The sequence below is a fragment of the Ovis canadensis genome, chromosome 25, assembly GCF_042477335.2.
Source record: "Ovis canadensis isolate MfBH-ARS-UI-01 breed Bighorn chromosome 25, ARS-UI_OviCan_v2, whole genome shotgun sequence".
In the NCBI taxonomy this organism is placed as follows: Eukaryota; Metazoa; Chordata; class Mammalia; order Artiodactyla; family Bovidae; genus Ovis; species Ovis canadensis.
Window position 1 is genome coordinate 42,994,312 of NC_091269.1, and position 144,179 is coordinate 43,138,490.

The 144,179-nt window shown below is 40.3% G+C and overlaps 3 protein-coding genes and 2 non-coding genes across 57 annotated transcripts; all 5 read left to right on the plus strand.

Annotated features, from left to right (window-relative positions):
• Nucleotides 1-1,403: 1,403 nt before the first annotated feature.
• On the plus strand, nt 1,404-63,749 carry SRGN (serglycin). 50 transcript variants are annotated; one of them, XM_069571905.1, is made up of 11 exons: nt 1,404-1,759; nt 2,383-2,993; nt 3,100-4,237; nt 5,264-5,433; nt 13,244-13,379; nt 44,534-44,665; nt 45,367-45,585; nt 47,869-48,513; nt 48,606-48,811; nt 58,147-58,294; nt 62,857-63,749. In XM_069571905.1, exons 9-11 carry the CDS (start codon nt 48,739-48,741, stop codon nt 63,086-63,088), a joined length of 453 nt encoding a protein of 150 aa, XP_069428006.1. In that variant the 5' UTR covers nt 1,404-1,759; nt 2,383-2,993; nt 3,100-4,237; nt 5,264-5,433; nt 13,244-13,379; nt 44,534-44,665; nt 45,367-45,585; nt 47,869-48,513; nt 48,606-48,738; the 3' UTR covers nt 63,089-63,749. The 50 variants fall into 50 exon arrangements, 42 of the variants coding, with proteins under 42 accessions (XP_069428006.1, XP_069428026.1, XP_069428033.1 ...); XM_069571925.1 differs by having other exon boundaries at nt 48,292-48,513; XM_069571912.1 differs by having other exon boundaries at nt 1,420-1,759; nt 2,383-2,557; nt 4,110-4,237.
• LOC138430652 (small nucleolar RNA U2-19) lies at nt 59,419-59,498 on the plus strand. The gene has a single exon (XR_011253333.1). It is a non-coding gene; the product is annotated as a small nucleolar RNA U2-19 (small nucleolar RNA).
• LOC138430651 (small nucleolar RNA U2-30) lies at nt 59,623-59,692 on the plus strand. The gene has a single exon (XR_011253332.1). It is a non-coding gene; the product is annotated as a small nucleolar RNA U2-30 (small nucleolar RNA).
• Nucleotides 63,750-82,693: 18,944 nt separating the features above from the next.
• VPS26A (VPS26 retromer complex component A) lies at nt 82,694-110,471 on the plus strand. 2 transcript variants are annotated; one of them, XM_069571952.1, is made up of 9 exons: nt 82,694-82,947; nt 88,582-88,731; nt 97,367-97,442; nt 98,546-98,702; nt 99,549-99,713; nt 101,421-101,527; nt 103,825-103,893; nt 106,232-106,374; nt 108,759-110,471. In XM_069571952.1, the coding sequence occupies exons 1-9, from the start codon at nt 82,945-82,947 to the stop codon at nt 108,870-108,872; spliced, it is 984 nt and encodes a 327-aa protein (XP_069428053.1). In that variant the 5' UTR covers nt 82,694-82,944; the 3' UTR covers nt 108,873-110,471. The 2 variants fall into 2 exon arrangements, with proteins under 2 accessions (XP_069428053.1, XP_069428054.1); XM_069571953.1 differs by having other exon boundaries at nt 82,878-83,062.
• Nucleotides 110,472-114,063: 3,592 nt separating this feature from the next.
• On the plus strand, nt 114,064-139,262 carry SUPV3L1 (Suv3 like RNA helicase). 3 transcript variants are annotated; one of them, XM_069571949.1, is made up of 15 exons: nt 114,064-114,655; nt 117,212-117,289; nt 117,664-117,771; nt 118,848-118,962; nt 120,102-120,270; nt 122,506-122,617; nt 124,895-124,972; nt 126,234-126,325; nt 127,325-127,505; nt 128,070-128,163; nt 131,197-131,416; nt 134,557-134,637; nt 135,082-135,258; nt 137,989-138,137; nt 138,788-139,262. In XM_069571949.1, the coding sequence occupies exons 1-15, from the start codon at nt 114,382-114,384 to the stop codon at nt 139,221-139,223; spliced, it is 2,364 nt and encodes a 787-aa protein (XP_069428050.1). In that variant the 5' UTR covers nt 114,064-114,381; the 3' UTR covers nt 139,224-139,262. The 3 variants fall into 3 exon arrangements, with proteins under 3 accessions (XP_069428050.1, XP_069428051.1, XP_069428052.1); XM_069571950.1 differs by lacking the exon at nt 137,989-138,137 and having other exon boundaries at nt 114,266-114,655; XM_069571951.1 differs by lacking the exon at nt 122,506-122,617 and having other exon boundaries at nt 114,298-114,655.
• Nucleotides 139,263-144,179: the final 4,917 nt, after the last annotated feature.

Here is a 144,179-nt window from a genome sequence, read left to right on the forward strand (position 1 = left end):
ACTGTAGCATGGATGGACCTGGAGATGACCATACTAAGTAAAGTTATGTCAGAAAGAGAAAGACAAATACCATATGAGAGTACTTATATGTGGAATCTGAAATACAGCACAAATGAACCTGTCTATGAAGCACAATCCCAGAGAACAGACTTGTGGTTGCCAAGGAGGGAGGTGATTGGGGGAGGGGTGGAGAGGGGGGTGGGCTTAGCAGGTGTAAGTCTTTGTATATAGAATGGACAAACAACAAGGGCCAACTATACAGCACAGAGAATCATGTTCAGTATCCTATGAAAAACCGTAACGGAAAAGAATGCTAAAAAAAAATGTGCATATATGTGTAACTGAATCAATTAGCTGTAAAGCAGAAGTTAATACAATGCTGTAAATAAACTATACTTAAAAAAAAAAAAAAGCACACGGTCTCAAAGGAAAAAAATCTAACAAACCTTATCTCCAAGGCAGTGTGCCTCTGTTGATGGAAATTGCAGGACCCTAGCCTCTGGACATGTGGGAAATCTGCAGGGTCACTCGGGACCATGTTAAGACTCTGAAATTGGTTGCAAGAATGTTCTTTCCACTGGGAGCAGGGGATGGAAATAACTGTATGATTGTTTTGGCATTCTGGGAGGAGATCAAGGAAGTGTCTTGACCCCAATGTGCTGGTGTCTGAAACATTCAAGTCACTAGAACACATTTTTGAAAGAAAGTTCCCATTTAGATGGGGTTGGGGGGGAAGTGCAATGGCACCCCACTCCACTGCTCTTGCCTGAAAAGTCCCATGGATGGAGGAGCCTGGTGGGCTGCAGTCCATGGGGGTCGCTAAGAGTCGGACACAACTGAGCGACTTCACTTTCACTTTTCACTTTCATGCATTGGAGAAGGAGATGGCGACCCACTCCAGTGTTCTTGCCCGGAGAATCCCAGGGATGGCAGGGCCTGGTGGGCTGCCGTCTATGGGGTCACACATAGTCGGACACGACTGAAGTGACTTAGCAGCAGCAGGGGGGGACGTGCTGGGCTCAGAAGGTTATATCTGCAGTGCTGTTATACCGTCTAATGATTTAATCTCATATTATCTCTATCCTGCATGTAAGGAATTGGAGACTCAGAGAAGTAAAAATAAAAATTTGCTCACAGAGCTAGAAAGTGGTAGGAGTTCAACTACAAAATTCAGACCACTGCAAAGTCCAGCTCTTGCTCTGCCACTTTCCTTAGGAAAAGGCAATCCAAAGGCAACTACAAGTGGAATCACTAGGAGACTCTATCACTAGAGGATTCCTGGGCCCTTTTCCCAGAGCTTTGGGTGGAATGAGTCTGGGGCCCAAGCACCTACATTTTCAACACTGCCTCCAAGTGTTTCTGATGACCAGCCAGATTTGGGGACCCTTACTGTAAAAGTCTTCACTGTAGGTCTGCCCTGGGTTAGGCTGTGAATGGTTTCTACTGGGAGCCTCCCTTCAGGCGGCAGGGTGGAGACTCACAAATGATGGCTTTTGATGAGGAAGATGGGGCAAGAGCAAAAAAAAGAGGAAGCTGTTCTTTCCGTGGAAACTTGCGTGAGAACTGAGATGAGTACAGAAGAACGTGTCACACTTGTCGCGCAAGAAGCTGTGGAAACTACTGCTCACTGACTTCAGCTTCCACCGCCACCCCCTCCCACTGCTGGTGTCATGCCAAGAATCTGAACTGCCCTCTGGGCAGAGGCGAGGGGGAATGAACAGACCCGGGCGTGGCTTCTAGACCGTGCTGTGTTCGCTGAGTAAGGACCCCCTGCCTCTCTGTTCACAGACTTCCTGTGCTGCAAAATGAAGGTGCTGGACTGGGTCCTTAGCCTATAAAACTGGACCTACTGTGGGAGTTCTTAACCTTTGGCCCAGACTTCTTTGAAAATCTATAAAACTATCTCCTTAGGAAAAACCTCATGCACTCAAATTTTGGCTAGCAATTTCAGGGAAATTCATGGACTTCCCAAAGCTCATTTGTGAAGCCCTAGGGGTCCATGGCCCCCTTGTTAAACTCTGCCAGTCTGTCTGGAAGCCTCTATGACTGAATTGTCTGGTGTGGCAACCTCTAGCCACACGTGGCCACTGAGTGCTTGAAATGTGGCTGGTCTGAATTGAGGAATGCTGAGTATAAAATACATACTGGATTTTGAAGACTTTGTATGAAAAAAGAGTGACTGTGTCTCAATAATTTTTATATGGATGATATGTTAAAAGAGAGGGGCTTCCAAGGTAGCAAAGTGGTAAAGAATCCACTTGCCAATGCAGGACACCTGGGTTTGATCCTGGATCGGGAAGATCCCCTGGAAAAGCTGAATATTTGGGGTTTAAAATATTTTATTAACACTAATTTCACCTATTTCTTTTTACCTTTTTAAAGTGTGGCTAGAACATATGAAATGACCCCTGGGATTGGCATGTGTCTATTGGGAAGCGCTGCCCTGTGATGCGATCCTGTCAGCAGAGGCTCCTCACCCTTTTCACTCAATCAGTGCATGCCCTTCACAATGTATGCTTCACTGCACCCCATCACTTCCTCTTTCTGGAAGAAGCAGGTACGAGAATTGGCAGAGAAATCTTGGCAAGCACTAGCTGTAAGTCATGTCTAGATAGAAAGCTCCTTAAGGGCAGGGGCATGCCCCAAACTCTCCTTTCTCGGTCAAACTTTTCGGTCTCTTTGACCATTTCATAACTCCTTGGGAATTAGAAGTACTAACCTAATCTGTCGGATCTTAGGCTTTCAAGAGACTTGTGATCTATACTGTTACGGTGTACTGTGGCTTAGGTCCCAAACTTGGATTGCTAGTCAAGAAGCGTTCCAGGGAGGGGAACCCAGCAAATGGAGTGATTTATCTTTGGCCGCTTAAGACACCAGACTCTCAGGTAACAATGATGTATTGTTCTAGGGGTGCCCTAATAAAGTGCGGCAAACTGATTAAGACAGCACTTTATTCTTTCTTACTTCTGGAGAGCAGAAGTCAGAAGTTAGGTGTGGGCAGGATCACGTTCCCTTTGAAGGCTCTAGGGGAGGATTCTTCTTCCCTTTCCCTAGCTTCTGGTAGTGGCCAGCATCTGGAGAGCAGAAGTCAGAAGTTAGGTGCTAGCAGGATCACATTCCCTTTGAAGGCTCTAGGGGAGGATTCTTCTTCCCTTTCCCTAGCTTCTGGTAGTGGCCAGCATCTGGAGAGCAGAAGTCAGAAGTTAGGTGTGGGCAGGATCACGTTCCCTTTGAAGGCTCTAGGGGAGGATTCTTCTTCCCTTTCCCTAGCTTCTGGTAGTGGCCAGCGACCCTTGGCTAGTAGACGCGTCCCTCCAATCTCTGCCACCACAGTCCTGGGCCCTTCTCCCTCTGTCCAGCATCTTCTTCTTCCTTCTGTGTCCAAACTGTCCTCTTCTCATAAGGACAATTGGATTCTCCAGTATGACCTCATTTTAACTAAATTACATCTGCAAAGACTCTATTTTCAAGCAAAGTAACATTCTGAGGTTCTGATAGACATGAATTTTGGGGAGACACTATTCAACCCAAAACAATTGGTGAGCATTTGTGGTAAAGACATTTCCAAAGAATCCGGTTAGTGATCAGGTATATTTCCCCCAGCATCTTCTAATCTCAAGAAAGGACAGAACACAGACAAAACTCTGCCTTAAAAAGATACATCATACACCATTGTGTTCATAGCAGCACAGTTCACAATAGCCGAGACATGGAACCAACCTCAGCGTGAGAGAGTCATTTCCTAGGCAGGTTGATAAGAAGTCTAGGGGTCCCCAAGGAGAGAGGGGTCTGGAATTCTCAAGGAGGAAGAAAGGACAAACTTTTTTTCCTTCTCTGCATTCCTTAGGATATATAACAACCATGTATTCTGCCTGAGGACAGTCTCTGGATTAAACTTTCTGGCTAATTCTGTTACCTTAAAATGTAAATTATGGGAGTAGGTCTGGTGAGGTCTTTACAACCTCCAGACATTCTTTGGATTCACTGGAGAGTATATAACTTCATTGCTAATACTAAAAAGCGGGTACCCTTTCTGCCCCCTTCTGATGCCTATTTCAGAAGCTTTCTCTATCTCCTTTATACTTTAATAAAATTTTATTACACAAAAGCTCTGAGCGATCAAGCCTTGTCTCTGGCCCCGGATTTAATTCTCTCCTCTGGGGGCCAAGAATCCTGGCGTCGTGATTCAACAACAACCTTTCATCTTGGGGGCTCGTCCGGGATCCTTCAGGACAAGGTAAGGATGCTTGGAGCTCTAGTTCTTTGTTCTCTTAGCGAACACGTTTTCTGCTGTGCTTTACTAACTCTATGGTGTGCTCGTGTGAATGAATGACATGCCCTATGTGAAGCAAGTAAGGAGCCCTGCTTTGCAGTTCCACGGTGATCTCATACGGCTTTTGGCAGAAACCTGTCAGGGGTTTATACCAACCTGCCAATGCCAAGAGGCACCCAATGACTCCTTCGGGAACCGACCAGAAATGGGCAAAGCGTGTGGACCGAACTCTCCTTTCTCGGTCAAACTTTTCAGTCTCTTTGACCATTTCATAACTCCTTGGGAATTAGAAGTACTAACCTAATCTATCAGATCTTAGACTTTCAAGAGACTTGTGATCTATACTGTTACAGTGTACTGTGGCTTAGGTCCCAAACTTGGATTGCTAGTCAAGAAAGCGTCTAGCCTCGCTAGGAATCGGAAGTTCGGAAACTAGATGGAGCTCTAGCTCCAAGAACATCTCTGAGGTTAAATGTTACTCAGATTGGGCCTGCAATGGGTTTTTTCCTTTGGTAACGCTGGCTCTTAGTGGACCAGAGGAGGCTCTCATACTGGTGTGGTGATGCTTGAAAAGAACATCCCAGCTTTATGTTCATATTGGTCTTATTGTGGTCAGGAATATACTCAGGGTCGTGCATAGGCACTCAGGTGACGAATGTTTCCCCCAGCGGTCTTAGCTTGGGAGGCATTCCGGAAGGTTACTCTGATTGCACCCCGGTTACTCTGATTGCATCAGAGGCAAGCAAGGTTAAAGGTGAAGAACTAGACATCAGGTAGAGATGCTATCAGGTCTACCCCTGGTACATCCCCACCCCATCTCGGTGGTAGAACCAGGAGGGTTGAGACGGCGCCTGCGTCGGTAAGGGAAAAACCAAGTCTGACCAGGAAGGAAAACCTTTTGGTGTAAAGTCTGTCTACACCCCCATCTAGAGCAGGGAGGGATGCCTCCGGTAGAAAAATGGCGCTGGTCGCTTTTTTTCTCTCTTACAGATGGGAGCTAACAATTCCAGCCTTACTCCTTTGAACTATATCCTGAAAAACTGGGATAGATTTGATCCCCAGGGCTTAAAGAAGACACACCTGGTCTTCCTATGCCATACTGCATGGCCACGGTATCCATTGGAGGACGGCGAATGGTGGCCGGTTGGAGGGTCTCTTAAGTATAATACTGTTTTACCATTAGACCGGTTCTGTAAGGAACAAGGGAAGTGGGTAGAAGTAGCATATGTGTTGCCCTTTTTCTCTCTGCGAAATATGCCAAACTTATGTCCTAAGGGTATAGATTTGGGCGTGAAACCTTCAGCTCCCTCCTGTCCTCCTACTTTGCCCCCGTACCCAGGGCTAAGAGATGAGATGGAAGACAGGAGACAAAGAGAAAAAGAAAAACATGTTTCTCCAGTCTATCCCTGGGATCATATGTGCAGAGCAGCCAGAGAGACTGAGGAACAGCCACACACTGTTGCCTCTTCATGAAACACCCACCGGGAGAAATAATCAGTCTACGGGAGTTAATAAGCCCTTTTCTTATCAAGAAATACAAAGAATCAAGGAGGATCTGGGAGACTATTTAGAGGACCCAGAAAAATATATTAGAGTGTTTAAAGGTGTTACTCTGCTTTATGACCTTACTTGGAAAGATGTGATGTATATCTTGGGACAAACGCTGACTCCCAACTCAGAGACTTGAGTTTTGGGAAAAGCAGTTGCTTATGGAGATGAATGGCTTGGTAATGAATCAGTAGGGAAGAGGGAGGACGAGATAGCGGCCCTCCCCACTGGGAATCAGGCAGTCTCAACTATAGAATCAGACTGGGACTACAACTCAGCTAAAGGAAGATGGGATCAGAGTCATTTTGTCAGATGTATTCTTGAAGGACTCAGGCAGGCGCATTCTAAGCCTTTAAACTATAGCAAATTGGCAGACATAGAACAGGAGGAGAAGGAAGCTCCTGGTAAATTCCTAGATAGACTAAGAGAAGCCCTTCACATATTCACTGAGATTGATCCCGAAAGTGAAGAAGGAAAAGTGATCTTAAAAGATCGATTTCTCACTCAGTCGGCTCCAGATATCCTCTGTAAGCTACAAAAATGGGCGTATGGACCAAATCAGTCTTTAGATTCTCTGTTACAACTGGCTCAGACAGTCTATCACCTTAGGGAATATGAGGAAAAGAAAGAAAGGCAAAAAAAGACAAAGGAAAAGGTGGAAGCCTTCGCAATGGCTTTGAAAAAACGTTCTTAAACAGCTGGAGAAAAATGCCCAGAGGGACCCAGGTGAAAAGGTCTGAGCTTGCTATTACTGTGTAAATGAGGGGCATCTCAAGTGAGATTGCCCTCAGGCATCTAAGCTGCTCCCCCCCCCCCTACCCCCTCCCCGGCTCCATGTCCGGTCTGCAAAGGACCACACTGGAAGAGAGACTGCCCTCAGAGGGGTAGGTCTCTGGGGTCAGACTCTCAAGACAGTCAGGACTGAAGGTGCCCGGGGGTCCCCACACAAGCTCCCGTCCTAATTACACCTGAGGAACCCCGGGTATTAATAATTGTGGGGGGCCAATCCGTTGATTTCCTTTTAGATACTGGGGCAACTTACTCTGTGCTTACCAAAGCCCCTGGCCCACTTTCTTCCCCATCCACTTCTGTAATGGGACTGTCTGGACTAGCCAAAAGGTATTATTTCAGTTATTCTTTATCTTGCAACTGGGATTCTGTGCTGTTTTCACACGAGTTTCTGATCGTGCCAGAACCTCCCTCACCCCTTTTGGGGAGGGATATACTGACCAAGGTCCATGCCTCTGTTTTCATGAATATGGAGCTCTCGCTTTCTCTCCCTCTAGTTGAACAAAATGTAAATCCTAGAGTATGGGCTGATGGAAAATCTGTGGGTCGAGCACAAAATGCTATTTCTGTAGTTGTCAAGCTCAAAGACCCACACTTATTTCCACATAAGAAGCAGCATCCACTGAAACCTGAGGTTAAGAAAGGGTTAAAACCCCTCATCGAAAATTTAAAGGAACAGAGACTATTAATTCCCTGTAACAGTCCTTGCAACACTCCTATTTTGGATATAAAGAAATCAAATGGTAAATGGAGACTAGTTCAAGATTTACGGATAATAAATGAGGCTGTAGTCCTTTACACCCCGTGGTGCCTAATCCTTATACTCTATTGTCTGAAATTCCTGAATGAGCCAAATATTTCTCAGTAATTGATTTAAAAGATGCTTTCTATTCAGTGCCTTTGGTGGAAGAAAGTCAATTTCTATTTGCCTTTGAAGACCCTACGCAGCCAGCTTCTCAGTTAACCTGGACAGTTTTGCCCCAGGGATTTCGTGACAGTCCTCACTTATTTGGACAAAGTTTGTTACGGGATCTACAAAACTTTAATAGCTCTGAAGGGGTGCTGTTAGAATATGTAGATGATATTTTGCTCTGTGCTGAGACAGAGGAAGCTTGTTTGTGAGCCTCAGATTTCTTAAACTTTCTGGCAGGCTGTGGTTACAAGGCATCAAGAGAAAAGGCTCAGCTTTGTCAACAACTAATTATCAACAGTTAGATATCTGGGCCTAATCATATCAGAAGGGACTAGGGCCATAGGCCCTGAGAGAATTAAACCTATACTAAATCATCCCCTACCTATGACTTGAAACAATTGAGAGGATTTTGGGGAATCAAAAATTTGGATTCCGGGTTATGGGGAACTTGCCCAGCCTTTATATAAACTTATAGCTGAAACTCAACAGGCCCAAACTGACAAACTGATTTGGTCTCCAGAAACTCAAAAGGTTTTAAGGTTCTTCACACTGCTCTCCTGCAAGCTCCAGCTCTGAGCCCTGGATTGAATTCTTCTCCTCCGGGGGCCAAGAATCCTGGCGTCGTGATTCGACAACAACCTTTCAAGTGTGCATCCACAGAGGAATGGATAAGGAAGTTGTGTACATGTGTTGTGTGGTGATTAGTTGCTCAGTCGCGTCCAACTCTTTGCAACCCCACGGACTGTAGCCTGCCAGGCTCCTCTGTCCATGGGGATTCTCCAGGCAAGAATATTGGAGTGGGTTGCCATTCCCTTCTCCAGGGGATCTTCCCAACCCAGGGATTGAACCCAAGTCTCCCATATTGTAGGCAGATTCTTTACCATCTGAGCCACCAGGGAAGCCCAAGAATACTAAAGTAGGTAGCCTATCCCTTCTACAGGGGATCTTCGTATTTCTCCTGGCAATCTTGATTCCAGCTGGTGGTTCATCCAGCCCAGCATTTCACATGGTGTACTCTGCATAAAAGTTAAATAAACAGGGTGACAATATACAGCCTTGATGTACTCCTTTCCCGATTTGGAATCAGTCTGTGTTCCATGTCCAGTTCTGTTACTTCTTGACCTGATACACATTTCTCAGGAGGTAGGTCAGGTGGTCTGGTATTCCCATCTCTTTCAGAATTTTCCACAGTTTGTTGTGATCCACACAAAGGCTTTGGTATAGTCAATAAGGCAGAAGTAGATGTTTTCTGAAACTCTTTTGCTTTTCTGATGATCCAGCGGATGTCGGCAATTTGATCTCTGGTTCTTCTGCTTTTTCTAAATCTAGCTTGAGCATCTGGAAGTTCACGCTTCACGTACTGTTGAAGCCTGGCTTGGAGAATTTTGAGCATTACTTTGCTAGCATGTGAGATGAGTGCAACTGTGCAGTAGTTTGAACATTTTTTGGCATTGCCTTTCTCTGGAATAGGAATGAAAACTGACCTTTTTCAGTCCTGTGGCCACTGCTGAGTTCTCCAAATTTGCTGGCATGTTGAGTGCAATACTTTCACAGCATCATCTTTTAGGATTTGAATTAGCTTAACTGGAATTTCATCACCTCCACTAGCTTTGTTCGTAGTGACTCTTCCTAAGGCCCACTTGACTTCACATTCCAGGATGTCTGGCTCTAGGTGAGTGATCACACCATCGTGATTATCTGGGTCATGAAGATATTTTCTGTATAGTTCTTCTGTGTATTCTTGCCACCTCTTCTTAATATCTTTTGCTTCTGTTAGTTCCATACCATTTCTGCCCTTCATTGTGCTCATCTTTGTATAAAAAGTTCCCTTGGTATCTCTAATCTTCTTGAAGAGATCTCTAGTCTTTCCCATTCTATTATTTTCCTCTCTTTCTTTGCATTGATCACTGAAGAAGGCTTTCTTATCTCTCCTTGCTATTCTTTGGAACTCTGCATTCAAATGGGTATATCTTTTCCTTTCTCTTTTGCCTTTAGCTTCTCTTCTTTTCTCAGCTATTTGTAAGGCCTCCTCAGACAACCATTTTTCCTTTTTGCATTTATTTTCTTGGGGACATTCTTGATCACTGCCTCATGTTCAATGTCATGAACCTCTGTCCATAGTTCTTTAGGACCTCTGTCTATCAGATCTAATTCCTTGAATCTATTTGTCATTTCCACTGTATAATCATAAGGGATTTGACTTAGGTTATACCTGAATGGTCTAGTGGCTTTCCTTACTTTCTTCAGTTTAAGTCTGAATTTGTAATAAGGAGTTCATGATCTGAGCCACAGTCAGCTCCCAGTCTTGTTTTTGCTGACTGTGTAGAGCTTCTCCATCTTTGGGTACAAAGAATATAATCAATCTAATTTCAGTATTGACCATCTTGTGATGTCCATGTGTAGAGTCTTCTCTTGTGTTTTTGGAAGAGGGTGTTTGCTATGACCAGTGTGTTCTATTGTCAAAACTTTGTTAGCCTTTGACCTACCTCATTTTGTACACCAAGGCCAAATTTGCCTGTTACTCCAGGTGTTTCTTGACTTCCTACTTTTGCATTCCAGTCCCTTATAATGAAGAGGACATCTTTTTTGGGTGTTAGTTCTAGGAGGTCTTGTAGATCTTCATAGAACCATTCTCTTCAGTTTCTTCAGCATTACTGGTTGGGGCATAGACTTGGATGACTGTGATATTGAATGGTTTGCTTTGGAATTCAACAGAGATCATTCTGTCATTTTTGAGGTTGCATCCAAGTACTGCATTTTAGACTCTTTTGTTAACTATGATGGCTACTCCATTTCTTCTAAGGGATTCCTGCCCACAGTAGTAAATATAATGGTCATTTGAGTTAAATTCACCCATTCCAGTCCACTTTAGTTCACTGATTCCTAAAATGTCGATGTTCACTCTTGCCATCTCCTGTTTGACCACTTCCAATTTGCCTTGATTCATGGACCTAACATTCCAGGTTCCTACACAATATTGCTCTTTATAGCATCAGACTTTACTTCCATCACCAGTCACATCCACAGCTGGGTATTGTTTTTCCCTTGGCTCCATCTCTTCATTCTTTCTGAAGTTATTTCTCCACTCTTCTCCACGCTTGCTCTTGGAAGAAAAGCTATGACCAACCTAGACAGCATATTAAAAAGCAGAAATATTACTTTACCAACAAAAGTTTGTCTAGTCAAAGCTATGATTTTTCCAGTAGTCATGTATGGATGTGAGAGTTGGACTATAAAGAAAGCTGAGCACGGAAGAATTGATGCTATTGAACTTTGGTGTTGGAGAAGACTCTTAAGGGTCCTTTGGATTGCAAGGAGATCCAACCAGACCATCCTAAAGGAAATCAGTCCTGAATATTCATTGGAACGACTGATGGTGAAGCTGAAACTTCCAATACTTTGGCCATCTGATGCGAAGAACTGACCCATGGAAAAGACCCTGATGCTAGAAAGGTTGAAGGCAGGAGGAGAAGGGGATGACAGAGGATGAGATGGTTGGATGGCAACACCAACTTAATGGACACAAATTTGAGTAGGCTCCAGGAGTTGGTGATGAACAGGGAAGCCTGGCATGCTGTAGCCATGGGGTCTCAAAGAGTTGGAAATGACTGAGCAACTGAACTGGACTGTTTATATATATATATATATATATATATATATATATATATATATATATATATGACTATTACTCAGTCATCAAAATTAATTGAAATAATGCCATCTGCAGCAACGTGGTTGAACCTAGAGGTTATTATACTAAGTGAAGTAAGTCAGAAAGAGGAAGACAAATACCATATGATATCATTTACATGTGGAACCTAAAATACTATACAAATCAACATATCTACAAAACAAAAAGAGACTCACAGATATAGAGAACAAACTTATGGTTGCCAAGGGATGGGGGGGGTGGAGGGCAGGGGGGAGGGATGGGTTGGGAGTTTGGGATTAGCAGAGGCAAACTATTATATATAGGATGGATAAAGAACAAGGTCCTATTGAGTAGAACAGGGATCTAGATTCAATATCCTGTGACAAACCATAAAGGAAAGTATATATATTCTTTTTCATATCCCTTTATATATATCACTGAGTCACTTAGTTGTGTAGAAGAAATCAACACAACATTGTAAATCAACTATATTTAAATAAAATCTTAAGAAATTTAAAATAGGGCAGAACAGAGTACTTAGCGTGTGGTAGGCGCTGGTCTAGACTCTAGGGACACAGTGATGAATACACACAGTCTTTGTCCGTGGAACCCACTTTTTAGCGATGGAGACAGACAGTCGATGCATCAGTACATAATATGGTGTCAGGTTGTGGTAAACAGGGCGGGAGGATAGAGAAAAACAGAGTGGTAGATATGCTGGGATATTCTTATAGGATGGGATGAGCAGGGGAGACCACTCTAAGGTGATATATGAGAGTAGACCAGAGGTGACAATGAGTCACAGAAGTACCTAGAGGCAGAGATTCAGGGCAGAGACAAAAGCAAGCACTGCTGCTGCTGCTGCTAAGTCGCTTCAGTCATGTCCGACTCAGTGCGACCCCATAGACAGTAGCCCACCAGGCTCCCCCATCCCTGGGATTCTCCAGGCAAGAACACTGGAGTGGGTTGCCATTTCCTTCTCCAATGCATGAAAGTGAGAAGCAAAAGTGAAGTCGCTCAGTTGTGTCCGACTCTTAGCGACCCCATGGACTGCAGCCCACCAGGCTCCTCCACCCATGAGATTTTCCAGGCAAGAGTACTGGAGTGGGGTGCCATTGCCTTCTCCGAAAGCAAGTACGAAGTCCCTCAAACAGGACAGTGCTTGATGAGTTCAAGGAACACATGGAGAGCACAGGTGATGTGGACTGCCCATCAAAGGTGCCAGGACCAACATGGAGCAGTGAGAAGGCCTGGGCTGGAAACTGGGCATCTGGACCCTCTGTCCAGAGTTGCTGGACTTGCATGGGGCTGGCAGTGGGGAGGGGCCTTCCCTGGCATCTGGCTCGAGGGGTTCACTTCCTCTAGCCCCTTTTCCTCTGTTGTTTGGCTGGGGTGGAGGCTGGTTTTCTGCGGCTCTCACTGAATCAGGGCAATACTCATTGTCACATTGTCTCATTCCAGACAATGAGAACCCAGTTGGGTCTTTTCTTTGCTACTTACTCTGGAAGATCAAGGTCCTTCCTCCATTTCTTCCTTGCTTCCCCCAGGGGTTACCCTGAGACTTTTGCCTCTGTGTCTCCAAGATGGTTTGAGGCTGACTTCTGCTCTTCTCTGGAAGGAGGCAAGTAGGCCCCGGGCTCCTGCACAGGTGGGTGCTCCACCTGCCTTACTCCTCCACCTTCAAATCTCCACTCAGATGCTATCTTCTCAGGAGAGCTGCTTGAATTATTTAAGAAGGTGCATCCCACCACAAACTGCCTGTCCTCTCTGATTCCTTCATCTCCCCCTGCAGCACACTGTGCAACTTCCCAGGGCATGATGTGTAACTTTGTTCCTGCTCCATGCCCCACCCTGATCCTGTGAAATCGTAAGCTCCAAGAGGGCAAGGATTTGTACCTTGTTTTCTCTGATGGAGCCCAAGCCTCTAGTCTAGTGCCTGGCACATGGTAGGTATTCAAGTGTTTGTGGATTGAAATGAATAGACAAGTGAATATGTTTTGGGAAAGAATCTTAAGTGACTGAATTACAAGAGCCCAGAGTAATTACTCCTTTGTGCCTTTCTCTACAGGGGAAATGAGATGCAGAAAACAGGAATTCTTTAGGATACTGCTGGAGAATGCCAGGCTTGGTGCCAGAAGCAGAGAGGCAGCAGGGAGAAAAGCCAGACACAGAACCTGCCCTCAGGAGTTCACATTCTAATTGGGGTGAGTAGATCCCCTCCTTGCACAACACCAGGGGGCATCATTTTCACAGAACATGATACAAGTGGTATCTATAGTTCTTTCAAGATAGTTGCCTGTGGGTGAGGTAAGTGGGGAGAGGATGGGGGTGGGTCATGTTATAGAGCTCGCAAGAAAGAGGGGGCACAAATGTGCAGGAAATGACAGCACAGAGGAAGGGCCCAGCCCAAGAGTATTACCAGTCTAAGGCCAGGAGGAGCAAAGGTCAAAGATGGCCTCCATGGTGTTCCCTGCGCCCAGTACAAGGCCGAGCCAGGGCCAGTGCCCAGTAGCTGAAGGCTTGATGAGTGGCGAGTGAGGCTCACTCTGGGCTCCAGTCTTAGGAAAAGAGACAGGCTTGCTCTTACACCCGGCCCCCTGACCCAGTAGGGCTTGACTCCCCTTGACTCTATTCCTCTAGCTGGTGACTCTTCATTCTGCCTGCATGGAGAAGCTTAAACTCAAAAATGAGAAGTTTAAAAAACCCCACCAGATGCTGGAATCCTCTCCTCAGGGATTCTAATTCAGGTGGTCAGGAGTGGGGCCAGGCAGTACCTTACTAGATGCTGCTAATGTGTAGCAAGTTTGAGAAGCACTGCCTTAGAAGTCTTGCTGCTGTCCCAGGACTGTGGGAGGATCCAGGTTAAAGGTTCTTAACCCTGTAGCTTCACAGACAGAATTAGAAGGAGTCTGTGAACTTGAAATAAATCATACCTTAACATTCACCAACCTCTAACTGGAATTGAGCATTTTCTCTCAGTATGGACGTGGATGTCAAGCAATAGTGTCAACTATGCCTATGACTTTGTCACCCATAAAAGTCATAGATATTGTCATATCAATTTATGGTTGTTGAGGGTATCTCAACATATAAGTTCATCCCTACAAAATTAAGGTGAGTACTAGACTTGCCTTAGACTGGGTTATTTAATGTATTCATATCGATGCACATGCAACACTACATCACAGTGTTAAAAGTATTTTGATTCCTGGTATTCCGTATGATCATTTCCATTGAAACTCTATGTAAATTATACGCATTTTTAACAGTATTCTGAGAGGGGGCCCATAGGGTCTGTCAGATGGCCAAAGGGGTCCTTGATCAAGGCACACCTTCAGAGGAAGTTCCCTGCTTACCCCAGAGGAGAATCAAGTGGCATGTATTAGAAACAGTAACTTGATCTCTTGTTCTATGTGGCCCTCCAGCAAAAGTCACACCATTCGTGGTCAGGGCTGTCTGACTGCCCTTGGGCTGGGCACCCTAGCTCATTCACCCCATTTCCCCTCTCTAGGCAAAAGTGCCCCTTTGCCCCACCTTGGCAGCCCTGAAGGAGGCCTGTCTGTTGGTGCTGGTCTGAGGCTATTCTTTCCGTCACATTGGCCTACTGCGGAGGGGGCAACCCAGACATCTAGGCAACAAGAAGAGCTTGGACTGGAGGAGAGCAATTGTTCCCTGAGCCTTGGCTAGTGTGTGTTGACCGCTGGCTCCCAGCTGCCTTCTCACCACTTCTTGCCCCTGTTATTAGTATAGTAATCAGCCAGATGGAGGAAAGGGGAGACGCACTGATGTAGAGCCCTTCTTCACTTCAGCAGACAGAGGGCATCCAAGCCTGAGCCAGAGTTCCTACCCCTCAGGAGCTCGCAGTCTGGCAAGGGAATCAGAGCAAAGAACTCAGAGTAGGAAGAGATTAAAACCTTATAGCCAACATGGACCTACTGTATAGCACAGCGAACTCTACTCAATATTCTGTGATAACCTATATGGGAAAACAATCTGAAAAAGAGTGAATAAACGTATATGTATAACTGAATCACTATGCTGTATACCTGAAACTAATATAACTTTGTAAATCAACTATGCTACAATAAAAAATTTTTTGTAATTAAAAAAAAACTTTGAAAGGTTTGGAGGTGAAGTCTGATCTAAGTGAGTGGAACAAATTGGAAACAATGAAGTTAATTTTAAATGGTGCTTCCTGGGCTGTTGGTGGGTTGCTCAGAGGGGCTGAGGTGGTTTAGAGGAAATGAAAAGTGGAGGCATAGGCAAGAGCTGGAAAGAGGAGTCTGGGCCCACTTCCTGGGCTGCTCAACTCTTGCTGAGAAGACACCATTTCCAGGCAGCCTGGATGCAAAAGCCTTTGGCCTACTTTTCATTTAGATTTCAGCAAAGACAAACACTCTGGTTCACCGTGGTTTGGTTCTTGTTAAGACCCTGATTATTTTCTCTGCTTGAGGAGGAAGGTGTGGATGAGAATAGGCTAAAGGGTTAGCTGCTCAGATCATGGCGGTGTCCCTGGGGCGCATGCCCCACCCTGAAGACATGTACACTGAGAAGAGCAGTGACCAGTCAGTGGGAGATGGCAGCTTCACCGTGGGGGAGCTTGACTTCTTGGCTCTGCAGTCAAAAGCAAGGCTTTGTTGAACAAAAAGAATAGTAAGTGTGGGTGGCAGGCATCGGGACGGGGGAGGAGATCATTGAGACAAGAGCCTGCATGAAACCCTGTCCAATGGCAAGGCTAGGAAATGGCACCCAGGGCTCCCAAAGTCAGAGAACAGGGCCCTCAGACACAACTTCATTCACATGGGGTCAGGGAATTGCTTTAGTCCCTGGAGAAAATTACAGATGTTTCTTCCTAGGAGAATGCACATGTACCATATAAATCTGCACAGCATTCAGAGGTTCTCAACCAAAAGGTGGAAACCCCCTGTTTTCAGGAGAAAGACATAAACCCAGAGGAGTGGAGTGACTGCCCCACAACCCACTGCACAGCTGGTGGCAGAGCCAGAAGCCCAGGTCTGATGCCCTTTCCCTTGCCTACGTTGTTTCCTTTGGAGGGTAACTGGGATGGAGGGCAGGCCACATGTCTGGTTCCACACTACATCCAGGATGCTACTTGGTAAGAATACACACAAGATACTACGGGCCCCAAAGGTGGCAGAGGCTTCTAGTTCCCCCCAGTTCTCATCCTCTCTCTGAATTCTTGTTTCTATTGCAAAGGACCAATAAGTTTTCTCCCTGAGGCATAATCTGGGGATATTATAAAGAGCCTTCTAGCTTCCTCTGTATTCAATACCTTCCTCCTCAAGCAGAGAAAGTTTTCAGAATTTTCACAAGAAGCAAACCATGCTGACCCTACAGTGTTCTCCCTGCTGAAAACTGGAAGGAAAGTGGGCCAAAGCTTTTATACCTAGGGTGCCTGGAAGTAGTGTTTTCTCAGAATGAGCTGAGCAGCAGAGGGCAGACTCCTTTCCCCCACACCCCCAGCAAGACACAGGGGCTGCTGGTGATAAGAGGAGTCTGCTGCAAATAAATAGAGGATCACCTGCAATCTCAACTGCCTCTACCTACAAACAAGGAGGAAAGGGTAGGTCATGTGCTTCTAGTGAGCTAACCCCTCCCAGGGCTGGGGTTCAAGAGTGATGCAGGCTGCAGGTATCTTGAGACTTGCATGCAAGAATGCTGTGCCCAGAGGCCCTGGATTTTCTGAATCAATGTTCATTTCAGATTTGCTATTTCCCTTCAGTTGTATGTCCTGGTTATTGATTCAGAAAACATGTCATTACAAAGGCTGGGGCAAAACCTTGTGGTGTCTACTGTGGGCAGGGCTCAGCAGTCTACATAGAGTCTGGATTTGAGAGTTCTGTCCCCAGCATTCACTCTCCAGGTTTTATTGGTTTCTGTTTAATTTCAGTTCATTGTGGACCAATTCTTGCCTCTTCTCTCTTTCTCTCTTTTCTTCTCTTTTGCCTAATTTTAGCCACTACCAAAGAGAAGTCAACTCTCTCTTCCTGTCACCAACCAATCAATTTTTTGTTTCATGGACAAATTGACCAACTTGGGGCAAAATACAGGCTGATTCATGAAGAGTCTATCTTAGAGAATGTTTAAGAAGAGGGCTCTAGATGAGACTGGTTTATAATTGGCATGTCTCTTAACTAATCTGGAGTCTTAGAAGAGTTTATTCTCTTTAAGTTTTCTTAAGTCATTAGGAATGCCACTCCAACCACTCCCAACCCTGGATCTACATTTGCACAATTTATTTGCTCTATCTCAGGAGTTTACTAAGTAAAGGGGAATTTCAGGTCCACCCCTGCCAAAATGAGTAAGATTTCTCTGAGTTCAGAATTCTGTTGGGGGCTCCTTCTGTGCAAAATTCTCCCGGCTGTAAGAGCCTCTGAATTCAAAACAGAGATGAAGCAGAAGTTGCCATAGCCTCTTTTCAACCTCCCAGCTACTGTGGTGAGACTCTCAGGAATGATAATCCTCACGCAGCTGCCGCCTCTCAAAATTGCCACAGGAAAAAAAAAAAAGGAAAGCCACTTAAAAAAAGAAAAAAAGTGTGTGTGTGTGTATAACTTTTACTTTTGAATTCTTGTTCACTGCAATAGAAAAATTCTGTGACCACTTTTGACACAAATATGCAGCTCATCCTTAATGAAGCCCACCTGAAGAAAAGACACTTTTCAATGGCAAACACGGTATTGTTCCTCGCACGCTTCTGAAGATTAACTATGGGACATGCACTGCTGACCTGTGGTCTCCTTGGCAGGGCACTGTTGAGTTGGAGGAATTTTTAACTTAATTACACTAATTTAACTAAATTTACTTAATTTACAACTCTGTTGTAACTCTTAAGTAATGTGATAAAGCCAATCCAGGAAATTTCCCAGGAACAGAGCATGATTTAGGAGTTACAGTATTTCTCGGACTTATAGGCTAATGGTGCTGGCAGTTTGAGAATTACACAATCTCTGCTCACATGCATTTCTTAAGTCACTGGATGTAGTTAAATGAATACTTCTTGTTCTTGTTGGCACTTCATAAAAATAGCAAAAGGAGCATCTATGAGATTGGGAAAGGAAAACAGCCCAAATAGCAAATTCTGTTCCACTCAACCCCATGTACATGATAGTGATCAGAGGACATCTCTGATGGCTCATTTTCCTCCTGACATTTTTGTACTTCCTGTACTCAGCTGCCTCTGCTGGGCGTGCCGCCCCTGCAGGGCTCCAGCTCCTCTGGCAGCACTGCCATGATGAGACTGCTGGCAAGCATGGGCTGCTGGAGTCTTTCTGGCACAAACAAGGAACTGCTGCTGCTCACTATAGATCCGCCACAGCTCTGAGAGGCCGCTCCCCAACCATACACATACACTTCATAGATGAGACAAGGAGGCTCAACAACCCACCCAGGGCAGGCCACTCTAGGTGGAGGAGCAGAGCTCAGGACCAGGTCTGTCTGGATCCAGAGCCTGCACTCCTGTAGCCCTACCACCCACTCTATGACTTGGCCTCCATTTGTTTTCCTCACCAAAATGTTTTTGAGCAGTGCAGAAGCGACTTAGCAGCAGCAGCAGCAGAAGTGAGAAAGCCTGGCTTCAAGAAGCCCACAGTCTGGTTAAGGAGAAAAGATGAATAGACGACAAAGCATTTCCTTCTCTGTACTATGAGGAACCTGGTATCCAGGGATTCTAATTGGGGCACCAAACCAGACGAACTCACCTGCAGAACCCTGGAACACAGCACTGTGGGAATTCTGCTTAGTTCTTGGCCAGAGCTGTGTGTATGGGCAGTAGGGAAATGGAGTGGGTAACAGAGCAGGGTGGAGGGACCAGAGTTTGTACTCCAGAATGAAGGGTAAAGTGTAGACAGTATAATAGCTACTTCAACAGCTAGTATTTCTTTGGGATTTACCAAGGCCAGGTTTTAAGTGCTTTACAGATTTTGATGTACTGAATCTACCTTATACCCTCAGAGTATGCACTATTACCCTGTCCATTTTCCACATAAGAAAAGGAGGCATGGGGGTAGGGAACTTGCCCAAGTCCCTCGACTAGTATGTGGAGAGTAAGGATTTGAAACTGGGATGGCTGGCTCCAACCCAAGCTCTTCCTCACTACACAAAGAACAGGATAAGTTAAGCCATACCCTCCCATAGACTTCACCGTGGTGCTTGCCAAAGCTGTAATTATTTTCCATTTTCTCTACTGGACTATGTCTCTGAGAAGGTGGGGGGTTCTATCTTGCTTTTGGAGGCAATGTCAGTGCCTAGACTAGTGATTGGCACATAGAAGGAACTCGAAAGTTTTGAAGAATGGATGAAATGCATTGGAAAGAGGATTCCTTTTCATGGGCACCCCCATCCGTCCCCTGGGTCTGCCACTCAGTAGCTGGGGAATATGAGCAAATCACCTCACTTCCTCCCCACCTCAGTTTCCTCATCAACAAAATGAGGATGATGACAAAGGTGAAACTTTAGGAAACAGTCTGGCAGTTCCTCACAAAGTTCAACATAGAGTTACTGTATGACACAGCAAGTCTACTCCTGTGTTTATGCCCAAGAGAACTGTAAATACAGTTCATGTCTACACAACAATTTGTACATGAATACTCATAGCAGCATTACCATATTAGTGTCAAAATGTGGAAACTCAGATGTCCAACATTTGGATAAAGTGTGAACAGCATTTGACTGAGAAAAGGAAAGAAGTGCTGATATATGCTACAACACAGGGAAACTTCAAAATATGATTCTAAGAAGCCAGTCAAAGGTCACATATTATATGGTTCCAATTATATGAAAATGTCCAGAATAGACAAATCCATAGAGGCAGAAAGTGATGGGCAGGGACTAGGTGGAAGGAGGAGTGGAAAGTGACTGCTAATGAATACAGGGTTTCTTTTTGGACTGATGCAAATGTTCTGGATTTAGTGGTGAGGATACTAACAAACTACTGAATTTTAAAGGGTGAATATTATGGTCTCTGACTTGCATCTCAAAAAAATAATGGAAGTGAAAACAGTATACTATGTTCTGCATAGATTCAGGTGGGCTACTTATTTATATTTTGTAGGAATGTGGTTTCTGTTAGGTCCATACCATTTCTGTCCTTTACCGAGCCCATTTTTGCATGGAAAGTTCCCTTGGTGTCTCTAATTTTCTTGACGAGATCTCTAGTCTTTCCCATTGTTGTTTTCCTCTATTTCTTTGCATTGATCACTGAGGAAGGCTTTCTTATCTCTTCTTGCTATTCTTTGGAACTCTGCATTCAGATGCTTGTATCTTTCCTTTTCTCCTTTGCTTTTCACTTCTCTTCTTTTACAGCTATTTGTAAGGCCTCCTCAGACAGCTATTTTGCTTTTTTGCATTTCTTTTTCATGGGGATGGTCTTGATCCCTGTCTCCTGTACAATGTCACAAACCTTACTCCATCATCAGGCACTCTATCTATCAGATCTAGTCCCTTAAATCTATTTCTCATTTCCACTGTATAATCATAAAGGGTTTGATTTAGGTCATACCTGAATGGTCTAGTGGTTTTCCCTACTTTCTTGAGTTTAAGTCTGAATTTGGTAATAAGGAGCTCAAGATCTGAGCCACAGTCAGCTCTCAGTCTTGTTTTCGCTGACTGTATAGAGCTTCTCCATCTTTGGCTGCAAAGAATATAGTCAATCTGATTTCGGTGTTGACCGTCTGGTGATGTCCATGTGTAGAGTCTTCTCTTGGGTTGTTGGAAGAGGGTGTTTGCTATGACCAGTGCATTTTCTTGGCAAAACTCTATTAGTCTTTGCCCTGCTTCATTCCTTATTCCAAGGCCAAATTTGCCTGTTGAAAATGCTGCAATCAATATGCCAGCAAATTTGGAAAACTCAGCAGTGGCCACAGGACTGGAAAAGGTCAGTTTTCATTCCAATCCCAAAGAAAGGCAATGCCAAAGAATGCTCAAACTACTGCACAATTGGACTCATCTCACACACTAGTAAAGTAATGCTCAAAATTCTCCAAGCCAGGCTTCAACAATATGTGAACCGTGAACTCCCTGATGTTCAAGCTGGTTTTAGAAAAGGCAGAGGAATCAGAGATCAAATTGCCAACATCCGCTGGATCACCAAAAAAGCAAGAGAGTTCTAGAAAAACATCTATTTCTGCTTTATTGACTATGCCAAAGCCTTTGACTGTGTGGATCACAATCAACTGTGGAAAATTCTGAAAGAGATGGGAATACCAGAGCACCTGACCTGCCTCTTGAGAAACCTATATGCAGGTCAGGAAGAAACAGTTAGAACTGGATGTGGAACAACAGACTGGTTCCAAATAGGCAAAGGAGTACTTCAAGGCTGTATATTGTCACCCTGCTTATTTAACTTCTATGCAGAGTACATCATGAGAAACACTGGGCTGGAAGAAGCACAAGCTGGAATCAAGATTGCCGGGAGAAATATCAATCACCTCAGATATGCAGATGACACCACCCTTATGGCAGAAAGTGAAGAGGAACTAAAAAGCCTCTTGATGAAAGTGAAAGAGGAGAGTGAAATAGTTGGCTTAAAACTCAACATTCAGAAAACGAAGATCATGGCATCTGGTCCCATCACTTCATGGGAAATAGATGGGGAAACAGTGGAAACAGTGTCAGACTTTATTTTTTTGGGCTCCAAAATCACTGCAGATGGTGACTGCAGCCATGAAATTAAAAGACGCTTACTCCTTGGAAGAAAAGTTATGACCAACCTAGATAGTATATTCAAAAGCAGAGACATTACTTTGCCAACAAAGGTCCGTCTAGTCAAGCCTATGGTTTTCCCAGTGGTCATGTATGGATGTGAGAGTTGGACTGTGAGGAATGCTGAGTGCCGAAGAATTGATGCTTTTGAACTGTGGTGTTGGAGAAGACTCTTGAGAGTCCCTTGGACTGCAAGGAGATCCAACCAGTCCATTCTGAAGGAGATCAACCCTGGGATTTCTTTGGAAGGAATGATGCTAAAGCTGAAGCTCCAGTACTTTGGCCACCTTATGTGAAGAGTTGACTCATTGGAAAAGACTGTGATGCTGGGAGGGACTGGGGGCAGGAGAAGAAGGGGACAACAGAGGATGAGAAGGCTGGATGTCATCACTGACTCGATGGACATGAGTCTGAGTGAATTCTGGGCGTTGGTGATGGATAGGGAGGCCTGGCGTGCTGCAGTTCATGGGGTTGCAAAGAGTTGGACATGACTGAGCGACTGAACTGAAATGAACTGAGGAATGTGGCCGTCTGAGCACAAGTCTCAAAAAATTAAGATTTTTTTTTTTTGGTCTTTGATCTAGTTCAGGTATTGATATTAAACAGGAAGGCAAGAGAGAGATTTTACACTGGGTTCCCCAGAACTAATACGTAGGGGATGGTAAAAGAGCACTTGGGCTGGGGACCAGCCAACTCTAGAATTGCTCAGCCTAACATTTCAGAATTCTTTCTGCCACTCAGTAGCTGGGGAATATGAGCAAATCACCTCACTTCCTCCCCACCTCAGTTTCCTCATCAACAAAATGAGGATGATGACAAAGGTAAAACTTTAGGAAACAGTCTGGCAGTTCCTCACAAAGTTCAACATAGAGTTAGTGTATGACATAGCAAGTCTACTTCTGTGTTTATGCCCAAGAGAACTGTAAATACAGTTCATGTCTACACAACAATTTGTACATGAATACTCATAGCAGCATTACCATATTGGTGTCAAAATGTGGAAACTCAGATGTCCAACATTTGGATAAAGTATGGCCTCTGTTTCTTCTGCTTCCATTCTTTTACAAGACACTGTCATCTCGTGTCTGAACTACTGCAGTTCCCTCTTAATTGTTTCAATCATTCCAGAAATATTTACTGAACACCTACTAGGTTGGTTTTTCCTTCTTTCTTTCTTTTGACCACACTGAGCAGCTTGTGGTATCATGAGATCTTAAGATCCTAAGATCCCACCAGGGACTGAACCCAGGACTTTGGCAGTGAAAGCTCAGAGTCCTAACCACTGGCCCACATGGAATTCTGCTGAATACCTACTTGTGTTGCAGTGTTCAGGTACTGGGGATCAGCAGTGAATAAAACATACAAAAATCCCTCCCCTAAAGCAGCTGACATTTCAGCAGAGACAGACAATAAACAAGTGAATATACAAATCATTTGACTGATAGAAAGTGGTAAGTACTCTGGAGATAAATAAAACGGATGGATATGGGGAGTAGTGGGTTGAAGAGTTAGAGTTTTAAATTTGGAGGTGGGCAAGGCCGAAATCAAGAGGATATCATCTGAGCAAAGACTGACAAAGAGAGAGTGAGCCATGCAGCTATCTGGGGGAAAGTGTCTAGGCAGGGGGAACAGCCAGTGTGAAGGACTCACTAATAGTAGCCTGCAGCGGATGGAAGGCAGAGGCCAGCAGTGCAGATGGAAGGCAGAGGCCAGCAGTGAGGATGGAAGGCAGAGGCCAGCAGTGCGGCTGGGGGAAGGAAAGGAAGCAATGAGTTCAAAGAGGTAAATGGGGGAGGGGGGACACCATGGTCTGAAAGGCGTCCATCCTTTCCTCTCCGTAAAACCTTCCAGTGGATTCTAGCTCCTCGGCTCTAAGACTTTCAGACCCCAGTACCCCCTCACTGCTTTGCCAAGTTCTTTCCCATCTCAGGATCTTTTCCCTTGCTGTTCCCTCTGCCTTGAAAGCCCTTCCCCCCATCTTCTCCTGGCTGGTTTGTTCTTACCATTCAGGTCTAAGCTCAAACATCACTTTTTCTGTGGACCCCATGTAAAGTACTCCTCCCCACACAAACACATCCTTTATCCATTCTTGGTTTTATTCTCTTCTTGCTTCCTGATAACCTAAAATGATCTTGTTTTACATGTGAGTTGTCTGTTTTTTGCTCCAGAAAGGACACTCATGAGGTCAGGGTCTTCCTCAGAAGACCCTTGGTATCCCTACGGCCTTCCTCAATAGTTATTTACTGAATGGATGGGACATTTGATGACATCCTCCTGGAAATTCCTCTGATTAAAGGGGTGGCCTCAGAGTGTCACCATAGGCCTGACGCTTTCCTGAGGGGTTTATTACTGTCCTATCCAGACAGTCTTTGTCCTTGGGAAAGACTGATTGTTCCTCAGGTGGGGCCAGCATTCTTTCCCTCCTATCTCTCTTAAGAACTGTGTTCTGGGGCTTCCCTGGTGGCTCAGAGGTTAAAGTGTCTGCCTGCAATGCAGGAGACCTGGGTTCCATCCCTGGGCCAGGAAGATCCCCTGGAGAAGGAAATGGCAACCCACTCCAGTATTCTTGCCTGGAGAATCCCATGGACAGAGGAGCCTGGTGGGCTACAGTCCATGGGGTCGAAAAAAAAAAAAAAAAGAACTGTGTTTTGTATCTTCCACATTCTGTGCTGTGCTTAGTTGCTCTGTTGTGTCTGACTCGTTGCTACCCCATAGACGGTCCCAACCCAGGGACCGAACACAGGTCTCCCGCATTGCAGGTGGATTCTTTACCAGCTGAGCTACCAGGGAAGCAGGAAGCTTCCACCTTCTATTCATCTTCAAACACTTCCAAAGTCATGCATGCTTTCCTCTTTCCAATCTCATTTTAGGTGGCTTGCTCTCTAAGAACTAGGGGACTTCTGAAATCGCTGATGTGTGAGATTTGAGACTGTATGGCCAAGAGAGTCTAGAGAATTCATATTACAGACGGGGAAACTGAGGTCTACAGTAGGGAAAGAATATGTCTAAGAGAAGTGATGGAAGAGTTCAGGTAGAAAACATCAGAATAGAAGGTTTAACTCTAAAATCCCTAAAATCATGTGAATAGTTTTATGGTTACAGTTGTTTTTCCAGAAAAGAGTGTTCATCAGTTGTCTTAAGGGGTTCCTGTAGTGGCCTTAGGAGTTTACATCAAGAGCATGGACTCCTTCAAGAAAATTCTAACTGGACCCCTTGCGCTGTCATGACACCATCCTACTAAGTACAGAGCAGGGCCAGCTCACAGTCCATGACCCAAAACCATCTATTGAATGCTTGAATGGATAAGGAGTAAAATAGATTAATGGAGTGATAAGTGAAACTACCCTCTCCATTTAATCCCAGTGCTCTTTTTACCAAGTCACAAATGTAAGAATTCAATCTGAGTCCAAAAAGGTCTGAGGTCCTTGGATCCCTGCCCCTCCAGGATGGTCTCTGGGATGGCTGCAGGTGTGTGCTTTCAGAGGTGGGCAGACCTTGAGAAGCAATCTCTGACCCTCCCTTGGGGCAGGCTGTCAGGTGACCTGAAGGTGCTCCTATTGTATGCAAAAGACTTAAACTCTCCCTGTCTGACTTTGCCTGCAACTAGAAACACAACCTCAGGCTCAGCTCTGGCCCTTGGCAGTGCAGCTCTGGCAGGGACAAAGACAGGGACTGGAGCCAGAGGAGGTGAATGTCTTAGAGCTCAAACTCTCCTGCCTTTCCTGGGCACTAATTAGTGATTCTTCTAGGGGTGGTTGGGTTGGGACACAATAAGTCTTGTTAAAAGAAAATCACCAGCCAGGTTCTTGTGTTTTAGAACTCAGTCATGTTGGCTTAGAAATACTCGGACCAAGAGTTTGGGATCAGCTGAGAAGGTGGGTAATGCTGGGGGCTGCTCACTTGGAGACGATTGTCGCTGCCCTGAATCTAAGGACAGGTTGACTCATGGTCTCTAAGACCTTCCTGCAGCTGCTGTTCTGAGACAAACAGCAGCTATTGGGAAAGAGCAAAAGCCCTGGAGTCTGGAGACTTTGATCTGAGCTTGACTACTTAGACGCTGAATAAGTCCAGTCTTTGGAGACACATATGGGTTTAGACTCTGGCTCTCTCTTTGCCAGCATATGATGGGCAAGTTGCTTCTTTTCTGAATCTCAGTATCCTCATCTACAAGAGGAGAACCCTGGTAAAATTTGAACCCCACCATCCTGTAAGCTTCTTTCTTGGTATTTGAGGACACACTCAGGAAGAGGAAACATCTCCTGGTCCGTTGGATTGCCCTGGGGCCGAGAGTGCTCTCAACTGCTCTTAGATCAGGCAGGACTCTTTCCCTGTTTAATGTCGAGTCTCCCACCTTGCTTGGGGCCTGGGAAAGTGACAAGCTTACTTTGAGGAACATCCCCTCCTCCTTCTGTCTCATTTTCTTCCCTTTCCCATTGTTCCCCACAGCATTATTATTATTATTATTATTATTTTGGCTACACTGCACAGGTTATGGGATTGTAGTTCCCCCACCAGAGATCAAACCCTTGACCCCTGCAGTGGAAGAGCAGTGTCCTAACCACTGGATCACCAGTGAAGTCCCTTCCCAGCATTTTTTGAGGACGTTATTTACCAAATCTTTTTAGACAAGAAGGTGAAAAGGAGTTCTGTGTCACTCCTTTTAATGGCTTCTCCAACCTCCTTGGTAACCCCAGGGAACAAAGGTAACAATTCCAGAGTAATGGGCAAGCTTGTGGCAGAGCAGGAAGTAGCTCTACATCTCATGCTTGGATTCCAGAAATATGGCTTGAGATTGATGATTGAGCAAATTAGCAATCACGGAAGCCACAGAACTCCCTTCTCACCTACCCTCTTGAAGTTGGGTGCAGGCCTGGAGTGAGGGGAATTGCAGGAGAGATACAATGATACCAGAGTACGTTTCTAATACTCTACTTATTTCAGAGAAAGTTTTCTGGTATTTTAAATCTCCCAGGTGATCGAAATATACAGCAACGTTTGAGAACTAGAAGTAAGGGAGCTAACAAAACCACCTGATTGACATAAACAATGGGTAATATATGGAGGTGGACAGTGGGGTCAACAGTGGATCAAGGAGCCAAGGAACCTGGCCCTAATCTCCCCAGCTGGCTCAGTTCCTGACTGGCATGAGGAGGGGCCTGGGCGCAAACTTTGGTTAACATCAGAATCACTGGGGAGCTTATGAAAAAGAGTATAGTCTCCTAAGGCCTAATTCAGAAGGTCTGAGCCTGGTTCTGAAATCGTGTTGATTACCCCTGCCAAATTCCTTAGATGATTCCAATGTGCAGCCAAGTTTGGAAACAACTAGCTTTAGCTAGCGTGCACCACAAACAATAACACCACAATAAATAACAATTGTTGGGCCCACCACCTGAGTTTCTGATTCTGTAGATTTGGAATGAAAGTGTCAGTTGCTCAGTCATGTTTGACTCTTTGCAACCCCATGGACTGTAGCCTGCCAGGCTCCTCTGTCCATGGGATTCTCCAAGCAAGAACACTGGAGTGGGTAGTCATTCCCTTCTCCAAGCTATCTTTCCAATCCAGGCATTGAGCCTGGGTCTCCTGCACTGCAGACAGGTTCTTTAGCATCTAAGCCACCAGGGAGATTTGGAAGAGGGCCCCAGAATTCACATTTCTAACAGGTTCCCAGTTGATGCTGATTTTGCTGGTCTGAACCACACTTACCACACACCAGACAAGGAGAGTCAACCTTGGTGGAGTTCTTACAACTCTTGATGCAGAGGCTGTACCAATTAAATGCATCTATAGGTTTAGACCAGGCATCAGGATTTTCCTTCCAACAATGCACTATGGAAATTTTCAAACAGATAGTAAAATTGAAAGAACTTTGCAGTGAACAGCCATATACTCACCGCCTAGACTCCACCATGGCCATCTGACTCTGCTTCCTTAATCACACATCTTTCCATCTACCCCACGCCCTTAACACAAGGGTTTCTTAATGCTCGCTACTCGATTTCAGCTGAGTTTGAGGATCAGGTGCTAGTTATTTCTGGGTTTTTTCTCTTTCTGGCTATGGTCTGCAGAATCTCTGCCAAGAAAATAGACATGCATTTATTTAGCACCTACTGAATATCATTGGAGATACGTTTCCCTTGGGCTGAGTCTGGTGGGAGAATTCATTTTCTGAAATCTTTCAAAGCCAGAGAGAGATCCAGACCGAAAAAGCTAGTGAACTTAGTATGTGGCCCTCTACTGGTGAGGAAGGTCCCACTGTTGTCCCATCACCAGGACCTGACTGGATCTGGATGTGACTTGCCTTGGGTCTCCTCTAGTGAAGACTGGGATGGGATGAAGCTTCCAGAGAGGGCTCGTTAGTCACTGATTACAGAGTACTGACCAAGCTGTCATTGTGAGATCTATGCCTACCCCCAAGCTCAAGGCTTTGTAGGGGCAAGTAAACTCCCTTCCTGGAGAAGGAAATGGCAATCCACTCCAGTATTCTTGCCTTGAAAATTTCATGGACAGAGGAGCCTGGTGGGTTACAGTCCACGGGGTCACAAAGGGTCAGCCAGGACTGAGCAACTGAGCACCAACTCCCTTCACAATGAGTGATAAGTGCTCTGCCAAATCCCCCGAGGTTTATCAAATACTGGAGATAGACTTTGGGGCCAGCCTTGGAGGGGAAAATGATAAAGAGTTTCTGCTGTTCAGTAATTCCTAGAAGGGCAGTATCTGACCAGTAACCATTCTTCCTCCCACATCACTGGCCACACAGCTGATCCTGTGGGGCCTTGGAGTCTAAGGAAGAGGGCAAAACCATAGCCCCCAGGTTGTCTGAGGCCTAGAATTTCCAGCTGGGCTGTGTACCTTTAGTGTTTCTTCTACATCAGTCTCTGGTAGTTGGGTTAGGATGGGGGCTGGAGAAGAGGGTTTCACATGAGAGACAATCCTGGTGGGGTAGAATAAGTGAATGTGAGTTCTTTTATTTCTAAAGAAAGAGTAGAGGGACTTCTCTGGTGGTCCAGTGGCTAAGTCTATTCTCCCAGTGCAGGGGGCCTGGGTTCAATCCCTGGTCAGGGAATTAGATTCTACATGCTGCAACTAATTAATTGAAGCACAGCCTGATTGATAATTAATTTAAAGAAGAAAGAGTGAAGGGATTCTCTGGTGGTCAACCCAGTGGTTAGGACTCAGCACTTCCACTGCAGGGGACCCTGGTTTGATTTCTGGTCAGGGAACTAAGATCCTACAAACTGCACAGCGAGGCCCAAAACACCCCACCAACACCCCCGCCCCCAAACAGTGGAAAAGTCAAATAACAAGAAAATCCAAGCCATGCGGCTCCTTTCTCACCCTCTGTTTAGAGTGAGAAGTGGAGAGAAGACAGGAAGGTCCAGAGAGAGGCCAGCCCATGCAGTAGCTCCACCATGCCAGAAATGGGCCTAAATTCTTTCTCCTGTGTGTGGGCAAGGTGTCTGGGATTTCCTGGCTGGCAACAGGGTTAGGGAATTCATTCTGAATTAAAGGTGGGTTTTCCCTCAGTTGCCAATGAAATCAGAAGACTTGCCATTTAGAAATACAACCTCGTGTGGAGGTAGTTTCAAGTCTGCTGGTAACTGAAATTTGGGAGCTGGGACTTCCTCAAACACTTTACTTCAGTCATTCTGAAAATGTAGAATTCTTTTGGGCCCCTTAGACTTCAGTCCCTTTTGCTGGGGCTTTTAGCATGATTCACTTGGTATGTCTTCCAAGGTTTCTTTGCATTTTGCTAAAATGGTTTGCTGGTGTGCTTTGGGACTTTATGTGTCAATGGAACCTTGGGCTCTTAGAGGACGGTGGCTGGTGACTCCTGGGCCCTGAAGCTCTCAGCACAGGACCTGGGTGGAAGAGATGCTCCACAGGCAGTGCTGAGTCCATGAACACTGCACTGTTATCCACAATCCAAGAAAAAAAGTAGAAGTCCAACAACAGGGGAATAGTTTGTAATTATGGCACAGGAACCAGAATAGAGCAGCGTATAGCTTTTGAAAGTGTGAATTATGAAAACTAAGCAGGAATATATAAAAATATAAATGGTGGAAAAGTATTCTCTGGTAAGTAGGTTGTGATTGCTTCTGCTATAGAACATGATGTGTATGCCATAGTTAGGAAATGAAAGGAAGGACAAATGGAAATAGTTGTGCTAAGACAGTTAGATTATGTGCAGTGACTAGTCAAAGTTTTTCTTAAATTTTAATGTTTGCATCATCATTATAATATAAAACCCAGACCTCTGTGGGTGTATTCCTTGGTAGGCATGACCAGGACTCAGGGGGCCAAAGTCCTTTACTTGTCTTGTCCTGGTTAGATGGAACTCCTCCAGGCAGGGTCTGTGTTTTTCATACCTCACCCTCATGGCCCTGTATCTTGCACATAGTAGGTGCTTGATAAACACTTGCTGAACTAGTGGATCAGTGGGCAGCTTATTCCAAAGGTTTGGGTCTGTTTTGAAGGTACCTAGAGGTATTCAGAAAACGAAGATCATGGCATCTGGTCCCATCACTTCATGGGAAATAGATGGGGAAACAGTGTCAGACTTTATTTTCTTTGGCTCCAAAATCACTGCAGATGGTGACTGCAGCCAAGAAATTAGAAGACGCTTACTCCTTGGAAGAAAAGTTATGACCAATCTAGATAGCATATTCAAAAGCAGAGACATTACTTTGCCAACAAAGGTCCATCTAGTCAAGGCTATGGTTTTCCCAGTGGTCATGTATGGATGTGAGAGTTGGACTGTGAAGAAGGCTGAGCACCAGAGAATTGATGCTTTGAACTGTGGTATTGGAGAAGACTTTTGAAAGTCCCTTGGACTGCAAGGAGATCCAACCAGTCCATTCTGAAGGAGATCAGCCCTGAGTGTTCTTTGGAAGGAATGATGCTAAAGCTGAAACTCCAGTACTTTGGCCACCTCATGTGAAGAGTTGACTCATTGGAAAAGACTGTGATCTTGGGAGGGATTGGGGGCAGGGGGAAAAGGGGACGACAGAGGATGAGATGGCTGGATGGCATCACTGACTCGATGGACGTGAGTCTGAGTGAACTCCAGGAGTTGGTGAGGGACAGGGAGGCCTGGCGTGCTGCGATTCATGGGGTCGCAAAGAGTTGGACACGACTGAGCGACTGAACTGAACTGAGAGGTATTTAGATTGGAGGAGGAAAAGACCTGGGAAAAGAATCACTTCTCAGCCACATATCACCCATCAAAGGAAAAGTTTAAGCACTGTCACCTCTTATCTAGGTTGCATGTAAGTTAGTTCTTTAAAGTGGTTTAGTAAAAGCGTAATCAAATGATTTAATTTTTTTAACCTCTAAGGTTATTTTGTGTATGAATAAGATCACAAAAAGGAGGGAAAAACCCCTGTCCACTTGGGACCCATTCCGAGTTCAGAGAACAGTGAGGTAAAAAAGGCTGGCCTTCACGGAGGAGGCACTTCCTAACATCCCCTTTTGGCCCAGGACTCAGAGCTGAGAACTGCAGGTAGACCTTCCTCATGTTCCAGAGGTTGGCCTCTGTGAACCTGGGAGGCAGGCATTCACTGCCATCTTTCCCTTCCTGAGGTCCTGGTGTGTATAGGACCCCCACTCTGCCAGTCTTGTGGGGACCTTTGAGTCAGCACATGGTGGAGGACTTGGTTTGGGGACAAGGAACAAGTAGGGTATTTTTGGTTTGGTTTGACATTTGCTGACTAGTAAAGGTCCTGCCCTGAATAATCCCTCACTAACCACCCTTTGGTTGAAATACCACCATTAATCCATCCTTGAGGGTAGGGTTTTGAGGCTCCTGCTCAGGCACAGATCTGGAAATGGAACCTCTCTGAGACATTTCTCCAATGGAAAGACGACCACTAGGTGACTCAACACTGGAGGAAATTAACCAGTGAATCAAGTTGATGGATGTTGTATCTGGAAGCTATTCTTGATGTGCCCCCAACAAGGGAGGTCCAGAGTATGTTTATCTTTTCCAGAGTCCACCTGGACTACTAATATATCCAGCCAGTTGTTCACTCAACGAAGAAGACCCTGAAAGACGAATCAATCCAGTTCAGTCACTCAGTTGTGTCGAACTCTTTGTGACCCCGTGAACTGCAGCATGCCAGGATTCCCTGTATATCACCAACTTCCAGAGCTTGTTCAAACTCACCATCGAGTTAGTGATGCCATCCAACCATCTCCTCCTGTATAGCCCCCTTCTCCTCCTGCCTTCCATCTTTCCTAGCATCAGGGTCTTTGCCAATGAGTCTGTTCTTTGCATCAATGGCCAAAGTATTGGAGCTTCAGCTTCAGCATCAGTCTTTCCAGTGATTATTCAGGACTGATTTCCTTTAGGATTGACTGGTTTGATCTCCTTCCTGTACAAGGGACTCTCAAGAGTCTTCTCCAACACCACAGTTCAGAGGCATCAACTCTTTGGTTCTCAGCTTTCTTTATGATCCAGCTCTCACATTCATACATGACTACGGGAAAAACCATAGCTTTGACTAGATGGAACTTTGTCAGTAATGTCTCTGCTTTTTAATATGCTGTCTAGGTTGGTTATAGCTTTTCTTCCAAGGAGCAAGCATCTTTTAATTTCATGGCTGCAGCCACCATGTACAGTGATTTTGGAGCACAGGAAAATCAAGTCTGCCCAACACAGTAAATGGCTGACTTCTTACCCATTGTTTTCCAAGCAGTATACTAAGTCCCCTGTACATGATATTCTCAATCTTCCCAACAGCCCTGTGAGGTGGATAATATCACTACTTTACATGAAAAAACCAAGGCTCAGAGATGTGGTTTGTCCAGTATTATGCAGCCAAATATTGTAGTGCTAATTGACAGTTAACAACCATTGAGCACTTACTACTAGAGGGCTTCCTGCTTCAACTCACTTAATTCTCATAACGTCCTTGTGAAGGAAGTAGTATTGTCTCATTTTCAACAAGTGCGGAAACTGGAGTACATGCAAGTTAAAGGCTCGCCAAGGCATTCAGCTAGCAGATGTCAGAGCAGGGAAGTGAACATAGGCAGCTTGGTTCAACCATGCTCTGAACCCTCATGCTGTATACAGTATGCACTGGATCCAGCTGTGTCTGGTCTACAAAAATATCCTGAGAACCTCGTCTCTGCTGGCTACCCATATAGAACCAGTCCCTGCCCTTACCAGCTTCCATGCTGGTGTCATGACAGGCCAGGGTCGGGAAAGGGTTGGAATAGCCAGGAAAATGGCATCCAGGGGACACTGGACCTAAGCAGAAGCAGGACCCTGCCTCCCATCTCCTTTTGCCTGCAGAAGTCATAAAGGGGTGACACTAACCTCATCCCCTGTGGCTACTCTGAGATAGTAACTATCCTCTTTAGGAGATTGAAACAAGGTTGGAGGTCTCTAGGGCCTGCTTATCTCCAGGGCTTGGACCTCTGTGGGGTCTTGTCTCACACGCCCATTGTTAGGTTTTCCCTATCTCTGCTTCACATACACACAGCAGAAGAGGAGATGCTGTAGATGGATCCTATCAGAGAAGCTCCTTCTAAGGAAACTTTGAGGCCAGGATTAAGAGGCCTTAAATAGAAATTTCTGCTAGGGAGAAATTGTGCTTGACTGGGTGGCTCTGCCTTTGGAAGGTCTGGTGGGGTGTGACTTGATCTGATTTGTGTTATAACAAGCTGGCTCTGGCCACTGGGTGGTAGTAAGATTAGTGGGGCCTGTTTCTGGGCTCTCCTCTAGGGTCAGCCCTTTGGGAGCCCACCTCAGCCTCGACTCTGGAGGCCTGCCCTGTGTTGGGGAGGTCCCCTCTGCTCTATACTTTTGGACCTCGGCCTCAGCTGATCAAATTCTACCCTCAGCTTCCTCACTAGTGCCATCCTCAGTGGACTGTGACAGGATTAAACTGTCATATCAACTGTCACAGTTGATATGTGAAAAGTGTTTAGAACAAAGCCTGCTCATCTTTTACAAGGGTGATGATTATTGTAATTATATGTGGCCACATAAACAGAGATGGACAGATGCCTCAGTCCATCCTGGCTCTTTCCCTTTACCAGCCAGCTTGAGCTGGTCAGGTCAACCTGGCAGAGTTGTGTGGAGATCAGATTTCACACCCACACCCTACCTGGCACCTAGTAGTCTCCTTCTCACCCAAGATTTTAGAAAACAAGTTAACAATTTCTCAGGAAGCTTTTTCAAAAAAATTTTTTTAATAATTTATTTATTATAATTGGAGGCTAATTACCTTGCAACATTGTGGTGGTTTTTGCCACACATTGATATGAATCAGCCATGGGTATACATGTGTCCCCCTGTCCCCAACCCCTCCCCCACCTCCCTCTCCATTCCATCCCTCTGGATTGTCCCAGTGCACCGGCTTTGAGTGCCCTGTTTCATGCATTGAACTTGGACTGTTCATCTATTTCACATATGGTAATATTCATGTTTCAGTGCTATTCACTCAAATCATCCCACCTTTGCCTTCTCCCACAGAGTCCAAAAGTCTTCTTTATATCTCTGTCTCTTTTGCTGTCTCACATATAGGGTTGTCGTTACCATCTTTCTAAATTACATATATATACATTAATATACTGTATTGGTGCTTTTCTTTCTGACTTACTTCACTCTGTGTAATAGGCTCCAGTTTCATCCACCTCATTAGAACTGACACAAATGTGTTCCTTGTAATAGCTGAGTAATATTCCATTGGGTATATATACCACAACTTTCCTATCCATTTGTCTGCCGATGGACATCTAGGTTGCTTCCATGTCCTAGCTATTGTAAACAGTGCTATGATGAACATTGGGGTACCTGTGTCTCTTTCAATTCTGGTTTCCTCGGTGTGTATGCCCAGAAGTGGGACTGCTGGGTTGTATGGCAGTTCTATTTCCAGTTTTTTAAGGAATCTCCACACTGTTCTCCATGGTGGCCGTACTAGTTTGCATTCCCACCAACAGTGTAAGAGGATTCCCTTTTCTCTACACCCTCTCCAGCATTTATTGCTTGTAAACTTTTTGATAGCAGCTATTCTGACTGGCATGAGATGGTACCTCATTGTGGTTTTGATTTGCATTTCTCTGATAATGAGGGATGTTGAGCATCTTTTCATGTGTTTGTTAGCCATCTGTATGTCTTCTTTGGAGAAATGTCGGTTTAGTTCTTTGGCTCATTTTTTGATTGGGTCATTTATTTTTCTGGTATTGAGCTGCATTACCTGCTTATATATTTTTGAGATCAATTATTTGTCAGTTGCTTCATTTGCTATTATTTTCTCCCATTCTGAAGGCTGTATTTTCACCTTGCTTATAGTTTCCTTCATTGCCAAAAGCTTTTAAGTTTAATTAGGTCCCATTTGTTTCAGTTCAGTTCAGTTCAGTTGCTCAGTCGTGTCCGACTCTTTGCCACCCCGTGAACCATAGCACACCAGGCCTCCCTGTCCATCACCAACTCCTGGACTTCACTCAGACTCAGAGAGTGTTCTGCCTATGTTTTCCTCTAGGAGTTTTATAGTTTCTGGTCTTAAATTTAGATCTTTAATCCATTTTGAGTTTATTTTTGTGTATGGTGTTAGAAAGTGTTCTAGTTTCATTCTTTTGTAGGTGATTGACCAGTTTTCCCAGAACCACTTGTTAAAGAGGTTGTCTTTTCTCCATTGTACATTTTTTGTCTCCTTTGTCAAAGATAAGGTGTCCATAGGTACATGCATTTATCTCTGGGCTTTCTGTTTTTTTCCATTGATCTATATTTCTTTCTTTGTGCCAGTAGCATACTGTCTTGATGACCATAGCTTTGTAGTATAGTCTGAAGTCAGGCAGGTTGATTCCTCCAGTTCCATTCTTCTTTCTCAAGATTTTATTATGTTTCCATACAAATTGTGAAATTATTTGTTCTAGTTCTGTGAAAAATACCATTGTAGCTTGATAGGGTTGAATCTAGAGATAGTATACTTTTGGTAGTATACTCATTTTCACTATATTGATTCTTCTGATCCATGAACATGTATATTTCTCCATCTATTTGTGTCATCTATGATTTCTTTCATCAGTGTTTTATAGTTTTCTGTATATAAGTCTTTTGTTTCTTTAGGTAAATTTATTCCTAAGTATTTTACTCTTTTCATTGCAATGGTGAATGAGATTGTCAGGAAGCCTTTGTTCCTGCTTTTTTACCTTCTAGAATTCCCAATTGTCCACCCTCTCATGGCCTCCAACCCCCAAGTTTACCACCCTCCAGTTCCCAGATGTAGTGTGTCTCCCTGCAGCTTCTGTCTCCATTAAGATTGCCCTGTGGCCCCTATTCCAGTTTTCCACCTCTACCTTTAAGGACTACTAACTTCACCATGCCCATATGGTAAGAGAGCCTGTTTACTGGGCACTTGTTTACTGGGCACTGACTGAGGGCCTGCCTGATTTTGTTCCTTATTGCAAGGTGCCAGATCTTCACAGGAAGGTGAATGCACTTGTCTGATACTTGGAGGTTGATGCAATTATCACCCCATTTAAAAGGTAGAAAAACTGAGGCATAACTTGTTAAACAACTTGCCCAACATCATAGCTAGGATGTGTCAGGTTTAAACCCAAGCAGTCTCAGTCTAAGCCTCAGCTCCCAACCACACCATTTTCTTGCCACAATATGACCCTAATGTTTAGAATCCAGAATTGGGGAAAGGAACATCAACTTTGTCCTATGAATGTAAGAATTTTACTTGTTTGCCTTTTTAAAAATGTTCTCTCTTTCTTTCTGGCTGCCTTGCACAGCATGTGGGATCTTAGTTCCCCAGCCAGAGATTGAACCTGTGCCCTCTGCAGTGGAAGGGCACAGTCTTAACTGCTGGCCTGCCAGGAAGGTCCTTACTTTTTTTTAAATCAGAAGTGTTTTACTCCAGAATTAGGCATCTCAAATTTCCCCTGATTCTATTCTGCTGATATTTCATTTCCTTCTAAGGCAAGTATTCTCTAAATCTCATTTGAATGCTCTTATAGTCAGAAATGGGCATTTTTCTCTTGCTCTGTCACCTGTAGGAATGGAAAATTGCCCATCAGCATGTTCTTTATCATGCTTGAAAATAGTCTTATGATGTCTCAAAATCTCTCTGAGGAAGAAGGGCTTGGCTTCTTTCCACTGGCCCAGTTTCCTGTCCCCTGCCCTGAGAACAGTGTTTGGAGTTTACAGGCTCTCTCCTTCCACTGGTTACGTGCTAGACAATGAGGGTCCCACCCAGAGAGCACATGAGGTCTTCAGAGTTTTGTTTTAGCTTGATTTGTTATTTTCATATTCCAGACAGAAAATAAAAGTGAAAAAAAAAAAAGTTATCCATAAGACCTTCTCTCCTGACATTTTTAGGCAGATTAGAATGTACACTGATCACAAGGGCTTGCCTATGCGCCGGGCACTGCACTTTTGGGCCTGTGGCAGGGACACAGACCTTGCCTTGAAGTTCTTACTGGCTGAACTGGTGAGCATCAAGAACAGCTTTGAACAATTTCCATTTCACCCAGTGTTCACTGAGCACCTACTGTGACCACGGGTTCTTCTGCACCCTTGGGGAACATCAATGAACAAAAACCTCTGTTCTCATGGAGCTTATATTTTAGAGGAGAAGGAAGACAATTAGTTGATAAATGCTATAGAAAACAAGAAAAGGAAGGGGGCTGGGAGGCTGCAGTATTGGATAGGAAGTACAAGAGCATCATCTATCTCTTTGTGACCCCATGGACTGTAGTCCATCAGGTTCCTCTATCGAGGGATTTTCCAGCAAGAATACTGGGGTGGATTGCCATTTCCTACTCCAGGGGATCTTCCTGACCCACGGATCAAGCCCTCATCTCCTGCATTGCAGAAAGATTCTTTATCGCTGATCCACCAAGGATTCCCGGCTTCCCCGCTGGCTCAGAGTGAAGAATCTTCCTGTAATGCAGGAGATGAGGGTTCATCCATGGGTCGGGAAGATCCCCTGGAGTAGGAAATTGCAACCCACTCCAGTATTCTTGGGTGTAAAATCCCATGGCCAGAAGAGCCTGGGAACCCCAGTCCATGGGGTCTCAAAGAGTCAGACAAGACTTAGCAACTAAACCACCACCATCATTGGGGAAGCCATTAGATGGGAAACAGGACCCTCTAAAGAAGGTCAGATTTGAGTGAAGACTTGAAAAGCGATTTAGCCTGAGGGTGTCTGGGAATCCAGCATTTCAGGCAGTGGAAATAGCTAAAGTCTCAAAGAAAAAAATCCAACACAAACATCAGGAAGTGGCTACTCAAAAGATAAAGAATCTGAGAAGAGGCCAGGGGAAGGAAGCAGGAGGCTACACATGCCTTTGCTAATTGCTCTGTGGCTGCCCTGCTAGGGGGGATGACTTATCTGACCCAGGGAACCAGGCTCTGCCCGAACCTCTGGCCAAGTGAAATTAGCCTCTATCCAGGCTCTTACACAATAGGCCATGGCTTTGACTGCATCATATGCTCCCTGGGCCTCGGAAACCAGGTCTGTCAAAGAAGATAGGGAACATCTGGCCACTCCCCCCTACCCACCAATCCCCTGAGTGCACTTTTTAATAGTAATAGTAATTACAATAATAGTTACAATAATAATAACAAAGTTACAAATAAGATGGCAATTGCGGCATCTTTCCAGCAAGAGTAAGAAAATTATTCTTATTTTTGAGCCTTTTTAAAAGCAAAACTATCTAACTTCAGTGGTTTCTGAGGAAACCAAAGGCAAGAATATGGTTTTTGGTCAGGAGAGAAAAAAAAAATGAGGTGAAAGAGGCAAAAGGCTTCCTCTCACCAGCATTTAACTGTCATCCCTTTGTGGGAACTGGGCTCTGAGGCCCTCTGGGCTGCTCCCTGAGAATATTTCCTTAGCTGAGCTTCAGAACATTTGCAAGCAGCCAACTGTCAGTTTGGGAAAGTTTGGAAAGTATTATGTAAGGTGAAAAAAACGGTTTCTGACAAATTAAAAACCTGGCAAAACTTCCTAGCCTTCAGGCTGCTGGGTCCAAAAATGCAAAACTGTGTTCTCACAACCTACTAAGTTGCTAAGAGGAGTTTGAGAGCACCATATTTTCAGGTACTTGGTTTTGCCCAACCTCCATGATTCAGAGTCCTGAATCATGGAGCTTTTCCTATCCATGACAGACTGGAGTGTTTGATTTTGTAGTGCCAGGACATAGTTGAGGTGGGCCTGCTGGGGAAAAAAGACTAACAAAGAAAAGTCCCCTCAGAACCTACACCCAGGAAGGAGAGCTTATGTGAAGGGTTGCAGAACAGGTACAAGTCAGCATCTGAAGTCTGACTGCCAAAAGTCAAATCCCATGTGCATTTATACCTCTCTGTGCCTCAGTTTCCTCATCTGTATAATAGGTGTAAAAACGATGCTACTGCACAGTAGTTATGATCATCGAGTGAATTAAACAATGAAATCTAATTGTACATATGTCCTAATGAAAAAGTCACCAGTGGGTGTTTTTTCTTTGGGTTATGTGGATTCCTCCTAATCAATAAGTGTTTTTCATTGAGAAGTACCTATTTAGGGTCATTTTCAGTACAAGCACACTTGCAGGTCATGCATCTCTCTCTGTCTTTTTTTTTTTTTTAATTTTTTCTTATAGAAATACTTACTTTTAATTGAAGTATACTTGATTTATAGTTGTGTTAACTACTGCTGTACAGCAAAATAATTCAGCTAGATATATACATATTGTTTTTTAAAATATTATTTTTCATTGTGGTTTACCACATGATATTGAATATAGTTCTCTGTGCCTCTCTTCTTTCTAGCGAATATGTTTTTAAATCTTTTTGTTTGTTTGTTTTGTTTGTTGTTGTTTTTTGTTTGTTTGTTTGTTTGTTTGTTTTTTAATCTTAAAAGAGCCTCCTTTTCTAAGCCAAAACTGTCTAATAGAAACACAATGCACTCCACAAATGCAGGCCACCATATTTGATTTCAACTTTTCTGGTAGTCACGTTTAAAAAAGTAAAATGAAACAGGTGAAATTAATTTTAATAATACATTTTAACCTAATATATCTAAAATAGCATTTCAACATATAATACAAATACATAGAGAAATTATTAATGAGATTTTATATTCATTTTTTCTTACTATATCTTTGAAATTCAATGTATGCTTTGCAAATACAGAACATCTCAATTGAGACTAGTCACATTTCAAGTACTTAATAGCCACATGTGGCTACCCTGATGGACACTACAGTTCTAAATGACAAGAGGATGGTTCTGGGCAGGGAGCTTGGGTGGGTTAATCATGCTGTGTCCTGACTTTATCCCAATCATTACTATGATAACCATTATGGCCTCTGGGAAGAGGGGGTTTCCTGGTCATATGGAACAAGGAGGTTCCTGATGCAAGCCCTACAAGTCCAACAGTGTGGTTTTGAACAGAGATAGATTGAGCAAGCTCTTGCTTGCCCCTAACGGTCTATCCCTTCCCACTAACCCCATCCTCTGCCTCTGCTTGTCTTGAGGATTAAAATCTAAAATAAGTTTATTAATGGTTATCATCCTCTATTAAAATGCAAATGTTGGGGTAATACCTTCATTGAGTATCACCTAAGACTAAGGCAGTTGAGATAGAGATAAAGATGGGAAGTAGAATGTCTTTTTGGGTTCTGTTTGGAAGCTCTGGGAAGTAGCATGGTAGGAAAGTGAGCAGTGATAGGAAAGCCTTGCAGAGCTAATTCTGCTCTTTAATGAGCCCTTCTAGCACAAGTCACTTAGCTCTAGTGGGAACCTCATTAACCAAAAGGCAGCAGCTATGAGAATGAGAGCAGACACTAACATTCTGAGTACCTTGGGTTTATTTTTTTTTCAGGTGCATAAATCTGAAATTTTAAACTATATCTCTTAAAACAGGAATTTTGCAGACTTGACCTACTCATCCATTCCTAGCAGCCCAGAAGAAGGAGAGACCACCCCTTTGCCCCTGGGGAAATGCTCTTTGATTCCATTCAAGGAGATTTCAGTTTGGTTTTTAGAGTAAGATGTGCTTTGGCAAAGGCTAATGTGATTTTTGTCTTTATCTGTCCCTTTCTTCATTCTGTTGTTTTAGGGTGAATTTGTACATCTTTCCTCCAATTCATTATTTGAAGAAGGTCTCATTTTCCTATTTCCAAGTTCTTGGAAAGAGTGAAAGAGACCTCATTTCCACCCCCATCTTGTTGCTGTTTAGTAGCTAAGTCATGTCCGACTCTTTTGAGACCCCATGGACTGTAACCCTCCAGGTTTCTCTGTCCATGGGATTTCCCAGGCAGGAATACTGGAGTGGGTTGCCATTCCCTTCTCCAGGGGATCTTCCTGACCCAGGGATCTAACCCTGTGTCTCCTGCATTGCAGGCAGATTCTTTACTGCTGAGCCACCAGGGAACCCCCCACTCCCATGAGCTGATAGTATTATTATCTCTGTGGATATTCTAAAATCCAAAAAGAAAATCTTCTTGTTTCGTCTGTGATGATATTGGACTATTTAGCTAACTCACAAATGTTCTTTCCCCTCAGCCTCCCTGACTGCTACTCTCCCTCAGTCTGTGGTATTCTTGGGGCTTCCCAGGTGGCACTAGTGGTATAGAACCTACCTGCCAATGCAGGAGACATAAGAGATCAACATCACCTTGAGGAAAATTACTTTTATCAGGCAATTCCTGAGTGCTAATCTCTGACTCAACATCTTTAGTCTCACTGTGTCTCAAGGGAGGTTATCCAAAGAACGCTTGCCACTAAAAGTGTTGGTTTTTTTTAAGTTAACTTTTGTCAACAACCAAAATATTTTTATTGTGTTTTCCTTGATTACTAAGATGATCCATAATTTTATTCTACAAAATTTGGCATAGTCTATAAAGGATAAAGAAGAAACATTTGTCATCCTACTGTCTAGAAAACACCACTGTTAACTTTTTGGTAAGCAATAGTTATTTGAGCCCATTAGATTCTATACTAGTCAAAACTATATCCCTGGAATAATCAAGGTGTGAAAACAAGACTAGCGCATACAACAAAATAGAAATATCCAATACAGATTTCATTCATTTATCCAGTCATTCATTGTCTTATGGGAAAATATAGAAACATGGTAACCTCTTCTAGAAATTCAGTCTACTTGGGCATGTATGTCATCAAATAAAGGTCATTAAATGCAGAGCATAGTGTTGAGGCCAGAAAAGCAACTATTCCAGCAGTAGATTCTGTCTCTTGGGATGGAGGGCAAGCAGTTTCTTTTCATTCTTTAGTGGGGATTAAAAGTTAAGGTTTCCCATGAGAAAAACCTTTACTATCTCAATGTAGTAACTGTGACCAAATGGTGAAGCTTCTAAAAAGCATTTAACTAAGAGATTTTGTTCATTCTCATGTTTGTAACAAAAACAACCTCCCCACCCCAACTCCTGCAAAAAAGAAAAAAATGAGCCTAGAGTCTAGGAAAAAAATAAGAACCAACTAAAGTGTAGTAACTTTATCGGCAAATGTGGTCAGCCTCGAGAGGATTGAAATCAACAGGCCGTTGAAGATCTGGTTTATGTCCTGTGGTTACAAATTAAGGGGCAAGAATTTCTCTCTTCCATAGTGACCAATAACCTTAAATAAAATTGCAGGTGAGTGAGTGGAACGTCAGTATCTGTGTATTTTGGGAAGTAGGAGTGAGGTTGAGTTGTGAAGCCTAGAAAATATTATCACTCAGTTTGGGAACTTGGATAGTTTGTTAGCTCAGAGCATTCAGGTGGTGAATTGATGGATTGGTGCTAGAACTGACTGGAATCAAGTTAGTTCTGGAGACATGTTAGGTCTGGAGACACTTGTGAGGCCAGGTAATGCCACAGGTTAAGGTGCAAAATAAAAGCCATAAGAGGAAATAAGCAGGACCCCAGTGAGCAAGAAAGTGGTGTATGCGACTTTCAATTACCAAAGGCAGGACATAGCAGAGGTAATCTGGACGGAAGGTGATAAGGGATTTGTACTTTCCTGTAAGTCCCCTTTGACCATCCCTCAGCTGCCCACTTTTCCATAGTAAGCATTTATTAATTTCTAACAAGGAAATATAATTTAATAAGGATATAAAAATAATTTAGAGTAGTATTGATAGACAGTATGTCTTGGGAAAACATAAGACTTAAGTCAAATAAAGACCTCCTTTCTTGATTCATTTTTAAAGGGTCTTATTCCCCCTAGTCTTGTGTCCATTCCCATTCCCTCACATCTGAAATATTTCCTAAAAGATTTGTTTCCTGTATTTTTGATCCCTGTGAAAATATTCCCAAGAAAAGTAACACATCCCCCTGTTCCTGGTTATTTATATCAGTAATATTCAACAAGTTCCACTGCAACTTTCAGTTCTTCAAAGCCCTGTAATTTTGGAATTGGAACATCATATTCTACTAGACTCTAGTTAGTATTTGAGAAGTTCTTTTATGCCTCTTTTTAAAAATAGAATTTAAAATAGAATTTATTTTTTAGAGCTGTTTTAGATTCATAGCAAAGTTGAGCAGAAGTTATGGAGATTTCCTACATACCCCCTGCCCCTTTGTTTTTCTTCTTCTTTTTTAATTGGAGGACAATTGCTTTACAATGTTGTGCTAGTTTCTGCTGTACAACAACATAAATAAGTATACATATATCTGCTTCCTCTTCAGCCTCCCTCCCACTCCACCCCCCATCCCACTCCTCTAGGTCATCACAGAGCATCAAGCTGAGCTCCCTGTGTTGTACAGTAACTTCCCACTAGCTAGCTATTTTACACATGGTAAAGCCTCTTGATGAAAGTGAAAGAGGAGAGTGAAACAGTTGGCGTAAAGTTCAGCATTCAGAAAACTAAGATCATGGCATCTGCTCCCATCACTTCATGGCAAATAGATGGGGAAACATTGGAAACAGTGTCAGACTTTATTTTGGGGGGCTCCAAAATCACTGCAGATGGTGATTGCAGCCATGAAATTAAAAGATGCTTACTCCTTGGAAGGAAAGTTATAACCAACCTAGATAGCATATTGAAAAGCAGAGACATTACTTTGTCAACAAAGGTCCATCTAGTCAAGGCTATGGTTTTTTCAGTAGTCATGTATGGATGTGAGAGTTGGACTGTGAAGAAAGCTGAGCACCGAAGAATTGATGCTTTTGAACTGTGGTGTTGGAGAAGACTCTTGAGAGTCCCTTGGACTGCAAGGAGATCCAACCAGTCCATTCTGAAGGAGATCAACCCTGGGTGTTCTATGGAAGGAGTGATGCTAAAGCTGAAACTCCAGTACTTTGGCCACCTCATGTGAAGAGTTGACTCATTGGAAAAGACCCTGATGCTGGGAGGGATTGGGGGCAGGAGGAGAAGGGGACGATAGAGGATGAGATGGCTGGATGGCATCACCGGCTTGACGGACGTGAGTTTGAGTGAACTCTGGGAGTTGGTGTTGGACAGGGAGGCCTGGTGTGCTGTGATTCATGAGATCGCAAAGAGTCGGACACGACTGAGCGACTGAACTGAACTGAACTGAACTGAATGTATGTATATCAATGCTACTCTCTCAGTCAACTCATCCCACCCTCTCCCACCCCTGCTGTGTCCACAAGTCCATTCTCTACATCTGCATCTCTATTCCTACCCTGCAAATAGCTCCATCAGTACCATTTGTTTTTCTTCTTGTCAAATTATAGACCAAACTAAATGGCAACCCACTCCAGTATTCTTGCCTGGAAAATCCCATGGATGGAGGAGCCTGGTGTGCTACAGTTCATGGGGTCACAAAGAGTCAGACACGACTGAGCGACTTCACTCACAGGGGGCAGGTGAGCCTTTCCCTCCCCTATTCCCAGTTCAAGATTATAACACTCAAGTTCCCAAGCTTTTATATACTTGGCAACACGTACAGCAACTTCTGGAGTAGCATTGTGGAAACCTTCAACTCCTGGGAAGCTGGATATGTGGCGTCAGTGATAAGGAGGAAGGATCAAAGAAAAGAGCTGCTGGAGATGCCTGTGCCCTCTCCTAGGGCACTCATCCTGTGGGTGCCCATCCATAGGTACTTGGTGAGAGGTCTTAGGACACAGTGGTAGCTGCTCCTGTTGTACCAGAAGCACCCAGATACTTTTCTGTCTTAGCTACAGTCTCCCCATGCACTGAAGGGAGGGGAGGGGAGAATGAGAGTAGAACTGAAAGAATGGGAAATTCAAAGGATGACGGAGATCTAAGAATAAAAATATGCTTTTTAAAGAAAAGATTTTCTTTTTCCTGCAAAGCCCTATTTTTACTCAGGAGATGTTTTCTGATTTATGTGGATTCCAAAAAGATAAAGAAAACCTTTTTAAAAGGTGTTTTATTATGGAAACTCTAAAAACATTTTACGGTAGGGAGACTAGTGTAACGAGCCCCCACTTTTCCTATTGCTCATCTTCAGCAATCATCAGTCCACTGATATACCTTTCTTATCCCCTCTCCTCAAACTGGATTATTTAGAAACAAATCCCAGTCATTTTATCATTCTAAACAGGAATATTTTAGTACATACCTCTAAAAACCAAAAGGACTAAAAGGAAGACTTCTGATGATTACGAATCTTCATCTTGTTGCTTCCTCGTTCATCCTCTGTCACTGGACTATGAAGTAGGAACTCTGAGTTCTGACCTGGTATTGACACTTGCCAGCTGTGCGACCAGCTTCAGTCACATAACCTTTCTGGACTTGTGCTTTTCCCACTTGAGTGGGTGAGGTAGGTGATTTCCAAGGTCTCTTCCAGTTCTAGAAATCAAAAGTTCATGGAAAAATCACTCTTTTATCCTCCAGAAACATAATGCAGATTTGGTACAGTATCTATTTCCTGTTTTCTTGGGTGGCAGGAGTGCCCAGTTCAGAGTCAAGACCTTCTCAGTGAAGAGCCAAGAAAGTCCCAGAGGCTGCTAAGTAGCAGAATCTTTAACTTGGAGTTTTTTAAAAGAACTGAGTGCTGGAGCTGTCCCTTGGGACAGATTGTGCTGCCTTCAGTATCTCCTCTGACAACCTCAATTTGTCTTAAAACAGCATCACTTTGTCGTAACAAGTGTTCTGCTGAGTTGTGATGCTGGGAAAGTTCAAGTGCTCCAGAATCCCCTTTTCCAAAGACCACCCAGATACCAATAGCTAGTGAAAGATAGTATTTATATTGCTCTGGAATGGGGTGGGGGGTATTTACACTTTAAGACAACAAGGAACTGTTCCAGGATGACTCTTAAGGCATAAAGATATTCATTTTAGAGGTAAATCAAGTAAAGTAGGTGCATTTAAGGTTGCCTGGTGAGGGGCTCCTCCAGTGGCTCAGTGGTAAAGAATCTGCCTGCTAATGCAAGAGACAACAGGTTCGGGTTCGAGGTTTATCGGGGAAGATGCCACATGCCGCAGGGCAGCCTGTGTGCTGCAACTACTGAAGCCCGCAATCCGAGAGCCTGTGCTCTGCAAGAGAAGCCACTGCAATGAGAAGCTTGTGTGCTGCAACAAAGAGTAGCCCCCGCTCGCTGCAATGAGAGAAGAGCCCTCACAGCAATAAGACCCAGCACAGACAAACATAAATAAATAAATAAACATTAAAAAGAAAGACTCTATTAAAAAAAAAACAAAGGTTGCCTGGTGAATGAAGGATTAAATCTGGAGTGGAATTCGTCTTTTGTAGAGGTTGAGGTTTAGGGCAAGATAGGGGTCCTTTTTCACTAATGGAGGACGCTTGGGCAAGAAAACCATACCCAACCCAGAGGACCACTGCCAGCACGACTCTCACAGTCATGAGCTCTCATGGGTGCCCCCTCACTGGTGTCCCACACCATCCTTAGAACTAGAATGATGGGCACGCAAGGAGCACGTGGCCCAGCATCTCTCCTCTGGTCAGTGAGCTCAGACCCAGGACTTGTGGCTTCTGCAGCCATGTGTCCTGCTCTGCACAGCTTGAACAGGACTAGGGAAATGAAGCCGGAGGAAGACTATTTGGAAAAAGAAACTTGGTTGTCAGTGTCGCAGAAACAGAGCAAATGCTAATGAATATTGTGAATACTTAAAAAAAAATCACTAAAACCTGCTGCTGCTGCTAAGTCGCTTCAGTGGTGTCCGACTCTGTGCGACCCCACAGACGGCAGCCCACCAGGCTCCCTGGGATTCTCCAGGCAAGAACACTGGAGTGGGTTACATTTCCTTCTCCAGTGCACGAAAGTGAAAAGTGAAAGTGAAGTCGTTCAGTCGTGTCCAACTCTTAAGAGACCCCATGGACCGCAGCCTACCAGGCTCCTCCGTCCATGGGATTTTCCAGGCAAGAGTACTGGAGTGGGTTGCCATTGCCTTCTCTGCACTAAAACCTAGAGAATAAAAAAAAATACTCAAGTGGAAAAAGGCTCCAAAATTACCATTTTAAAGCACAAGCTCTAATCAGATCTGAGAACTTACTGAAAGCGGACTTATTTAAGCTATTGACAGGGATTATTGTTTTGATGCCAGGGTTTTAAATTGGGGGATAAAATTAAAAGGGGCCAAAGATGAGGGTTATTATTTCAATCTGAAACTAGTATTCCATGGTGGGGAACCGCCTGGATTTGAGCGTCTGGGGGTTGATTACTGCACTTGGAGTCGTCCCTGGACACATTTCCAGATAGTTCTGAGGAGGGTCAAAATGTGCATGCTTTGCAGCATTTGTGGACTTGCACCACAGCTGCTCAGCGATTAGTCTGAGGCCCGTCCTTGGCAGGAAATGGTAAAGGAATCAGCAGGAAGCCAAGAACAAGGGAAGGGAAACTCCTCCCTCCTGTCAAAGGACAGGCCAGAGGGAGGATGAAAATGGAAAGTGGGCATTGCAGGGTTAGACATGCTGGGATGGACAGTGTGTGTTTCAAGGGCAAGAGTGTGTGATGAACTGTTGTGTTTATTATGTGACTTTATTATGGAGCCTGTACTTCATGTTCCTCAGGCTTCAGTCAGCATATGATCCCCAGGATACGGGGGAGATGCTATTCTTTTACTTTGTTTTGTGTTTTCTGAGGTCCAGCAGCCCACTGACAGGACAACCTCCCCTTGTTTCTGATTTCTGGCTTATTCAAAGCCAGAGCACCTGAAAGTCAAGTTGAAAAATTTTACCAGGAGGAAAAAAAAACCACACCAGACTATAAATGGAATCAAATCATAGGAAATGCTCGGTGTGAAAGAGGAGAGGACTGCAAGATCATTTTCGTGTTTTACCCAGTTCTTCATAACCAAAAATCCTCACTAGATTCTTGAGGCAGAGCGAGAGGCTGGTGGTCCAGTGAGAGAAACTGAATCTGATAAGAAGAAACCAGTTATCTGAAATCCAACAACTCTTTCTTGTGGATTAGAACTCAGCTTTGAAGTTTCACTTGTTATGCTTGGCTCTGTGAGTTATGCTACTCCTGATGAAAAATAAAATCAAGAATATTTTACATTGAAGGGCCTCAGTGATGAAAAGGCAGCATCCAACTCCCTTATCTCATCAGCTGTGCGGTTGGCTAGCAAACTTGTGTTTAGATTGTTACCTGAAGAAAGAAAAAACAAAGTGTCCTGAATGCTGATTCTACTGTGTCAGTGGGAAACAATTTCTAACAGGCAAGTGGCAAACAACAAAACTTTTGAGAAAGCAGACCTGGGGAGAGTTCACTGCAGTTTCATAATGGTATGAATAGTTCTTTTGCTGCCTTTTTTCTTTTCTTTTTTTTTTTTCGAAATCTTTCTGGGGTTGATGTGGATCTCTTTCTATTTGTTCAGGAAACTGTGACGTGTGTTCTGGGCAGGGTTTGAGGTTTTGGAACCTTTTCTAAAAGGGACAGAGAGCACCCGGCTACACTTCCCTGTTGTGAGGTTGGTGCACGGCTGGTGGAGCTGAAGCAAACTGGTCACCATGCAGGTGCTCCTCCAGTGCACTAGGCTTGCTCTGGCTCTTGCCTTCATCCTGATTTCATCTTCAGTTCAAGGTAAGACCCACTAATCTTGTCACCTTATAATCTTCTTGTATGCCCCAGGGTCCGCACAAATGATTATATTCACTCTAAGGTATAGAATATAGTATATTATGGGAAAGTAGGCCAAGAAAAAAAAAAAAGAAAGAATTTGGGTAGCTGAACTCTTTAGAGTGAAATTGGTTAAGTTTGGTACAAAAAAAAAAAAAAAGTTAAACTCTGAGGCAGCTATGGCCTTGTAAGTTCTTAAAATGATTGAAATGTATTATTTTATTGTCAGGTGAAAATGGCTTCCAAATTTCTAAAGCCTCAAGAAAGGAATAGAGAAAATGGTTTACCTCTAAGTGCCCACATCTATCCCAAGTTTTAATAATTAGTGATGTTATAATTATTTTGACACTGGGAAATGCTATTTTTAAAATCAGAGTAAATTTGCTTGTATTTTCTCTCCTTTTAAAAACCTGCTTCTTAGTGAAAATTCAATTATGTTTAGACACAGCTAATGAATACCCACTCAGATTTTAAAGAAAGGCCAAAGAATTTTAGTAATTGTGTCATTGCTCAGAGAAACAGCATATTTGGAAAATTCTTGTTAGGTCTATCATTTAGGATTGTTTTAGTCAGAATGAAACAACTTAAAACCTTTAATGACTAAGAAAATGAAAATGATCAGTTTGTAAGAAAAACACAGTTTCTTCTCTTTTGGTAAATAAGGGATTATAGTCATGGCCTGATAAGTAGAAGGGAGAATTTATAGTAGAAAAACACTAAGTTCCTCCAAATCGTAAAGGAAATATTGAGTCATAGCGATGCACACATCTAGATACGTTTCTTCGAAGTGACTTCTAGTTGTCTTGTTTTTACTTCTGGTGGAAATGAAATTGTATACATAACCTGAGATACATTCATTATATATTGGAAATTTATAAAAATCACTTTCTTCTTGTTATTAAAGAAAAACCAGCAAATGATGGTGATGAAACCTTTCCATTAATCTATTTATTTTTTTAAAGGATAAAACATTGTTGATTGTAAGGAACAGGCTTTACTACAATCTTTCAGGGAAAACCTTCAGCCAGTGAAATAATTCCCTGTGTTCTGACAAGATCCAGGCAGTCAAGTCCATGTTTGTAGAACAGACCTGAGGGACCTGTTGGTGTTGGGTCTACTCTGACCAGAGCTCGATGAATCTTTACATCTTCAAAATCTCCCAGAAATGTCACATTTCCCACTAAGATTCAATAGGCAAAACTAAAATTAAAACAAAAGTGTTCTTTATATAATAGGTATTTTCCAGAAAGTAGTGAAGAAACCGTTATAAAATTGTATAAAGCACTAGTATTTATGTCATCACTGGGTACATTTTGCTCCGTGTTGGGAAGGGAACCAAAAATAAGAGAATGAATAGACTGAAACACTAGGGAGTTTCCAAAGGAGAAGTGCAGTTGGTATTGGAATTAAGGGTTTGTGCCCACATTTGAATAAGAAGGGAAATAGACGCCCACCCACTGGCTCTGTGTGTGTGTGTGCACGCGCGTGTGTGACATCAACTCAAGGCTGCAAAGAGGTCTCTATTTCATAATATTCTATGTGATGCCAGATATGATTCTGTAGCACTCTTTCCCCACTTAAAAATAATTTTTTTCCTTAATCCATTGATTTAACTGAATGATCAATTCCACTAGGCTTTTGGCTTGCTTTTACTGAAACGAAGCATCTCAGGTTACTGTATAAATTTGCTAGGGCTGCCATAACAAAGTACCACAGGCTGGGTGGCTTAAACAACAGGAATTTATTTCCTTTCAGTTCTGGAGACTAGAAGTCCAAGATCAAGGTGTTGGCTGGGTTAGTTTCATCCTGCAGCTTTTCTCCTCAGCTTGTAGATAGCCATCTTATCTCTGTCTCCACATGGTCCTTTGTGTGTTCCTGGTTTCCTCTTCTTATAAGGACAACAGCCATACTGGATTAGGGTTCATCCATGTAAACTCATTATATCTCAACTATCTCTTTTAAGTCCCTATCTCCAAATACAGTCCTATTCTGAGGTACTAGGGGTCAGCACTTCAATACATTGAGTTAGAGTGACACAATTCAGCCCACATCAGTGACTATAAGTGAAGCTGAAATAAAAACATGCTATAAAAGCCTATCTACCAGTTGCAAAAGAGACGGAAGTTTGGCAAGATGTGGGAGACCCTGGAGAGGACAGATAGCTAATCAGTTTAATGTAGAGCTTCAGGAGATTACCGATGAGGGCTGTGAATCTCAGATTCTTTTATTAACTCTCTTTTTCAAAGATGCCCATAAAGAAGGAAAATGGAAAATCCATGAGCAGGTGTAGCCGGGGGGTCATTGCCAGACCCTATGTCCACTCTACACTGCCTCTGAGATCACAATAATAATATTGATTCCACCAGTGTTCACTGCTGTTCAATTGTAAAGTGATTTAGCATCCACTCTCAGGTAAATAAATGGTCATCACATTCCCTGTGAGGAGGAATTAATACCAATTTATAGAGAAGAAAACTGGATCTTACATTCATTATCTCATTTCCTCTTTACATCAACCTCTTTCAGAAAATGCATGAGACTTACCCTAGGCCCATTACAACTAATTAATGGCAGAGCTGGTCACCTGATTTCAAGTTCAAATTAACTTTCTACTGTAATTTAGCTGTTTTCTAGGTGGAGTAGAGATTGTCTTTATTTAAAACAAACTTGCTTTGTCTACAGCTCTTATTACTAAAGCCTCTGAGTTGAGGGACACAGAGGGAGAAATTGAAAGTAAACTTGGAACTTTTTATAGCTTGTCAAACCACACAAGGGTGAGGAATCTTGTGCAATTGATTGGCCAGTAGGAAGCAGCTCCAACTTAGATAGTGATGTCTATTTGGATGCCACTAAACAATGAATGAAAATGGTCTTTTTTCTCCCCTAACATGGCAATTTTAAAGTTTTTCTAACAAACCCACAGCAAATCTCCATTAAGAATAGGAAATTAGTAAACTGTGATGACGTTGGGGAAATATTGATACTACAATATAAAAAGATACAGAGAGATTACTGGGGTAAGTTATTTGCCCAGTGTCAGAGGTTTATTTTTATAAATGGTAATATTTATTCATAGAAAGGGTTTTGCTGAAGTAGAACTAGTAAACTGTGTATGTATGAAAGAGAGACAAAGACAGAGACACAGAGAGAAAGGACAGGAAGTGATTCTAAATAAAAAACATTCTTCTTCCTTGAATCCACTACAGAATTAACCAGGAGACCTGTAAGTGGGATCTCTTAACAAGATCATTTTTCTGTCCATGAGCATGTTTCCTCTTATTTTTTTAATTATGGTAATCACAAGACACTTCTCTCAAGCAAAAGAGAATCAAGATACTCCCACACATTGCAGGGCTGGAACTGTTGAATTTTCACATCCTGCCAACACTCTTGAATAAGTATATCAGGAACGTTGTATCTGTAACCACATTCTTTATTTTAAAGCAGATTTAAGATCCCCAGTCTATGTTAATCATTTTGTAATGTATAATAATGGAAGATCACTATGTTATGCATCTGAAACAAATATAGTGTTATAGGTCAGTTATACTTAAGAAAGAAACCCACCTCATATTATTTTATTTATATAAAATGTCCAATTTGGTAAAAAAAACAGAGACATAAAGTAGATTGATTACTGGTTACTTCGGGATAAGACACATAAGATACAGGAGTTGGATAGCTAAAGGACAGAGGATTTCTCTGTGATGATAAAATTGTTTTAAATTTGTGCACATACCTATAAACATGCTAAAAAAACAAAAACCACTGAAATTTACACATTAGAAGAGTGAATTGTGTGCCGGGTTAAATATGTTGAATACCAATAAAACTTTTTTAAATTAAAATAAATGAAGTAAAATCATCAGTCTCAAGTTGTTGTTGTTTAGTCGCTAAGCTGTGTCTGATCCTTTGCGACCCCATGGACTGTAGTCTGCCAGGCTCCTCTGTCCATAGGATTTCCCAGGCAAGAATACTGGAGTGGGTAGTCATTTCCTTCTCCAGAGGATCTTTCTGACCCAGGGATCAAACCCATGTCTCCTGCATTGTAGAATTCTTACTGCTGAACCACCAGGGAAGCCCCAATCTCAAATTAGATAAACATTTCTTTGGGGAAGATGGACTTCTACTTTTGATTTCTCATAAATTTTGGAACATCTTTATTGAGATAGAGTTCATATACCATACAATTCACCCATTTAAAGTGTACATCAATGGTTTTTTAGTGTATTCACAGATATGTGCAACCATCACCATAGTCAATTTTAGAACATTTTCATTACCCAAAAAAGGAAATCCCTCTTGGGGACTTCCCTGGCAGTCCAGTGGTTAAGACTCCACACTTCCAGCGCAGGGGGCATGGGTTTGATCAAGGAACTAAGATCCCATGTGCTGACATTGGAAAGAAATGTCTTGCCTTAAAGAGAATTTTCACATGCTCTCTCTCTCTCAAAAAGAGAAACTCGTTATAAATTTTGAAAGCTGAGATGCCAAACTCTAGAAAGAATTTGTATTTTAGTTTTCTAATTTATGAAAGTTGTGTTTTTTTATGCTAGTGAAAAGATACAATCTTTCACTTGGATTCTTCTTCATAAACTATTAGTTTTACTTTTCTGTTTAACTTCCTGTCTATGTAAGCACTTTCTCGGTTTGATACTCAGTCATCAATGGCAGTAGAGGAGAATGTCTAGACCTGCTCCATCCAAAACGGTGGCCAGCAGCCTCTTGTGGCTACTAAGCACTTGAAATGTGTGAAATGTGGCAAGTCCAAACAGATCTGGTGTAAGTGCGAAACGCACACCAGATTTAAAATCCTAGTATGAAAAAAAGTGTAAAATATCCATTAATAACTTACATTGTTTATTGGATATATTGGTTTAAGTAAAATGTTTTAAAATTAAGGTCACATTTCTTTTTTTACTTTTTAAAATATGACTGTCCTAATATTGAAAACTTCATACATGTCCGGAAGGTTCCTCTTGTTTCTATTGGACTGCACTGGTCAAGATGGCATAGGGTGTGAAGACATTGCCCTCTGCTGGAGGACGTGTTGAATTTTCACCCAATTTCACATGATGAAGCTTCTAAGCAGCAATTCATTAGATGGCAAAGTTCTTCAAGAAAGAATCAGAGAGGGAGAAAGAGCTAAACTGTATTCAATACCTACTGCACACAAAGGCTTGTGATAGACGTGTCACATACTTCTATCTTGTTTAAACTGGAACTCTTTGAAAGTGAAAGCTGCTCATTCCTGTCCAACTCTTTGCGACCCCATAAACTATAGTCAGTCCATGGAATTCTCCAGGCCAGAATACTGGAGTGGGTAGCCTTTCCCTTCTCCAGGGGATCTTCCCAACCCAGGAATCAAACTTGAGTCTCCTGCACTGCAGGTGGATTATTTACCAGCTGAGCTACCAGGGACTCTTTGGGAGACTATTATTCCTATTTTAAAGATGAGAAATTGAGAATCAGAAAGGTGCTCAGTGGCGGGACAGGAATTTAAATTTGGTTTATCTCTATCAGAGATAGCTCAATAGGTCATTGTCATCCTCTTCATCACAGAAACTAGCATTTAAAGAGCTCTGACAATGGTGCTAGGTACTATTCTAAGAACCTAATATTTGTATCTTATTATGAGATCTATTACTGTCCCCATTTTATGGATGAGGAAACTGAGGTCCAGAGAGGTTATAGTTATATAGCTAGTAAGGGTCAGCCATTGTGATGTCATCTGGCAACCTTACCTTCAGCCTCTAAGTGATGACAAAGCTAACCCATTCTGGATGAGTAGTGTCCCAGACCAGAAATTTGTAAGCTATATTCAGGAACTATGGGGAAGAGTATGACAGAGTAGTAGTTCTAAAAAAAAAGAAAAAAATGAAAGCAAGACAGAAAGAAAGAAGAAAAACAATGGAGAACATTTACTTTCTACATTAGAGTTTTTGCTTTATTTATATTTTATTTTATTTTTTTTTTGCTTTATTTATATTTTAAAAGAATATTGTTTATTACAGTAATTTAGAAAACAAAGTGAGAAAAAAAAAATCACCAGAGCCTACCACTATAGCTATTTCTGTGTATTTCCTCCCATCCCCCATATCTATATATGTAGTTACATTAATAACTATTATGCATAGAATGGCATTCTGCTATTTTTAACTCATTTTTTAATATAAATTTTCCTATGATGCTATGTAGTCTTTTCCATAGCTACTACTTTTTTCCATTTGGTTAATATTCTCTCATAATAATGCCTCAGAATTAATCTGTGTTTTCTCTTGTTTTGATTATTTACTGTTTTCCTATTCTAAATAATACTAGGGTGAACAGCATCATGAATTATTTATATATTCCCCTTCATATATATCTTAATGAAACCTAACAAAGCTGTATTTATGAAATTAATCAGAAATATTAACTAGGACAAAGTTGAGTATAAATAGACATAATAGAGGTTCATAAGGAAAGAGAACATTTTGCAAAATTCTGTGGGTCTGCAGTCTTTTAGAAACAAAGTCCTTGGCCATCCCATTGAGATATAAAGTGAATTTGACCTTGGTAGAGGCTCCACTTTTCAACCTCTGATAGCTGAGAAGGGAAACAACTTGTGCATATTCTCTGAGAAATAGTGATACCCAGAAGGAAAGAAAACTCTAAAATTTATAGTCTCTAGGGGTTTGGGTAATGAGATTAGGAATAATTTTTTTCTTTGTTTGCTACATTTTTCAGTTTTAAGGAGTACCTAACTAATCTCTCCACTATTAGGAGAGAGTACTATAAAAGGTAGAGAGCCCTCTAGACCCAGACTTAAAGTCAGGAAACTTTTGACAAGTAGCTGTATGAGTCTATTTACATAAAATCTAGAAAATGCAAACTAATTTAAAATCACAGAAAGCAGACTGATGATTGAAGGGGGCTTGAGGGAGTCAGGAGAAGGGAGGGAGAAGGGCAGGGTCACAGAGGGGCACAAGGAAACTCTGGGGATGTTGGATATGTTGATACCCTTGATTGTGGTGATGGTTCCATGCTGTATCCACTTGTTGAAACATTAAATCGTACACTTTAAATATGCACAGCTTATTGAATGTCAAATCCACCTTAATAAAGCTATTAAAAATAAAAATAATTAATTTTGAAAGATAATACATAGTATAACTCAAGAATCTAAAAGTTCAAAAGGATATGCAGTGAAAAGTCAGTGTTCTTTCTTCCGCTCTCTTCTAGCCACCAATTCTCTCCACTAAGATGATCAGTTTGTTGTCTATCTTTTAAGAGGTGTTCTGTGCATGTAAGCTTGTATGTAAATAAATTCCAAAAAACCACAACACACACAAATGGTAACACACAATGCATAGTGTTCTTTACTTTTTTTAACCTTGGAGGGAATGCCCTCGAAGTCCAGTATTTAAGACTCCATGCTTTAATTACTGAGGACATGTTCAAATCTCTGTTCGGGGAACTAAATTCTTGCAAGACACATAGCATGACCAAAATATATATATATATGTATACACACACACATACACATACATATACATATATGTACTATGTATACACACACACTTGGAGATTATTATATATCAGTACCCAGAGAATTGCCACATTATTTTAATAGCTGCATAGTATTGTACGCTGCATCTTAATTCATTAACATCTGATTTTATAGTCTTTGGTACTGCAAAAAATTATTGCAGTGATTATCCACAACACTGTTCTTCATTTTATTTTGTTTTCTTAAATATGTGTTATCAGTTGCATCTCAATCTGTACAGAACTATAATGTACTGGGCTTTAAAACTCTTGCAGGAAGGGGGACCCCTTCCATGGCCTGAGAGTGGATTCTTGTCTAACACTCAGAAATAAATTGTCCAAGAAGACACATGTACTGAGAAAGCAAGAGACTTTATTGGGATGGGACCCCCGGGCAGAGAGCAGCAGGGTAGGGCACCCAGGAGAACTGCTCTTCCATGTAATTTGCAGTCTCAGGTTTTTTGGTAATGGGGTTAGTTTTCAGGTTCTCTCTGGCTAGTTATTCTGACTCAGGGTCCTTCCTGGTAGCATGCACATCACTCAGCTAAGATGGATTCTAGTGAGGAGGATTCTGGGAGGTTTGTAGGACATATGGACTCTCATCTCCTCTTTCCTTTTGACCTTTCCTAAATGCTTCCAGGTGGTAGCTTGTTAGTCTGCATTCTTTACCAGGACCTCCTACTGTATGATAGATGACTCGAGCAAGTGGTTATGATTGTGTTTGGCCAGGACAAGGGAGCTTTAGTCTGTGGTGCCCCTAACAAAATCTCCTTTTCTGCTTTTCAGGAGTTTTAGATGTGCTCCTTCATGTTAGGTGACGATTAGCTGTACTTGCGTGAATCAAATGTACTTGAGGTGGGGAGGAGATGATCCTTTGGCAGGGTAGTGAAATATTTCTCACCACCAGGGCTCCATCCTTGCTAAACTGAGGAATGAAATTTATTTTGTAAATTAATAAGCAATCTCCTATATAACCTCCTAGCACAGGATATGGAGCCTTTTATGTAGAAATTAAAAGAGGCTGTGAAAGCCCATCTTTGGTGAACAGAAGAGCCTTGACTTTTGAAATCTCTGACTAGATGTGAGGCCAAAGAAAGAGGTTAAGTTTTTAATCTGCTTTTCATTCTCAAGAATACCACATGGCCCCAAAGAACTAGGATTCTGTAATATCTCAGGACTATTTGGTACATTTCTTAACCTTTCTGAACATAATTTGACTCATCTCTATCAGAAGAGGCAGACTTCGGGGTCAGATAGAAGGTTGGATTCTGGGTGCTTAGTACCTGTGCAGCCTCAGTTTTCCTTTGTATAAAATGGAAATAATAGTACAGAGACAATAATAGTTAATATTATTAGGTGTTTATTTACTGTGTGCCTGGCACTATGTTAAGATCTTTACATGCATTTTCTCATTTAATTTTTGTGACCAGCTTATGAAAAAGAGACACTCTTAGTTCCTTGAGTTTTCTGTTGGGTACTTGGGGAAGTGAAGGTTTCACAAGTCACCAGTAACAGAGGCAGCTAACTGCCAAAGCCTATTCTAATGTTAAACTCTAGGCTACTTTGCACAGGTGTAGTGTGAGAAGGATAAACTATGTATAAAGGGCTGGGAAACAGTGGGTGCTCCTGTTATATTAATGGTCATAAAACCTGTCCACACCTTACCTACCAAATTTAAAATCTATTTAATTAAAAATTTCTTAGGGGAAGAGTGATTAGAAGCTGTGTAAGAGATACTTATTGATCATGAGGTTTCCTTGTTTGGGCAGGTTCTCCTGTGCAGAGAGCCAGATACCAGTGGGTACGCTGCAATCCTGACAGTAATTCTGCAAACTGCGTTCAAGAAAAGGGAAGAGTGTTTGATATACTTCCAGATGAATCCAGCAGAATCCCACCTCTAAGGTCTGACATTTTCTTGTAAGTGGACTTTCTTGATTTTACTTTTGTCAGCCTCTGTTGAGATCTTGGCATGGAGGCAGAAGGGTTACCCAGAGTGTTTTCTTTAGGCTCTTGCTTCCACAGTTCAGTTTTCACTGCATAGTGCAGGGTAAAACTGTAGTGTATTTACTGGTATATGAGATGCACAAGAATACATGACTCACACTTTCACAAGGTCTTTTTCTGGTGGCAGAAACAAAAATTGAATACTTTTCACCAATAGGTATTGAAAATAATTGAACATTATTTTATTAATGTAAATAGAGCACATTATATATTAAAATCCAGTAGGAGTCTATCACCTGAATGCATAAACAAAACGTGACATGTACATAAAGTGTAATATTATTTGACCATAAGAAAGAAGTGCTGAGAAATGCTGCAACATGGCTGAATCTGGAAAGCATTATGCAAAGTAAAGGAAACCAGACATAAAAAGCCACATATTATATGATTCCATCTATATGAAGTGTACAAAAATAGGCAAAACCCACAGAAAATAATTTTTGAGGGGTAATAAAAATGTTCTGTTTAGACAGTAGTGATTAAAAAAAAAAGAAATTAGGGGAAGGAACAATAAGTGGCTGTGACTCATAAAAAAGAAAGCCATACCTCTTCTTGATCAAATAAAACCTGCCTTATACTTGCCAAAAGGATCCGATAGGAATTCATAAGTTACAAAAAATTGAATTGTATTAGAGCCCATTATCAGTTACATGTGGCAAAGATATATTATGAAAAGAATTATCATAAAAGTTTTAATATTCAGGCTTAAATAGAAAATCACTCTCCTGGGACTTCCCTGGTGGCCCAGTAAAAATCCTCCTGCCAATGCAGGGGACATGGGTTCAATCCCTAGTCCAGGAACTGAGATCCCACATGCTGCAGAGCAACTAAGCCCGTCAGCCACAACTACTGAGCCCGTGTGCTCTAGAGCCTGTGCTTTGCAATAAGAGAAGCCACTGAAGTGAGAAGCCTGCACACTGCAACTAGAGAATAGCCTGAGAGAGTAGTTTTCTGCTCACTGCCACTAGAGAAAGCCCACTCACAGCAACAAAGACCCAGCACGGCCAATAAAGAAATCTTTTTTAAAAAATGAAGTGGATCAACTACGAAAATAGCCAAATCTGAGCATCTGAAGATCTCCTAGTCTACCTGATGTATGATCTCTGTAGTTCTGAGAAGCAAAGAATAATTTAAAATAAGGCGTGCATGTGTGTAAAAGTAACAATGGATAACTGAGGACTTACAGGTGAGTGAGTGAGAACTGGCTGCAGGTGTGTGTGTATAAAAGGCTGATCAGTTCTGAGCAATGATGAAAAGGTTTTACTACAGACCTTTTTAACTATAAAGATTTCTACACTTGATCTGAGCTCTAAATTAAAGAAAAAAATAATAAAAGAAAATCACCCTTCTGAAAGCCACATAAGTCATTGTGCCCAAACCAGGTAAGCCTGTTATCACTTTGGGGATACTGGCAACCCCCTTCGTCACTGAAATTATATCATCACCATCCTCAAAATACAACTCTGCAACGCTGTGCTTCTGTTTTAATTCTCCGGCACAGAGGTTGAACCTGATGTTACAACTTCCTCCATTATTTTAAGTCATGGATTTCAATACTAATTCATTTAATCTAAAATGTTAGAGGAATAACCTAAATCCTCCAAAACAGCTATTTTATACTATTTCTTCCCTCCTCAAATCTCCATAATCTTCCATACTCTTTGACATAAATTGTAGCAATATTTTTTTGGATCTGTGTCTTATGGCAAAGGAAACAAAAGCAAAAGTAAGCAAATGGGACCTAACTAAACATAAAAGGTTTTGCACAGCAAAGGAAACCATTGACAAAACAAAAAGATGACCTACTGAAATGGAAGAAAATATTTACAAGTGAAACGACTGATAAGGGGTTAATATCTAAAATATATAAACAGCTCACATGACTCAACATCATAAAGCAAACGACCTGAAAAATGGGCAGAAGATCTGAATAGACATTTCCCCAAAGAAGAATGGGCAACATGAACATGAAAAGATGCTCAACATCACTAATCACCAGAGAAAAGCAACTAAAACCCACGAAAAAATCACCTCACACCTGTCAGAATGGCTGTCATCGGAAAGACCACAATTAACAAATGTTGGTGAGGATGTAGGAAAAAAGAACTCCTGTACATTGTTAGTGGGAATGTAAATTGGTGTAATCACTGTAGAAAACTCAGAAAACTAGAAATGGAGTCACCATATACTCCTGCAATTGCATTCTTAGATATTTATCCAAAGGAAATGAAAACACTAATTTGAAAAGATATATGTACCCCAATGTTCACAGCAGCATTATTTATGATAGCCAAGATGCGGAAGCAACCTAAGTGCCCATCAACAAGATGAATGGATGAAGAAGATGTGATACACACACACACACACACACACACACACACGGACATACACATTGGAATACTACTCAGCCATAAAAATCCAAGAGATTTTTCCCATTTGTAACAACATGCATGGACTTGGAGGGTATTATGCTTAGTGAAATAAGCCAGAGAAAGACAAATACTGTATATTACTTATATGTGGAATCTAAAAAAATAAAACAAATTCATGAATATAACAAAAAAGAGATACACAGATATAGAGCACAAACCAGTGGTTACCAATGGGGAGAGGAAAGTGGGGAGGGGCAAGATAGGGGCAAGGGATTAAGAGGTACAAAATACTATGAATAAAACAATCTACAAAGATGTATTATATACAACAGGGAATATGGCCAATGTTTTATAATAGCTATAAATAGAACATAACCTTTAAATAGTTTTTTAAAACATCTGTATAATCTTCCCTTTTCTCAGCCAGTAACTTTCCTTCCTGGTCTGAAACTCCTGTCACTATGGATGCACAGCCTCTCCTTCTGTGTCAGTGTTGGACTCTTTTGCTCTCAGATGCATTTCTTCTCCTTCCCCATCCCTGCTCTGTATTGGGTGGAGGGATGAGGGCTGATCCCTGTGATCTGCATTTCTCACACTCCCGGATCTGTGGCTGAGTTTGGCCATTGGGATGCCTGGAAGGGAGACTGCTCAGCATGGGTGGCAGGGAGAGAGAAGTATGTTTCTTCTCATTCCTGCCTTGGTGGCACCTCTGGCAAGGCTAATATCTCATACATGACTTCAGCTTCCACCAGTGCTCTTGGTCCCTGGGCTTAGGTAGTACCACTTCCTCTACTGTCCTTCTAGCCCAGGAAGAGAAGTGTTTTCTTGCTGTTGCTCATCTCTGGAGTTCTTCACTGTTCCCTATTTGGCCTTCCTTCTTTTCCATCTCATGTGTAAGCAATTCCCTGTCTTAAATATTTAGATTAAGTTTCGGGATTGGACTCTGTGGCAGCTTCCAAGGCCACCTTCCTTGTGCTGGGTATCTTATCTCATGCACCTTCCCCAGGACTTTAATTCTGCAGTCCACCCTCTGAAGCCAGCATTAGTCTGCAGACATTCTCTAGTATCACCTACTTTTAGGTAAAATCTTCGATTCTGCTTCCTCTCCAGCTGTTGTCCTTTTCTCTGCTTACTGTCACCCCTCTCCTCTCCTCAACCCCCTCTGGTTCTACCTTCTACCCAGAGTGCTTGGTGGAAGCAGTTACTTTTTTTCTTTTTCTTTTTCTTTTATTTTTTGGCTGCTTGGCATGTGGGATCCAAGTTACCCGACCAGATATCAAACCTGAGGTCTCAGCAGTGAAACCACTGGACCACCAGGGAATTCCCAATTTAAGTTCTTTTTCATTTTCCTTCACACTGGCAAAAATTCTGAGGGAATTTAAAGCTTTGTAAACATTTAAACTGGGATTCCCTGGTGGCTCAGTCTGTAGAGAATCCACCTGTAATGCAGGAGACCTGGGTTTGATCCCTGGGTTGGGAAGATCCCCTGAGGGAGGGCATGGCAACCCACTCCAGTATTCTTGCCTGGAGAATCCCCATGAACAGAGGAGCCTGGCAGACTACAGCCCACAGAGTCACAAGGAGTTGGACATGACTAAGCGACTGAGCACATACAAACTGAAATGTTAACATGTTGGTATATATAATTCTTGACTTGTTACAAAGAATTACCTAAGAGTGAGCTTTGTTGAAGTACTGTGACATTATTAGAAGTTTTGTAGAAGTTTTAAATTAGGAAAAATATCATCTATCTATTGAGTGGGAGAAAGTGTAGAAATGGGAACTTTTCTGTTTAAAAAAAAAAAAAAGAAATTCCAAATATAGGATTGCCATGTTAGTGATAGCATTTTGTATCCATCTGCAATGAGCAGATGTGGAACTGAAAAAGGCAATGAGTTAGTTACACTAAGTATATGCAAACATGTGGAAAGGCTGACTAATTTTTTTGTTTCAAAGCACTAAATAACTAGAAACTTTTAACTTCTAATTTCAGCAACTGAGTCACTACATTTACTTTCTTACCTTAAAAAATGTTTCATGATTATCTTTTTATGTCTCAAACTTTAATGGTTTTTTTTCCCCCTTTTTTCTGTCTTACTTCAGACTGGAGAATTCCAGGAATTTGAATGAAGTCTTCCCTCTTTCTGAGGACATCTCAGGATCAGGTTCTGGAGCAGGATCTGAAAATGGCTTCCTAAATGAAATAGAACAGGAATACCAACCAGTAGAAGAAAATGATGCTTTTTATTACAACTTTAGATCTAAGGAGGGAAATGCGCCCTCATACAACCAGGACTTAGGGCAGGATGGACCAGAAGAAGATTTTACTATATAAAAGAGAGGGTTTCCCATCTTCACACCAGGCAATGTATTTAATTTGTAATTAAATACAATGTAATTAATTTGAGGACAAAAAGCTTTTTAGAAAATTTAAAACATCTGAAAAGGAAGTTTAAGTTTTATCATCTTTTTTTCTCATGGATTCTTAAAGCCTCCTTTATCTATCCTGCTGTCCTGGAAAATACCTGCATTTCTTATGTATCATATTCAACTATATCACTATGAAATTAGGTAGACTCTCCATATCTATAAAATTGCTTCAAAGAATAAATTATACTGTTTTTAAAAAATTTAGTTTGAGAAACAAATTGAGAGGCACTATTTCATATATAAGTCTTCATGAAGCTGACTCTGATTATGAAATCTAGACATGCCTCTTTTTTGTGACAAAACACAGACGCAACATACCATGAATGTATAGAGGAGGTATGTAACATATTTTACAGTATGAAGTTAACTGTTCTAATATCAGCATCAAATGTGTTTGCGAGCTAGTGGACATTGTTTGCTTAGAAGTGTGATTGCTGCCACATTTAGAAACTTAGTGCCTAAATTAAAGCACAGTTGTGCTCTCTGTACTTCATGCTGTGTTACCTTTCCTCCTGGATATCTATGTATTTGCAAACAGTCTATTAAAGCAGAAGTATTATCAAAGAGTTACGCTGTCTGGGCTCTCTTTTGTTCATGAAAGGATTATTTTTGTTTAAATGTTTCTAGATTCTCATCAAGTGTAAAGTTACTTTACAGTGAGACCAAATTTTATAGCTATAATCAAATCCTATTAACTAGCAGATGAAGAAAACAATCATTATACAGAAAGAGGGTTATTCTTGTCCAAACACTTCCTCTTCTTGAAGGCTATACTGTACCCATCTCTGTTCCCCCTAGTTTTGAAAAGTCTCTCATGGATCCTGCATTATCTAGATCCCCTCTTCAGAACTGATACCTTATTGAAATTAACCTCTGTGGAAGAGATGCACCTTGTCTAAGGCCACACTGCTTCTCACAGCAGCCTTCACCCAATGCCTGGTCCAGATGGGCATATGGATATCATATTCCTCCCCTGAACTTGAAACAACTTGGCAGGGAAATCACAGATTCAGAATTCCCTGAGGATTTGGCTGAGGCTTTGTTGGGACTGCTTTGTAGCTCAGTTTCTTCTTTTACTTAGTCTTGCTTCCTTGTATCCCCCCTGAGAGAGCTCCCTTAGAAACTTTGTGCACACTAGTTTTCATATCAATGTTTCTTCCATGGAGATTCCAACCTGCAAAAGTTGGTGCTAGGACGGGGAGAAAGCAGTTGCTAAAATGAGATTTTGGAGCTGGATCACCTACTGTCTTGGCTGGTAATGAGGACACTATCCCTGGCTGTAAATGCAGAAAACACACAAGACAGCATTGCAATTATTCAAACTTGCACTGATGATGAACTGGGATGGTGTACCAGTGGAAGGAAGCGCACCAGGGTGCAGTATATGAAACATCTGAGAATATGGAGAAGCAGTAATTATAAAGACGATGGCATTAGATAGCTCTTGCTGGAGGTAACTAATGAAAGATCAAGCATGATTAATTAAAGACTAACTGTGAAAACCAATGGGTCTCCTCAGCAGCATATTAAGAAACTCTCTTCTGCAGTGGGAGGGCTGAAAAAGTTGAGGCCCAGGCCCAGGATATAATCAGAAGAATAGCAGAGTTCAAGAATGTTAAGGTGCCAATCTAACCAAGTCTGTTATACAACGTCAGGACCCTGATTTGGAAAGTACTGGACCTCAGAAATGAGGACATCTGGGTATAAATGTATCTGGGTCGATACATTCAGAATTTGAACCCCTAAGCTTCTTCAAACCCTTTGGTTTTATAGAATAGGCTCACTCCTTAAAAATTAATGCTTTCCTCTGGCTTGAAGATGGTTAAGAGGCCTCTGCCCTTTAAGATCATACGCACTCTCCCTCAAGGTCTGCCCCGCCCCCCTGCCTAGCCAACAGATCCATAACTAAAGTTACAATATAAACCAACAGGAGAGTGTTGGGCCTGGTAAGGAGGAAAGGTGAAGGTTTGGCAGAACTTAGTTGTTATGCACCTCAGAAGCCAAGAGAGAGTCTATGAGACTCAACTCTATTGTTGTTTGGTCGCTAAGTCATGTCCAACTATTTTGTGATCCCATAGACTATAGCCCATCAGGCTTCTCTGTCCATGGGATTTCCCAGGCAAGAATACTGGAGTGGGTTGCCATTTCCTTCTCAAGGGATCTTCCCAGCCCAAGGATTGAACTGCATTGGCAGGAGAATTTTTTACCTCTGAGCAACTAGGGAAGCCCAACTTAACTCCAAGAGTGCTAGATCAAGGGATGGAGACAAATCATAAAGTTGGATAAGGAAATGTTCACCAATACAGAAGCGTTAGTGGAATCACTGACCAAAACCGCCCTACCCTGTTCAACCAACTCAGTAACCACTCGTATGAGTTATAGGTGGTTAACAACAGTTAACTTGTATGAGTTACAGGTGGTTAACAACAGAAGGTCCAAGCAAGGAACGTGGAACTGACAAGCTACCACCAACTGAAAGGATTTGGGAAAGGTCAAAAGGGAGAGGAGACACAAGTCAATATGTCTTACCAACCTCCCAGGATCTTTCTCACTAGAATCCATCTTGGCTGAGTAATGTGTGCCGCACCAGAAAGGACCCTGAGTCAGAATGATTGGCCAGAGACAACTCAGAAACTTACTCCATTACCATGAAACCTGAGAATATGAGCCACATGGCAGAACAGTTCTAGGTTCCCTTATCCTGCTGTTCTCTGCCCAGGTGTCCCTTGCCAATAAAGTCTCTCACTTTGTCAGTATGTGTTCTCCTCAGACAATTCATTTCTGAGTGTTAGACAAGAGCCTACTCTCAAGCCCTGAAAGGGTCCCCATTCTTGCAACAGGAGTACTCATCCAGGAAACAGGTGTTGTTATCATGGTAAGAACCCTGGGAGAAAGTGTTGACATACTCTAGAATGGCCCTTAGAAGCCTGGAGAGAGTAAAAGCTTCCCTTAAGTAGAAATGCTAGAACTACTATGGCAGACAGTGGAAAAGGGGTCAAAAAGTTTAAGGAAGCGAGCATGCTAGAATGGGCAGATTGTGTAAGCTCTAAAAACCTACCAAATGGCTTGGTTCTGCAGGAAAGTCAAAGCAAAGAAGAATATGCTGGCAAGAGAGATAGCATCTCTGAACTATCAGTGGTAGCTCTCCCCTTACAGGGCAGGGTTGATGGTAGAATGTTGTTACAGAACTGGGCTCACTAATAGCAGTGGGAATGACGGGCATCCCAAAATAATATAGGCCAGCTGAAGCCGTTCAGCCATCGGAAGCCAGATGGTATAATCACCATGTGAGCAAGGTCAGACTGGAAAGCAGGGAAGCCGGATGGGCAAAGTGGAGTGGCATCCACTCCACAAGATCCACCCACAAGATGGAGTGGCATCTTCAGAGGTAAGATAGTTGGTAACGGTCTGCACCCAATTCCATTGCAGTAGGGGTAGACTAGTGGGGTAGTAGGGAGGAATTTCCCCACACCAACAAGCAAATTTCTGACATCATCTAGGTTTCTTATAATTCAACTCAATTCTGACACTGTCTACCTGGAATCAGCATCAGATTCCACAGGGTAAAGGCTCAGTCCCGTAAGACTTCTCTTCACCTCAGATACCTAGGTTGTTTCCTATGCCTCTGATTGGGTATGAATTGGAGCTTCCAATGGTCCCCTCCTCAGGTTCAGCTAATTTGCTAAAGCAACTTACAAAACTTGGAGAAACATTTTACTTACTCGATCACCAGTTTATTATAAAAGCATATACCTCAAGCTAGATGAAGAGATATCCAAGATGAGTTCCCAAATAAAGGAGCTTCTGTCCTTGTGGAGTTTAGGGCCTTGTGTTTTGCTGAAAGTTTTAACTTTCAGGTTTGAAGGATTCATTAACAAAAGAAATCACTCATTTTACAGAAATAAACAATTTTAATATTTAAAAAAAATTAACATCTTTTTAAATTTTTTAATTAATTTCTTTTAATTGGAGGATAATTACAACATTGTGGTTATTGCCATACATTGATATGAATCAGACACAGGTGCATAATTTCAATATTTAATAGTGAATTATCTAACTTATTTTCAACATATGATCATGAAAAGCAAAGATAAATAGAAACAGCAGAGGAGAGTAACAGTACATATATCACCAAATTGGGCCGACTAACATCCAGGTTGAAATAGCACTGGGAAGTCCTAAGTAACAACAATCTGGAGTCCCAGTTGGGAAAAGGTCCTGGGCAGTGTGTCCCTGCCATGGGCAAGACTACAAATTGAGTTTGGGGGCTCCTGTTTATAATCCAGGGCCACAAACTGATATCATCATCAGTTTGAGAGCAAAAATGCAGCTCTGGTTTCACATTAATCTTTTACAATGCTGTTTATCTGGTGAGTAATGAGACCCTGGGAGATGGGCCAGATCTTCAGGGGCTTCCCTATCTTATCTATAGTGCCGCTTGGCTTACTGGTAACAACTGGTGCGCTCACAAGCAAGCACATAGTCAGGCAGTGTCTAGGCAGGCCAGAAGCAAGATGAGAGGCTTGCTCTGCTTTCTTGTCTCTGAAGTCTGAACAAGACTTCCTCTATTTTAATTTCCCTAACACCTGGCACAGTGGCAAGCAGAAGGTTCTGGTTCCCCAATCTGAAGTTCTTTGAATCCTGTCCTTTAGGTTTTTTTGAAGCCTTCATTATAGAGGTATGATTAATTAAATAAATCATGTTGTTGTTCGATTGCTAAGTCATATCCAACTCTTTGTGACCCCGTGAACTGCAGCACACCAGGCTGCTCTGTCCTTCATAGACTCCCGGAGTTTGCTCAAACTCATGTCCATTGAGTCAGTGATGCCTTTCAGCTGTCTCAGCCTCTGCCAACCCTCTCTCCTTCTGCCCTCAAACTTTCCCAGCATCAGGGTCTTTTCCAATGAGTTGGCTCTGCGCATCAAGTGGCCAAGGTATTGAACTTCAGCATCGGCACCAGTCCTTCCAATGAATAATCAAGGTTGATTTCCTCTGGGATTGACTGGTTTGATTTTCATGCAGTCCAAAGGACTCACAAGAGCCTTTGCCAGCACCACAATTCAAAAGCATCAGTTCTTCAGTACTCAGCCTTCTTTGTGGTCCAGCTCTCACATCCATACATGGAAAAACCAAAGCTCTGACTTTACCAACTTTTGTTGGCAAAGTGACGTCTCTGCTTTTTAATATGCTGTCTAGGTTTGTCATAGATTTTCTTCCAAGAAGCAAGCATCTTTTAATTTAATGGCAATAGTCACCATCTGCAGTGATTTCAGAGCCCAAGAAAATAAATCGGTTACTGTTTCCACTTTTCCCTCATCTATTTGCCATGAAGTGATGGGAATGGATGCCATGATCTTAGTTTTTTGAATGTTGAATTTTAAGCCAGATCTTTCACTCTCCTCTTTCACCTTCATCAAGAGGCTCTTTAGTTCCTCTTTGCTTTCTGCCATTAGAGTGGTATCATGTGCATATCTGAGGTTGTTGATATTTCTCCCAGCAATCTTGATTCCAGCTTGTGATTCATCCAGCCCAGCATGTCACATGATGTACTCTGCATATAAGTTAATAAGCAGGGTGACAATATATAGCCTTGATGTACTCCTTTCCCAGTTTTGAACCAATCTGTTGTTCCCTGTCTGGTTCTAACTGTTGCTTCCTGACCTGCATACAGGCTTCTCAGGAGGCAGGTAAGGTGGCCTGGTAGTCCCATCTCTTTAAGAATTTTCTAGTTTGCTGTGATACACACAGTCAAAGGCTTTAGCACAGTAAAAGCAGCAGATGTTTTTCTGGAATTCTCTTGCTTTTTCTGTGATCTAACGGATGTTGGCAGTTTGATTTCTGGTTCCTCTGCCTTTTCTAAATCCATCTTGTATATCTGGAAGTTCTCAGTTCACATACCGTTGAAGCCTAACTTGAAGGATTTTGAGATTACCTTGCTAGCATGTGAAATGAGTTCAATTGTGCAGTAGTTTGAACATTCTTGGCATTGCCTTTCTTTGAGACTGGAATGAAAACTGACCTTTTCCAGTCCTGTGGCCACTGCTGAGTTTTCCAAATTTGCTGACATATTGAGTGTAGCACTTTAATAGGATCATCTTTTAGGATTTTAAATAGCTCAGCTGGAATTCCATCACCTCCACTACCTTTGTTCATGGTAATGCTTCCTAAGGTCCACTTGACTTCACACTCCAGAATGTCTGGCTCTAGGTGACTGACCACACCATCATAGTTATCTGGGTCATTAAGACCTTTGTTGTATCTGTGTATTTCTGCCACCTCTTCTTAATCTCTTCTGCTACTGTTAGGTCTTTGCCATTTCTGTCCTTTATTGCGCCCATCTTTGTATGAAATGCTCCCTTGGTATCTCCAATTTTCTTGCAAAAAATTGTATTTCCCTTCATATTGCTTTCCTCTACTTCTTTGCATTGTTCAATTAAGAATGCCTTCTTATCTCTACTTGCTATTCTCTGGAATTCTGCATTCAGTTGGTTATATCTCTCTCTTTCTCCTTTGCCTTTAGCTTCTCTTCTTTTCTCAGTTACTTATAAGGCCTCCTCAGACAGTCACTTTGTCTTCTTGCATTTCTTTTTTGGGGGATGATTTTGGTCACTGCCTCCTGTACAATATTATGAACCTCCATCCATAGTTCTTAAGGCACTTTCTCTACCAGATCTAATCTTTCAAATCTATTGGTTACCTCCACTGTATAATCATAAAGGATTTGATTTAGGTCATACCTGAATGGTCTAGTGGTTTCCCCTACTTTATTCAATTTAAGCCTGAATTTTACAATAAAATGGCTCATGATCTGAGCCACAGTCAACTCCAGGTCTTGTTTTTGCTGACTATATAGAGCTTCTCCATCTTCGGCCACAAAGAATGTAACAATCTGAATTCAGCATTGACCATCTGGTGATGTCCATGTGTAGAATAATCTCTTGTGTTGTTGAAAGAAGGTGTTTGCTATGACCAGTGTGTTCTCTTGGCAAAACTCTCTTTGCCTTTGCCCTACTTCATTTTGTACCTCAAGGCCAAACTTGCCTGTTCCTCCAGGTATCTCTTGACTTCCTACTTTTGCATTCCAATCCCCTGTGATGAAAAGGAAATCTTTATTCTTTGATGTTAGTTCTAGAAGGTCTTGTTGGTCTTCATGGAATCATTCAACTTTAGTTTCTTCAGCATTAGTGGTTGGGGCACAAACTTGGATTACTGTGATGTTGAATGGTCTGTCTTGGAAATGAACTGAGATTATTCTTGGTTTTGAAATTGCACCCAAGTACTGCATTTCCAACTCTTTTGTTGACTATGAGGGTCACTCTATTTCTTCTAAGGGATTTTTTCCCATAGTAGTAGATACAGTGGTCATCTTAATTAAATTCACCCATTCTTGTCCACTTTATTTCACTGATTCCTAAAACATTGGTGTTCATTCTTGCCATCTCCTGCTTGATGACTGGTAATTGAACTTAATCTCCAGCCCCTCTCCCATCTCCCTTTCCTGGAGGTCAGGAGGTAGAACACACAGAAGTCACTTGCATTTCTATATACTAACAATGAAAAATCAGAAAGAGAAATTAAGGAATCAATCCCATTCACCATTGCAACAAAAAGAATTCAATATCTAGGAATAAACTTACCTAAGGAGACAAAAGAACTGTACACAGAAAATTTTAACACACTAATGAAAGAAATCAAAGATGACATAAACAGATGGAGAGATATTCCATGTTCTTGGGTAGGAAGAATCCATACTGTGAAAATGACTATACTACCATATGCAATCTACAGATTCAATGTGATCCCTATCAAATTACCAATGGCATTTTACACAAAATTAGAACACAGTTCATATGGAAACACAAAAGACCCCAAATAGCCAAAGCAGTCTTGAGAAAGAAGAATGGAACTGGAGGAATCAACCTTCCTGATTTCAGATTATACTACAAAGCTACAGTCATCAAGACAGTATGGTACTGGCACAAAAACAGAAATAGAGACCAATGGAACAATACAGAAAGCCAAGAAATAAACCCATGCACCTATGAGTACCTTCTTTTTCACAAAGGAGGCAAGAACATACAATGGAGCAAAGACAGCCTCTTCAATAAATGGTGCTGGGAAAACTGGACAGCTACATGTAAAAGAATGAAATTAGAATACTTCCTAACACCACACACAAAGATAAACTCAAAATGGATTAAAGACGTAAATGTAAGACCAGAAACTATAAAACTCTTAGAGGAAAACATAGGCAGAACACTCGATGACATAAATCAAAGCAAGATCCTCTACCATCCACCTCTTAGGAAACAAAAGAAAAGTAAACAAGTGGGACCTGATTAAACTTAAAAGCTTTTGCACAGCAAAGGGAATTATAAGCATGGTGAAAAGATAACCCTCAGAATGGAAGAAAACAATAGCAAATGAAACAACTGACAAAGGATTAATTTCCAAAATATACAAGCAGCTCATACAACTCAATGCCAGAAAAACAATCCAATCAAAAAGTGGGGAAAGACCTAAACAGACATTTCTCCAAAGAAGACATACAGATGGCTAACATGTGAAAAGATGCTCAACATTATTCATTATTAGAGAAATGCAAATCAAAACTACAATGAGATATCACCTCACGGCAGTCAGAATGACCATCATCAAAAAGTCTACAAATAATAAATGCTGGAGAGGGTGTGGAGAAAAGGAAACATTCTTGCATTGTTGGTGAGAATGTAAATTGATACAGCCACTATGGAAGACAGTATGGAGATTCCTTTAAAAACTAGGAATAAAATCAGCATATGACCCATTAATCCCACTCCTAGGCATATACCCTGAGCAAACCAAAAATGAAAAAGACACATGTATCCCATTGTTCATTGCAGCACTATTTACAATAGCTGGAACATGGAAGCAACCTAGATGTCCACTGACAGATGAATGGATAAAGAAGTTGTGGTACATACACACAATGGAATATTACTCAGCCATAAAAAGGAAGGCATTTGAGGCAGTTCTGATGAGGTGGATGAACCTAGAACCTATTATGCAGACTGAAGTGAGTCAGGAAGAGAAAGATAAATATTGTATTCTAACACATATATACAGAATCTAGAAAAATGGTAGTGAAGAATTTATTTACAGGGCAGCAGTGGAGAAACAGACATAAAGAATAGACTTATGGACATGGGGAGAGGGGAGGAGAGGGTGAGATGCATGGAAAGAGTAACATGGAAACTTAATTACCATATGTAAAATAGATGGCCAACAGGAATTTGCTATGTGGCTCAGGAAACTCAAACAGGGGCTCTGTATCAATCTAGAGGGGTGGGATGGGGCAGGAGGTGTGAGGGAGGTTCAAAAGGGTGGGGATATATGTATACCTATGGCTGATTCATGTTGAGGTTTGACAGAAAACAACAAAATTCTGTAAAGCAATTATCCTTCAATTAAAAAATAAATTAATAATAATTTTAAAAAAGGATGGCAGCTGCCCTGCAGTGTCCATCAGGAGTAGTGCTGAAAACAGCTGTGAGGGGAAGCCCTCCCAATGAATAGAGCTTCAAGTGGTATACCTGGTTATTTACCCTGTATAGAAAGAGAAGTAGTCCAAGGTTACAATACATACAGTTTCACAAGTAGTGGTAAATGTTTTGGTAAGTTTGTAAGGGGACTAGCGACTTAGCAACTGAACAACGACAACAACAAGGGGCCTAAAATAGAAAAGATTGGACGATTGAGGACTAAGAATTCTGCAACAGCACATGAATGGGTCAGTGAGAGAAGATGCAAAGTGTGAAAATCTTTGTGTCAAATGTCAATCAGAAAATATCCAGTACAGAAGAGGCACTAAACAATCAGGTAAATAAAATGACTTGGGTGGGTATCAGTCTCTGTAATGGGCTACCGTAATGATAGCACAGTGAACTGATGGAGAAGTAGCCATAATGGCAGAGAGGCAGGCTATGCATAGGTTCCCACTGACCAGGGCAAATTTAGCTACTGATGTTGCCAAATGTCCCATATGCTAGCAACAGAGATCACTGCTGTGTTGCTGATATGGAGCTATTCTTCAAGGAGACTCTGGTGGCAGGTTGACTCCTTAGACCCCTTCCATTCCGGATATGCCAAAGATTTGTTTTAATAGGAGTAGATATGTATTCTAGGTATGTATTTGTTTTTGCTACTCTTGGGGCCTTCAGAGCATCAGTATCTAAGGGCTTACAGAATGTTTGATCCACTAACAGATTTCATGTATAACATTGTATCAGACCAAAGGACCTATTCTACAGCAAAGAGATTTACCAGTGGCACATGAAAATAGGATCCACTGGTTCTAGATGCCACCAACATGGTAGAATGATGGAAGGACCTACTGAAGGCACAGCTGAGGTACCACCTTGGATATCACATACTGAGTTTTGCACACCAACTGCCAGATGCAATATACATGCTAAATCAATAACATTTATGTTATCCTTAATATGCAGAGAATATATGGCTCTAGGAACCAAGGAGTGGAAGTAACTTAACATCAAGCCTACTTGGGAATCTGTGCTTCCGATTCTTGCAACTGTGTTTTGCAGATTTATATGTTATAATATATTTGGGGAAAAGTTTCTACCAGTTGACAGGCATAGTAAGAATCCTATTGAACTTTAAGCTGTGACTGTCATCACTCAGGCACTTTAAGGTCTTTTTGCCAAGGGTTCAACAGTTAATATGAAGCAATCATCTAGGTGGGGGCAATGGACCTGATCATCAAGAGGAGAGAGGGCTGCTGCTACACAACAGGGACATGGAGGACTATCTTTGAAAGCCACTGAAATCTACTCAGGCTTCTCTTAGTACTTCCTTATCCAGTTTTGATGGTAAATGGACAAATTTAGCAGTCAGGCCTGAGAAATGTATGGTAACCAGCAGCTCATATCCTCATGGTTAAAGGTATCCGTTAATCCTCCAACTAAGCCATCTAGACCACTAGTGATGTAAATAGCTAAGGATAAGAAAAACCTACACTGATAACAAAGGAGGAATTTGATGAGTATCAATTATATCTTACTACCAGCTGCAGCAGAAGGAGCTGCAGTTCATTCCATCGAACCTCCCCTCATAAGTTTTCCCCAAGAAAAGAACTCTCCAGAGTCCTTAAGAAGCTGCTTCCAGAATTGATATGAAGCAAGCAGATCTGAGAGGCACAAGGGTGGACTGTGCTGTGCCGTGTTGCCGATTCCCCCTTGAGAATCAGAGGACTTATTCCTCCAGCTACAGAGAAGGCTGGCTGATAGTCATACTCTCTTCCTAGGACAAAGACTCCTGTATGTGGCAGTATAAAGTTTCAGACTTCATGCTCCCCTTGGGGCAACTCTGAAGGGACAGCTACTTTTTATGGTGTCATACAAAGCTTTGTTGTGATTCCATTGCAGCTTAGTTTATGCCTGTCTAAACTTGCTTCCTTTCAATCATCCACAGGCATTGATCCTAAGGACAATCCCTGATAAACTTCTTCTGTGGGTTTGCTTTCCATAGGATCCAACTCATAGGAATTATCTTTATAGCGTTTTACTTCTGATGACAGTTGTTAAGTTATACCTTGAATTTTCCATGAATAAATCTGTGATTTATTTAACAGGAATTTAGAGAGTTTTATGCCCAATAGGATGTTACTGTCATGAGATCTATTTTTGGGCTCCCTCAAAACACAGCAGGAAAAATAAGGCATGTTTTAAAAAATACACATACTATTTTTGCATTTTCTAGTTAAGTACAAGGTTTTACACATTTGGAAAGGATAATCTAGGCTGATTTTTATTAAAAAGTGACCTTTTTTTTTGGAGAAAGATCTTAAACTTGCCACAAAGAAAATGTAGAATATGTCTATATTTAGGCAAGTAATTAGATTAATAAAAGAAGTATAAACTTTAGAATTTCAAAGTCCTGGCTTAAGTACCAATTTTACCCTTTACTTCACTCTTTTAAGGCAAGTTAGTTAATTTTGCTAGTCTGTCTAGGGAGGGCAATTGTGTGGCCTCTGAAATCAGATCACCTGGGCTCAAAGCTGTCACTAAGCTACAACAGATGAGTTAACTCAACCTCTGTGTACCTCAGTTTTCTTCTCTTTAAAATGAAGATGATGATAGTGACTACGTTATAGGTTTGTTGAAATTAAATAATGTATGTAAAATGCTTAGAACAATGTCATTGAGTGATCAATAAATGTACAAGCTGTTATTATGATCTGTACTACAGGTTAACAACATTTGCCCATAGGCTTGTGGTGAAGATTAAATGAGGCAATGTATGAGATGTGATTAGCTCAAAGCCCCTAAAAATTATAATCATGAATATGTGTTACAGCTACTTCCTAAGATTATTTTAAAGATTCCTGGCATAGCCAGGCATTGTACTAGGCACTGAAGATACAAAGGGAAACAAAGACACACCAGACAGCTTTTGTCCTTTTTTTGTGCCTGTACCTTCAAGGCTTGTGGGATTTTAGTTCTCCTGAACCCCAGCCCTCAGGGATGAGAGCTCACAGTCCTAACCAGTGGACTACCAGGGAATTTCCAAGACAGACTTTGACCTTGAGCCTAGAGTCTTAACAGGGATCAAGTGAGACTGAATAGATGTTAGTCTTGCCTGGCACAAAAGAAGGTAGATAGATAAAAGTAACTATTCTCAGGCACATAGGGGAAATAGTATATAACCCATGTTCTTTCTCATTCTTACTCTTTTACCTTTTTTTTAAAATCAGTCATTTGCCATAATTATAGAGTATGAGGGAAGGGAAAGGGTTGGGCTTTTTCCAGTTTGAACTTTCTGTACCCCTCTAATTCACAGTCACTTTTTCTCATATTATGCAATCAACAAAAATGTACTAAGGACCAAGATACTAGGAATAAACAGTTAAGGTTACTCACAATGTAGTGGGGGAAACAAATAACTGTAATACATTACATTATGCTTTTTTCCCCCAATTTTTAACATTTATAAACAAAATGCTAAGGTAGCAAAGAGAAGGGAATGATTGATTTTGCTAAGCTTTGTGTCTCTATTCCCTCAACATGTAGTCTGTTTTACCACTCAAGTCATTGCTTAAAATATTATATAATTGATCTTTCATAATTCTGTTTTCTTCTTAGGTTTATACTAACCCAGGGTTTCTCAGCCTTGGCATTATTGACATTTTGGACACAATATTTCTTTGTTGTAGGGGCTTGTCCTGAGCATTGTTAAGATGTTTAGCAGCATTTCTGATCTTAGTAGCACTCTCCCAGACTTGACAATTAAAAATGTCTCCAAACATTGCCAAATATCCATTGAGGAGAATTATCCTCTCCTCTTGAGACTCCCCTGGTGGCTCAGATGGTAAAGCGTCTGCCTACAATGCGGGAGATGTGGGTTCAACCCCTGGGTTGGAAAGATCTCCTGGAGAAGGAAATAGCAACCCAGTTCAGTACTCTTGCCTGGAAAATCCCATGGACAGAGGATCCTGGCAGGCTATAGTCCATGGGGTTGCAGAGTCGGACACGACTGAGTGACTTCACTTTCTTTCTTTCTTTCTTTCTTGAGAATCACAGCACTAAATCAATGATTATTTGTGGACTAAAGTCTTATTAGTTATCTTCTCACCTTATAATGAAATAGTATGATTTATCATTGGTCCATAGGAATCAGAAACTTTACTATCATGATCATTCAGCTACTTGATATATCATCTGATACAACAGAAATTACATCAGTGATTTATGAAAAAATCTGCAATTTTAGATGTTTATATGTTGATTACTGGATGTTTTGTTTCTTTATCTCCACAAGGACAACAAGCTATTAAAATGGGACTATCAGAGACTAAAAAGAGTTCTTGGAAATAAAAAATATAACATCTATTAGTTATCTATTGCTGTGTGATAAATTGCCTCACAACTCAGTGGCTTAAAACAACAATAAACATGTATTATTTCAAACAGAGTTGCCATTGTTGTTGTTCGGGCACTAAATCACGTCTGACTCTTTGCAACCCAATGGACTGTGACACATCAGACTCTTCTGTCCTCCACTACCTCCTAGTTTGCTCAAATTCATTTTCATTGAGTCCGTGATGCTATCTAACCATCTTGGTGAGATTGTCTTTCTGGCTTTGGAAAATAGGAAAGAAAAAGTAAGAAAATGACAAAATCAATTAGGAAGCCCAATATGATGAATACAAGATTCAGGAAAAGAGGAGAGAAAAGAGAAGGGAGGAAACTAACAAAGAATTTAACAAGATTGCAAGTTGTAAAGTCAACATGGAATATCTTTCTGTCTCTTATACACACACACACACACACACACACACACACACACAAGCATGGAAAAACTGGAAAATAAAAATTTTAAATTCAATTTATAATATTATAAAAATATTAATGCCTAGGGATAAATTTAACAAAACATGTACAAGATCTCTACACTGAAAATTACAAAGCTCTGCTAAGTAAAAGTAAAGACCTTCCTAAATAGAGAAATATACCATGTTCATGGATTGCAAAGCTCAATATTGTTAAGAAGTCAATTTCCCTCAAATAAAGCTAAGTGTGAAAGTTGCTCAGTAGTGTCCAACTCTTTGCCACCCCATGGACTGTACCTGCTAGGGTCCTCTGTCCAAGGAATTCTTCAGGCCATAATACTGGACTGGGTAGCCATTCCCTTCTCTAGGGGATCTTCCCAACCCAGGGATCGAATCCAGGTCTCCCACATTGCAGGTGGATTCTTTACCATCTGAGCCACCAGGGAAGCTCAAATAGAGCTAAAGGTTTAGTCAATCCCAACAAAAATCACAGCAGCCTTAAGAAAAATAAAAGTGAATTAACAATTCAAAAAGTTACATAGATGGGATTCCCTAGTGGTTCAGACAGCAAAGAATCTGCCTACAATGCAGGAGACCCAGGTTTAATCCTTGGGTCAGCGAGATCCCCTGGAGAAGGGAATGGCTAACCACTTCAGCATTCTTGCCTGGAGAATTCCATGGATAGAGGAGCCTTGGTGGGCTACAGTCCATAGGATCACAAAAAGTCAGACTCAACTGAGCAACTAACACACACACAAAGAACTTAGGACAACCAAAACGTTCTTGAAAAAGAACTAATTTGGAGTAACTACCCTTCCTTACCTTTCCAGGCTTACTATAAATCTATAGTAATCATGGCAATGTGGTACTGCAGAAAGACAAATAGATCAATAAAACAGAAATAAAATCCAGAAATAAATCCATAATCATATACTCAAAAATTTGGTGGGGGGGGCGGGATGCTGGAGGCATATGGTGAGATCTTAGTTCCCTGACTAGGGATTGAACCCGTGCCCCTTGCATTGGAAGCACCAAGTCTTAACCAACGGATTGCCAAGGAAGACCCTGTAGTCAACAGATTTTTAACAAAGGCACCAAAGCAGTTTATGGGGAAAGGAAATTATTTTCAACAGGTGGTGCTGGAACCATGCAGACAAAAATAAGCTCTAAAATCTTACCTCGCATTATCTGCAGAGTTTAATTAAAAATGGATCACATAGCTAAATGTAAAAGCCAAAATTCTCATGTCATCCAAAGACATTATTAGGAAAATAAATAGTAAAGCTATAGATTGGGAGAAAATATTTGCAATTGATATATCTAATACAGGACTTGTATCCAAAATATTTAATAACCTATAACTTGATGTCTTTTTAAGCCAATGCCAAAGAATGTTCACATTACCAGACAATTGCACTCATTTCACATGCTAGGAAGGTAATGCTCAAAATCCTTTAAGTTAGGCTTCAACAGTATGTTAAGCAAGAATTTCTAGAAAAGGCAGAAGAACCAGAGAACAAATTGCAAACATTCTCTGGATCATAGAAAAAGCAACAGAATTGCAGAAAAACATCTACTTCTGCTTCATTGGCTACATGAAAGTCTTTGACTGTGTGGATCACAACAAACTGGACAATCTTCAAGAGATGGGAATACCAGACCTGTCTCCTGAGAAACCTGTATGCAGGTCAAGAAGCAACAGCTAGAACTGGACATGAACAATGGACAGGTTCCAAATCAGGAAAGGAGTATGTCAAGGCTGTATATTGTCACCCTGCTTATTTAACTTATATGCAGAGTACATCATACAAAATGCCAGGCTGGATGAAGCACAAGCTGGAATCAAGATTGCTGGGAGAAATATCAACAATCTCAGATATGCAGATGATACTGTTCTAACGGCAGAAAATGAGGAGGAACTGAGAGCCTCTTGATGAAAGTGAAAGAGGAGAGTGAAAGAGCTGGCTTAAAACTTCAACATTCAAAAAACTAAGATCATGGCATCTGGTCCCATCACTTCATGGCAAATAGAAGGGGAAAAAAATGGAAATAGTGACAGACTTTATTTTCTTGAGTTCCCAAATCATTGAAAGTGGTGACTAAAGCCATGAAATTAAAAGATGCTTGCTCCCTGCAAGAAAAGCTATGATAAAACTAGACAGCATATTAAAAAGCAGAGACAGATGGAGGTTCATATAGTCAAAGCTATGGTTTTTCCAGTAGTCATGTATGGATGTGAGAGCTGGACCATAAAGAAGGCTGAGCACTAAAGAATTGATTCTTTCTAACTGTGGCACTAGAGAGGACTCCTGAGAGTCCTTTGGACAGCAAGGAGATCAAACCAGTCAATTCTAAAGGAAATCAATCCTGAATATTCATTGGAAGGACTGATGCTGAAGCTGAAGCTCCAATACTTTGGCCACTGGAGGCCCAGAACTGACTCACTGGAAAAGATCCTGATGCTGGGAAAAATTGAGGGCAGGAGGAGAAGGGGTTGACAGAGGATGAGATGGTTGGATGGCATCACTGACTCAACGGGCATGACTTTGAGCAAATTCCAGGAGATAGTGAATGACAGGGAAGCCTACAGTCCATAGGGTCACAAAGATTCAGACATTACTGAGCAACTGAACAACAACAACAAAGCCTATTTAATGGCAATTTCCCTTTCTCCTCCCTTCAGTCTCTGGTAACTGCTATCCTACTTTCTATTTCTACAAATTTCACTACTTTAGGTATCTCATTAACGTATCTCATAAAGAATTATACAGTATTTGTCTTCTTGTGACTGACTTATTTCACTTAGCATAATGACTTCATCTATGTTGTAGCATATGACAGAATTTTCTTCCTTTTAAAGACTGATTAACATTAATCTGACCATGAACCTTTGGGTTGCTTCTATCTCTTGGCTATTATGAATGAACAGGAATGTTAATATATGCTGTGCACTTGTATGCAAATACCCTACTCTCAATTCTTTTGGATATACATCCAGAACTGGTATTGCTAAATCATATGGTAGTTCCATTCGCACTTTTTCGAAGAACCACCTACTGTTTTCCATAAGGGCTGAACCATTTTGCAATCTCACCAATAGTGCACAAGGATTCTCATTTCTTTACATCCCCATCTATATTTGTTCTTTTCTCTTTTTAATAGTAGCCATCCTAACGGCTGTGAGGCAGTATTTTGTGGTTCTGATGTGCATTTCTTTGATGATTAGTGATGTTGAGTATCTTTTTATATGCCTGTTGAACATTAGTGTATCATCTTTGGGAAATGTTTTGTCAAGTCCTTTGCCCATTGTTAAATCAGTTTATTTGATTTTTTGGCTACTGAGTTGTAGGAGTTCTTCATATACTCTGGATGTCTTATCACACATATGATTGGCAAAAATTTTTTCCATCCATAGGCTGCTTTTTCACTCTGCCATGTCATTTGATACACAAAAGTTTTTTGTTTTTTTTTTTTTTGACCATGCTGTATGGCATGCAGGGTCTTCGTTCCCCTACCAGGGATCAAACCCATGCCCCGTGCAGTGAAAGGGCAGTATCCTAACCACTGGACCACCAAGGATGTCCCACATAAAAGTTATTAAGATGATGTAGCTCCATTTGTCTGTATTTGCTTTTGTTGCCCAAGCTTTTTGTGTCATAAACAAGAAATCATTCATTGCCAAGTCCAAGGTCCCAAAGATTTCCCCCTATGTTTTCTCCTAAAAGTTTTACAGTTTTAGGTCTTAGGTTTAGGTCCGTAATCCATTTTGAATTAATTTTTATATATGATATAATGGTTCAAGTTCATTCTTTTGAATGTGGATACCCAATTTTCCTGACATCACTTGTTGAACAGACTGTCCTTTTTCCACTGAGTCATCATTGCACCTTTGTCAAAGATCATTTGACTAGATACCTGAGGACTTAAAAAATATATAGTTTTCAGAGCAGGTTTAGATTCACAGCAAGTACAGAATTCTCCCACATGCTAAATACGCTTTTAGCTTCCTGATGTAAACTTAGATTTTGAAACTTTCTTTTCAAATATATGCATGTAAAGGTACAGATCTTCCTCTGAACACTACTCTCACTGCATCCCATAAATTCTCTTAGGTCGTATTTTCATTATCTTCCAGTTCAAACCATTAAAAAATTCCCATTGTTCTTTGACTTAGAGGTTTAGAATTACATTGCTTACCTTCCAAATATTTGTGGATTTTCTGGCTTTTTGTTATTTCTAGTTTAATTCTGTTGTGGTTAGAGACCATATTCTAATTTCTAGCCTCTTAAATATGAGACTTGTTTAATGACCCTGCGTCACAAACTTGATGGGGTTTTGTTATGATGGGAAAACCGGTGGGTTTAGACTCTTTTTTTTTTTTCCCCTCCTGCTTTGGTTTTGTATAGATAGAGTGCGCTGTGGTAACGCAACACTACGTTCTGATATCTTAAAACAGTATTCCACTCAGGGGTATGTCCTCAAAATTTACACTACAAGGATTAGGACGCGGTTCAAGAAAGGAGTACCTTAAGGCTGCATATTGTCACCCTATTGCAGTCCATGGGGTCGCAGAGTCGGACACGACTAAGCGACTTAACTGAAAGACCATACTTTCGAGCAGCAGCATCGGACTGTTTAGGAACGCTTTCTACGCTTCACGGAATGGCAGGGCGGTACAACTCTTCTGAGTCTGCTACAGCTCGAGACTGATACTTCACCAGCCATCTGTGTCTCTCTCGAAGCAACGGATGTAGTACTCTCTTTTTCGGGGGTGGGGATTGTCAGAGGTGACAAAGCTAGTAAGTTCCCAAAACTCAGAAGCTCTCTGAGGGAGAGGATATAAGTTAGGCAAAGCTCGAGAATGGTGGCAGGATGCCTCTTCCAGGAATTGAGGGAGCAAGTCTCTTGAGAGGTCTAACGAAACAGGGCCTTGGGTAACAGCTACCCTTCAACTCCGCGGCCCCATAAACCATCCGCAGGGATAGCCTCCCACAAGAACCTTTTCTTTCTACCTTCTTTCCCAGCAGCTCAAATTTCCACCAAGAAGAGGAACTGGGTGTGGCAAAAGTCAGTCAGTCAGGGAACCGCCTGTCACATGACAGGAGGGCGCGGAGGACCTGGGGAGCCTCGGTCCGCCCTGGCCCCGCCCCCTTGACGCCGTAGCAGTGACCCCGCCCCTCCGCCGTGGGGTGGAGCACGAGGCCCCTCCTCCAAACGGCCTTCCCTCGGAGGGCCAGTCTGGCCAGTAGGGCGGGGCGGGAGGCTCAGAGGGGCCCTGCTCTAGGGGAGGGCAGGAAAGGAGAGGACGGGTCACGTGCGGCCGGCGGCCTGAGGTCACGTGACGGGCGCCTGGGAGGAGGGAACTGGGGCTAGGAGTTCTCCTGAGGGAAGAGGCGTGAAGTGGGGGGGACGCGGCGGCGGCAGCGCTGACAATGGTGAGTGCACGGCGGCCCGCGCGCTCGCCCGCAGCCTTTGTCCCGGAGCGCGCGGCCGGACGGCCAACTGCGGGCCCGATGTCGCGGGGACGGCTCTTGGGAGCGGCAGGAGAGGGTAGGCGGGCAGGGCGGGGAGCCGGGTTAGGCCTGTCTGGCCGCCGCGGGGCTAGGGAAGAGCGGGCTGCGCCGCTTCTTCCCAGTCTCGGCAAGGCCCGAGTACCTGCGGGTGACGAGGCGTTCTCCTGGCTGTGTCGGAGTCTCTGCCAGCGTTCTTCGATCGGCTATGGGGGGCCGTGGCTGGTTACTCGGATCCCGCCTCTGCGGACCCGCCACCGCCTCCCCTTCCAAGGTAGCCAGACCTGCTCCTGAGCAGCCTCGCTTCCTTTCAGATGGGGTGACCCAAGAGTCCCCCAGTTCCGGACTCGGTGGACTTGGTCACTCTCTTCTAGTGTTGATCAGGAGCTTGGTAAACTCCTTGAGTTTTTTTTTTTCTTTTTAAACTAGCATATGGTGATAACCTGCGATTTCCTGGCCCCAGGTTAGCCTTAACGTTGACACTTGTAGAATGAGCGAGAAAAAGAAAAGGACGTTGGAGGGGAGGACGTTTTTAAGTCAAAGGCAGTAGTTTCGTGCCCACTGGTTTAAACGTTGGCTCTCATTTCCTTCACCAAGCCATTTTGGAAACTTATCTCTTTGGGATGTTGAAATGGCCTAGGGAGCAGAGGAGGGAGGGAAGTCAGTACTTGCACCACGATTAGTGGGAAGCACAAGCGTGAGCACGATGGCGTTCAGCTTTGTGTGTGTTAGCGATTTCCTCTCAATTGGATCTCATTTGACTCATTTTATGGTAGTATTCATTTACTTGGTTCACTTAGCATGCATATGTTGAGCGCCTACTGTGTATTTTCCTTTAATAGTACCTGGTTTCCCAGAGCTCACCCGGTTCCGTAATCTGCTTGAGACTTGGCTTCAAGACTAAGCTAGGTTTATTTTTTGAAAAAGTTACATTTGATGAATACATATTAAAGTCAGGAGTCGAGTTGTTTTGACTTTTAAAAAAGAAAAGGAGCACAGAAATGTTCATTCTTAAACTTCGAGCCCTTTTCTCTTTTTTTCATCAGCTATACTTAGGCGCTCCCAGGGGCTCTGAGCAAGACTGAATCAGCCCTTGCTCTCTTGTAGCTTGTAGGCAAGAAGGAGATAAACATTTGTGTGATGACTTGTTTAACGTGGAAACAAGTAAAACAGCTGTGATAAGGAAGCATTGGGGGGTGACCTTACTAGTCAGGGGGTTAGAGATGGCTTCTTTAATTGAATATAATTTGCAAAGAAAACGTAAAAGGCCTTCCTATTTTTTGCTTACATTTAAAATTACTACTTTTAATGCATTATTTTCAAGAACAGTTTTTATTTTCAAGTTACTCGTGAAACAAATACAATTGTAAAGCTTGGAAACACTGAAATAGGCACAAGTGTAATAATATATGTATGAAAATTTGCTGTTTCATTGCTCCTGAATGCACTAAGTTAATAAATTTTGAGAGCTTCTCTTCTGCCTCACCTTCAGTTGCTTTTCTTTACATTCAGAGGATGTAGTGAAATTTCTTTAGTGAGGGCTATAAAATTCATCTTTTAACATCCACTTGTAATTTTGCTAGATAGTAATGCTCAATGTTGGGTTACAAATTATGTGAAAAATCTTAAAGTTATTGATGTGAAGTTTAGGATACGATTAGAAAACTGAAAATAATTGTGCTAATATTTAATTAGTCATATATAGTGCCCTGTAGTTATTTAAAGGCTACCTAAGAGTTTTGATTTATATAATTTCTAGTATTGCTCCTGAACATCCCATATTTTGAATACATACTTGAAGGTATCGTTTCTAAAAGATCTTGGCAGTCTTTCTCTTAAGATTTCAGAAGTGCCTCTTGTAATTTCAGCAGAAGTGTACGTTAATATATCCTAACCTTCTTTACAGCGTTTATTCCTTTGCCTTGTAGTCTTCACCATTCTGACAATTCTGTATTTTTCCCTCTTTATATAAATCAGAAGTATTATCATTTGACTGTGAATAATTTTTAAAAGATTTAAATTTTGTAACTTTTTGTTTGAAATGATAGGATGTGCAAGAAGATGCACATCTTGAAATAAAAACTTTGTTTAATTTTTGGCCACACAAGGTGGCTTGTGGGATCTTAGATCCCTGACCAGGGATGGATCAAACCTGTGCCCTTGGCAGTGAAAGCACTGAGTCCTAACCACTATTTATGAAACACTTCATGCATGCAGAAAATGATTGAAGACAACAGATAGTTTTTACATATTTTTAATGCCTAGCAATTTTTAAGTTTTATATATGGTGTCAAAACAAGACTTATTGTTTACAATTACTAATTGTCGTTAGTTAATTGTGAAGTTTATGTACTTTTAAGTCTGTTTTATACCATTTTAATTAGTGGCAACTTTGACATTTTATATTTGAGTATTGATCTTTTAATATCAACTTTCAAATCCCAGTTCAGTTGTATATGTTAAGCATTATGTATGTGGGAAAAAGTAACCATAATATTTTGTTTCATTTGTAAAACAATTCTTACAGTTTTCAAATCTCATTTTTCCTGGAACTAACTCTAGGAAGTATTAAGGAGGAATAAAAAAAATTTTTTTTATTTTCCTGCTTCGGTTTTATGATTCAAATTTTGAGACTGACATCTATTCTTGCATAATTGTTTCTCTCATGGCAGCTCCCCAGTACCTGCCCCCTTTGCTGGATCAGTGCTTTGCAGGTAGTTGATGATTAGTAAATATCAGCTGACTGATTTTGACCTGCTATACATTCTCATATTTGTAGCTCTTAGGAGAATGTATACCATTTTGAGCAAGTTGTGAGTTTAAAACTTGGGGTATGAAAGCTAACTAGGAAGGGACAAAACATCTTGTCAAAAGGAAAATTTCCTCTTGATATATTTAGAGTATGAGTACTAATCTGGTAATTCATTGAGTTGCTTTCTTGAAATTATAATCCTTTTGTTAATAAAGGATTAATAAAAACGAAGAAGCAGGAATTTTCCTTGTGGTCCAGTGGTTGGGACACTGTGTTTTCACTGCCAAGGGCCCAGGTTTGATAACCAGGGTCCCACAAACAGTGTGCTGTAGCCAAAAAAAACCACCAACAACCCCAAAAAACAAAGAAGCAAGCTCAGAATTTAGGAAAACAGTCTCCGTCCATCATATTAGTAGTATCACCCTGTGATCCGCATAGCCTTAGCAGGATTGTTAGCTTGTTTGCCATTATCCTTACTCCTGAGCACAGAACTGAGCCTTAACTCAAGCTCCTTGCTCTAGACTTCACTACTGCATCAATGCCAACTGCCTGGGGGAGGGCTGGTCTTACCAAACATGCTAAGTTTTAGCTCATTTCTTTTATGTATCCATTTATTTTTTATTATCAGGACAATATGTGTTTTACTCAAAATTAACAATCAACAAGTATTTGAATGCCTTCTATTAAATGCCACATGCTGCCCCTGGCCACTGAGTCTTCAGGGTTGAGCAAAGGATAAGGTCTCTGTCCTCATGAAGTTTATAGTTCAGTTGGGGAGTCAGATACTCAGTAAGTACACAGATTATAATAAATGGGCTTCCCTGGTGGCTCAGATGGTAAAGAGTTTGCCTGCAGTGCAGGAGACCTGGGTTCAATCCCTGGGTTGGGAAGATCCCATGGAGAGGGAAATGGCAACCCACTCTGGTACGCTTGCCTGGAAATTTTCATGGACAGAGAAACCTGGTGGGCTACAGCCTGTGGGGTTGCAGAGTTGGACATGACTGAGTGACTAACATTTTTATAATAAATGATGAAGTAAACTTACATGGTGTTGCATTTCCCAGATTTGGAGAATTCAGTTTTCATTAGGAAGTTAGGGAAGGCCTCTTTATGGAGGTGAGTCACAGTGAAAGGATGACTTTGTTAGGATAACTTGGTCTAGGACAAGAAGGAGACTGGGCGTATTTGAGAACTTGCATCATTTGAGTCTGGTGTGGCTGGAGGGATGAATAGAGCAAGATATGCATAGGCCATGTTATGGAATACATTGTATATGTGTATGTTTAAAATAGCATTTCATTAAAGTAAGTGTTAACTATAGACAAGTGCACAAATAAGTGTACAGCCTGATGAACTTTCACAAAGTCAATATACCTATGTGTTAAGCACTCAGATAAAACCAAACAGAACATTAATAGTACCCCAGTGCTTTCTTCCAACTACTTCCTGACTTCTAATACCACTATAATGTGCATCATGTTTTTTATTTTTTAATAAAGGGAATAATACAGTGTGTATTTTTGTGTCTGGTCTCTTTCACTCAACGTGTATGTGAGATTCATCTTTGTTGTAATTCATTCCTTTGCCCACTGTATGAATATAGATAAAAGTGTATGTGTCCATTTTCTCATTGATAAATATTTAGATTATTTCCTAAGTGGGCCTGTTGTGAACAATGATGTTATGAACATTCTTATATTGGTCTCCTGGTTTATATGTGTAAGTTTCTGTTTAGGGTAGATACCTAGGGGTATAACTGCTGGATCATTGATATATATATATATATATATCTTTAGCTTTACCAGATAATGCCAACTATTTTCTAAAGTAGTTGTTCCAATTTATACTGCTACCAGCATATTGAAGGATATGATTGGGTTTATTTATTTATTTATTTCTGTTGCACTGCACAGCATTCCAAATCTTAGTTCCCCAACCAAGGATCGAACCTGTGCTGGTGCAATGGAAGCGTGACATCCTAACCACTGGGCCTCCAAAGAAGTCCCCAGATTTATGTTTTTAAGAGAAAAGTCTGTGTAAATTTTAAAAAAGACTAGAAAACTAGCTTTTATAGCAGGCAAAAAATAATCCACAACTATATGTGACATTGGAATAGCCAATGGATTCTGTATTATTTCCAGCTAATGTGTTTTGCCATTCATAAGCAATTGATCTTTGTCTCTTTTACTTCTGTCCTATTCAGGATTTACAGAACAAGGCTTATACACTTTGTTTAGAAAAATTAACATTTAATTAGTCTCCTCTATTAGAGCCAGTTTTATTTCAAGGGTTTACAAATGTAACATATCCTGTTCAGACTTATATAGCAGTAGGTTTTCCATAAGTAGTACATTGTAATAATTCATGAGTAATTGGGATTGTATGAGTTTCATTATAGCAATATAATGAAAGAACCTCAAAGATGTATAACTAAAGGTAACTTTTTTCAAATCCAGATGTTAAGATTAATTTTTTAGATTTTTGGTATATGTTAGAATTTGATAATTTATAGTGGTTACTTGTAGAAATGATTGAAATTATAGTGTTTCAATTTATTTAGTTTTGGGGGGACTGTTTATTTTATTGTGGTAGAAAACAAATATATCTGCAATAAATTTTTAAGGGTACAGTGCAGCATTAGCTATATGCATATTGTATGATATTTATTTAGTTTTGATGCAGTATTTGGTATGAATTCTTACTTCATCCTGAATTCATAGGTTACCTTTAGGTTATAGGTAATCAAGTTTGAATTTTAAACTGTAGTGACTGACAAAACAATTGTGAGAATTTTTCTTTTATTTTAGAGTTTTCTTGGAGGATTTTTCGGTCCCATTTGTGAGATTGACGTTGTCCTTAATGATGGGGAAACCAGGAAAATGGCGGAAATGAAAACTGAAGATGGCAAAGTAGAAAAGCACTATCTTTTCTATGATGGAGAATCTGTTTCAGGAAAGGTAAATATTTTGTTTGGAGAATTATCTAGTTGTAGAATATTAGAATTAGTCGTGAAAGTGGCTTGTGCTGTATCTAAATTTGAATGATTTTATTAGAGATGGAAAATGTTTTTCAGAAGGTCAGCTGAAAGCTTTGATTCAACAGAACACTTGCAGGAAAGATTCTTATACTGAAATGGTTATGGGCAGAGTCTAAATTAAACTGTGTGCAGAATTTTGTGTTTGTGACCATGTGAATCTGTTTAACATATGACAGTTTCTACAGTGGGGCTGTGATCCACTCAAAGTTTGTTTCTCCTTTAATTGAGTTATGGAGACTGGGGATAATTCTCGAGTTCAGTTTCGTCACTCAGTCGTGTCCAACTCTTTGCGACCCCATGAACTGCAGCACACCAGGCCTCCCTGTCCATCACCAACTCCCGGAGTTCACTCAGACTCATGTCCATCGAGTCGGTGATGCCATCCAGCCATCTCATCCTGTCTCCTTCTCCTCCTGCCCCCAATCCCTCCCAGCATCAGAGTCTTTTCCAGTGAGTCAACTCTTTGCATGAGGTGGCCAAAGTATTGGAGTTTCAGCTTCAGCATCAGTCCTTCCAATGAACCCCCAGGACTGATCTCCTTTAGGATGGACTTGTTGGATCTCCTTGCAGTCCAAGGGACTCTCAAGAGTCTTCTCCAACACCACAGTTCAAAAGCATCAATTCTTCGGCGCTCAGCTTTCTTCACAGTCCAACTCTCACATCCATACATGACCACTGGAAAAACCATAGCCTTGACTAGACAGACAATTCCTAAAAGTTTTTTTCTCATTCTTTATAGGTTATCAGTCTGTACTTCTTTCGTTGTGTCTATTGATCTCATTTCTTGATACTCTGTAGAGGATTTAAGCACATTTAGAATGTGTCCATGCTTGCTCAGATAAGACTTGTGATACCTTCTGTGGTTTAACTTTATCCCCCTTTTCCTTACCAAGGATTATTCTTATACCTTATGGAATATGATTACTACTCATTAATTTGTGATACGGAAGAATGGTAATATCCTAGATAAAATCAAATCATAAAATGTTTGAAAAAATTTTTCTAAATATAAAAGATTAAAAAATATTAAGAGTTTTTCTCTCCTGCTTATTAAGATAATACATATACATTGTAAACAGTTTGGGAAATAAAATAGTTATCTATAGTCCCATCATATGGAAATAACTCACTATTAAAATTTAAATGCGTTTCTTCCTAGTCTGTCTGCATTAGTTAATGTTTATGTATATGTAATATATTAAGCATACCTTTTCCCTGCTGTTGGATATTTAACTAGTTTCTGTTTTCAAATTGCTTGTAGTATATCCCCATGTGTTTAGTAATACAGACATTTTATACGTAAGTTTTTCTTCAGATTTCTGTAGGATAAGATTATTTCCTTTAGAATGAATTCCTAGGAGTGGCTGGACATGAATATTTGACATGAATATTTGAAGGGTATCGATACATGTTAACCTGGAAAATTTGCATGAAATCTCATGTTCACTTAATACCTTGTTTCACTCAGGGTAGAGCTGAATATGATCTCTTTTTAACCTTTGCTATTTCTGTAGGCAAAAATGATACTATTTTTTGATAGCATTCTTTGGTTACTAGATAGGTTGAACTTAGGTTTACGAGCCGTTTTACTGCATCGTCTCTTCTGGTCCTTTGCCACTTACTGGTGTCTTAGTGTTATATCTGAAATAAATGTTTTTCTTTTCTACTTTACTCTTCCTTTAAAATGATGGGGAGAAAGAGAAGAAATCTGAAAGAGAGTGACAAAATCATTAAAAGGATGGAACACATCAAAAAAGTAAAGGAAATAGTGCTTGATCTATGGAAAAGATGAGTTGTTAATATGGTGGGATTAGAAGAGGTAGAAGGAAATGGCAACCCAGTCCAGTACTCTTGCCTGGAAAATTCCATGGATGGAGGAGCCTGGTGGGCTACAGTCCATGGGATCACAAAGAGTCGGACATGACTGAGTGACTTCACTTTGAGTAGAAGGGGTAGAGATACCAATCTAGTTTTTCTAGGGAGAGACTGAACCTCAGATTTTCAAAATTTATAGACATAACACCACCAAAAACAAGTCTTACGACACTAGTCTAGGCTTTGTAAAATGTCTGAATATAGTTAAAAGATCATTTGGCTGGGGTTGGAAGATCTAGCCTTGGACTTTACCACTGTAGCTCTGGGCAGTCATTTAACTTTGTAGATCTCACCTATAAGTTGAGGTTGGACTAAATCATTGGTTTCCAAACTTTGTTATGCATTGTAGGAAGAATACTTCATGTATTAGAAAAAAAATCTTAGAGACTGGAAGACCTGACATACTGCCTAGAGCAAGAATACTCCTGACATGTGAGCTGTCTAGGTATACCTTTTTTCCCAGGTTTTTTCCAAGAGTAGTTTTAGATTTACATAAAATTGCGAGGGAGGTATAGAGATTTCCCATTATCGACATCAGCCCCTAGAATGGTACATTTTTGATCAAGGATGAACTTACATTGACACATTATAGTCACCCAAAGTTTGTAGTTTATCTAAGGGTTCACTTGTGGTGACGTATATTCTATGGGTTTGGACAAATGTATAATGTATAGTATATAATAATAATAATAATATACTCTACAAATGTTGTGTTTACTTTTTGGTAGTGCTTTTTGTATTCTATTTAAGACATCTTTGCCTACCTTATGGGCATGAAGATATTCTCCTGTTCCTCCTATAATTTTAAGTAGTTTCATATTTCACATTTAGATTCTCTGTTTTTTGAAATTGATTTTGTCTTTATGACATAAGAGTCAAGGCTACTTATTATTTTTTCCCCCATATGGATATCTAATTGACCCAGGACATTTATTGAAAAAGCCATCCTTTCCACCACTGCATTGTAGCGACACCTTTGTCAGTAACCAGAGGTTGTATGAGTCTGTTTCAGCCTCTCTGTTCTATTCCATTGTTTTATTTGTGATATATACTTTCTTTTATATTTAAAAAATATAGCTTTATTGAGTTATAATTCACATATCATAAATTTACCCTACTGAGTATATACAGTTAAGAGATTTTCACTACTTTTGCAAAGTTGTGCAGCTGTCATCACTAGCTAATTCCATAATGTTTTCATCACCGAGAAGAAACACCATAACATTAGCAGTCATTCGCTTGGCGCCATATACTAAATGTTTGTGTCCTCATAAGGTTTGTGTGTTAAACCCTAATCCTTAGTATGATGTACTTGTAGGTGGGGTGGGGCTGAGTGGAGGGGGAGGGGGAGAGGCTTTGGGAAATGATTAGGTCATAAGGGCTGTGCCCTCATGAATGGGATAGAGAAATCTTGTGTGCACCTTCTGACATGTGAGGACATAGTGAAAAGGTAGCCATCTGTGAACCAGAAAGCAAACTCTCCCAGACACCAAATCTGCTGGTGCTTTGATCTTGAACTTAACAGCTTCCAGAACTGTAAGCAGTAAATTTATGTTGTTTTTAAGCCACCTAGTCTGTTGTTTTTTGTTACAGCAGCCTGAGTGAACTAAGCATCCACTAATCTACAGATGTACTTTCTTTCTCTATGGATTTGGCCTATTCTGGACATTTCATATAAATAGAATCATACAACATGTGGCCTTTGTGTTTGGCTCCTTTCACTTAGCATGATGTCTTCAAGGTTTATTACTTTTAAGAAAATTTTTGGTCAAAAATATAATAAAATTTGCTATTTTAACCATTTGTAATGTATATAATTCAGTAGCATTAATCACATTCACAATTGTGCAATCATCACCACTATTTTGAAATTTTTTCATCATCCCGAACAGAAACTTTGTACTCATTAAACAATAGCTGTCCTTTTCCCTTTTCTCCCAGTCCATGGCTACCTCTAGTCTACTATTTTCCCCTGTAAATTTGCCTGTTCTGGGCTTCTTCTATTTCATATAAGTGTTTATACAAGATCTGTCTTCTTGTGTCTGCCTCATTTTATGTAGCATGATGTTTTCAAAATTCTTTCATGTTGTAGCATTTATCAAAGCACTATTCTTTTTTATGGCTGAATGATGTTTTAGTAGCCCACCAGGCTCCTCCATCCATGGGATTCTCCAGGCAAGAATACTGGAGTGGGTTGCCATTTCCTTCTCCAGGGGATCTTCCCAACCCAGGTATTGAACCCAGGTCTCCTGCATTGTGGACACTTTAACCTCTGAGCCAACAGGGAATTAAATATAATAGAATAAAATGTAATGAAATAAAAACTCTATTAAATGAAATAAAATAAAAGAGCCACTAAAATGCAAAGCTCTGGGGGAATTTAACCTTCTCACACAGGACAGAAGATTCTCCTGGTAAACCAGCAGGCTGGAAAGGGTTTCACAGAACTGAACAGAGAGCTTGAAGGGGCATCTCCCGTTCTGACCACAGACTGCTATTGGTCTTTAAGGAACACGTTCAGCTTCTTATTGCTGGCTGGTCTGACTGGACCTCTCATGGGAATGGGCTGTGATAAAGGAGGTGAGGTGGGGAGAGCTCTGCCTCCTGTAGAACTAACACCCAAAAAAGTTGTCCTTTTCATTATAGGGGACTGGAATGCAAAAGTAGGAAGTCAAGAAACACCTGGAGTAACAGGCAAATTTGGCCTTGGAATGTGGAATGAAGCAGGGCAAAGACTAATAGAGTTTTGCCAAGAAAATGCACTGGTCATAGCAAACACCCTCTTCCAACAACACAAGAGAAGACTCTACACATGGACATCACCAGATGGTCAACACCGAAATCAGATTGATTATATTCTTTGCACCCAAAGATGGAGAAGCTCTATACAGTCAGCAAAAACAAGACCAGGAACTGACTGTGGCTCAGATCATGAACTCCTTATTGCCAAATTCAGACTTAAATTGAAGAAAGTAGGGAAAACCACTAGAACATTTAGGTATGACCTAAATCAAATCCCTTATGATTATACAGTGGAAGTGAGAAATAGATTTAAGGGACTAGATCTGATAGATAAGAGTGCCTGATGAACTATGGAATGAGGTTCGTGACATTGTACAGGAGACAGGGATCAAGACCATCCCCATGGAAAAGAAATGCAAAAAAGCAAAATGGCTGTCTGGGGAGGCCTTACAAATAGCTGTGAAAAGAAGAGAAGCGAAAAGCAAAGGAGAAAAGGAAAGATATAAGCATCTGAATGCAGAGTTCCAAAGAATAGCAAGAAGAGATAAGAAAGCCTTCTTCAGTGATCAGTGCAAAGAACTAGAGGAAAACAACAGAATGGGAAAGACTAGAGATCTCTTCAAGAAAATTAGAGATACCAAGGGAACATTTCATGCAAAGATGGGCTCGATAAAGGACAGAAATGGTATGGACCTAACAGAAGCAGAAGACATTAAGAAGAGGTGGCAAGAATACACTGAAGAACTGTACAAAAAGATCTTCACGACCCGGATAATCATGATGGTGTGATCACTCACCTAGAACCAGACATCCTGGAATGTGAAGTCAAGTGGGCCTTAGAAAGCATCACTACAAACAAAGCTAGTGGAGGTGATGGAATTCCAGTTGAGCTGTTTCAAATCCTGAAAGATGATGCTGTGAAAGTGCTGCACTCAGTATGCCAGCAAATTTGGAAAACTCAGCAGTGGCCACAGGACTGGAAAAGGTCAGTTTTCATTCCAATCCCAAAGAAAGGCAATGCCAAAGAATGCTCAAACTACCGCACAATTGCCCTCATCTCACATGCTAGTAAAGTAATGCTCAAAATTCTCCAAGCCAGGCTTCAACAATATGTGAACCGTGAACTTCCAGATGTTCAAGCTGGTTTTCGAAAAGGCGGAGGAACCAGAGATCAAATTGCCAACATCCACTGGATGACGGAAAAAGCAAGAGAGTTCCAGAAAAACATCTATTTCTGCTTTATTGACTATGCCAAAGCCTTTGACTGTGTGGATCACAATAAACTGTGGAAAATTCTGAAAGAGATGGGAATACCAGACCACCTGACCTGCCTCTTGAGAAATCTGTATGCAGGTCAGGAAGCAACAGTTAGAACTGGACATGGAACAACAGACTGGTTCCAACTAGGAAAAGGAGTGCGTCAAGGCTGTATATTGTCACCCTGCTTATTTAACTTCTGTGCAGAGTACATCATGAGAAACGCTGGACTGGAAGAAACAAGCTGGAATAAAGATTGCCAGGAGAAATATCAATAACCTCAGATATGCAGATGACACCACCCTTATGGCAGAAAGTGAAGAGGAACTAAAAAGCCTCTTGATGAAAGTGAAAGAGGAGAGTGAAAAAGTTGGCTTAAAGCTCAACATTCAGAAAATGAAGATCATGGCATATGGTCCCATCACTTCATGGGAAATAGATGGGGAAACAGTGTCAGACTTTATTTTTGGGGGCTCCAAAATCACTGCAGATGGTGAGTGCAGCCATGAAATTAAAAGACACTTACTCCTTGGAAGAAAAGTTATGACCAGCCTAGACAGCATATTCAAAAGCAGAGACATTACTTTGCTGACTAAGTTCCGTCTAGTCAAGGCTATGGTTTTTCCAATGGTCATGTATGGATGTGAGAGTTGGACGGTGAAGAAGGCTGAGCGCCAAAGAATTGATGCTTTTGAACTGTGGTGTTGGAGAAGACTCTTGAGAGTCCTTTGGACTGCAAGGAGATCCAACCAGTCCATTCTGAAGGAGATCAGCCCTGGGATTTCTTTGGAAGGAATGATGCTAAAGCTGAAACTCCAGTATTTTGGCCACCTCACGCGAAGAGTTGACTCATTGGAAAAGACTCTGATGCTGGGAGGGATTGAGGGCAGGAGGAGAAGGGGACGTCAGAGGATGAGAATGGCTGGATGGCATCACTGACTCGATGGACGTGAGTTTGGGTGAACTCTGGGAGTTGGTGATGGACAGGGAGGCCTGGTGTGCTGCAGTTCATGGGGTCTCAAAGAGTCGAACACGACTGAACGACTGAACTGACTGACTGACTGTCTAGTATGTGGATGTACCTTTCTTCATCCTTCAGTTGAGGACATTTCAGTTAAGTATACTTGGGTTTCTATTTATTGACTATTAAGAATATTTCTGTACATTTGTGTATACGTTTTTGTGTGACTGTGTTTTCTTTTCTCTGGAGTGTAGACTTAGGAATGGAATTGCTGGGTTATGTGTTAACTTTTTGGGGAACTTCCAGACTTTTCCAGAGCAGCTGTGCCGTTTTATATTCTCTCCAGCAATGTATGAGTTGCAGCTTCTTCACCTTCTTGGAAATATTTATTACTGTCTGATTATTTTTTGTGGGTGAAAAGTGGTCATATGGTTTTGCTTTGCATTCCCTTGAATGATGAATAATATTGAGCATCTTTTCATGTGCTTATTGCTGTCTGTATATCATCTATTCTTTCCCCATTGAACTGTCTTGGGACTCCTGTAGCATATACTTTTTAAACTTAATTGCTGTTTTGTCAAAAAAAAAAAAAAAAGCTGCAAAGAAGGAAACAAAATTACCCATAGAATTTTTCTTTTCTGTACTTTAAAAAATATAATTGGCATTATATTTGTATACAATTTGACCATGCTTCCTACATGTAACATATCATGCACATCTTCCCACATCATTAAAAATTCATTGACCTTATTATTTTTATACTTTAATTATACTCCATCATGTGATATACTCCAATTTATTTACTTCTTTTTCTGACATATTAATTTTGGAAGGTGAATAACTTAACTCACCCTGGTTATAGATGTAGAAGATATAGAAGCATGAATATTTTAATTACATAGTTTATAAACAGAAGTATTTGAACTTCATTTTGTTGGTTCTTGATTTCTATTGAGAAGCATTGTTTGAAAGAACAGCTTTTAAGTCACATTACCAGTATTTTTTACAGTAAAGAACAAACCTGGGAGTATGGTTTTTTTTTTTAATTTTAGCTAATCCTTAAATGGTTGAAATTTTGTTTTTAATATCTGTGTACTTTATATTTTGTCAAATTAAAATGTGTAATATTAAGGTTTCCATTTAGCAGATACAAATTTAGGGATTTTAGATTATATACTTAATTTCAAAAGTATATAAGATGTATCATACTCAAAATTTAAATCTTTAGATATTCTATTTTTAGGATGAGCAGCAGACTCTGGGCAGTAACTGTTGCTTTTAATATCAAAAATTATAACAATATATGGTTGGTTGTAAAAAGCTGAAAGTGATCTTTTAGGTCAGTTTTTGGAATTATTAATAACCTTTATATTAAAATGCTATTATAGAATTAACTATTTGACCAGAAAACTTATTTGAATAGTTGAAAGTTTTCCCTTTTATTGATTCTTTGTAGTTCTCCAGCTCTAAAGAAACATTCCTTCCTAACAAAGCAGATGCTTTAAATGTACATATAAGTAATAAGTTCATTAGTGATTGTATAGGAGTAAGTTTTATCTTCTCTGGAGCTATAAGATCATCATAATTTAGGTATGTGGTGGTTTCTCAGACTTCAGAAATGAACACCTGAAGTATTTATATATTATATTCATCTGGAAGGAATCTGCTAGTAGGCCCACAAAGGATTGTTAACATCTCTTAAAATTTCGTGTTTTGGCAGGTGAATGTAGCCTTTAAGCAACCTGGAAAGAGGCTAGAGCACCAAGGAATTAGAATTGAATTTGTAGGTCAAATTGGTGAGTTTTAAAATAGTACTACTTTTTCTTGTTGTTAACTGAGTTTGAAGAGAGTTTGATATGGCAGTTAAATAATTGAATTAGAGTTTAGCTTTATGGAAAGAAGGACTTGATTTTGCATAATAAAAGGATTTATTTTATAAACATTAAATAATCATGTTTCTTTTAATTATATTAAATGATACTTGACTCATGCTGCCTTTACTTGTGATGAAATCTGATTATTAAAAGTGAAAGGAGTTATGTAAGCTAGCAGCCTTGAAAAATAATTCAAGTAAACTAGTTGACTCCCTGAAATTTCCATCTGCCTAGGTTTTTCACCAGCTTTATTCACAATTAGCGGTGTCACCTTCATCCTTCACTTGCTAATTACTCATGCCATTGTCTTCCTAACTTAGTTTATACCTGTAGCCAGACTCACCTGTCAACAGAAAATTCCATGTGAAAAGGAAAGTTGCAATTTCTTCTTGACTTAGATCAACTTGTGTATGTTTCCATACATATATTTCTTGCTTTAGCAGGAGTTAAACTATATAAATCTTCGGGTACTGCAGATGCAGAAAGAGAAAAGAAAATAGATCTTAGCTTTCTAAGTTTTACTGTCTATTTTGAAAGTGTCAAAATTGGAATGGGTAGATGTTTGTTTAGGTATCTATTTTGGATGAGATTATACTTAAGGGGCAAATTATGGTAATTAACTGATAGTTGATTTTAGTCTTTTACATAGTATAGTTTTATCAGGGTAATATATTTGCCTAACTAAAGCAAAACAACAAAGCATTTTTTGTCTTGAAGGGAAGAAGTTCAAATAATTGCTGGAAATGTAGCAATTTAAACAGCTTCTTATTGGGCAAACCCTAACTACACTAAAGGATTGAATTCTTTCATAACAGAAATTTTCATTTTGCTATGCCACTTGAATTTTTTTATGCCCATGTGGAGCAAAATAGGATAATGGAATTCAGATCATAGCTCTGGTATTTAAAGTGAAGGCAAATCCAAGTAATTCTTTTGATAAAAATTACTTGCTCTGGAAGTAGAAGTTTGGGTTTTGATGAGATGGATATCAAACATAATTGGTCTTTCTTTTTAAAATTTCTTAGAGCTTTTCAATGACAAGAGTAATACTCACGAATTTGTAAACCTAGTGAAAGAACTAGCCTTACCTGGAGAACTGACTCAGAGCAGAAGTTATGATTTTGAATTTATGCAAGTTGAAAAGCCATATGAATCTTACATCGGTGCCAATGTCCGCTTAAGGTATGAATTGATTTTGTCTACAGTTTATGATACACAAACCAGAAGGTAATGACTACTGTTGAATGTCCTAAACTTCTAATTATAATTTTGGACTGGAAGACTTAAGATTTTGAAAATTCTGTCAAATATATATGTATATATATATATATTTTTTTTTTCTGGCTAATGCAGATCTGATGTAATAAGATCCTTCTATCAGATTTGTGTGTATGTGTGCACACGCACGTGTGCGTTCAGTCATGTGCAACTCTTCGTGACCCCATGAACTATAGCCTGCTGGTTTCTCTGTCCATGGAACTTTCTAGGCAAGAATACCAGAGTGGGTTGCCATTTCCTACTCTAAGGGATCCTCCTGACCCAGGGATCGAACCTGCATCTCTTGGGTCTCCTGCATTGGCAGGCGGATTCTTTACCACTGTGCCACCTGGGAAGCCCTCTAAAGGATTCAGAGGATCCCATTATAAGAAGTTTTAGTCATATACTTCCCTTGTATGTACCTCAGTTTCTTAGATACTTCATTTGTCTTGTAAATGGAATTACCCTCTAAATCCATTAGTTTCTCAATGAATTTCATTTAGTCTATGGTTAAGAAGTGATGTAGGAAAGGAAAGAAAAAAAGAATTGATCTAGAGAGATCTAAAAAGTATGTCCACTATTCTTAAAATTGAACTTTGTATTTTTTCCATGGTGAAGGCATTTATTTAAAAATGAAAACTTCTTCATGAAGTAAATGGAGTAAATTGATCCCTAAGGAATGTCAGGAAGGAGAAAGCTGAAGTTTGCTTATTTGAAACACTGAGGTATCTCACAGGAGGTTTAACTTGTCCTCTCCATTAACTTTTGTAGGTATTTTCTTAAGGTGACAATAGTAAGAAGACTGACAGACTTGGTAAAAGAATATGATCTTATTGTTCACCAGCTTGCTACCTATCCTGATGTAAACAACTCTATTAAGATGGAAGTGGGCATTGAAGATTGTCTACACATTGAATTTGAATATAATAAATCGAAGTAAGTACCTTTTACAAACAGATAAATGGTCAGGGAAAATTAAGAAATAAACCTTGTATGTCTTTGTAAATTGGTCAAAGAAAGGATAGAATCAACATTAATCTGATGTTAAGAGACCATCAGAATCTCCGAACTGAAAGAAACTTTAGAAGGATTTGGTTTTGTTTTAGTAGGAATTTGACTTGGTGCAGATGTCTTTCATATTCTATGCCTGGTAAGACTCTGCTTGGTGATTTTTTAATAGAAGATCTCACCATCTCAGAAGGCAGCTAATCCTGTAAATCTGTGAAAATCTATCTTACTGTCTTGGCATCGTTTCAGCTAGTCATCTCTTTAAAATAAGCAAAAATGCTCTTTTTTCTGACTACATGAACAATACCTTTTTATTATTAAAAAAATTGACAATATAGAAAAGTCAAGGGAAATAAAAATACCATATATTTTCACCTTTATCACTCAACCACTATTAATATCCTTTTGTATAGCTTTCCATGGGAGGGGGTATATGCATTTATATATGTTGTGTTTTTTCAGAAATGGGCTCTTTAAATTTTATTTATTAATGTCTTTTTAAACTTTCACCAAAGTATACATCTAAAAATATTAATATTTTCTTAACATGTTCACATATCTAGTCAGTATTCATTTCCTTAAATGACTTATAAAAGTTTGTTTATGTCAGTATCCAAACAAGATTTGTTCAAATCCAGTGGATCCAAACTCACTTAACAAACATACTAATCAAAAAACATTTGGTTTTTGATACTTAAGTCTGTTTTATGTTTTCCCTTTTATTTATTTTTTCATTAAAGTTTGTTTGTTGAAGAAATGAATGTTCATTATTTTATCTTCTTCCTGTGCACTCTTCTGGTATATGAATTTTTAAAAAATATACCTATTGTTGACTGTGCTGGCTCTTTGTTGCTGCGGGCGGGGTCTCCTCTCTAGTTGAGGTGTGTGGGCTTCTCATTGCAGTGGATTCTCTTGTTGTGGAGCATGGGCTTTATGGTGAGCATGCTTCAGTAGTTGGGACTCACAGGCTTAGTTGCCCCATAGCATGTGAGATGTTCCCAGACCAGGGATCAAACCTGTGTCCTATGGATTGCAAGGCAAATTATTAACCACTGGGAAGCCCTATGTGATTTTTATTGCTTGTCATGTCCCAGTTTATATCACTGAAATTGTGATACACATGTGTTCAGAGTCTTAAATTATATTGTTGATAAAATTATTAGTTTAGGACCTAAAACTTGTCACTGGAAGTCTCCCTTCAGAGAGACATAATTACATTAGTCAACTCTTGGGATATTATCTTGAGATTCAAACCTAGAGAAGGTCTCTTTGTGACCAGGTGATTAATGTTCGGAACATCTTCATATGCCAAACATTTTCAGGCATAAAAATCTTAATTTTCCTCGCTTAAGTTCTTTAGAAATGAAGTTGACCTCTAAATAGGTGACTAACAATTATTCTGGCTAATTTTTCCCTCTGAGGTTTATTGATGATCAAGTAAAAGTTTTTTTTCCTAATTTTTATAGTAAAATGATGAATACTCTTTTGAAAAAAAGGAACATTAAATACATGAATAGTCAGAATGGTATTCTTAAATAGTAATTATCCTACAGATATCTAATAAACCTTTTCAGGACATATTTCACTGTTTTGTAAATTGATATTTAGTAAGTGACAAATATTCTTTCCCTAAAGGTATCATTTAAAGGATGTGATTGTTGGAAAAATTTACTTCTTATTAGTAAGAATAAAAATCCAACATATGGAGTTACAACTGATTAAAAAAGAGATCACAGGAATTGGTAAGTTAAAGGGTTCCTGAATTGAAGTTCATTTTAGTTGAAATTTTAAAATCTTAAAATACTGTTTAAACTTAAATATCCACCTTGGATACTGACTTTGATACTTAATATTGCTGGCAGTGAGTTACTCATTTATGTTTTTAAAAATTAGTTTTTGAGTAGATAATTCACATGGTTCAAAAATAAAATGTGAATGATTATACAGTAATGTATCCCAGCTACTCATGGGTGATACAAGTTTTAAAATCATTTAAACATTTATTCATACACATGCAGGTGCCTCTTTATTACACCCTTCCTTTTAGTCAAGTGGGTATGTACAGTGCATGCTTTAGGGACACTTCACTTAATAATATCATTTCACATGTGTTAGTTTATATACAAAATAAAATCTTAGAAGTGGAATTGCTGTTTCCAAGGATATATTCATTTGTAATTTTGATTAATATTATCAGTTTGTCCTCTTTATGGACTGTACCAATTTGTATTACTACCAGCAGTGAATGTAGGAAGGTGCCTTTTTTTCCATGTGTTCTTATAAGCACAATGTTATAAAACTTTAGCTGATCTCATGGGAGCGGGGAAAAGGTTCCCCATTGTAGTTTTGATTCATTTTTCTCATTCGAGTGAGGATGAGTATCTTTTCACATGTATAAAAGCCATTTGTATTTCTTTCCTATAAACTGCCTATCCATATCCTTTGCCCCATCTCTATTGGATTATTAGTCTTTTCCTTTTGAAGTGTAGAAACTCTTTATATATTAGAGAAATCAATCCCATTTTCTGTATTAAGAGCAGCAAAATTTCCCATTTGTCTTGCTTGTGGTAGTTTTTACCATGTAGTTCTTGATGTTTGTGTAAGTCACATTGTCAGTTTTTCCTTTTATGGATTCTGGGTTTTGTACCACAGTGAGAAAGGCCTTTTTTACACTGAGGTTCTAAAAATAATCTTCTGTGCCTGATTCTACTAAAATAATACATTGTAGTTTAGGAATTTTGTTTAAAGTTTTAATTCATTTGGAATTTGGCCTGATGTAAGCAAGAAACAGCTATGGATCCAGCTTTACTTTTCTCCAGATAGCTGACGAGTTACCCCAAATCATTTATTGGTTCATAACTGCTTTTTAATTTTCCCTTTTTTTGGCTGCACTATGAGGCTTCTGAGATCTCAGTTCCTTGACCAGGGATCAAACCCATGCCCCCTGCGGTGCAAGCACAAAGTGTTAACCACTGGATCGCTAAGGAATTGCCTATTTTCCCCCCTAGTTTTAATTAGTATATAGACTTAATTTGTTCCCTCTAATTTTCCTGGTTTTCTGCTAAAAAGAATTTTAGGCACCACTTTTTAAGAATTTATAATTGGTAGTCATAAACATCTGTAATTTCTTAATCTCCAATTTTACCTGCTAAAGTGACTTAAAGATATTAAAACCAAACTTCAGTTTCCCATTTGTTGTTTAAAAAAGTTATTTAAACATTTTTTTCTAGTTATAAAAATGATGTTTGGGTGTTCTAGAAAATTTTCAATAAGAAATAATTTGTACTCATAATCCAGAACAGATCTTAGTCTTTGCATGTTATATACTTTACAACATTGGGATCATTACTGTGTGTTTTGGTATACTTTTAAACTTGTATCATTGACTCTTCAAAAGAACTGTATGTCAATTAAGCATTCACTTTGATATTTTATCTCTGTTAAAGTTAACAAGAAAAGACATTTTGGGTGTTACAGAGAAAGCTAGCATGTCAGTGCTCTGCTGTGCCTTCCTAGTTTCTGTTTCAGCAGATACTAGGAATGATGGAAGGAAGTCTGTGGAGACTTCCTTAGTATTTCTGAGCTGTATACAGTTGACCTGTGAAGAACATGAGCTTTGAAATGCATGGGTCCACTTACAGTGGATTTTGTTTAGTAGTAGATTTTATGCTGCTTCATGGTCTGCAGTTGGTTGAATCTGCATAGGAAGGAACTGTGGATGCTGTGGACAGGGAGCAGTGGAGGATACAGAGCAGGGACTGTAAATTACATGCAGGTTTTCATGCATGTACAGTGAAGCACTTCAGCCCCTGCAGTTTTTCAGGCGTCTACTGAATTACCTTTGAGGAGAAGGGAGTGAGACCTCAGTTGGGTGGCAAATAAGTGTGGATCAAGAAATAGAGAAGAATGATCAACATTTTCACAAAAGGGGGAAAGTCAGTTAGGACTAAAATACTGTCAGAAAATAGGAAGAAGGTATAAGCCTGGAAATTATATTCTAGCAATATTTAAATTAATATCATTTACATTATTGCCCTAGGACCCAGTACCACAACAGAAACAGAAACAATCGCCAAATATGAAATAATGGATGGTGCACCAGTTAAAGGTAATGAACTCTTCTTTTACTTCTTTTGTGTTATAGGTAGTGCAGATAGCAGTGTTGATGGCAGTTTAGCTTGAAAGTATTTATTCACTGTGAATATGTGAATTCTTAAAATGATTTTTACAATGATTTTTAAGATCATCTTTGTATAAATACTGAGGAGACTGTAGTAGTACTTTCTGGTATGAAATAAGGTTTAATTTTTTACTCAGCTTAAATTTAGAATTTAGGAAAGACATTGATGTATATCTGTTCCCTAGTTCTGAATTTATAATATTTTGTCTTCTGTTACAAGAGTTTCTCTCTGTAAATCTTTTTTTACTCATGCTGAACATAAGGTACAGTATAGCTGAGCATTCATTCTGTGGGATTTTGGATTTCTATATAGCCCCCAAGAAAATAAGCAGCTCCCTTACTAAATAATTTTCAGTATCTAAGATAATGAAGCCAGTACTTATCATTTTAAATTTATGTCTTTGGCTTTTCTTACTCTGTTAGTAATTACTTCAAAAAGCAGTTAATCATTTATTGAGTGCCAACTATTGATGAGGCATTGTATTCTCAGGTGCTTAAAGTTCCCTTCCATATACACTTTGAGTTAGGTAGCGGTAGCCCTTATTTTATCCCTGAAACTGAGATGTAGAGGTTAAAAACTTGTTAGGGTAGGCAGAACTACCTCTACCCACTTAGATTTTCAGCTAGAATTGTTTAACAAAATTAAGAGAAAAACAGTTTTTTAACGCATGCAGTGCACATCATGCAGGAGCATGAAAGTGAAGTCGCTCAGTTGCTCAGGAGCAGGCCACCAGGCTCCTCTGTCCATGGGATTTTCCAGGCAAGGGTACTGCAGTGGGTTGCCATTGTCTTCTCCTCATGTAGGAGAAACCTCAACAAAAAAGTAACTCAAAGCAGTGACTTAGCATTTCAGCTTATATAGCATCTTCAAAAGAACAGTAAATTTGGAGAGAAACGACTGGGCAAAGGAAAGCAGCTTAGGCTTCCAAGGGCACAGACTATGGGACGGTAAATATGAGGGAGGAAGCTAGCAGAGTAGGCTTGTTTGCAGATTCCTCTGGTGCCATCCCTGGGCTAAAGAGAGGGTGTCTCCAATAAAATAATTTATATCCTGCCTTTAGGCAGAATAGGGGAATTCTTTTTTGCTTTCACTGCTGCTTAATTGCCTTCAGCTCAGAAATAATTTTAATGTCAAAGAGGCACATTTTTTGGTGACATATTCTGGTTTCCTTCAAGAGCTAATCATTGCAAAGTTGGCGTTTGAGCCTGGGCCTTTCTGACTTTGAAACTCATGCCTGTGTACTTGTGTGTTTTGCAACATTACTTAGTAAAATTCCAGCAGCCACAAATTTTTATGTAAAAGAAACCAGCTGTATATCCTTCCCCCCCGCCCCGCCCCCTGGTTACAGCTTAATTTTATTTGGTAAACAAAGGATAGTATACCCCCCAAGGCATGAGGGTGGGCTGACCCCTGAAGGAGTGGCCCCAACCCATCTGGTTCCCTCTTTTTGAACTTTTTGTCTCCTCCCTCCAGTCTGCCCTATATAAATTAGGGCTAGCACTCATCATTGATCAGGAACAGGGCATGTTTGTTTCACCTGAGGTTTCTCCTTTGTTCCCTTTCCATGCCCTCGGTTGTATATCTTTAAGGAAATAGATACACACAAGAAAAGTATTACATAAAAAGAATTCAAAACAGAATAGGCCAATAATTACTCTTAGGAAAAGAGAAGCTATCAAGTCACCAAAAATAGTAATCTTATTAGTAATAAGTATTCAAGAATTTATACACATGATGAGAAATGGCAAAATTCATGAAAGCTTGAAAGTAACAAAAGTGCTAGAGTAGAACTTAAATGCTGGCACTGTTTGAAGCTTTTACACATATTAGTCCATATAGTCCTTACAAATTCTTTATAAGATGGATATACTTGACTGGAGTTAGAATTCGAATCCAGGCATTTGACTTTAGAGCTGGTGGTTCTCAGCCAGGTGCACTTTTACTCCCTCCTCCCCATGGGAAGTTTGGCAATGTCTGGAGACGTATTTGGTTGTCATCTTTGGGGACTGTTAACTGGCATCTTATGGGCAGAGACCAGGAATGCCCTGAACTTCCTACAGTGTATATGACCTTACCCACAACATAGAATTATTAGGCCTAAAATGTCAGCAGTGTCAACACTAAGAAACTCTGGTCTAAAGTTTTGTTATGCTCCCGTCTCAGGAGGAACTGAAGCGTTAGTGTCTTTATAATACTTAGTTTTAGGTGTTACGTAACTGTATTTGGTCATCCTTTAGAACTAAATAGACACTGCTTTTCTTTCAGGTGAATCAATTCCAATAAGACTATTTTTAGCAGGATATGACCCAACTCCAACAATGAGAGATGTGAACAAAAAATTTTCAGTAAGGTACTTTTTGAATCTAGTCCTTGTTGATGAAGAAGACAGAAGGTACTTCAAGCAGCAGGTATGGTGCCACCTACATGGTATTTTGTTCTGTGGTGGTTCTAAAAACACCTGGAAAGCACTCACTTTTCTATGCTTTATTGTACTGAGCAAGTGGGGGTTTCTAAGTAAGTGAGAGCACTGAAAGTGTGACACAGAAGTAAGGCAGGAATGGATCTCTGTTGTGATCAGTCTCCTTCCAGTCATTCTGCAGGACTCCAGGATGGGCTATAATTTGGCAGGGCTTCTATTTTTTTTCTCTTAAAACTTTTGTTTTTTTATAAAAACATACCTGCTATTTGTTTTTTAAAAAAATCAGGCAAAAAAAATGAAATAAAGGTCAACAGAAATTCCACCACCATTGTGATAGTTTCCCAGACAAATTTGTATATTTGTTTTTAGATCATACTATGCATATTGATCCTTAATTTGCTTTTTCATTCAATAGTGTCTTTAATAGATTTCCTTTATCAACAAATAAAGATTTCCTTTCATTTTTCATGACTGCATCCACTTGATGGATTTCAGTTTTCCATTTTTCCCTAATTAAACAGTCCTCTTATAAATGTCTTTGAGATGACCCAAATCTATTACTTTTTAAAATATCTTTATCATAAAACTTGTTCTCATATGAAAATCAGTTAAAAGCTTTCAGTGAATTTTGAGTAAAGCCTGTGATTAGAATGGTCTTCTCTGTTCTTTGTCAGAGTAATAAATATTTGAATGTCAGTTGAGTGTTCAAAGCTAAATTGGAAATTATTCTGGGGGGAAAAAAGAAAGCATTCTGTGCTGAGGACTGTGAAGAATATAAAAGCCACCTTTTTAAACAGTTTTTCCTTACAATTCTCACATTGCATATTTGTGGAAAAAGAAAAATTATATAAGTAACAGAAAACTTAAATAATGGTTTGACAGCAATTTGGAAGAGAGAAAACTTATTTTGCTAATGTTGCCATAATGCTATATAGTTAAACATGTGATTTATAACTTCAAATTAGATTATGTGAAATTTACAATTTTCAAATCAATTACATATTATGACCCTATTGAGTAGTAATGCCTGCCATGGTCATTCATTTAGATGTTTAAATTCTGCTATGTTGGTTAAAAAACAAACAGCCTGCCATGACTTCATGAAGCAAGTAATTTGAAGAATTTAGAAGATGGACCTCCCTGGTGGCTCAGTGATAAAGAATCTGCCTGCTGATGCAGTGTTTGGTCCCTTGTCTGGGAAGATCCCACATGCCAAGGAGCAGCTAAGCCTGTGTGCCACAACTATGGAGCCTGCTGTGCTCTAGAGCCCACGTGCTGCAACTACTGAAGCCCACATGCCCTATAGCCTGTGCTTCACACCAATAGAAGTCACCACAATGAGAAGCCTGTATACAGCAACTAGAAAGGGCCTCCCTCCTAGCTTAGTTGGTAAAGAATCTGCCTGCAATGCAGGAGACTGGGGTTCGATCCCTGGGTCAGGAAGATCCCCTGGAGAAGGAAATGGCAACCCACTCCAGTATTCTTGTCTGGAGGAAATTCCATGGGCAGAGGAGCCTGGCGGGCTACAGTCCATGGGGTCACAAGAGTCGGACACGACTTAGCGGCTACACCACCACCACCTGCTCACTGAAACTTGAGAAAAAGTCTGCAGAGCAACAAAGACCAAGCACAGCCAAAAATAAATTCAAATTATTATTTTTAAAAAAGAGTTTAGAAGAGCTCTCAGGATGGATTGGTTAGGGTAAGACAGGCAGAGGAATCGAAATTTGAAGAATATAAAGGGGAGGATGGAGGGAAAGTTTAATTTGAAGTGCATCTAAAGGCAGAGAGTAACCCAGTTCGCTGGCTGGGTACTGGGACCTTGGTGGGGAAGAGTGATGTTAGTAAATTGGATAAAGGTTGTGGAGGGCCTTGAACACTGGGCTGGAGATTTATCCTGGAGGAACTGAGAGCTACTTAAGAGTCATCCAGCAGTGTTTTAGACGAGTCTGGCAATGATGGATAGGACGGGTTAAAAAAGGGTTTCAGGCAAGGGAGGGAGAGCCATCTATTAGGAAGCTGAAATATTTAGTGACAAGGGCTTGAATTTGGATAAGGACGGGGGAAACAAACTAAACGACAGATTTTAGGAATTCTTTAAAGCAGTAGTAGCTAAACCTTTGTGTCAGTTTGGATTCATGGTGGGTAGTGTACATAGGTGTTGGTTGGGGGAGCAGAGTTGGCAGAAGGGGAGACCCATTATTAGAATTGAAAGAAAGTAGGTCCATCAGGAAAAGAGGAGAGCTTTTGTAGGGAAGAAGTTAGTTTTGTTATGGTTAAAATTGAAGTGTATTATTTCTGTGGTGAAAATTTAAGGCATAATACAAGAATATTAATTTGAGGATATTAATTTGTTATGCATTTGTTTTCTAGGAGATCATTTTGTGGAGAAAAGCTCCTGAAAAACTGAGGAAACAGAGAACAAACTTTCACCAGCGATTTGAATCACCAGAATCACAGGCATCTGCTGAGCAGCCTGAAATGTGAACTGAATGGGAGAAAAAAAAGAAGAAAAAAACGTCCTATATCCGTTGAGATTTAGGTTTGGCAGGTTAAAGATGGTTGCAGCGTGTAGGGCAGGGAAAAGGCCAAAACTCCATTTATGATAGTCTTCCTTTATCTTACAGTGCTGAATTTATTTTACGACATAACTGTTCTTCATGTATATACATTTTAAAAAGTGCTTTCTTTGAAACACTGGAACTTTCTTAAACTGCCGTTTTTTTTTTTTTTTTAATTTGTTTTTTTAACTGCACACTTTGATTTGATCATAAGCACTCAGATATACATCAGCATAAACATTATATTTTCATGTGAGTAGGTTGATATTTGTACTTGTGCTTTTTTTCTGCATAATGTTGATTATAAATTCTTTTCTTCTTTCTTATGCTAATGATTACCTCTTACTCTCTCTACATGCAAAAAAATTTGTGTTCAAATAAAATTAGAAAACCTGAGTGGCCCTTACAGCCTGCAAAGATTTAAAACACGGCATCTCAATATTTTTGAAAACTACGTTTATGTTTTTCTATATGTGTTTGAGAAATGCATATGAGTGTTTCACTGTAGGTGCCTCTGAGTCTACCATTCCATGGCTTCCTGAATTTCGTTCTCTTTGAAAGCTTCTGTGGTATATTAAATTTTCCCCCTAAGGGATAATGTAGCATGTCATTGCAGCTTTTTTTGGGGCGGGGACCATATTAAGTAACCATTTTGCTACTGCTATCCAACAGGTACCACTGTTGTGTTTTCTGCAGTGTGGAGTGGATTTTATGTTGGCAGTTTAGGATTTGTTAAAACTATATGATTGTTCCATAATACTTTGAAAAAAGTTTTTTTTTGATTTAAGGAATCTTTTTAGCACATGTACGCAAATATAAACTTTGTTGCAAATATTCTCTTTTCCAGAGAAAATTGGAGGATGAGGGCACTCAGAACTGGTGAAGCATGTAGTTACCCAGATCTGGACATTTCACATTTGTTAAATCAGAACCTTGACTAGTTCAAACTCAGATTTAAACTTCTTTGTCCATTATGTTTAAATTTTTTTAACATTAAACTCAAGCATTGTTGAAAGCCTCTAAAAAAGAAGGTTGCAGTCATCTGTTTTTATGCTATGCATGGGGTCTGATCTCAGATACACTAAATACGGGGCATAGGAACTAAAACCTGATGTGTGAAACTACTTATGGTTCATTGGTTTTTGTACCAATATTTTTTTATACACTTCAGTGCAAGTCTTGTCAGTTAACCTTACTTTATGAGTAAACTAAGTAACCCAAATTACATTTCTTTAAGCCTATTTTACTACTGTGGCTCTTTGAAAAATGGTTAGTAACCAACTTCTTAACTGGCAAAAAGTTCCAGTGCTGCAGCACTGGTTATAAATGTGGATATCTGTGAATGATAATGTTTTCCTTCATGTAAGTGCCTGTTCAGAGTTTCAGAATTTTAAAATGCAAAATATTTTCATGGTCACTTGCATGTAGTAATCTGGAAAATATTCAAAGAAAAATTGAAAACCAGTTGTATTTAACCAGTCTCAAATTGTGCAACCATGATGTATAATAAAGAATTTGAAACAGATATTAAGCTTGCTATTTGAATGATTAAAATATTTATATTCTGAAATCTCTTCTCATTGTCATATTTATCTTTGAGGACAAAATTGCTCACTAGTTTAAGAAGCTGTAATTGTGATAATTAGAAGTTTTTACAAATATCAATTTCAAATATCTATATAATTACTTTTAACTAGGTGGCTTAAAACACTGTCCTAAATAGGATGCTTATTCAGCTTAAATGAGACTTCATGCATAACCAGTTTGAAAAATAAAAATTTGAACAGTATTTGGTGAACTGTAAAAAAGGTAACCAGTTAATTAGAAATGAACTGAAAAAAAATTGTGTCTATTAGAGCACAATATCTAATGCAGTAGTTCTCAACCTGGGCTGCATGGTCAAATCACTTTAAGGAGTTTTAAAAAATAATCATGCCAGATCCTATCCAGGCCAATAAAATCAGAATTTCAGGGGCTTGGACACCAGTGTTTAAAAACTACCCAGGATTGAGAACCACTGTTCAAACCATTTAGTTATTTCTCTCTGGTGAAGTTTTCATTGTTCTGAAATGCTAGGGAGGAAAAACTTCTCTTTGCTTTCTTTTGTGTTTGAGAGCCTACTATTAAACTGGTAGATTAGCAAAAGAAAAGGATTCTAATTGAGTTAGAGGACGTTCACAAAAATGTGATTTACAGGGGTGGTTAGAATTTGAGGGTTGTTTACTATCTTGCTAGGGGAATGGGGGTGAAGGACACTTACAACTGACTTGGTAGGGGAAGTAGTGGGGAGAAAAGAGCACTAATGGGAAAACGGATGGCTTTAGGAAAGATAAAGGGTCCCTAAGAGAACGGGTGGTAGATAGCATTCTGTAACCAAAGTCCGTTTAGGTGTTAATGCCAGTTTCTCACGGTGATGAGTTAATCCTTCCAGTTTGCTCTCTGTGAGGGGACTTACGGCAGGCTCTGCATTTAGGCAGACAGGATTTCAGGAACTCAAATGCATTCTATTAAAAAGTTTATGCCACAGTGGTATACTCTGGATCCCTTCAATGTGGATCAAGAAGCTGGAATATTCTGATTACCCTGTGAGTCAGCAAAGTCTTTAATTCCTTTTATATTCAGCTGAATCTGAACATACATAATGGCCCTCTCTGGGAGGTTTATACCCGCCTGGATTGAAATGTAACACATTTTACAGTTTCAGATTAGATTAAAAACAGAGTGAGGAAAATATGCACCCTTAAACAACATTGTTTTTTAGGCTTGAGGTTGTCTGTGAGCGTAATTCTTATGTCACTCCCCTGGTCAAAATCTTTTAGTGACTCAATTGCAGGAAAAGTTCTAATTCTCTATTACAAAACACCTTCAGCTCCAATTATGCCAGACTCCTTGGAGAATACATTCCCTTTTGCCAGCCAGCCCTTCAGTTAAGACTCTCCAGGCCATTTTTGTCTTGATACCATCTGCATCTCTTAAGTCAAAGTGTTACATGTCCCTTTGTTATGTTGACAAGTCACGCCAGGCACATCTCCAAGACTTTACCCCACTTTTAGAAGGCTTTTAATTGTATGGACTTAGTATAGCTCTTGGGGGTTCAGCCCATTTTGTTTTGCTATACTTTGTGCTTATCTCATAATACACATTAAAATATCTGCGAAAATGGATGACGCTTACTTTCCTAAAGTGATTATAAAATTAAAGTGGCGGCCTTTAGAAAAAAAATTGTCTACATGTAGTAACATTATGGTAAGAACTGTTAATGCAATGTATAATTATTGGAATAAAGGAAATAGACTGGATTCTAGGAGTCATATCAGGTCCTGGAGGGAAAGCAAGACAGCAGAGCAGGACCATGTGGACACTACAGCTCTACAAATGCATTCGATAGTTGGCTCCCTTCCTAAGATAGGGAAACAGCCAGATAACTCTGAGACCCCTTCCATGATGAACAATTTGGTATCTAGATCATGATAACCTTACATTAGAAAAATGCCAGAAATGTCAAAGTACAGAGTGTAGGGAGATGTGAGGGGGAGAAATCTAGAATGCATTTTGTGAAACCTCATAAACCAGGTTTTGTTAACAGCAAAGGCAAAGAAGAGAGAACTTGTTTATTTTATTCCCTACCACGAGAGTTATCTTTATTTCTCCCACTTCCTTTCCCTGTCCCACATTTATTTGTTTTCACACACACATTCAGCATTTTCCTGAGTGTTTCTTTAGTGCTATTTTATTGGCCCTGGCCCTGCCCTGAAGGAGCTATAACCCAGAGCTGCTGCTAAGTCGCTTCAGTTGTGTCTGACACTGTGTGACCCCTTATATGGCAGCCCACCAGGCTCCCCGGTCCCTGGGATTCTCCAGGCAAGAACACTGGAGTGGGTTGCCATTTCCTTCTCCAATGCATGAAAGTGAAAAGTGAAAGTGAAGTCACTCAGTCGTGTCCGACTTTTAGGACCCCATGGACTGCAGCCCACCAGGCTCCTCCATCCGTGGGATTCTCCAGGCAAGAGTACTGGAGTTGGGGTGCCATTGCCTTCTCCGATAACCCAGAGCACTGGTTCTCAAAGTGTGGTCCCCAAATCATCAGGAGAAGTATCACCTGAAAACATAAATTCCAATCTTGGGCATTACCCCAAACATTCTGAATCAGAAACTCCAGAAGTAGGGCCCTAACAATTTTAACAAAATTTCCAGATGACTCTTACACACCCTAAAGCTTGAGAAGTACTACTCAAGAGACACAATTATGATACAATTTTAGTGCTGTGACAGCAGTTGCACCTGGCACCCTATGACGTATGGACTTGAGAAATGACATAACTAACAACTGGCCTGTAGTTTTGACATGAATCGTTCTTTGACCTCTCATTAGCTTATATATTATATAATAATTACCTTATATATTATATAATAAATATTTGCATTAGTTAATGTTAACACTTCATATGACCAGAGCCAGATCAGAAACTCTTTGAGGCCAAGAGGCTGTCTACTTGAATCCCTGATGTTTAAAAAGTATGTGAATCAAACTGAAATCCTACTTGACACACACTATTACAGGTCACATGACATATTCCTTCAAGTTGCAAGACCTTGATGTTTTAAGTATAATACAGAGATATGGAAAATCCAAGGGCCTACCTTGAATTTTATGTTTCAACTTCATATGAAACTATCCAACTAATGCAAAAGAAACAACTTTGGCCAGGGTACCAGGACATATTTTTGCTACACGGTTGTAACACAGCAGCGTATGATGTACACACACTGCTCCTATTAAAATATAAGAATTTACACGCATGTCATACAAAGGGTTTACCTAAGAACTCATAGAATTCCTTAGCAACTCAGAATTTCTACGGTCCTGAGGGTAGATCAAGAGATGTTCTCTAACGCTACTCTATCCGGAAACTAAAGTTAATTATCCAAGGAACTTAAGGAAAATGCTCTGCAGAGTTTCCAACCCGCAAGGAACGCTGGCGCTACATCCCAGGTACCCGCATCTCCAACAGTGGCACCCACACAGCTCACAGCTCTGCCCACGTGCTTTGAACACTTAGCCGTTCAGGGCCAGCTTGCTAACATCACGTGACACACTTCACAGGCCCCCGCCTCTCATCTGTGACATCCCCAAAGGTGCCTGATTATTTTCTTTAAAGAAAGCTGTCGCCAATCTCCTATAAAAGAGAACAAGGACTTACAGGAACGTATCTTTTCTGATTTTCACTTCGAAGTTTTTACTCCCCTTTATGAGCAATTTTCCGGCTCTGCTTTTTCCTTATTGATCGGGCCTCTTCTTGGGCAGCTCCCCTGCTCTGGGTCTTTGAGGGCTTCAGGCACTGGCGGTTTGCGTCACTGTCGGTGGCCGCGCGTCACTGTCCGCCGCCGCGTCCCCAGGCTGCTCCAGCCCGCCTCCTTTGGAGCCTGCAGTCTCGATGTCCTTACCCCGGTGTGCCCTGTTGTGGGCTCGGCTCCCCGCGGGGCGCCAGGCTTGCCACGGGGCAGCCGTCTGCTCTGCCCTTCGCGCCCACACCGGGCCCTTTCCTAGGGCTCTGGGGCGCGTTCCTGCTATTGCCTGCTCCTCTTCCTCTGCCTCCGGAGGCTCCAAAGCTCCAAACACGTCCTTGTTCGTGCCGCTGACTGTGAAACCTCAGGGTCCTAGCGCAGATGGCGACGTCGGGGCTGAGCTAACCCGCCCTCTGGACAAGAGTGAGTGTAGGAGCTGGAGAGGGCGGCGAGGGTGGTTGGTGCAGCGCGAGACGCTTCTCCGAGGCAGCTGCTTTTGCATCCCCTGGAGACCCAGGTCCCTTCGAACTTTGTCACTGTACCTGTCAGTGCCTACCTCCCTTGTTGGTTTTGAGCCTCTCAAGGTTTGGGATTGTGTCTGATTGATCCTTTGATGTGCTGCCCTTGAACTGGCCTTCTCCCTTTCACTGTACCGGTGGTAATGGTCTAAGTCCCCTTGTGACGGGATGATTCATCTTTTTTGAGCCTTTGGGTGCACGACTGACTTTCTAGTATAGTCTTTATCCCCCCGCCCTCCCCTCCGCCACCGCTGCTTATAACTGTTGCTCCCAGAAGGGACAAGGGAGTGGGGTGGTGAAAAGCCAGAGGAAGACTTCTTTCAGGACTTTTTGTCATTGACTGGGTACCTACGCAAACCAGACCCTGTTAGGCTGTATGGTGGTTGCCAAGAGGAACCAGACTCAGATCCAGATCTCTTCCGCTCCAGAAACTTACAGGCTTGTGGGAGGAAGGACCGATGGATGACCAACTATACTACAAGGTAGAACACGATAAGGGTGAGCTTACCAAAGGTGGAAGGTACCCTGATCATCCAGGGCTCCAGAGAGAAAGCTCTCGCTTAGCATCAGCAAATGGCAATAGCTAATCCTGTGGCTCCCCTGCAAAAAATTGCTTAATGCTTTTCCATGTCCCCAGTTAGAAAGGGTCCTTACTCCCTGCCTGATCTGGCCTGGGTAACTCTTGGAGAAGGTTTGTTGCACACCACTCTCCTTCCTTCAGCCAGGTTGATGAAACAGGCACTTGTGCTCCAGGGCTTTTTACATGATGCTACTCCTGCTGCCTAGAATATCTCTGTGGCTCCTTCTTTTTGGAGAAAATAACATTGGCTAACACTGAGTGTTAGAGGCAGGTACTGTTCTAAACATATCTCTGTGGCTCCTTCTTTTTGGAAAAAATAACATTGGCTAACACTGAGTGTTAGAGGCAGGTACTGTTTTAAACATGTGACCTATTTAATCTTCCTAAAAAAGCTTATGAAGTACAGTTTTTATTCTCGACAAATCTTATTGAATGCCTACTATGTGCTAATTTCCAAGCACTCTTCTAGTCACACAGTAGGTGCCTATGTATGTGTGTGTATATATATATGAAAGTTATATATAGTAATATATATGTATAAAATATACACATTTTTCTGGTTGATTGTAACATATATGAGTATATGTATATATCGTATATATACACATATATAGGTAAATGTATATATCATTTTTTTTCTGGTTGATCATAATACAGTTAGGCAAGTAAGGGTAGACTGACTACAAGTAGAAAATGTTGCACATTTGTGATAGTCATATATTGCTTAACTGACTGGAACAATTTACAGTTTACCTACCTTTTGTCCACTTCCCAAATGCTAAAATATAAATATTTTCTCTGCCTGTATCTCTGGATTGTGAAAATCATGATAACGTGTTTGGCAAAGCACTTTGAAAAGTGTGAAGGGATGAATAAGTGTAAACTAGTATCATTTGTACTAAATGTTTGCTATTTAAAAAATGGAATTACCCTACAGTAGAATCTGATGTGTGGAAGCTGGGAAACCTGTTTCCCTAGGAGGCCAGATAGTCTACTAGTCTACCCCAACTATATAACATAGGTTGATGTGAGGATTTAACAAAATAAGTATTTATAGGTTGCTGTATAAATAAATGTTCTAAACCTCTCTTTTTTTTAGGTTGTTAATGCAATCTCAGCTTAGTTAATTTAAAATATTTTCACCTGTAAAATTAGTGATTGATAGTAGCATTTCAGCAGGCGTCTAATTCAATCTCCTTTGCAGCATAGTAATTTCTCTGCTGTCACCCTTGAAATACAGTCATCTAAGCCTTACTTGAGCACTTTCAGTGACACGGAGCTGGTACTTTTGTCAGGCAACCCCTTTTCTTATTCTAATTATTAGGAAGTTCTTGTATAAATTCCACTGAAATCTATTTCCCTCACTTCCCACTGACTTTAGTTATGCCACCTAGAATGAAATACATGTAATTTGTTCTCCCTAGAAATCATCTTCAAGCTAAAGGTTATCCGAGGCTCCTTTAGTCATTCACATAAAAGCATGATGATCTGGCCCTTGCAGTACTGCTTATCTTTCAGCTAAAAGATACCTTTTGGCTGCTCACTATTAGATGTGCAGAATGGTTGTGAGTAAACCAAACAGAACATGGGTATCTAACAGTGGTCCGGTGGAGGATAGGGTGATGCCAGTCCTATGGCACCTTGCTTAGTCTTCTGCAGTATAATAGGAATATTGATTGCATTGTTTGACTTTATACTTTTTCTTGACACTATTAAACCATAAAAAGTTTGTGATCAACTAACCCACCTTCAAGTTCTTGCAACACTCAGTAGACCACTGCCTTGAGTGTTAGGACTTCAAATTTCTTTTGCTCTGGGGGTATTTCTCTATCTAGAAGACAAATGTTAAACGTATGTTCAATTTTGTTATCTTTCTTCCAGATGAAGTAAAGAAGATCTTAGACAAGTTTTACAAGAGGAAAGAAATTCAGAAACTGAGTGCTGATTATGGACTCGATGGTAAAGCTAATACCATTTCCATTAGAGATACCTTATTGCTGCTTAGATTACAGCTTTTTCATTATTGTGTGGGACCTTGTGTGGCCTGAACATAAGTTCATAGTTGTAATATAGAGAATGGCCCTGTCTTTTGCCTCTGTCCAGGTAAAGGTGAGCCAGACACATGGCAAAGGAGCTGTGTGTTCAGCTTTCCTTCATGTTGTACTAGAATTTCAGTTTTTTAGCCCAGATCATAACAAACCAGGTGTACTACAAGAAAGGAAAAAGACATTTTGATGAGTTAGGTGTGATGTGTGTATGTACTTTTTAAAAGGAGAAAATGAAAATAAAATGAAAACTAAGTCCTACATGTTTTGATTTTGTGTTTCCCACAGCTCGTCTCTTCCACCAAGCTTTCATAAGCTTTCGAAATTATATCATGCAGTCTCATTCTCTGGATGTGGACATTCACATTATTTTGAATGATATTTGCTTCAGTGCAGGCAAGTATTTAGAGACTTTTTAAAATCCTTTCAACATACTTGCTGTTTCTTTTTTTTTTTTTCTGTAGTTAGCTTATTTGCTTTAGAATAAGCCCTGTTAACATCCTCTAAATAATTCAGTGCTGTCATAGGAGGCCTTCTAGGTCTTTTTGCTTTATAGTAGGCCTGGGTTGGTTAAGTCACCCATGTGTCTTAGACTGGAGGAAGACTGGGACCGCAACCTGTCAGCATCTGCTCTTCACTAGTATAGGCCTCGGTAGAATGAACTCTCACACAAGGTAGAATTAATACAATACAGATTCCATCTGTTTTTGCCACTGACTTCTTTCTCCCTCATACTTTGACAGACCGCTTGCTGTAAAAGAAAAAAAATGTAGAAATAATCATTATTTTATTCCTATGGGCAGTTTGACTTTGGTTATGTTTTTATGTATTTGACTGTTAGACCATTGCCCTGGGCCAGGCAGTGAGGTAGAACCGGGACACAAAGCAGAATGGAACTCAGCCCACCCTCATCAAAGCTGAGAAGTCAGTTCACTTTCACATTTTGTTTCTCAGTGGTATCTGTAGTTTAAAAAATACCTGCATCTGGGTCCCGTATTTTGCTTCGGTAACCATGGAGCCTTCTTGCTAATGTGTATTCCCAGGTGTTTTGTTTTGTTTTGTTTTGTTTTTTGCTGTCCATGATCCCACCTTCCCAACCAGGAACAGATCCCAGGGCACTGGCAGTGTGAGCACTGGGTCCGAAGCACTGGACTCTCAGGGAGGTACCTCCAGGTTCTTTGTTTTTAATTTAACTTTCATCAGTGCTGATCTTTACCTGGTGCATTGAAGAAGTGGAACATGGTTGCTGACAGCCACAGTTTGCTGCTTTCCTAGAAAATACAAGTGAAGTAAGGAAGAAAACATAAGGCAAAGCAGGATCTCAGGAAAGGATAGCATTCCTTGTTCTAGGGTTTACCTTTTTTTCCTGACAACGTCCCCTTAACTTAGCTCACTAAGAATAAAGCTTTCATTAAGTTCAGTTGTGAATAACATTTAGATTGCACAGATTAATGCAGTGTTTTATTTTCTAGCTCATGTGGATGACTTATTTCCATTTTTCTTGAGACACGCAAAACAAATATTTCCTGTGTTGGAATGTAAGGATGATCTACGAAAAATCAGTGACCTAAGAATACCACCTAACTGGTTAGTTTCTTTATTGTGGATTTGGACTTTTCAGTTTCTGATCTTGGGAGATTAGTGATCAGATGATAAATCAAGTAGTCTAGATTGTTTTCTCTAGAAAAATACACAATTAGTTTTGTCAGGCAGTTAGCTGGTATCTCCTCCTGAATCCTAATCAAGCTTGGTTTAAGGTTTTATTAGGGCAGATCTAAAGTAGGTCTTTAGGTTGTCCTTACAATTCAAGTGTGACCTTTCTGGTGTCTCAACTGAATATGCTGTTAATAAGTTCTCTCCACCACCACTGTGCCTGGAACTCTAACATCTCCTAGCACTTTGCCATTTCTTTGAGACTTTCTACTTAAACTCTTAGCAAGCTGTCCTCTGCTAGGCCCTGCATGTGTTCAGCCCAGCCGTTGGTCAGGGACCCAAGGGATCCCCACACAGACTTACAAGGCTCCCTCTCTATTGCACCTTTCTTCTCTTCCACACTCAGGCCTTCAGATTCCAGTTGCTTCAGCAGCTTTAATCTTGATCTCTACTGCTAAGCTCGGTGGGACTATTTTAACTTGCTTGGGTTCCACCTCCCTGTGCCCTCTTGGGGTCCGTAGGGCTCATCTCAAGTGTTTCTTTCTTTTGGAGCTTATAGTCCTGCACTGCCTCTTGCCCGTGTCCCCAGGGAGCTGCTATATATATTTTGTCCAGTTTTGTAGTTATCATAATAGGTCAAGTCCAGTACCATTCATCATGGCCAGAAGCAGAAGATTCAGTCATTTTATTGTGTATGCTAAAATTCAGAAGCCTGGGAATATTTACTTCTAGGGCATATATAGAGAATGTGAAAATAATGTGAACATGTCTCTGGAGCTGATAGCAGTTTAAATTTATTTTAAGTAACTCTTGGGGAAAAGGAATTTGTACAATGGCAAGAATATCCAAGAAATTAATTTGCATTTGGGTTTTTCTGTCCTCTAGTTAGTAAATGCCTTTCTTGGAAAGCAGTCATTTTGGTGTGGACATGAAACTCACCATTTAATTTAGTTTTTCAAAGATGCTATTTTGTGAATGTTAAGGGGATGTTTCATTGGAAGTTTTTTCAGTTAATACCTTTGCCAGGATTTGGAGGTTAATGGAATTAAGCATTTTATCTACTCATGTTTTAGGTACCCAGAAGCTAGAGCCATACATCGGAAGATAATATTCCATTCAGGTCCCACAAACAGTGGAAAGACTTATCATGCAATCCAGAAGTACTTGTCAGCAAAATCTGGAGTGTATTGTGGCCCTTTAAAACTACTGGCACATGAGATCTTCGAAAAGAGTAATGCTGCTGTTAGTATATTACCAAATATTCTCTTTTTCTTGCTAATTTGGGGGAAAGAGTGAACCGGGCGGAGGGAGAGGGTGTGTGTAGTAGTAATTTACTATTAACAAAAAGTGCCATATTTCATTGCCTTTAACTTAAGGCCATCAATTGTAAGATGTACTATTATTTTATGTAAAACTGAGAAAGATGCTGATGCTGCCGACTGAATTCTGACGTGCCACCCATTGTTAAGAGATGTCCTGGTTTCAGAGATACTAAAATGTGAAAAAATATATTAGAATGAGTGAAATACAATATTAAAGAATATTTCACATATACAGAGAAATGAAGGCGTAACATTCAAATAACTTGAGTCCCCTACCCAGCTCCCGTCAGATTCTAACATTTTGCCATACTTACTTATTTTTTTAACTTTTTTAAGAAATAAAATATTGGGGAATTTCCTAGTGGTCCTGTGGTTAGGACTCCATGCTTTCACTGCCGTGGGCCTGGGTTCAACCCCTGGTTAGAACAAAGATCCCACAAGCTGTGTGGCATGACCAGAAAAAAAAAAAAAGCATTAAATAAAATATTATTGATATAGATGAAACTCCCTCTGAACCCCTCCTTTACCCCCTCAGAGGTACCCACTACTCTGTTGTATTCAATTTACCATTTTTTTTTTAATGATCAAACCTTTGATGTGATTGCTAGAACTAAAGATAAAGACTGAAGCCAGCTTTCCAACCTGAAAAGGACTGAATGCTCTGTGGTCTGAGGCATCATTTCAGAAAAGGGGCCACGTTTTGGTTCATTGTTTTATTATGACTTTATAATGTGAGATTAACCAGTTTTGTAGGTAGTTTGCATCATGTTCTGGATAATTTGTATAATTTGCATACATAATACCTTCTTACTTATAAATACTTAGAAGTATTTCTGCAAAACAAAGACTTTCTTTTACAAAACTTCAGGATGTTCATGTAAAGCAGGACATTTAATATTGATAGAATGCCGCTATTTAATCCACTGTCCATACTCAAATTTTGCCAGTTGTTCGGTAACACCACTACTGCTCCACTTCCGCTCCCCCTGGGCCCCCGCCACCTCCAGCATTCTGTTCAGGGTCTCCTGCTGTATTTTATTGTCATTTCTCCATTAATCTGGGACAGTCCCTCAGTCTTTGCGTTTCATAACTTGTACAGTTGGAAAGATTACAGGTCATTCGTGTTGGAAGCTGTCACTCAGTTTGGATGTCTGATGTATCCTCGTTAGTTTCAGGCCGTTAGGGAGACCAGCTGTTCCAGTTTGCCTGGCCTTTCCCAGATTTATTACCAAATGGTCTTTGTCCTGAGTTATCCCTCGGTTCTGAGTGGATTGGGGTAGTTGGCTACTCACATATATAACATAGCACTGATATGAGTCCTTCTCAAAGAAATATCTTAGGAGGTCTTTATATTCTTAAATGTTATTCATAATGTTTTTCTTGAACATAGAAACAATTTCATTTTAATAAACTAAAATAGTACAGGAACTGTTGACATAATACAAAGTTTGGTTATTTATTTATTCAGCTGTGCCATTGCCTTAGTCCGGAAGGCTCTTGTTGCAGAGCGTGAGCTCTAGGCACATGGGCTTCTTGACTTGCATGACGCAGACTCAGTAGTTGGGGCTCAAGGGCCCTAGATCACCAGCTCAGTTGCTCCATGGCGTGTGGAATCTTCTTGGACCAGGGATCGAACCTTTGTCCCCTGCATTGGCAGGCAGACTCCCATTGAGTGTGCCACCAAGAAAGTTCAGTACAAAGTTGAAAAAATAAAAGTGCTTCAGTTGCTTTTGTTACCTGAGAATTTAGCTGATTTGAGATGTTCCAAGTGTACATAGTTTATATGAAAGTGGCTTTTATTTTTTATTAAAAGTTTTTTTAGAGGATTGGGAATATTTGTTTCAAGTACTAGACAAATAAATTTGATATAATGGAAGGAAGTGAAAAGAAAAACAAGTGCAAGCATTAATCACTCATTCGGGTCCAACCCTTTGTGACCCCGTGGACTGTAGCCTGCCAGGCTCCTCTGTCCTTGGAATTCTGCAGGCAAGAATACTGGAGTGGGTAGCTATTCCCTTCTCTAGAGGATCTTTCCGACCTAGTCTATTAAATACTTTATATTTAATAGAAGGAATAGTCTATTAAACATCCGAATCTTCTTTTTGCTGTAGTTTTCAAGGTGGAGATAAATCCAGTTTTCTTTTTGTCGTCCTAGGGGGTGCCATGTGACTTGGTAACAGGTGAAGAGCGTGTTACAGTAGACCCAGATGGTAAACAGGCTGCCCATGTTGCTTGTACTGTTGAGATGTGCAGTGTTACAACTCCTTGTATGTATATACTATTTTAAAACTTTATGGTTCAGTATTTTTTATTTTAAAATACAGATGAACATGTGGAATGTGTTTTTTATTGTGAAAAAAATTTGTAATTGAGGCAGAGGCTAGTAACAGCAAATACCCAGTATTTAACTGCTACTTAAAAATGTCAAACTTTCCATCATGTTTGCTTTTGAATTTTCTTTCCCTATTTCTCTTAAAAGAACTGAAATGTTAACAGATATGAATTTTCCTTTGTGTCACTCCACAGTTCAGTTCCTCTCCCCTCTGTGATCCAGTTGCTGTCAAATATTTGGTGTATACCTTTCTTGTCTTTTTTGGTGTCACTATTATATATTGCCTATCAGTGCTATAGTTTGTGTGTTTTAAAATGTTTACATGACAATCATATTGTATTATTGCTCTACAACTTGCTTTTTTTTCTACACATGTATTTAGATCTAGTCTTGTTTACATGTATATGTATCATAAATATATATATATCACATATATTCACTTAAACTGTTACATAGTATTCCATATTATGACTAAATGTATTTATTCCTTATTCGTCTATTAAATAGTATTTAGGTTGTTTTAAAGTTTTTCACTATTATATATAGTACCACAATGAACTTCTGTATAAGTATGGTAGTTTTGAAAACATTTAAAATGAAAATTAACTTTTTCCTTACTATATAGACAATCATTCCTTCATTATAGAAAATGTAAAAATAAATGCAAAGAGAAAAAAAAATATTAATCTCCCAGTTCCATCCATCCAGAATCAATAAGTATTAACCCTGTGGTATGTATTTTCTAGGTTGTGTTCATATGCATATGCTTACATGTACATTGTGGGTGTGTATATTAAAATAGGGATTATACATTATGTACTGTTTAGTATCTTGCTTTTTTCATTTTAATAATCTTAACTTTCTGAGTAAACATATAGTTTTTAAAAATCAATTTATTCTAAGAGTAATACATTATAAATATTAAAATAGCGCTTATAAATCAAAACTCCCTCTTCTGCCCCCTCTTTTCTAACCTTATTTGTATATACTCAGATATGCTAAGTAATTTTTAATCTAATGGTTTTTCAGAAAAAAATTAGCTTTCTTTTGTTTCCTTAGTGTCATTCTGGGCATATTAAATTTTTCTTTAAAACATGTTCCTCTCAAATCTTTGGTATTTTGGGAAGAGAACTAAAATATAATTTATGTGACTGAGAAGGCAATGGCACCCAGCTCCAGTACTCTTGCCTGGAAAATCCCATGGACAGAGAAGCCTGGTAGGCTATAGTCCATGAGGTCGCTAAGAGTCGGACACGACTGAATGACTTCATTTTGACTTTTCACTTTCATGCATTGGAGAAGGAAATGGCAACCCACTCCAGTGTTCTTGCCTGGAGAATCCCAGGGACGGGGGAGCCTGGTGGGCTGCCGTCTATGGGGTCACACAGAGTTGGACACGACTGAAGTGACTTAAGAGCAGTAGCAGCAGCAGAAAGAATAAGATAATATGGTTGGAAGCATTTTGGCATTAGAAAATAAAATGAGGCTTTTTTTTGTTTTTAGCCATAGTAATGAACTTTAAAACCCCAAAGAATGAGCAGAGCTGTAGCTCAGGGAATTACACTTTCCACTCCACTTCTCCTGACACCCATCTGGGTTCCTAAGGTGCTTCGTTTACAGCAGGCTTATCTATTCCCTGGCAGTCCAGTGGTTAGGACACCACACACTGCCCAGGGTATGGGTTCAGTTCTTGTTCAAGGAACTAAGATCCTGCAAGCCAGATGGTGCTGCCAAAATTTTTTTTAATTAATCATTTATTTGCCTGCATTGGCTCTTAACTGTGTCACGTGGGGTCTTTGAGCTTTAGTGTGGCACGTGAACTGTTAGGTGCAGCATGTGGGATCTAGTTTCCTGACCAAGGACTGAACTCGAGCCCCCTGCTTTGGGAGCACAGAGTTTTAGCCATTGGACCATCAGGGAAGTTGCCCACCCACCCCCACCGCCCTGCCAATTTTTTTTTTAATTAAAAATACAAGTATGAGATTTTTTAAAAAAAAGGAAATGTAAGTTATGATGACACTTAGTGGGTGTATTGTGAGGATTAAATGAGTTGTAGTTGTAAAGCGCTTAGAACAAGCCTGCCAGCAAAGAAGCACATAGTAAGTAATGGTGATGATTATGGTGATGTTGAAAGCTTGAATTTTGATATTATGATTTGTTTATAATACTATTGAAGTAGATTGTCTTGCTCACAATAACTTTCTATTTTAAGATGAAGTGGCCGTGATTGACGAAATTCAAATGATTAAAGATCCAGCCAGAGGATGGGCCTGGACCAGGGCACTACTAGGTTGGTGGTTAATACTGTAAAATCTGTGCTTTGTGACATCTGCACTGGAAGGCATTTATGTGCTTGGCACTGCCAAATAGAGCCAGCTAGACCCTGTCGTGACATAAATGAAACAAAAAAGTCAGCTAGGTGTGAATTTTAATTTTCTAAATGTTTTAATTATAGGTCTATTTTTTTCTATTATAAAAGCATAATCATTTAATAAAAGTGTTTTAAATCTTACCATATTTACACAACCACTATTAACATTTTGGTGTTCCGTGACAATCTTCTTTCTCATTTTTATGGTGTTTTGTGAATATATAAATTTTGTATCTTGCTTTTTTTTTCAGTGCTTTTTCATAGACTTTTTTTTCAGAACACATATTAATGTTGTATATTATCCATTGAAGAGCTGTGCTATAGTCTTCCCTCAGTATCTGTGGAATATTGGTTCCTGGACCTCTGCAGATGCTCAAATCCCTTCCAGGTGGATGGGTTCTGCATGCATGAATTCAACCAGTGGTCCACCCCTGGTTGAATCTGCAATGTGAAACCTGTGGATGTGGGAAACCAGTTGTAATTTGTTGAGCATTTTTCAAAGAGGTGAACATTTTTCCCTATTATTAGTGATGCAATTTAAAAATCTTTGTAGCCATAACTTCTTATTTATTATTTCTTTAAGATAGGCTCCTGGAAGTGGACTTCTTGAAGTCCACAGACGTGAATGAACATTTCTCCTGCTTGATCTTTGGAGTGAATTTTTGATCAGCATGTTGTAGGGCAAGTGTTTTCAAATTTAAAAACAAATAGGTGAACTCTTTCTTTAAACCAAGAGTGTACACTAAAACCTGTAATATAAAATAGATGAAAGTGTATATGCTAAGTGGTAAGGACCTTGGAGTTTCTTCTACCCACCAGCCCCTACCCCCCACCCCCGAGTCACCTCAGTGATTTCATGGAGCCTGATTTGAAAAGAAAAGTATAGGTCAGTACTAACCATCAAAATGCCAGATTCTAGTTCAGACTGGCTTCACCATCTAGTAGACTCAAAACCTTGGCCGCAGCAGTTTTAAAACCCCAAGATTTATAAAAATGGTGATAATTTTTGCCCACTAGAAGATTTTTGTTTTCAGGGTTGAATCACAGAGATCGCATTTATGATAACCCTTCTTAAAGTTGTAAAGCAGTAGGTAAGCAAAGTATTTTGGGTATGTGAAGTATTACATATTTACTTTTGTATCTTTGAAATAAAAAAAATCCAAATTTTTGCATTTAACAGGACTCTGTGCTGAAGAAATCCATTTGTGTGGAGAATCTGCTGCAATTGACCTGGTTACCGAGCTTATGTACACAACTGGGGAGGATGTGGAGGTACTCAATTATGTGGCTTGTTCTCAAGGTGGTAGCAAATAGCCAGAGTACCCAGGCAGTGGCTTCATAGGCCCCAGATGATGGCAAAGTCAGAACTTGAAAGATTAGCTTCATTTCCCTGTAGTTGACTAGATCATGCATAGTTGGTTGGACCTCATGATCTAAAGTTCTGACCGAGTGACTCTCACACCCTAAGTCTTCAAAAGTCCAAGCAGATTCCTTACCTTTTCTTGACAGAACCTTTTGGAATTTGAACAAATCTCTTTAGAATTAAATAAATCTGGAATGTCAGAAATTTGAGGCTCAGCAAAAGTTTGTAATTTTCGAAGTCTCAAATGTCAGATACTGGGGACTCTGATACATATCTAATTGCTAGAGATAGTTTGTATTCTTTTTTCACATTCCTAAAATAGGAAGCAACTCATTCTGCTTAATCCTATTTTTTGCTTTCTTTACCAGATTTCTGTAATAAAATGAAATATTTAAAAACTGGTCCATTAGTTTTGTACTCAGCTTTTAAGGAGAGATAGTGGAGTATAGTGGAAGAAATTCTGGGTTTCAGTCTTGGTTTTGCTGTTAACTCACTTTGCGTTTTTAGGCAAATCACAGAAGGCTACAGCTAGAAAAATCCTCATCAGACCTGATCTTTTTTTTTTGGCTTGATCACTTATTAGACTCTATTTTGCTTTTTCATAAAATGGAAGTAACAGTTAACTGTTCTGAACTTAGCAAGTTCCTATACAAATCAAATATATATGAAAGTGCTTTGAAAGTTTGTGAAATCCTCTAACATTTTACTAATTTAGAAATACCAATGAGAACTGATGGTAACATAATATCAAAATAAATGTTTTTCTGTATTTTCTCTTGAAAATGTTGGAACTTGTCTAACTTTAGCAGTTTTTAGCTACTTGACTGCTCTGTGAGTTTTTCACAATGCTTAGTCATAAGAAGTTCCGTCAGGTATGCGATTTTACAGTATCATGTCCTTTATTGTAGGTTCGAACCTATAAAAGGCTTACCCCCATTTCTGTGCTGGATCACGCGCTAGAATCTTTAGACAACCTTCGGCCTGGGGACTGCATTGTCTGTTTTAGCAAGAATGATATTTATTCTGTGAGTCGACAGATTGAAATTCGGGGATTGGAATCAGCTGTTATATATGGCAGTCTCCCTCCTGGTAATTATTGACTTTCCTCATGATAGGATATGAAATCTCTTGTTTTTGCCACGTATTTTGAAATACATAAAGAAAACACAGTAAGATACTGAGTTAAGTTGCTTGGTGTATAATTTGTAACAGGTCATATAAAGTACGTACTTCTCTAGTCATCTTTATGGTGATAGAAGTATTTTGATTATCTATAGCTCTTGTTAATTGTTGCTATTAGTAAACTGTATTTTAAATGTTGAGCTGATGATTTTCTTACAGAAATGTCATTAAAATATGATCCTGGTAATATTCCTGAAATATTACCGGAAATCTATTAAAAGTGTCCTCAGAAATGATATAGGTAGTGTGGTAGGGGACTGTGTTGCTCTTTGTGAGGTTATTTAGAGGAATAGAAATGAAAGGATAAGTGACTATTTGAGAATAAAAAGAAATAAGTTTGAAACAGTGAGAGTTTTATCCATAAAACAGACAATAAGAGGTGAGGGTTTCCAAGACACTACAAGACACTCCTTAGTGTGATGTAGTAAAAGACAGAGAACATTAATTTAACGTAAACTGTTCTTATTTTAGGGACCAAACTTGCTCAAGCAAAAAAGTTTAATGATCCTGATGATCCATGCAAAATCCTGGTTGCTACAGATGCAATTGGCATGGGACTTAATTTGTAAGTAATTTGTTTTTAATAATCGAGGATATTCAGTGGGTTAGATAGCAGTTTAAACACTTCTCAATGTCATTAGAATGACCAAACTCTTTGGCTTTAGGTGAATGGGTATTGTAGTATAGATCCTAGATTTATCTTGCTCACACCTGAAGAAATAAAATTAAAATATCACATAACACTTGGACTTTTGAGTGCTGCTCCCTACCACTGCTAACCTATTATGTTCAGTTCAATTCAGTTCAGTCTCTCAGTTGTGTCCAACTCTTTGCGACTCCATGGACTACAGTACGCTAGGCCTCCCTATCCATCACCAGCTCCCAGAGTTTACTCAAACTCATGTCCATTGAGTCGGTAATGCTATCCACCCATCTCATCCTCTGTTGTCCCCTTCTCCCGCCTTCAATCTTTCCCAGCATCAGGGTCTTTTCCAGTGAGTCAGTTCTTCGCATCAGGTGGCCAAAGTATTGAAGTTTCAGCTTCAGCATCAGTTCTTCCAATGAATATTGAGGATTGATTTCCTTTAGGATGGACTGGTTAGATCTCCTTGCAGTCCAAGGGACTCTCAAGAGTCTTCTCCAACACCACAGTTCAAAAGCATCAATTCTTTGGCGCTCAGCTTTCCTAATAGTCCAACTCTCACATCCATACATGACTACTAGAAAAACCATAACTATGACTAGATGGACCTTTATTGGCAAAGTAATGTCTCTGCTTTTAATACACTATCTAGGTTGGTCATAACTTTTCTTTCAAGGAGCAAGCGTCTTTTAATTTCATGGCTACAGTCACCATCTGCAGTGATTTTGGAGCCCCCAAAATAGAGTCTGTCACTGTTTCCACTGTTTCCCCATCTATTTGCCATGAAGTGATAGGACCAGATGCCATGATCTTAGTTTTCTGAATGTTGAGCTTTAAGCCAACTGTTTCACTCTCCTCTTTCACTTTCATCAAGAGGCTCTTCATTTCTTCTTCACTTTCTGCCATAAGTGTGGTGTCATCTGCATATCTGACGTTATTGATACTTCTCCCGGCAGTCTTGATTCCAGCTTGTTCTTCCTCCAGCCCGGCATTTCTCATGATGTACTCTGCATAGAAGTTAAATAAGCAGGGTGACAATATACAGCCTTGACGTACTCATTCCCCAGTTTGGAACCAGCCTGTTTTTCCATGTCCGATTCTAACTGTTGCTTCCTGATCTGCATACAGATTTCTCAAGAGGCAGGTCAGGTGGTCTGGTATTCCTGTCTGTTTCAGAATTTTCCACAGTTTGTTGTGATCCACACAGTCAAAGGCTTTGGCATAGTCAATACAGCAGAAATAGATGTTTTTTTGGAACTCTCTTGCTTTTTCCACGATCCTGCGGATGTGGCAATTTGATCTCTGGTTCCTCTGCCTTTTCTAAAACCAGCTTGAACATCTGGAAGTTCACAGTTCATGTACTGTTGAAGGCTGGCTTGGAGAATTTTGAGCATTACTTTGCTAGCGTGTGAGATGAGTGCAATTGTGTGGTAGTTTGAGCATTCTTTGGCTTTGCCTTTCTTTGGGATTGGAATAAAAACTGACCTTTTCCATTCCCGTGGCCATTGCTGAGTTTTCCAGATTTGCTGGCATATTGAGTACAGCACTTTCACAGCATCATCTTTTAAGATTTGAAATAGCTCAACTGGAATTCTATCACATCCACTAGCTTTGTTTGTAGTGATGCTTCCTAAGGCCCACTTGACTTCGCATTCCAGATTGTCTGGTTCTAGGTTGATGATCACACCATCCTGATTATCTGGGTTGTGAAGATCATTTTTGTATAGTTCTGTGTATTTTTCTTCTTAATATCTTAAGATATCCGTATTTCTCTTTTTAATATCTTAGTACCTATTATGTTACCTCACTTTATTTTCAGTGTCTCAGTCGGCAAGTGTGTGTGCCTGTTAGGCATGTAGGGCCAGCCATTATCTTTAGAGGTTAACAATATTAAGCATAAATATTCCTCTGTGGGGATGAAAGCAGCTATACCTTTATGAATGAGCTATTCAGAGCCATTAATAGAAGCTAGCATTTAAAAGTAGCCTAAGAAGATCTTGTGTGGTTTTTTTGTAAAAAGAGTTATTTTTTAGAGCCTTCAGTTCAGTTCAGTTCAGTTCAGTCGCTCAGTCGTGTCCGACTCTTTGCGACCCCATGAATTGCAGCACGCCAGGCCTCCCTGTCCATCACCATCTCCCGGAGTTCACTCAGACTCACGTCCATCGAGTCTGTGATGCCATCCAGCCATCTCATCCTCTGTCGTCCCCTTCTCCTCCTGCCCCCGATCCCTCCCAGCATCAGAGTCTTTTCCAATGAGTCAACACTTCGCATGAGGTGGCCAAAGTACTGGAGTTTCAGCTTTAGCATCATTCCTTCCAAAGAAATCCCAGGGTTGATCTCCTTCAGAATGAACTGGTTGGATCTCCTTACAGTCCAAGGGACTCTCAAGAGTCTTCTCCAACACCACAGTTCAAAAGCATCAATTCTTTGGTGCTCAGCCTTCTTCACAGTCCAGCTCTTACATCCATACATGACCACAGGAAACACCATAGCCTTGACTAGACAGATCTTAGTCAGCAAAGTAATGTCTCTGCTTTTGAATATACTATCTAGGTTGGTCATAACTTTTCTTCCAAGGAGTAAGTGTCTTTTAATTTCATGGCTGCAGTCACCATCTGCAGTGATTTTGGAGCCCCCAAAAAATAAAGTCTGGCACTGTTTCTACTGTTTCCCCATCTATTTCCCATAAAGTGATGGAACCGGATGCCATGATCTAATTTACGTTATTATACTTTTTACCCACTTTAAATGAATACTATGATGATTTTTAGTAAAAAATGCTCCTTAAAGGGAAGAAAAATAATTACTGACAAACCCCTTTACCTTACTTTGTAAACAGTGGGCAATATTGCAAGTAGGCCTAACTAGAATTCGAGTGAGCCTTTGTACAGTGAACCAAATGATGGACGACTTTTCAGACAGCAGCTCATGAGATCATCCTTATTTCTCTTTCAGGAGCATAAGAAGAATTATTTTTTACTCCCTTATGAAGCCAAGTATCAATGAAAAGGGAGAGAAAGAAATAGAACCAATCACCACCTCTCAAGCCTTGCAGATTGCTGGCAGAGCGGGTAGGTTCAGTTCAAAATTTAAAGAAGGAGAGGTTACAACAATGAATCGAGAAGACCTCAGTTTATTAAAGGAAATTTTGAATAGGCCTGTGGATCCTATAAAGGTAAGGTTCAATTAACATAATAATTAATTACCTCTTTTCTGTGAAGGACAGTCCTTCCTTCCTTCACTGCCTTTCCAGACTTTCACCTCAGATACCTGGAAACAAATAAGCCAAAGAAAATATTGTGCCATGAAAATCATGTCAAGAAAGCCCTGCTTTGGAACTTCCCTGATGGTCCAGTGGCTAAGACTCCACGCTCCTGGTTCAGGGGGCCTGGGTTCGATCCCTGGTCAGGGAGCTAGATCCCACATGCTGCAACTAAGAGATCCCGCGTGTGGTAACTAAGACCCAGTGCAACCAAATAAATAAAAATATTTAAAATGAAAGAAAACCTTGCTTTATCGCTTTTGAGAGGCCTAAGAGAGAGCCCCTGGTTAGAGAATGGTATGCAAGTGAAAGATCCAGATTTTATAAATGTAGCAATAATGTAACAAGTTTAGTAAACCTGATTTTACCTTAATTCTTCCTGTAATTTAACAAGTGGGGTTTGGGGCATGAGCAGGTGGGCATATAGCTTTGTCAGTAGTCTGAAATTGCCAGAAACTTGACAGTAGAAGAAACCTTTGCACGTTGGTAAAAACAGCATTAAGCTATACAGCTTTGAACCATTAAGGATAAGGTTAAATTTTTGTTAGTGCAGTTAATGAGACAGAAGTGTATGTATTTTAAAAAAACTATTGCAATTTAAAGTTTGCCTGGAGAATTCACCTAATAAGGCTTATCTTACTTTTAGGGATCTGAGGTAAAAGGGTATATAAATGAGATAACATGAGGGAAAGTTCCTGGTGGAAAGCTGTGGATGGAATCATTTCTGTAGCTTTTGTTAAGAGTATAACTGTGGGACTTCCCTGGTGGTTTGATGGCTAAGACTCAATGCAGGGGGGCCCAGATTCTATCCCAGGTCAGGGAACTACATCCCATGTGCTACCATTAAGACCTGAAGTGGCCAAATAAATATATTTTTTTAAACATTTAAAAAGGAAAAAAAAGTGCAGCTGATAATGGACCTCCCATCTCCCTCCTGGGTACCTCCTTTCTGGTGTTTATTCTCTTCCTCCCTCTCATGATTCATCTCTCTTTTTTCCTCTTTGTTTTTCCCATTCTCTTTCTTTTTTTCTTTCTAATGCTTCAGTTCAGTTCAGTTCAGTCGCTCCGTTGTGTCCGACTCTTTGCGACCCTTTGAATCGCAGCACGCCAGGCCTCCCTGTCCATCACCAACTCCCAGAGTTCACTCAGACTCACGTCCATCGAGTCAGTGATACCATCCAGCCATCTCATCCTCTGTCGTCCCCTTCTCCTCCGGCCCCAAATCCCTCCCAGCATCAGAGTCTTTTCCAGTGAGCCAACTCTTCACATTAGGTGGCCAAAGTATTGGAGTTTCAGCTTTAGCATCAGTCCTTCCAAAGAACACCCAGGACTGATCTCCTTTAGAATGGACTGGTTGGATCTCCTTCCAGTCCAAGGGACTCTCAAGAGTCTTCTCCAACACCACAGTTCAAAAGCATCAATTCTTCGGTGCTCAGCTTTCTTCACAGTCCAACTCTCACATCCATACATGACCACTGGAAAAACCATAGCCTTGACTAGACAGACTTTTGTTGGCAAAGTAATGTCTCTGCTTTTTAATATGCTGTCTAGGTTGGTCATAACTTTCCTTCTAAGGAGTAAGCGTATTTTAATTTCATGGCTGCAGTCACCATCTGCAGTGATTTTGGAGCCCCCCAAAATAAAAGTCTGACACTGTTTCCATTGTTTCCCCATCTATTTCCCATGAAATGATGGGACCAGATGCCATGATCTTCGTTTTCTGAATGTTGAGCTTTAAGCCAACTGTTTCACTCTCCTCTTTGACTTTCATCAAGAGGCTCTTTAGTTCCTCTTCACTTTCTGCCATAAGGGTGGTGTCATCTGCATATCTGAGGTTATTGATATTTCTCCCGGCAATCTTGATTCCAGCTTGTGCTTCCTCCAGCCCAGCGTTTCTCATGATGTACTCTGCATAGAAGTTAAATAAATAGGGTGACAATATACATCCTTGACGTACTCCTTTTCCTATTTGGAACCAGTCTGTTGTTCCATGTCCAGTTCTAACTGTTGCTTCCTGATCTGCATACAGATTTCTCAAGAGGCAGGTCAAGTGGTCTGGTATTCCCATCTCTTTCAGAATTTTCCACAGTTTATTGTGATCCACACAATCAAAGGCTTTGGCATAGTCAATAAAGCAGAAATAGATGTTTTTTTGGAACTCTCTTGCTTTTTCGATGATCCAGTGGATGTTGGCAATTTGATCTCTGGTTCCTCTGCCTTTTCTAAAACCAGCTTGAACATCCTGAAGTTCACCGTTCACGTATTACTGAAGCCTGGCTTGGAGAATTTTGAGCATTACTTTACTAGCATGTGAGATGAGTGCAATTGTGCAGTAGTTTGAGCATTCTTTGGCATTGCCTTTCTTTGGGATTGGAATGAAAACTGACCTTTTCCAGTCCTGTGGCCACTGCTGAGTTTTCCAAATTTGCTGGCATATTGAGTGCAGCACTTCCACAGCATCATCTTTCAGGATTTGAAATAGCTCAACAGGAATTCCATCAGCTCCACTAGTTTTGTTCATAGTGATGCTTTCTGAGGCCCACCTGACTTCATATTCCAGGATGTCTGGCTCTAACTGTGGGCAATTCTTTTTTTTTTTTTTTTGGCAATTCTTGACATTATAAATATTCAGGTAAAGAGATAACTGGCCTCCAATTTAGACATTTTCTCTTCTGTATATGTATGTCAATTTTATTGCCGTAGTTAAAGTGATTGGGTTTTCCTTTTTTGTTTTGTTCAGTGGAGAGAATTGAGACCCTGGAAAGTACTTGTGTATGTTATCAGATCACCACAGATTTTAGGAATATAAGTAAAATATAAGCCAAAAATTACTCAGCGGTTGTACTTGAATAGTTTTATTGAATTATCTCACCACCTTTCCTAGTTGGTAATAAATGGCAAAATATGATGCTTGTCTCTGTTTTACTCAAATTCTTGTCCCTTAACTCATTTGGCAAGGGCCTAACCCAAATATAGGACTTTATCTTGAAATAAGAAAACTTACGCTTAAAAAAAAAAAAAAAAGCTTATGGTTGTTTTTTCTTTTACTCAAGGCAGCTGGTCTTCATCCAACTGCTGAGCAGATTGAAATGTTTGCCTACCATCTCCCTGACACAACGCTTTCTAATCTCATTGTAAGTAGAAACTCCTAAAACTCTTTTCTAAAAAAGTCAGTATGTGGTTTCCCTGGTGATCCAGTGGTTAAGACTCTGTGCTCCCAATGCAGGGGGCATGAGTTCAGTCCTTTGTTGGGAAAAATAAAGACATTTAAAAGGTGGTATGTCAGACAATTACTGGTTAACATTTAGTCTGTTTTTGTGAAGTTGCTATTCATGAAGGTTATCTTGAAAGTGGAAACTTTCTCTCAGAAGTTTTAGGGCTTTTATCCTGAGGAGTTTTCTGAGTATTTCAGGTTGAGAAGGCTGGTAAGGACGTCTGTTAGCCTGAGGAGGCAGTGAATTAAGCAAGCCTTTCCAGACGTCTGTTAATGTATTAAAGTGATTGTCTTTTATAGACTTGAGTACTTTATTCATGCCCAGCTAGGTAGTCCAGTAATTTAATGTATTTTTCCCCCCCAGGATATTTTTGTAGACTTTTCACAAGTTGATGGGCAGTATTTTGTCTGCAATATGGATGATTTTAAATTTTCTGCAGAGTTGATCCAGCATATTCCATTAAGTCTCCGAGTGAGGTATGTTTTCTGCACAGCCCCTATCAACAAGAAGCAGCCTTTCGTCTGTTCTTCACTGTTGCAGGTAAGCCTTTATCATTTTGATATTTTGAGTTGTTTCGGGTTGATGCATTTTCCCCAAACAATATTTTGTTAATCAGAATAAAGAAAGAAGAGAGTGTGCCCTCTAATATGAAATACGGTGTAAGAACTTAATAAAACATGACTCTTGTTCTTTCAGATAATTTTTTTTGGGGAAAGAGAATTCTTGCTTTGTTTTTGGTTTTATGTGGTAGCCTTTTTGCAGAAGCTAAAATAAAAATAATTAAACATAATATTTTGAGAGAAAGGAGTCTTTGCCTGATGGTAGATACACTTTTTCCTTGTTGGTGTTGGGGAGTGTATTCTGGAAGGGAAGGGGCTTAGGAGTCAGTAGTGGCAATAGTATTCAGTTCTCTTAACTGTCAACGATGGCTGTTTGTGTGAATTTGGTGCCGAGGTTCCAGCCCCTTTTCTTTTAACTCTTTTGGGTAGAGAGACAACTCTCTGACTTCTGATCCCAAGAGTCACCCAAACAAGGGGCTGGGCAGAGGCAGCAGAAGCTAAACTTCCAGTCTCTCTCCTTGTTCTCGGCAGTCTCTGGGCCATTGCTTCCCCTGTTGGCTCTGCACGCTCTCCCTGCCCCACTAAGCCCAGAGGTCGTCTCTTTAATTTTCCTGATTCATTGTTGTCATTTCACTGCCATCTTTTTTTTATAGCTGTTAACATCCTGCGTATTAGCTTTGTTTGGATCAAATCTATTTCTAAGTTTATGTTTTAAATTATTTTAAAATTATATAAACAATACACAAGTACTTTTTTGCACAAAATTAGAACATTAGAGAAGGTTAAATTGGGCTGCCACCAGGGTGGCATAACTGCTATTATCAGCTTTGCTATAATAGCTGATATCAGCTATTATCCTTGCAGACCTTTTCTGTTACATTTGCCTACATACCCATAGGAGCAGAAATTCTAGTTTTTGTTGGGTGGGTGTGTTCTCCCATAAATGCCATAATAAATTAGTCTGCAGCTTGTCTTTTTCCTTGAATATGTCTTAGAGGTGTTCCATGTCTGGGTATTTACCTAGGAAATATGTTTCTTAGAGCTGGTGTTGTGAGAGAGCTAACTAGCATAAGATTGAAGTTTATGGAACAAAGTCTTAAACTTAAAAGACCCGAGGACTTCCTTGGTGGTCCGGTGGTTAAGACTCTGTGCTGCCAGTACAGGGGGTGTGGGTTTGATCCCTGGTTGGGGAACTGATCTCAGGTGCTGTGCAGTGCTGCCAAAATATTAAAAACATAACAAAGAACTGACCTGGATGGAACTGGAGCCCATGGGCCTGACCCCATTTAAACCATCCTTCAAACTGCTCTCTCATAAAATAAAGGGCATGTTTCTAAGGAGTAAGGAGTCTGGGAGCCAATAGTTGCTTATGTGTTGTGTTTACAGATTAAAATGTGAAATCTGGAGATTTTCCTTGATCTCCATTATTACTGAATAAAAGAGCTCAATTCTGCTAATGGTCTCTGATGCCCCTTAGGAAGTAGTTTAGGAACTGTTCCCTGGAGCTCCTTTAGGGCTGGCTGTTGGATGGGTCTTTCTCCCTCTCTGTCTCTGAGCAGCTCCATACCCACATACTGGGCTTCCACTAGTTATTTGTGGCCTAAAATGTTAAACCGCTGCTTTTGTAAGAGAACTGAGTTTTGGTGTGTTCTGCTTATTAGCAAGTTAACGTGGTCACGTTTCCATTCTTCATGGCCATCTTCCCTGGCATGTATTAAACAGCAGAATGAAGCAGACTGAACCTAATAAACTTGTAACATTATTTAACCACAGTTATTCGAAAACTACCTTGCACTTCTAAAGTTTTGCCCTTGCTTAGGTTAAATATTTAGAGATAATTTTCCCTAATTAAGAAATGAACCTTTCAAAATCACCTTATCCTTGAAGCTAAAGATTATAAACTTATGCTTGCTAGTTTTCTCATGGTTTTATTATCTCCTGTAGATATTGTGATGCATAATAGCATCTAGCGTTGTTTGGGAGGCAGCATGATTTGAGTGTCTTGGGGTTCAAGAAGGTGTGGTGATATGGTACTAAAGAAGCTGAATCACAGTGGTGACTTGGCCAGAACTCTATAACTGTATAGCTAGTGAAGAGGCAGAGTCTCTTTACTAGTTTGACTGGCTCATGGCCAACCTTGCACCAAGTCACCTTAAAGAGTTTCTTTTTCTTTTTCTGGCCATGCCACGTGGCATAGGGGAACTTGGTTCCCCAACCAGGGATTGAACCCAACCCCCTTGCAGTGGAACCATGGAGTCTGAACCACTGGACCGCCAGGGAAATCCCTCAGACTTTTTAATATAATAAAGGATGGTATTGATAAAATACAAGCCCCTATTTAAGGCTATAGGACTATTACCTGAAGGGACAGAAGTCCCTGGGTGCTGTCTGCCTGGAACTTGGAACTTAGAACATAAAATGTTCATAAATGTTAGCAGGCAGTCCCTGGAAAGTTAGTTCATAGGTGTTTTATTGCCTTGGTTTTGGAAAAAGAAGGAAATAATTCCTTTCAAAAACAAAACCCAAACTTTAAAGACCATAAAATGTTCCTTAAAATATAGAAAAGTGTAAAGAAGGAGAGAAACCAGCCCACCTATTGAGATAACAGCCACAGTTAACATTTTGTTGTGCTGTCTTTTTGGGGGGGGCGGTCACAGACCAAAGTGAATTCTGATTCTTTTGCCAAATTCCTTTCTTCTGTCTTTCTCAGTTTGCCAGACAGTATAGCAGGAATGAGCCCCTAACCTTCTCATGGTTACGCCGATATATTAAATGGCCATTACTTCCACCTAAGAATATTAAAGACCTCATGGATCTTGAAGCTGTCCATGATGTCTTGGATCTTTACCTGTGGCTAAGGTACCAAATTTTTCCATTATGCCCTCTCATTTTTCCAAGTAATAGGGCAAATCAAAAGTTTTTATGATGGTCTTTTACACTTTCAAATTAGGCACATACTTGCAAGGTGTTTTATTGTCCATTTAGGCAGTTGAGCCTGGTTTATACCCATTCCAAAAATGACTTGAGTTCTTATGATTCTAGTTAAGATAAGGAGGTGAGAGACTCTACTAGACCCTCGCTATGCAAATAGTGGTCCCTGGACCAAAAGCATTGGTATTGATTGGGAGCTTGTTAAAAATAGAGAATATTGGGCCTACTCCAGCTTTAATAAAATTCTACATTTTAATAAAATTTCAAGGTGATTCATGTGTGTATCATGATTTAAGAGGGACTGCTGTAGATCAGTGATTCCCAAAGGAGGGGCATGTCCCACTAGGGGAGCAGATGAGAATCACTTAAGATAGGAGTAGTGAGCAACTCTCATAACAACATATTCCTTAGGTGTGCTGGGGGCGGGAGTGAAGGTTGAGCAAAGGCGCTGGACACAGTTTGCAAAAACAGAATACTTGGAATTAATCAGTGTTAAGATTTAGTCACTTCATTGACAGTAGTCCAGCAACTGCCCTAAGAACTCTTCCTATCATGTAATGTGTTTCTTTTCTTTCCAGCTACCGGTTTTTAGATATGTTTCCAGATGCCAGCCTGGTTCGAGATCTCCAGAAAGAACTCGATGGCATTATCCAAGATGGTGTACACAACATCACCAAACTGATTAAAATCTCAGAGACACATAAACTGCTGAATTTGCGGAACTTGTCAGCAGAGAGCCAGTCCCGCGTGTCAGGTGCAGCAAAGAGCCAGAGCAGAAGGAATCGGGGCCCCAGAGCTGTGGGGAGTAAAGCTGCTGAGCCACTCGGCCCTGATGCAGAAGAGAAGTCCCTTGCTTCCAGGTTGGTGCAGCAGGGACTCCTCACTGCAGACATGCTGAAACAGCTGGAAAGAGAGTGGATGACGCAACAAACCGAGCAGGGCAAAGGAAGACTAGAAACTGGGACTTCCTTAAAAGGGACAAGAAGAAAGAAGAAAGAACCGGATTCAGATTAGTTTCATTCTATTTTTACAAATAAAACTATTTTAAGCTCCTGTTTTCTTTATATGCATTTACTGCCTGCCTGTGGTATTGTGGCTATCTTTTACTGTGTTTTTTGGCTAAGAAAAATGAACTCTTACAGATAACTAAACTATTTGTTTCATGTCTTAGAGGTTTATTCAAAGCTTTATTTAGTGGCCATTTGTAGTATAGCACTAAGACAATGCATTCTGAGGAACTCTTCATGGGGATAGAATCAGCATGGTGAATTGTTTTCACCAGTTTCCCTACACCTTTGCGAGGATGTCACAGGTGGAATTCTTTGGCAAACATCTGCTGTCTGTTGTACCCACATACCAGAGGCTCTTCTACGTGCTGGAAATACGTAATAAAAGAAACAGATTATATCCATGCCCTCATGGAAATTATATTTGGTATGGTGACAGATAAGAATAAGTTAACAAATAAACAATGTCAGCTCTATGAGGGCAAATATTGTCTGTATAGTTCACAGCTATATGTATGGTGCCTAGAATACAGTAGCAGCAAAAATGAATGTGAAATTAATAGATGTGATTTCAGAGATAAATGCTAGAAAGTAACAGAATAAGGAAAGAGAATGGTAGTAGTTGGTGGGCTATATCATGTGGAATGAGGGGTCTTCTCATGTCCAAAGGCCAGTCTGATGCATAGTGGCCTTCACTTGTCCAGCAGTGTTTTAAGCTTTGGTTGGAGACACAGCTAATAAGAGCTTAAATACATAGGCTTTGGGGTTGGACAGATTGTGGTTTAGCTTCTGTCATCACTACCAGCTCAGTGACCTTGCCTTCTCTATGGCTTGGTCCTTACATTCAAAAAAGATGGATGGTAATGCCTACTTGGAGTTGTTTGGAAGGTTAAATGACATCTCATGACATTAAAGTCCTGGTATACAGGAAGTGTTTTATAAAGGAACCTGAAGGTTTGAGTTCATTCTGGGCTGTGAATTGAGCTCTTAGGTCATTGGAAGAACTTATTTCTTGAGCAGCTGCCAAGTTGAGGCTGATTACAGCCTGGGGATTAAAGTGATTTGGTTGCATTTCGGTCAAGGAATAGCTAAGTTTGCAGTTAGTCGTCTCTCTGACTTTTTCTTCAATAGTTCAGAGTTCAGATGGTATTTAATTGAGATAGCAATTTTTATTCTTCTAACCTTTGCCTTCATAGAAATAAAAGTTGAACAGGTGGCACTGACTATCTTTTTCCCTTACTTGTGTATAATCAGTAGTGAAATGCCTGGAAGGGCATGTTTCTTTTAATATTTTGTGTTTGAGCAACTTTAACTTATGGAACTTGCTTTCCACTGTGACTTACATCATAGCAGACATAGCCCGTTCTTGCCTAGGTGGTGTCAAAAAATACCTGTGAACTGAATTGGATAATGGATTTGGTTTCATATTTAAGTGAGGATATACATCACTTGGGCTTCCCAGGTGTTGCTAGTGGTAGAGAACCTGCCTGCCAGTGCAGGGGACATAAAAGACGTGGGTTCAATCCTTGGGTTGGGAAGGTCCCATGGAGGAGGGCATGGCAACCCACTACAGTATTCTTGCATGGAGAATCCCATGCACAGAGGAGCCTGGCGGGCTACAGTCCATGGGGTCACAAAGTCACTTAGTCCCGCATGCACACATACGTCACTTAGAGTGTTATTAATTCTCCCACTTTCTCCAGTTTGGAAGCCAGAACTGGTAAGTCAGAGAAGACACTTTAGGCAAGATGCTTGGAAACTCAGGCAAGTTTATGTTAGTGAAGCTTCAGATAAGGGGGGTGGGGAGGGGGGCTGCTGTAAGCTGTTTGAACATTGAGCTAAAGTGTATTTATAAATACTAGTGATAGTTTACTTTTCACCTGTCCTGTCTGTGGGGGAGGAATAGCTCTGTGGTTAGGCAGAATAAGATTAAAGAAAGATGAAATCAAATGAAACAAAAAAGGAAAAATATAATTGGAGTGGTCTTAATTAATTCCCTGCAGTGTGTTTAAAATTGTCGCTGTAAAAACAAATCTTCCTTCTCTGCTACAAGTTGGACATGTCACTTTCTCTGTGGCCTTATGGGCAAGCTAAGTTCAAGGCATACTTTTCACTAAGGTCATGTTTTCAGTCTTTCCAAAACACAACTTTTTTTTGTTCTTGAAGTTTTCTAACAGGTTTTGAAACACTTGTCTGAAAACCCTCCTTGGACTATTGTGGATTCAGCTCAACATCAGCGCTGAATATGCACTGAGGCTTAGATACTGACTTCAGTTCTGTCAGTATAGATCTAGGTAACTTAGTAAAATGTGGTTAATACATAACTGGTTAACAATAATAACCAATGACTTGTAAAGCCTTGTCCATTGTCTACAAAATGGAATTGAGTCTTTTGAAAAATGACTTCTTGTGAATCACAAAGCTATCATCAGGAAGAACCAAAGATTCTTAACACCTCGAAAGTAGGAGTCTAATGATGTAGTCATTCTTTGTCCAATTTGAAACAAAGCTATGAGTATATAATGAAAAGTTGTGGTTTAATAAGAGAAGAAAATGGATAAATGAATTAGGCTATTTCTTTTCTGTATTTCAAAGGTTATAAAATACATACACTTGAACAGAGATAGCAATGTTTGTAAACATCCTTCTGAATTAGCACTATTATCTAAAAGCCTGTCACTCCACATAGTAGGACCCTTCCACATAGAGGTGGTAAGTGATAGTTGTCTTTATGGGCAAAAAGATGCCAGAGACGGGGGAAAAAAGCTTTGCAAATAGGATCAGGTTTTGAAGATTGGATTTAAGAAGTTACTTCTGGCAAATTTGGGTTGAAGAGGCGATTTTGAAGTCCTTTAAGGCTACACTCTTAGAATCTGCCCAGAGTCTCAATATCAAGTGCTCCGTAGGCAGTCCAGGCCCTTGAAAAGCCTCTGCTGCTTAAAGAGGCTTGGTAAAGGCTTGTAAGTTCAGTGACTACTTTAAACTGCTATTTGACACACCTGTGAAGTGCAGCAAAACTGATAATTTCCTGCTGGGAAATCGCTTTTTTTCTCAAGTGCTTGTAATTCGGTTGAGCCGAATTTTCATATGTATTTTTGAAAGTCCCTTAAGTAATTTGTAATGTTCACAAATTGCTTTTTTCTTTCCTCTTAACAGCTACATTTTCATTTTCTTAGCATGTTCATCACTCACTGTTATTATTAAAAAATTGATAAATAGATGTTGATCACATGTATTTAAAAGTACTGTATATAGAAATTCAAAACAGAGCTCCCTTGAAAGTAAGAACTTTTCCCTAAGTCACACTTGTGTACATTAACTTACCTCTAGCTATACACATAAGCCAAGTAAGCTTAAGCCACTTTTTAAAAAGTAATTTTTGCTAAAGGAATACATACACAGCTTTAAAAACCACAAACAAGCACTTTCAACTCTATTATCTATTTCTTCTCATATTTACCTCTTTGACTGTGCAATACACATCCTCTGCTAACTCTTGAGTCATCATTTTAAAGCATTAGCTACTGATTTCTTGTTATATTAGGTGAGGATTTAGCTGTCTTAAATCACTCCTTTTCTCCATTTCTCTTTTGATATAGCTATTATTCCTTTTTGTTTTGTTATTAATAAGTTAAATAAATTAGTTATTAATTTTAAGTCCATATTTAAAATTATGTTCATGACCTTTTGGCTACTTTCTAGGCAATTTCTCCAATTTTAACCCCTTGAAGATTTAATTTATTTTTTCTTCTAACTCCTTGAAGGTTTAATTTTTTCTGCAAGAGATTTCATTTCTTAGACATCCTTATTTGATAGTTCCTTTTTTTATTTTGAAAATAAGAGGAGTAATAATAAACTGTAATGTCTGCATCTGAGAAGAGATTCAGATACACATTTGCTAAGAATCACAATTCAGAAGAATAAAGGGGAGCATGGCAATGTGAGAGAAAAAGGGAAGACTTGTAGCTTGTTATAAGAATGTTGGCATTCTTAAAAAAAATTGAAGTATAGTTGATTTACAGTGTTGTGTTTCAGGTGTACAGCAAAGTGATTCAGTTATATATATATATACACACACACATATATTTTTCCATATTCTTTTCTCTTATAGGTTATTACAAAACACTGAGTATAGTTCCCTGTGCTATGTAGGGGGTCCTCATTGGTTATTTGTTTTGTATATAGTAGTGTGTATGTGTTAATTCCAAATTCCTAATTTATTCTTCCCCCTTCCCCCTTTGGTAACCATACGTTTTGTTTTCTATGTCTGTGAGTCTATTTCTGTTTTGTACATAAGTGCATTTGACTCATTATTTTTAGATTCTACATATAAGCATTATCGTATATTTGATATTTTGGCTGGCTTCACTTAGTATGATAATCTCTAGGTCCATCCTGTTGCTTCAAATGGCATTATTTCACTCTTTTTTATGGCTCAGTAATATTCTATTGTACCTATCTGCCATATCCTCTTTATTCATTTGTTAGTGGACGCTTAGGTTGCTTCCGTGTCTTGCCTGTTTGTAAACAGTGCAGTAAACATTGGGGTGCGTGGGATCTTTTCAAATGATGGTTTTCTACCGATATGTGCCCAGGAGTGGGATCCTTGGATCGTATGGTAATGTTTTTTTTTTTTTTTTAGCATTTTAAGGAACCTCCAACTGTTCTCCATAGTGACTATACCAATTTATATTCTTACCAACAGTGTAGAAAGGTTTCTTTGAGAATACTGGCATTCTGACAGTCCCGAGTTCTTAGACAGGAGGTGCTTTCAGCACTAGCTTTTACTTGGTGGCTGTCAGCCACGAGCAGAGTCTCTGTCTTATGGTGATAGAAGAATAACCTCCCGTGATTTAGTCTCCTAAATTCTGCACAATGATTTAATTTCATCACCACCTGGTTCATATACTGTGACTTTTTATCCAATTATATATATAAATTCACATTAATTATTTCAGCTGAA

Coding starts and splice junctions, on each gene's coding strand:
- VPS26A (XM_069571952.1), top strand. Junction 98,703..99,548: donor GGTGCCAATGTCCGCTTAAG/GTATGAATTGAT, acceptor TAACTTTTGTAG/GTATTTTCTTAAGGTGACAA. Junction 103,894..106,231: donor GGATGGTGCACCAGTTAAAG/GTAATGAACTCT, acceptor CTTTTCTTTCAG/GTGAATCAATTCCAATAAGA.
- SUPV3L1 (XM_069571949.1), top strand. CDS start 114,382: ATGTCCTTACCCCGGTGTGCCCTGTTGTGGGCTCGGCTCCCCGCGGGG. Junction 117,290..117,663: donor TGCTGATTATGGACTCGATG/GTAAAGCTAATA, acceptor TGTTTCCCACAG/CTCGTCTCTTCCACCAAGCT. Junction 120,271..122,505: donor TCGAAAAGAGTAATGCTGCT/GTTAGTATATTA, acceptor TTGTCGTCCTAG/GGGGTGCCATGTGACTTGGT.
- SRGN (XM_069571904.1), top strand. CDS start 2,449: ATGCGATCCTGTCAGCAGAGGCTCCTCACCCTTTTCACTCAATCAGTG. Junction 2,558..4,109: donor CCTCTTTCTGGAAGAAGCAG/GTACGAGAATTG, acceptor ATTACACAAAAG/CTCTGAGCGATCAAGCCTTG. Junction 4,238..5,263: donor CCGGGATCCTTCAGGACAAG/GTAAGGATGCTT, acceptor TCTCTCTTACAG/ATGGGAGCTAACAATTCCAG.